At 39.6% G+C, this 144,179-nt stretch overlaps 7 protein-coding genes across 12 annotated transcripts in view; 5 read left to right on the plus strand and 2 right to left on the minus strand.

The window, feature by feature from the left end:
- The window catches only part of cmss1 (cms1 ribosomal small subunit homolog), a 44,362-nt gene extending 39,123 nt beyond the window's left edge, over nt 1–5,239 (plus strand). The window contains exons 2-10 of one of the 3 annotated variants that reach the window (XM_078262244.1): nt 1,786–1,922; nt 2,610–2,681; nt 3,220–3,352; nt 3,452–3,511; nt 3,598–3,700; nt 3,789–3,849; nt 3,990–4,077; nt 4,167–4,255; nt 4,903–5,239. In XM_078262244.1, coding sequence (XP_078118370.1) covers nt 1,786–1,922; nt 2,610–2,681; nt 3,220–3,352; nt 3,452–3,511; nt 3,598–3,700; nt 3,789–3,849; nt 3,990–4,077; nt 4,167–4,255; nt 4,903–4,986 — 827 coding nt within the window. In that variant the 3' untranslated portion in view covers nt 4,987–5,239. Of the gene's footprint in view, nt 1–1,785; nt 1,923–2,609; nt 2,682–3,219; nt 3,353–3,451; nt 3,512–3,597; nt 3,701–3,788; nt 3,884–3,989; nt 4,078–4,166; nt 4,256–4,902 lie in introns of all 3 variants that reach the window. The other 2 variants (XM_078262243.1, XM_078262245.1) reach the window with 2 other exon arrangements.
- Nucleotides 5,240–5,621: 382 nt separating this feature from the next.
- On the plus strand, nt 5,622–9,143 carry tmem30c (transmembrane protein 30C). The gene is made up of 7 exons (XM_078262242.1): nt 5,622–5,949; nt 6,223–6,339; nt 6,646–6,753; nt 7,376–7,466; nt 7,564–7,710; nt 7,801–8,013; nt 8,213–9,143. Exons 1-7 carry the CDS (start codon nt 5,752–5,754, stop codon nt 8,398–8,400), a joined length of 1,062 nt encoding a protein of 353 aa, XP_078118368.1. The 5' UTR covers nt 5,622–5,751; the 3' UTR covers nt 8,401–9,143.
- dcbld2 (discoidin, CUB and LCCL domain containing 2) lies at nt 9,126–29,163 on the minus strand. The gene is made up of 15 exons (XM_078262241.1): nt 28,804–29,163; nt 26,252–26,476; nt 24,597–24,734; nt 18,806–18,857; nt 18,651–18,723; nt 16,384–16,517; nt 16,153–16,193; nt 15,572–15,787; nt 14,712–14,836; nt 14,033–14,180; nt 13,781–13,927; nt 13,596–13,689; nt 13,474–13,523; nt 13,249–13,383; nt 9,126–11,204 (listed from the first exon to the last, which is right to left on the minus strand). The coding sequence occupies exons 1-15, from the start codon at nt 28,904–28,906 to the stop codon at nt 10,786–10,788; spliced, it is 2,100 nt and encodes a 699-aa protein (XP_078118367.1). The 5' UTR covers nt 28,907–29,163; the 3' UTR covers nt 9,126–10,785.
- Nucleotides 29,164–57,419: 28,256 nt separating this feature from the next.
- On the plus strand, nt 57,420–59,935 carry col8a1a (collagen, type VIII, alpha 1a). The gene is made up of 2 exons (XM_078262833.1): nt 57,420–57,717; nt 58,008–59,935. The coding sequence occupies exons 1-2, from the start codon at nt 57,429–57,431 to the stop codon at nt 59,933–59,935; spliced, it is 2,217 nt and encodes a 738-aa protein (XP_078118959.1). The 5' UTR covers nt 57,420–57,428.
- Nucleotides 59,936–62,708: 2,773 nt separating this feature from the next.
- jagn1a (jagunal homolog 1a) lies at nt 62,709–64,847 on the plus strand. The gene is made up of 3 exons (XM_078262831.1): nt 62,709–62,793; nt 63,614–63,717; nt 63,806–64,847. The coding sequence occupies exons 2-3, from the start codon at nt 63,629–63,631 to the stop codon at nt 64,266–64,268; spliced, it is 552 nt and encodes a 183-aa protein (XP_078118957.1). The 5' UTR covers nt 62,709–62,793; nt 63,614–63,628; the 3' UTR covers nt 64,269–64,847.
- A 256-nt stretch (nt 64,848–65,103) lies between these two features.
- Nucleotides 65,104–83,112, plus strand: tfg (trafficking from ER to golgi regulator). Of its 3 annotated transcripts, none has more exons than XM_078262248.1 (8): nt 65,104–65,244; nt 67,337–67,550; nt 67,670–67,753; nt 72,574–72,720; nt 74,052–74,219; nt 74,317–74,463; nt 81,676–81,771; nt 81,908–83,112. In XM_078262248.1, exons 2-8 carry the CDS (start codon nt 67,367–67,369, stop codon nt 82,315–82,317), a joined length of 1,236 nt encoding a protein of 411 aa, XP_078118374.1. In that variant the 5' UTR covers nt 65,104–65,244; nt 67,337–67,366; the 3' UTR covers nt 82,318–83,112. The 3 variants fall into 3 exon arrangements, with proteins under 3 accessions (XP_078118374.1, XP_078118376.1, XP_078118377.1); XM_078262250.1 differs by having other exon boundaries at nt 74,055–74,219; XM_078262251.1 differs by lacking the exon at nt 74,317–74,463.
- A 983-nt stretch (nt 83,113–84,095) lies between these two features.
- Nucleotides 84,096–118,098, minus strand: abi3bpa (ABI family, member 3 (NESH) binding protein a). Of its 2 annotated transcripts, XM_078262246.1 has the most exons (23): nt 117,655–118,098; nt 105,821–106,000; nt 105,603–105,671; nt 105,358–105,490; nt 104,582–104,769; nt 103,778–103,821; nt 102,919–102,967; nt 101,412–101,477; nt 101,152–101,229; nt 98,037–99,329; nt 97,404–97,481; nt 96,819–97,007; nt 95,958–96,023; nt 93,075–93,146; nt 92,055–92,180; nt 91,584–91,673; nt 91,221–91,430; nt 90,497–90,602; nt 87,974–88,053; nt 87,341–87,370; nt 87,046–87,204; nt 85,324–85,446; nt 84,096–85,233 (listed from the first exon to the last, which is right to left on the minus strand). In XM_078262246.1, the coding sequence occupies exons 1-23, from the start codon at nt 117,761–117,763 to the stop codon at nt 85,118–85,120; spliced, it is 3,654 nt and encodes a 1,217-aa protein (XP_078118372.1). In that variant the 5' UTR covers nt 117,764–118,098; the 3' UTR covers nt 84,096–85,117. The 2 variants fall into 2 exon arrangements, with proteins under 2 accessions (XP_078118372.1, XP_078118373.1); XM_078262247.1 differs by lacking the exons at nt 97,404–97,481; nt 98,037–99,329 and having other exon boundaries at nt 117,655–118,081.
- Nucleotides 118,099–144,179: the final 26,081 nt, after the last annotated feature.

Raw genomic sequence — 144,179 nt, forward strand, 5'->3', positions numbered from 1 at the left:
CTTCTTTAACATAAATGTTACACATTGTGCAAGAACAACATACAATGGTTTCCAATTGAGACACGTAAGGCTTGCAAAGCAACACCTCCGTTAATATGCAGCGTTCTAAACAAACATATGTGCGGTGCGAGGCTGCGCCGTTACACAACAACGACCAGCAACGTGCCACGACATTATTGCCGCACAGCAAACACAGTGCAACATTATTATGAGATAAAAAACAAACATCAGTATTACTTACTGGTAGTTGCACGCACATTAATCTAGGAACTCAGAAAGTACTGCAACACTATCTTCTTTATCCATCTATATAACTGCTCAGTCTTTCAACGCCAGCTCTCTCTTCCAACTTTCCCGAAACAGAAACTTAAGCAGTCTTCTTCAGCGAACAGCAGAGCACAGCGCCGCCAGTTTTAGCTGCCTGAAGAGGCCGTCCTTCGTCACACCTGTTCTCGTGAACCCATTATCGTTAATCGTCTCGTGAGCTGAGTGTCTCGTCACCCTTAGTTATATATAAATCTGTATCTGACACTTATGGAACTGGCCATGAGGAAGACCAAGTGTGGTTGAAAAGTTGGTAATGAAATTATTGAGGCTGACATGAAGGATTTTTTCAACTTGGTTTTTGCAGTGACGTTAAGGCTTTAAAGGACAATTCAACACTCAGTCACCTAATATAAGCCCCGTTTACACATGCACTGCAAACCTGAAATTATCTAGACCCGTAGACCTGTTACCTGGCGGTATGTGAGAACACAAATGTACGAATCAGTTACACCTAACCCAGTATTTCCAGTAAGTGAGAATGCGTCTCCTGTAACGGGCTACGTGTGTGAAAGGGAAAACATCAGTGTCCGACAAATCGGGTGCGGCCATTGTCCAGAGTTCGTATGTGAAAACGGCTATAGATAACTGTTGTTGCATTACTCAGTTGAGACACTAAATATTGTTGCACCTCTGGCCACACCTCAATCAGTGAGGTCACAGCATTTGTTTTCCAGTCGTGGTTAATGATATAATAATACCTGTTTTTTATGCTACTGATTGGGTTTCGGCAAGAAGTACATGCTTGAAATTTCAACCCATTACAGCCACGCATAAACAAATTTCTCTAATGTCGTCAGCGTTAAGTAGACAGACATCACTGCACTCAAACTTTGGCTCTTACTTGACAAATTTGATCCATGTCCATTTAGAGAAAAAAGAGTCAATATTGACAGGGAGAACTACAAAGCAAAAGTAGGTATTTTAAAAATGTACATTCAGGAAGGCCACTGCAGTGAAACAGATTTATTGCAGAGTTCACTCTGGCATCTTTCTTTTAAAAGTATTTTGAACAAGCATGCACATATTATGCCAGAGGGTCTGAGCATGACTTCATAGCATGAGACGAGAGGTATGCACAGAGAAGTGGTAGAAACAGAGAAGGTAAATATAACCACATGCTTGGATTTAGGTCTGCTGCATTGTTGTTGTTATCTTGGGGAAAGTTTTTGTATTTCTGCTTTTCTGTTGTGACTGAAATGTGCTTCCTGGAGAATACTTACACCTAATAAGCAACCTGAACCATTTGAGACATCTCTAGTTCAGGGGAAAAACTGAACCAGATTCTAACTCCATAAGCTTGGATTCAGTATGTCTAATAGCAAAACCTGATTTTGTCTAACCTGAAATGTGTTCTCAGCTCTGCATTGCTTCATCTTAATAGTGTTTTTTACTCCCAGTTGCAAGTAAACCCATATATTTAGTAGTGTAATGAGGAAATGTCTCCCTCTTTTTTTTCAGGTGCGTCTGAGGCAGAGGAGGAGACACAACTAGAGAAGCAGCCAACAGAAAAACCAAACGCAAAGACAAAACCAGAGAAGAGGAAGAGTGTAACAGAGAAAACTGTTAAGGCAAAGAAGACGAAAAAGAATGAACAGGTATTATCATGTGAATGCCCTTCCTGTGTAAAACCAGAAGATTTAACACTTGATAAAGAACAGTTTTCTTCCAACCCACTATATTGAAATTGTCAGGATGGTATTCTGTTGGATTGAATAGATGTCAGAACATCTTTCATTTGGCAGTCTGCTTAGATCTGAGTAGTGTTATAGTACAAATCAACCAGTGTTAACTGTTAAACCATATGCCAATGTGATGTATTGGCCTTTGGGCTACATTGTGAGAAATTGGTGGTTTTTTTCTGTTTTATATCATCTGTAAATAGAATGTATTTGACCTTTGGACTGTTGGTTGGACAAAACATTGGTAGGCGTCACCTTGTGCTTTGGGAAAATTGGAAACATCAAATAGACCTATTTTTTATTATATCTATTAATTAAGAAAGTAAACATAAGATTGTTGCTAGTGGAACGAATCATTAATTGCAGCCTATGTATTGGAGTATGGTATAATAGAATACATATTACACAAACTTATATAATTTAACATATTTGTACTTTTTATTTATGCTATCGAATGAACTTTTTACCCTTAAGGATTATTCAGGATACACTTCTTGAGATTATAATTTAAAATGCATTAAAACACTGATTAATATCTATCATATTATCAATATATAATATAAGTACTTTGCCTGAATTGTTCTACATGTATTGTTTTCACAGAAAGAGTGTATTATTCCTCCGAAGAAAGAGACTGAGGATGAAAAGTCAACAAAACCCAAAAGAAAGAGAAAGGTAAGTGTGGTGACACCTGCTGTTGCAAAGAGGGACAACAGTGGACGGTAATACCACACTGTAAAAATACAAGTTACAAGTAAAAGTGCATTAAAAATGTTACCTAAGTAGAAGTATTTAAGTATCATCAGAAAAATGTACTTAAAGTATTTAAGTAAAAGTACTCAATGCAGAAAAATCCTCACATTTTAGAAGCTGGAAACGATCCTCGAACAGTTCTGCCAATCAACTAAGTGTTTAATTGGCAAATACTTTTAGCTGTACAGTTTCATTTATAATAAAACATCATATTTTACATGTGTTTTGTGTGCAAAAATCTTAAATTGTAAAGTAACTAGTAACTAAAGTTGTCAGATTAATGTAGTGGAGTAAAAAGTACAGTACAAGTAGAAAGTGGCATGAAAAGAAAAGACTCAAGTACCAGTACCTCAAATTTGTACTTAAGTACAGTACTTGAGTAAATGTACTCAGTTACATTCCACCACCGCTCTGTGAGTATTACTGTAAATAACTATATTTTGTATATATATTTTATCAGAAGAAGACGATTACAGATGTCTTGTCCTCGTCGGAGCCAAAACCGGGCTGCCCGGCCGACCTGCAGAGCCTGGTTACGCAGTACTTCTCAGACAAGCTCTCTGTGATCGAGCAGGAGGAGCTCAAATTGCTGGGTGAGTCAGGGCAAGTCCCCTTTTAACTTGGAAGTTCAGTCAATATCTGCTGATCTACTGATTCACTAAGGTCACCGTCTGCCCTCTCGCATCTTCCAGACTCCTCCTTTCTGTCCAGTAATGACTTGACGCACACCCTCTCCTCATATCTGAAACAGGGTGAGTGGTCTTCTAAACTAAAATCTTCTGTTAGCTGTTTACTTTTGAACACACATGTCACTTTTATTTCCTCCTTTTCCCGGTAGTTTGTCCCAAATGGTCGAAAATTCAAAAGCAGCACAAAGAAAAGAGTTCTGTGGTTCTGCTCATCGTCTGTAGCTCCGCTCTCCGAACCATTGAACTCATCAAGTAAGTCACGCAACAGAGGTGTTTGCTGAATTTCTTACATCACAGCTTTTTAATTCTATTTACATGATTCGCTTTGTGTTATTCCCAGGCAACTGACAGCCTTCAAGGGTGAAGCCAAAGCATTAAAACTTTTTGCAAAACATATCAAGGTAGTAGAGATGACCGTTCAATGTGATGCATGTGGTGCGTGTACAATGACGATGTTTCGTCCGAACAATATTAACAGTTCTCTTTATGTCAAATTAGATGCTCAGATAGATTGCTCTATTTATGTCTTTTGTCTGTCCAGATAGAGGAGCAGGTGAAGCTGCTGCAAAAGGGCGTCACCCACATCGGAGTGGGGACACCTGGCAGGATCAGCGCTCTTATAGAGAAAGGTAAGTGTAGACACGATAGTCCTTCTGTTTAATAAGACCTCAAGCGCTTTGAAGTTAATATGTAGAACCTCTTGTTTATTTTTCTCCAGACGGTTTGGGCTTGCAGGCGTTGAGATACGTGGTTCTGGACTGGAACTGGAGGGACCAGAAGCTCCGAAGGATGGTGGATGTTCCTGAGGTGAGCTACTGCCCCCTTCTGGGCTGAAAAGATAATAAGCTTGTTTTGACTGCATGGTTTTATAAAGTATATAAAGTAACGTGTTTTTCTTATTGTTACTTCACTTGGATGGTAGACCTTCGCTGTGCAGAATGATGTACTGTATGTGCACTAAAAGGCTTTCTTCTTTATTAATCAGTGATGGAATGTAACTAAATACATTTACTCAAGTACTGTACTTAAGTACAATTTTGAGGTTCTTGTACTCCACTTGGGTAATTCCATGTTATGCTACTTTATACTATCCTTATACTTATGTACTTTAGAGGCCAACCGTGGTCCAATATGCAAACTTCCACCACACATACACTGAGAATGGACTTTACAGTTAAGTAAACCACGTCTTGTGTCCAGTAGTTAAATTTTTGAAATGACCTATATTTGCATATTCATATAATTTGGATTATTCAATGAGGGAGGAGGGGTAGATGTAATTTTAAGAATTTCTAACAAAGTGATTGAGCTTATTTGTGGAAAAACCATATCCAACGCAAACTATTATTCAAAGCAGAATATTAGAGTATTATATATAAAAGAGTATTTTTTTTATAGGTTTTAAATCATGTCTGAAGGGAACATGTTATGTCATATTTACATGTCTATTTCAGGTCAAACTGGACTTTATGAAGCTGCTGGAGAGTGGTATCCTGAATGGTTGTAAAGAAGACAAAATCAAAATTGGACTATTTTAACTGCACATTGCTGTGTGCTGATAATCCACGACACCTTGATGTTTAAAGCTACATGATGTTCCTCACTACATGCTGAGGGGCCTCATCCTGTTTGTTTTTCCTTTGTGTCAGTGGGAAATCTGTGCTGTGCGTTTACTATTTTCAGAGGCCGTGTCAAATGTATGGTGTTGTTTGTTCGCTGTTGTCCAACGCGATGTCCCAGTGTAATGGATTGAATAAACCGATTCAGAATGAAACCAGCATCCTTTTGTTTGTTTAGTCTGACTCTGGGAAGTCCCTCCTACTGAGAATGTGAGGTCATGAGTTTATTTGCCCACTAGGAAGTCCCATTTATCATCACATCCTTTGATAAAGGATGGGATACAGCACAAAGGGGGATCAAAACCAACAGTTTATCTCCGACAGCAAATTAAAATAAAGGTATAAAATACACATCTGTGTCATGTTAACGTGAATAAAAAGGAACTTGTGTTTGTCGTAGGAAGGAAGCACAATGTAACCACAAAGAAAAATGGAAGTATCAGAAAACAGAAAGAGGTAGTTAAGTAAAGGATTGTGGTTAATAAGTAACAGGCCACAACAGTCTCCCCCGCCTTGCAAGGCCTGCTGGGAAAATCTCTTGGCAAGCAGAGTGTGTGTGTGCGCAGGGAGATATCACTGAAAAAAAGAACCGGAAGAGAAGATAGAGCAGCACAGTCTCTGACACACTTTCTGGATCTCCAGCTGTTTACGTTCCTCTTCTGTCCATAACCGAAGGTCCCTCTCATGGGCAAAGTGAAGGGCAAGTCTGGGCCCTTGGCTCGGAGGCCAGACAACTCAGCTTTCAAACAGCAGAGGTTACCTGCATGGTCTCCCATGCTAACAGCTCCCACTGTGCTGCCCTTCTTCTACTTAATGGCTTTGATATGTATGCTGCTGGGAGTATGGCTGCTTCTTACAGTGCAGAGTACACATGAAATAAAGGTGAGTGTGGTTGTTTCTGAAAATTGCACTTGCTTATTTATTATTGCTTTTTTAGTATGTGGAAATATTTGTAGTTTAATACTGTGTGAGTGAGAGAGAGAGAGAGAGAGCGAGAGAGACTGAGAGAGGAAGAGACCGAATGCCCTCTTGTGCAATAAAAAAAAGGGAGTGACAAAGAGAGGAAAGATCCAAGGGTGTGTTTTGAGTTCAGTAAACAGTAACCGTTTATTTGCAATTTATTCTACTCTAATTAACTCTCTCCTGTCTTTTCAGTTGGACTACACAGAGGCGGGGACATGTGACATGTGTTTTGAAAAGCGTAAAAATGTGAGCAATGCAGCCCAAACCTGCACCTGCACAGTTGTGTTTCCCATTAAGAAAGCATTGAAGGTAAGTTTGACAACATAGTGTGACAAAGCATTATCAACTTTCGGTTCACTTGGAAGCCTTTGCTAGACACCTAGTAATGTAAGTATGGTTGAAAGCTCTGAAAAAGCTTCTAAGAGGACCGTAAGTTAAGATTATTCTGTAAAACTGCTATATTCCAAGGTCAAGTATTAACTTTCACACTCGATATCCAAGCTCCATTTGCAGTGCTTTTATTTCTGGTCCATCCTGTAAATATTAAAGTCAAATACAGAATTCAGCCTGACAAGCACATCTCTGCTAATGATATGTATCCTGCTGCTGTTCCAGGGAGATGTCTTTTTCTACTATGGCCTCCAAAACTTCCATCAGAACCTCCGCAGATACATGGACTCCAGAGATGATGGACAGATGATTGGTAGGAAGACAAACTTAAAGGTAGCTTTATTTTATCACAATAACATTGTTTAGACTCATTATTTACTGTCAGTATTTGATGTCGACATAAAATACCGACAATAAATGCCCTCAGATAGCTTGTTTGAAACTGAAATAGTACACTGATTTGTTTGCCTTTTGATGTTGTGGTGGAGGAAGTATTTTACTTAAGTAAAAGTACGTAAGTATTAACAGCAAGGTGTACTTGGAGTAGCAGAAGTAAAAGTAGCATTTATGCAACAGAATGGCCCCTTAGTGTTAATATTGTTTAATTATTACTGATAAATGATTGTGTTAATAGCTTGTTCAACTTGTTCAACTAGGAGATGAAGCTAATTTTACCAACTTTATATACTGTTGGGTAGTATAATATATAAAATAAAATCATATATTGTAAACTGATCACATGTTTTGCATGTAAAACCTGAATCTTGAATGTAATTACAAACTACAGCTGTCCTAAATGTGGAGTAAAGAGTACGATTTTTCTCTTTGAAATGTAGTGAAGTACAAAGTATTAAGTACCTTAAAACTGTACTGAAGTACAGTACATGATTAAATGTGAAATTGTATTGCAAAATTATCTTCCCGAGTTTCACCATTAACCTTGTTTCCTGACTAGAACCCGAGTTCATACTGCGAGCCATTTATGAAAGACCCAAACGGTCTCCCCATTGCCCCCTGTGGGGCTGTGGCCAACAGCATCTTCAATGGTAAGCACCACTCATAACACGCACATCAATCATCACATCCATCCTCAACTTTATTTCCCACTCACACTGGCCTCTAAACTCGCATCTTTTCTCCCAGACTCCTTCACTCTGACCTATCATGGGTCCAGTGGTCCTTCAATTCTGGTCCCTCTGTTACGGAAGGGCATCACCTGGTACACGGACAAAAATGTCAAGTACCGCAACCCGAAGAATGACAACATGACCCTGGCTCAAGTATTTGAAGGTAAATGAAGGATAAAACCTTTTAATGAAACACAAAAACAGTATAAAAACCAGTATCATTCATAATGTCTGATTTGTGATTACTACGTAGGCACAGCACGGCCTCTGTATTGGCAAAAGCCTGTGTACGAGCTTGATCTCCTCGACCCGACCAACAACGGCTTCATCAATGATGACCTGATCGTATGGATGAGAGAGGCAGCCTTCCCCAACTTCAAGAAGCTCTATGGGGTTTTATACAGAGCCAAACAGCCCTTTACTAAGGGTCTGCCTGTAGGGAATTACACCATCAACATATCCTACAGTATCCTTTCACTGCTATCAGAGATGTCTTTCATGGGAACTTTGGCGTGGGCACATGTCCTATTGTGTGCATTAGTTTCCTTTGTCTTATCTGTTAAACGGTTTAACACAGGGACTTTTTTAAGACAACAGGCCGGCTATTTGCCATTGAGCTTCTCTTTGTGATCACATATTTTCAGCCTTGACATCTGCCTTCCCAGACTTCCCTGTGCAGTACTTCCGAGGCAGAAAGGAAGTGGTGCTGACCACGCTGACCTGGTTTGGAGGTCAGAACCATTTCCTGCCCATTGCTTACCTCGTAACCAGCTGCCTGATCCTATTGACAGCCATCATTCTCACTGTGGCATGGTGGAAGTTTGGGAAAAATGGAAAAAGATTGGAAGAATGAAGGAGTAAGACGTGCACTGGGAGGCTGAGGAGTGAAAATCTCACAAGCACCTGAAAATGATAATTGTCATGCTACTTTGGAGTTGTTTTAAAGAGACAACTAATCTGAAATGACAATAACATTAATACAAGCACATGAAGGAGAATGGTTAAAGCAAATTCATATGTTGGAGAACCAATGAAGAATTAAGTTTGACATCTGGAAAATGACTTTCCCTGTCATTTAAATGACCCACGTTTTTTTTTTTTTATGTTGCTCTAAAGAACACACTGAAAGCTAGGGGTGTTATCACAGGCTTCAAGCTTTCTTTGTGATAATTTTACTTGAACCTTTGCATTCTTTAAATACACACCATTTTGTTCATGTACTGTAATTATTTAACATGATATATTAGAATTATTACATTAAAAATGAATTAAAATCCAGTCACTGTGGTGTTAAGGCTGCATTTCCTGTTTCAGTGAATGCTAAGTGGAAAAACTAAACTTTTTATAAAAAATAAAATGCAGAACACCAACTGTCAGACGAACCCTGTAATTCTGATTCTTAAGCTAAATTGTAATTTGTGGATACGGGTTATTACAGCACAAGGGTGAGCCAGTGCCAATGCTGAAAATGAATGTTTAATAGCACAATACAAGAGTCTACAGCCATGCTAGCTCTGTGCTGTATGTTAACATGTCTGTAATATTGTTATGACAACAGCTGAAGATAGTAATAAAACATTTCCTTTTTAAAAACTTTTTATTTCTCTATATACAATCAGTGAGAGCCACATAAACACAATCCCTCTGTGACCAGGGAGCACCAAAACTCTGATGTAGATCGCCTTGGGTTATTGAGCACAATCGGTGGCACAGCTGTGTGAATAACACCTTCAACCAGGTGAGGTTGCTATTCTGTAAAGTTATAAAGCAGCTCGTTCCATTTTTTTCTCCATCTGCACTGCTGCCACAGTGTGGCAGAGTGTTCGGTCAGATTAGTACCACAGGTGGGACAGGAGAGGAATGCAGTCTAACTGGTGCTCCAGACAATGACTGAACACATCCTATAATACAACTATAAGCCGCATCAAAACCTGTCCACAAAATAAACAAAACTAAAACACAGGACTGAAATATCGAAACAGCTTACTACACATACAGATGTTGATGCACATTGATACAAGAAAGAACACTCAAATGCAGTTAGGACAGATCAAACGCCCATTAAACACGAGACAATCACCATGATGCACGCATAACATCTTAAAAGTTCAGGACAAACACGCAGGAAACTATGAAATTATCAGCTGTAACTGATTTAACCCATTTACCTCTTTTCTCTGTACCTTTCTGTTTGCTAGGACATCAACAAATTTTTTTTGTTCCCCTACATTAAGACTGCTTTAATGTTTATTTGGCTAAACGGCGCTGTTGTCACAATTGTGAAAGTTGCTTCGGTTGTGAATTAACATTGCATAAACAGAAAGAGGCAACATTTGGTCTTCGATATTACAAAAAGTATCTTCTCTTTGTGAAGTTCAATGGATTGATCTTCCCGATCAGCCTTTTCAAGTTAACATACAACATCTGACAAGGTTAAAAACAAAAACTACTTATTGTCATTTAGGTGTCCACAACAGTGCAACCACAATTATTTGATGTGTAATCAGTAAGGGTAGTGGTGGGCTAGTTTCAATAAGAGTTTCTCCTCATCAGCAGGATGTGAAATAAAAATAAATATCAGTAAATCATCTTTTGAGAGGTTTGCAGTAATGGGATTACTAGAATTATACACAATTTCAAGTCATGCTTTTTATACAAAGTAAGACACAAACGTACCATGGAAAACTAGAGTTTCTCTAGAAAGGAGGAATTCATTGACTGTGGGATGTGGGTTACTTAATGCAACATGCAGTTCATTCCGTAAGAGAACCCTTTAGAGTTGATGAATGTAAATCATCAGGTACATTTCAGTTGGTTCAGTATGTAACAGAAAAATAATGGAAATCACAGTTTAACAAAATGCAAGAACTACTTAGGATCACAGAACAGGGACAAAGTCTTTATCAGTTAGTAGTCAGCTTTCTCCTTTTCAGACTCCCTCCGTCAATCCATCCCTCCAACCTCCCGCCTCTCACACCTGGCGCTAACACATTCATCTATGTGGTTTCAGTGATAGGACTGTAATGGCACTACACAAGCAGATTGTGGCCATGCAGAATCGTTTAGGCAATACAGACATCTCCAGATGAATCTAAAGCTAAGGTAGTGTTCATTCAAGACTGGAGCCCAAGCTCCAGGGCTCACAGGTTCACACCTCCACCTCCTCCGTTAACAACCATTTAATCTTTGTATGTTGGGTTGTGTTGGGGCAGATTAAGGCTATGTGCATCCAGGCTCTTCAGCTCTTTCCCATTGGCTTCTGAGTGCTACTCTGAGGTACCTGATAGGTCAGATCCTCAGTGGGTGTGACCTGTCCAGTGGCATTCTTGGGTGTATCATAAGCCGTCCTCCCTGAATGGCTACCGTCTGTCTGCGTGAGCAGGGAGGCCGGCCCGACACCCATGAAACTACACACCGTGGAGGGCTGGTTCAAAGAGGAGCCCCCTGATGGGTGGCATCCCATATCAACCACTATGGGTGTGGCGTATTCAGATCCCGAGGCTGGTAAGGGTTCTGCATAAGCGTGGTACACATCTGGTGAGATGGGAGCGTCGTACAGGTCAGGATCTGAGTATCCTGGATCGGGCCCTTCGTCTGGTTTAAAAGTTGACCGGGCACCTAAAGTCGTAACACCACTCACCAGGGGCTGAGCATATTCTGAAAAAAAGAGCATGTCATAGTGTATTAATAATTAATAATCTAACAGTTTATAGGTTACAAACACTCAGCATCGTGCCCAAAAACATCCATGATTTTACCATGAAGAAGGTACCTCACTGAGGTTGTGGCTAATCCTGCACTGCAAAGCAATGTTTTGATGAACAGGTCCCTGTATTGTTTGTGTCACAGATGCCAAACTTAACCTATATCCAGGTTTTTAAAATCACGCTATAACATAACCGTAAACAATAATCTTAAGCTAGTGTTGGGTTGTAATGTCAAAGCTAGCTCTTTTTAGAGAATTCTGACCTTTGCTCAGCAGTTACTAGTTAGGCCTGCAAAAGGTACTCTGTGGAGAAACATTACTTTGCATTTCCTTCCTCATAGAAGATTTTCAGTCAACATAAATATTACTGGCGTTTACCTCAAAGACTAGCCGTGTCAAACAAATGAAAACAGTTGTATGACATTCCTTGTTTTCACGCAATTTTGTATGCATAACAGTTCTAGTCTATACTCTTTTCGGCCCGATGTCCGTTTTGTTCCGCTTTCTTTGTGTTGGAATTTTAAACTCCAGTGGATTTATGAGGACTAATGGTTAACAGATCTCTGCAGGGTGAATCCAGACAGCTAGCTAGACTATCTGTCCAATCTGAGTTTTCTGTTCCACGACTAAAACAACTTTTGAATGTTACACCAAAACAAGTTCCTTCCTGAGGCTATTTTGCAGCGGAACTGGGGCTCCGTGCGGCGCTTAGCACTGCCCATAACGATTGTGATTGGTTTAAAGAAATGCCAATAAACCACAGCACGTTTTTCTACCAATCCCGGAATGCTTTGTGGACTAGCCAGACCCTCCTCTGCAGCGTTGTGTAGGAAGGTCTGGCAATGTGCGACTATGCAACAATTGATGGCTGTAATGTCATATTAAATGAACTAGTACAGTGCCCGTTGAAAATGTGCCTGTTTGGAACGGGCCGATTACTTGGCCTGTGGTATTGCTGCTTGTAGAATTCTTCAAAACCAAATTGTACCACCAAATTACTTACAGAAGGTCCCCAAACTACTTCATATGCAACTCCACTGTATAGCCTACTACTGACTTACCTGACAGGGAACGTTGCAGATTCAGAATGTAATCACAAAATATCACAATGAAAATGTGGCGTAATCAGACATTAGCGTCATGGAATCATGGCAGTGCGCTACCCACTCGGCCCATAAGAGAGCTAATCGGCACATATCTGCGTTCATCAACCACCAGAACCGGACTGTGTCTCTGTGTGTCTCTGTGTGTGTGTCTCTGTGTGTGTCTCTGTGTGTGTCTCTGTGTGTGTGTGTGTATGTGTTCTTGTTTAACTATATTCGTGGGGTCCAAAAACCGGTTTGAGGGTTAAGACTTGGTTTTAGGATTAGAATTAGGTTATGGTTAGCGTGAGGATAAGGGTTAAGGTTAGGCATTTAGTTGTGATGGTTAAGGTAAGGGGCTAGGGAATGCATTATGTCAATGACAGGTCCCCACAAAGATATGTGTGTGTGTGTGTATATAGAGAGAATCTCTCTCATCTCTATATATATATATATATATATATATATATATATATATATATATATATATATATATATATATATATATATATATATATATATATATATATATATATAGAGAGAGAGAGAGAGATTTGGCGACAGTAATGTTATTTGTGTTTTAAGTTAGCAGTAGACTTAATTAACCCGATGTTATGTTCTGCCTCCGTTTAGAAGTGCTGAATGTAGGCTACAGCTCACAGCAACTTAATACTATCTAGTGTTGGCAAATGGCTTTTTATTGAGTTTCCTCTTAGCGAAATAATAGGACACTGAAAAGCGTAGGGCCTTTTCTTCGTCAACCTTATTCCACACAACAGTCGCGATGCTCCAGGAGAGTGAAGAAAAGTTAGTTTGGTATATCCAGCAATCATGTAGCTAACTAACGTTGGAAGCAGGAAAAGAATCAAAGGCGAACACTGTGACTTGAACAGTCACAATGTACAGTATTTACCTGCAGGTTCAGCATGTAGTCTGGGTACAGCACCTCTCCCTGTTAGCCGGCCCACCTCACTGCTGCTGTACCGCACTGAATCCTCGGTCTCCACCATCTTGGAGGGCAACAGCTGCTTCATGCTTTTCCACCAGTCTGCAGCAGAAGCACAATGAGATACACAGTGAGTTGCACCAGCGAAACTCATACATATCTATCGGCCTGTGCTGCAGACAGATTACATACCTGTGCGGTCCCAGTGAGGGAGATCATATGTTCCTTCTGAACTTTTTTTCCTACGAAGAGAGAAAAATAATGTCAAGTTTTCAAAGGGATTTTTTTTATTGCATGATAATGAAAATGCATACCTGTTCCTCCAGTGCCAAGCACAAACCACAATCAAGATGAGAGCAGTCAGAACCATGACCAAAACAGGCACCAGAACTGCTGCCATCGCCACATCTAGTAGCAGAAATATGACAATAAACATCAGATGACAAATGTCTCTATTAGGGATCAAACAAGCTTTTTATAAATAAAAAATATGACGCACCTTTGCCAGTGTGAGGAGGCATAGTGGTGTTTCTGATGTCTGGGGTGTGTGTGGTTTGGCCAAGATGAGGGGGGCGTTTTGTACCCACAGGAGGTGGAGTATGACGAGAGGTGGGCAACCTTGACCTCGGCTCTGGTTTCGGCCAACCTGTCAAAAACATTTTTAGGACAGAAAAGTTACAACTGGAGTAGGAGCTTATAATTCTCTTTGTAGGGATATTTGTTTATCTACGAAGCAACCCTTTCCACCTACCTGCATTTATTGGGCAGCCAAGCAACTCCAACTTAAGAGCAATTCTCTGGTGCCATAGGGTTGGATTTATCCTCACATACCGGGCCTCAATTGGGGGAATGAAGTTATTCCTCACCTCATGCAGGTAGTTGATGTTGCCTTGGAAAATCTAACATAAAATGAGAACAAACTATCTTAATTGTGCCAAAGATGTAAACCAAACTGTAGCCCAGTAGTAGTAGTTAGAAAAAAAACCAAAAAAAATAAAGAGTTCAGCTTCTTGTTTCGGACCAAACAAATGCACTATAAAAAAGGTGATTATTTTCCAACTTGGCAAGCTAATAACTACTTTCCTCCACACAATAAGAGCCTGTGAGAATCCCAGCAGAAAGCAGCTCGTAGACAGCAGTTCCATCCCAACAACCCAGCCACTAAATCCATATCCATGTATTATTAATACCCAAGTGTCCTGGCTTGTCTACCACAGCACTTAACTCAAACCACTGACTGCTATCATTTCCTGCCATAAACATCTCTTAGTCAATACCAGTTGCTATGGAAACAGTCCAAGTAGGAGCCCCTGCAGCCTTCTAAAGTGACATATTTTAGTCCATTTGCACTAATTTGAAGGAAAACAAACTAAAAGCCCATGACGTAATTGTTGCGCCAATGGGGTTTATTGATTTGGTGCTTGTATTACCTTGTCTTGTGTAGAATTTGCTTCCCTGTAGATGTACCACTGCTGGCCATCGTTACTGTGCACGACCCGGTAGGCTGTAACATAGTACTGGTATTCTCGTAGGGTGGAGCCAGTGGTGATGATACCTAGATGAACGGACAGTAGGAACATTAAGATAATGCACAGTTGGCTCCACTTAAAGTTTAAACGCTTTGCTTGTAAATCTGAGGCTGTACTTAGCAACAGTGCTAAATGCTAATGTCAGCATGCTAACATGCTGATGCAGGTGTAATGTTTGCCATTGTACTATCTTAGTTTGGCATGTTAGCATGCCAACATGTGCTTATTAGCACTTAACACAAGCCAAGGTTTTTGGTCAAGTATTGGATGGACAAATTATCATTTTTGACCAGATCATGGTGATGAGAAGTCGGGGGATCCCCCGAGTGATTATTATTCATCCTGAGGGGAGCACGATTGTCTGTACCAAATGTAATGCCAGTCCATTCAATAGTTGTTCATATGTTGCACTAAAAGCCAAAAATAACCTGCTGCTGGCACTAGAGGAAAAGTCAGGGGGTGACCAGATTCATAAGAATTTTTCCTCTGGGCATCATCAATGTCTGTTCATTTCATGACAATCCATCTTATAGTTGTTGAGATAGTTCAGTCTGGACCAAAGTAGTGGCTTGACCTACTGACCTTTCCATCCCTAGAGCTGCTAACACAACTAAAAATCATTATAGGTGTGGTATAACATAAGGGAGCATTTGCTAGAGAGCCTTATTCTAGGCTTACAGCCAATTTAAAATAAAGTGGTTTTAGTGTTTAGTAATTTCAGCAAGTGTTTGAATATGAATGTACAGTATGTAGTCGTGTACCTTTGATCCTCTTCTCCCTCTTGAGATCGACCTGCAGCCACTGCTGCTGGTCATTCTGAGAAGATGCCCAGGGCAGTCCCGTCTTTTTAAGACGTGCCCCTGATGGCGCCCACTCACTGTGCTGACCAATGATGTTGTTCCACTCCCACACAGACGAAGCAGACAGCTGAGTATCCGCAACGCCACCAGACTCTAAACCAAGCGTTCCATAGCAGCCTGCAAGCACAGAGAGGCCATCATTATAACACTAGAAAATGTTTAGGAAACTGAAAGATTTAAAAAGGCCTTAATTAATATATTTTAAAAGTTAGTATGTAATTCCTTTAGCAGCATTAGAAATGTAGAGTCAGATTATAACATCAATCAAATTTGAACTGTGAGCATTTGTAAAAAATAAAATAAAATAAAAAAGTAATTTACTCCAGATTTTGTGCTGCAGACTAATAAAAATAACGGACATTGGGACATTACAGCCAGATTTACACTCAATTCCAAATTACAGATGCTGACAGTAATAATTACATTTACAGGACAAAATTATTACAGCTCCAGATGGTGCTTCAGAAAAAAAGAAAACTCACCTTTGGTCTTGAAGGTGAAGAGGCTGTTGGACAAAGTTCCTCTGAGGAGAGAAGTGAATAAGAGGAACATAGATCACATGATGTATATAATAATAATAAAAAAAAAAAAAACCAATATACCACAAGTATTTTTCACAATATGATTTTCAACCATTTCTTGCATTGTGGTTTTTTTTTTTTATAAACATATGATTCTAATTGATCCAAGATTCACAACTAACACTCTCCTACCCAGTGGAAGTGACATTGTTAGCCAGTGTGGCCTCGTAGTGAGGGATGCCTTTGCTGCTGACCACGCTAATCCTCCCTCCCACAGCGTTGGACACCACACCTGCATGGACGGCTGCCACACACACAGGAGAGGACTGCAGAATGAACGGAAAGATGAGATAAGTTAAGGTATGCTGGTTATGCACTTTTCTACTTCCATTACAACAAACTAAAGCCAATTATTTCCCCCACATCTGACGAACTGGGAATATTAGGCAAATTAGACTGATAAACAGATTAAAAGTCACGACTTTGATTAAAACACTTTTTGCACGAGACAAAACAACACGGTCACTGTGTTGCTCTTTGTAATATACTTTTGTGTAAGACGTACCGGAGTAGTAAGGGACATCGCCAAAAAGCTTAACTTTGCTTTAACATCAACATCACAAGAAAGTCCCACCCCAAGTCCAAATGTTGATACCAGTGCTTACTTTTGCAGCCTGAGTGAATGCTAAACATGCACGTGGGTGGGTGTTAAGACCATTGTGGGCAAAGTTGTAAATCAATGGTCAGGACTGCTTAATGGTCATATTGGATCCCATACCATTTTTGCATTAAACTACAGTAGCTTGATTTGAACTCAATGAGCTAAAATTTGCTGAACCAATCATTCTTGTCTGGTTATCTTCAGAGCTAGACCAATAAATCTGCCAGCTATATTAGCTTGCAGATAATAGATGTATTGTTATCAGTGTATGTTGACAATAACTAACAAGTAATTGCAGAACAGCCAAACTATTTTACAGAAAATGTACCATGGCATATATATCCAATATCAATATATTCATCGTCCACCCCTAACCCTTCAGGAGTGATACCTCTGGATTTTTTGAGTTAAAATATTTGGCGCATAAAGATTTTTTTGTGGAAATCAAAACTGGAGCTAGGTCTCTGTGGTGGAAATGCAGGTGACGCTGCAGAGTTCCTAAAACACTAGGAGCGTTTGCAGGGGAGCTCGTGCGGGAACAGGCAGTGCTGATAGTGTGATTACAAAAGAACAAGCTCTTAACCTTCAGGACAGTGGCAGATTAAAAAAAAGAAAAAAAGATGAGTCAGCATGAGGTCACATCTCTGTAGAGAAGATACTGAGGGGCACCGACTGTAATGATTCACTGCTGGCTGCATTCCTGTCCAAACCTGCTGCCACATCACTGAAAAATGGACAAAAAAAAAATTGATTCCACTCTGGTCATGATTTTCTTCCCGTGAACAGCTGGTTGAGTGAGGTGGAATTTTATTACTGGAAAAGACCCACACTGGAATTCACAGCGGACAAGGTTGTGGGAAAACTCTGGTGACCCATGGAGTGACAAGCACATGTATTCGCGCACACACATGCACAGCAGTCAAATGCTGCCACAAGCAATCAACACATGCCCTGTGACTCTTAAACTTCCCAAAAACACACACCACTTCCTAAAGAGCGCCATACCAAACCACTAACACAAAGCTTTGCCCCAAAACCACTGCACCCTGCCTCCAACAGAGGAAACCACACATGAAACGTATGATATGTGGGATGTGGAAATATAGAAACCAGTACATGGATCACAGTAAGAAACACCAGATAAAAAAAAAAACAAAGTGAGATGCAGCTTATCCCTCACACTGACTCACTCTCCAGCTTTTTGTCTCGCACACTCAACACACAGCTCTGCTCAGCGCCCTCTTGCAGCTGGACTGGATTAGAGGCTTATTATTTTCAGCCAAACTATTATCTCACCCTTTCACCCGCTGACCCTGCCCCTCCTCTGTTCCTGTGGGGCACCTTACTCCCTGAAGCACACCCCAACACTCCTCCTTGTCCTCCCATCAGCCAGCAACACCCCTCCCTCCCTCTTTCCCTTCAACAAAACCCAGAGCTCCGAGCATGAAGTCATCAGCCAGAGACTCGGCGCCCATGACTTCACGCGCAGCGGGGGTGCTGTGAGGTCATCAGTTCAGGACATACCATGGACCAGAGGCACGTTTACACAAGGAAGAAAAAGAGGAATCAAACGGAAAGATGTGCAGACTTGCAGCAAAGTAATGGATGGTGGCAAAAAGAGAAAAATAATGGGAGCAAAGCCATGAAAACATGAGTAAGCAAATGCTGACAGTCTGGTGGATCCTGTGGGGTAACCGTGGCCAAACAGCACGAAACCACAGGGCACCATGACTCACCTGAAAATTGAATGCAGAGGACACCACAAAAAGAAAAACACATGCATACTGTATGTGCTCACCTCTCTGTATCCATTAGGTATAGTTCCAGAAATCTCCTCGGTAGATGTCAAGCAGCCTGCTGGACAGTATTTACTAAGAAGAAAGAGAGAGACACACAATAAATATATCGGACTAAGATAACTGCACAAATTGCACAAAGGAAAACGCTATTTACCTGAACTCTGCCTCGGGGAAATCAGTCCCTTTGTCCAGGCAGGTGATTAGATCTGCAAAAGACAAACAAAGAATGTCAGAACAAGTTTCTCTGCACTCTCCTGCTAACCCCTCCCCCCTTTCTCTATCTGTTTCTCTCTCTCTCTGGCAGCACAACAACCTCCAATTTAAAGTAATGAAGAGTAGTTGTCAAAATTGGGCAGATTGTCCCACAGAAGGATTTTACAATTAGCTTGACTGAAAGTAATTCTTCCAACTAGGGCAGCAACTAACAATTATTTTCATTATTGATTAAATTATAAATTAATCTGGTGACTATAAAATGTCACAAAATAGGGAAAAACCAAAACACAAAAGATATTCAACATAAATCAGAGAAATGCAGAAAGTCCTCACATTTGAAAAAAGGTTTGGCTTTTAATTTATTTATTTTTACCATTTGTGCTTGTGCAATGTCTAATTTATTCACTGTAAATCAAAAATGACCCCAGTGCGTCATCAGATATTAAGGAAACATGCTAAGTTGAAATACTATCTTTTCTGACAACAATGCAAATGCCAGTATTTTGTCCTTTTGAAATTTCCGTGACGGAATTTCTGTTTGTGTGTTGTTATCAACTGCCCAGTTTGACAGCCAGGCCAGGTTGCCAGATATACCTGTAAAAACGTAAACCCAGCGTGCTACAGCTGTAATGTTAGTACAGCCATGAAAGCAGCAAACAAACAAACGAGATCAACGGAGATAAATTCTACCCAACTTTAAACAAAACTGGCATGTTTCTAACAATTGCGTGACCAGAGACATTACAAACCCCGGGTAAATATTGAAGATGTATTTGAAAGATGGAGACAGCTTCGAACCCAAAAGGACGCCAAGTTGGCTAATTTCCTCCTGAACAGGTAAGCATTAGCTTCAGGCTAATTCCGGCTACAAGGGACGGGCACTTTATGCAATTTTAACATTTGTGTACTCACATTGAATTATATAGCTAGAGTACCCGAGTTGGTTACTCGCAAAAACAAATTGAGACACAGCCAGTAAAGTGATCCCGACTGGTCCTGGCTAACACTGCCATGCTAACCCTGTTAACTGCTAACGTTACCGGAGGACTAGGCAAGCGGGGCACGAGTTATTTTAAGCCAAGAGAGGGGGGCTATAAATTGGGAAGAGAGGGCCATGAGTTTGCAGTGTGTTTAGCGATTGTTGCCGTAATTCTAAGCCAATAAAAGTGTGTTCAGTCAGGTGGAGAGGACGGCAAGGTAGTGTTATTTTTAGTGGTTCCTACCATAATTCTAAGCATAGGAAGTGTGTCTGTCCGTTGGGTGGAGAGGACGGCAAGGTTGTTGTGTTTTTAGTGGTTCCTACCGTAATTCTAAGCCAAAAAAGTGTCAGTTGGGTACAGAGCTCTGCATGAGCACTGGCTTCTATGACTGTCAATGTAGCCAGCATCTAACGTTAGCTACTCCAGTGTGCTGTGAAGTCATGTCTGGCTATGTGAGACAATTGTCTAGCAACTTTGTTGTGGATGCTGCGGTCTCAGCCTGGCAACCTCCGTGAACTTCGAGTCTGGGGAGGAGGGGGCGGGGGAGACAACTCTCTCAGTATTTTGAATTTGTACTGCAGTAACTATTTTAAACACTAGCTGTCAGTATTACATATTGCACCTTTAAAAAAATGTTTGAAACGATTCATCAATTATCAAAATAGTTGCCGATTGTTTTTCTAATCGATTGTTCGACTAATCCTTTCACCTCTAATTATTTTCTAAAGCTGAAGTGATTGATCAAGTTTATCTGAATCCATTTGGTCGGTAAAATGTCAGAAAACAAGCCCACGTTGACACATTCAAACTGACCAACAGTTAAAAACCCGATGACATATTAAGTTTAGTATCATACATGAAAATATTCACAATTGACCTTTTGTTCAGCTCAACACCAAACACATCAAAGTCCTACAACACAAACGTGTGTGGGTGTGTGTTTGGGGGTTCCTTACTAAATGACATGAGTGTTTCAGTGAGTATGTTTACATGCAAACTAATATTCCACTATTATTCCAAATAAGACATTATTCCGAATTTGAAACGGGTCATGTAAACAGCATATTCCGTTTGGATATTCCGAATAAGCCCTCTTTCCAAATACAGCATTTTAGTAAGACGTGGGGTATGCCGGTATTGTTCAGGTTTTAGAAGCATTCTTTGGACATGTATACAGCGCATTCGGAATATGTATCTCAATCAGGGGTTTTACCAAAGTTTGCAACAGTTTACAGCCTTTTGCCTGTTTAAAGCTTACGGTCAGCTCTGTGCGTTGCTATGGTTGTTGTACACAAACCAACTAGCCAACAGTTTGCAAGGCTGCAGTAGAGATGCATGCCCAAAAGAAAAGCCGACATTTCTGTTCGGTAGGAGAAACACGGCTACTTTTAATCATTATGAAAGATTTGGATATCAACAGGTTTTTGGATATGCGCAAACATTGCATCACCAACCTTTTCAAGAAGGTCGTTAAAGCAATGAAAGAGGGAGCCTGTGTTCGCACGGTTCAAATGTGTCCGCCGCCGGTTTAAAAAATTTGAAATAATTCTATTTTGCACGCCTGCATGTAAACAGGAAATACTAGTGGAATATTCATTTTCATTAGTCATCTAAACAGCTTAGTCTGAATATCGTCTTTTTTGGAGTAAGGGCAAAAACCCGAATATTATGTGCATGAAAACGTGGTCAGTGATGAGACACACCACATATGTCCAACAGGATGATGTGGACTCCTGGAAACACTATGTAACCCCTGCGGTGGTGGTCAGTCTCGGTGAGTCGCCGCCACATTATCAAAAGGCCCATTTATCTGGGAAACCAACCAGTGAGTCAAACTGACTAATACCCCCCTAACCACCGCAAGTCGCCATGGTGACGGATTTACTTAGCTGTGCAAACTGTCCTCCTACGCTCGTCAAAAAACACACATCAGTTGTTTGTTGTTTTCAATGTAATTCAGTCATACTGCGATGACCACACAGACAGAAATATTACTCTCCTGCACACACGTCACTGCCCTCCCTCTTCTTGTGGCTTCAATTATCTGTTTATCTGAAAATGTTCCACATGACAAAGCACGTCCTTCTAAAATTACAACCACACAGTTACAACATTCTTATTTAAGATCAAATGCATTCAAGAATCTGGTTCAGACTATAACATACAGTAGCTACAATATTCTTGTGAAAGAAAGAGACTTGACTTATAGTTTGATCATATCTGACAACTATTTTCCCCACTGTGTTTTATTTATGCAAAGGTCCTCTGACGTCATCTGTGTAAAGACATGAAACACTGATTAGAGAAGTCTGCCGTTTGTCTTTGTAAAACGTACCAAAACTCAGAGGATGCATTGGCACAGTTTTTATTAAGTGTATTGTGGCTTCAGAGAGATCAGTGTGTCACCTGTACTGTAGGTCCCAGTTTGATGGCTGATTATTCATTCTAGCGATTACTCAAGAAAACAAATGCCCAGATTTTCTCGGTCCAGCACATCAAAACGTGAAAATTTGCTGCTTTTCTCTGGTCTATGTTTTTGTAAATTTAATATCTTTTCAGTGTGTCCTCTATGTTGATTTTGTAGTGGCGGCCCACCATGGCAAAATTTCTGCCACCACGGTATCAGAAATAGGGCTGTACAAAAAATGTAGTCGCGGTTGCCTTTTAAATTATCCTGCCAACATAATGCATAATGCCGCTCACAATTTAACAAGTATCACTATTCAGAGGTTATTGGGCCCGTCTAGTTGGGTTGTTGTTCGGACAGACCTGCCCCCACTGCTAAATAAAATCCTAAAAAGGAAACACTGCTTTTTATTATAGGACTGATCTGATATGAGAAGTTCCTCCTAAAGAACTTTAAATTGTCTCATTCACTGTTAGTTTATCAAAATGTATTGTTTTATTTTCTTTGTGCAGAAGAGATAGTGAGTGAGATAATAAATGTACTACAGTGATCTTAGAAGGCGCAACAAGGTGTTAATCTGACGACATTCAATTCAGACTTAAGACGTGTTGAAAGTGATAGGGAAATGTTTCTACCGAACTGGTAAGACTGCCATTGTGACTTCTAGGTAAAAGGCGCTGATACAGACTAGATAAACAAGTTAATTTGCCATCAGACCAACTTAAAAGGGGATGTGTGTCTGAAAGGGGCTTCATAACACACTTCTTCGATACTATGAAGTCACAGTAAAGAAAAGGTTAACAGCTTCTAGTCTTAATATAAAACCACAAAATAGTATTACTTTCCATTTCTCTCAATTACTTTCACTTCCTCTGGTTCCTTTTCCTTTCAAATGGCTTCATGCTGTCCGTGTTCTCCTCTATCCCTCTCTGCCATCTTTTACCAAAAGTAAAAAACCACTTAAACCACAAATACAGTAACAATAAAACAACAACAATTCACCATTTTCACCTAGACATGTAGAACTGTAAAACTGCAATGTGACAAAACCCAGACTCAGACACATTGACGGTTGAGTCGAGGTTATATAAAACACACCTGCCGGTGCCACCCGTCTGTATTTAATACCATCTGTTCCCACATTAAAAGGGGAGAAAAACGATAATTTGAGAGGATGGCCGATGCCCACTCGCATGACGACCCTGCACACTGCAGCTGGACTTCCAGATATGAGGCTGATTAGAGAATACCATTCACATCAGACCAGCTCTTTATCTCTTCTGTGTGTTTAAATACACTCTGCAATGGTGAGCAGACACCACGTTGTAAATGCTCCTCTTATTTGGCCACGAGCACTGTTATCACAGAGCTGCAGACACAATTCTCCATTTTTAAGTAATCTTTAAACTGTTACTCTTTTTTTTTTTTATGAGCTGCAGCCACTGTTTGCTAACAGGATAATTGGAAATGTATATCATCTTGGATCCAGTAGTTTATGTTGGCCCCGACATGCAAGAACAGCAACACTGGACAAAACATTAACTAAACAAAAATACAAAAGCATTTTATTAAAACACATGCATTTCCTGCAATGTGGGTTAGAAATTCTCAGGGGTCAAAACGGACCAACGGAAAACCTACTTAACCAACATGCATTAAGTAATTGCCTAAATAAATAAAAAAAGATGCCTAAATCAAATTGCCTTTTTGATTAATAAAGTTGTATTGAATGGAATTGCATTGAATTCATCCAAAGGGAACTTTGGATGAATGGATGAAGGACAGTCAGACCTGATCCTAATTTACCCAAGAATAACTAGACCTGATCCAAGATGCAGTCAACACAAACAGATCCCAAACAGAGAGAGTAGTTTACAGTTTTCACTCTCCATCTCACCTAAAAAAAAAAGTATTGTCAGCAATCATGTCAGCATGATTTCTTTTACGTTTCACCTCAGGCCACTGTAATACCACCACACATAAGAACTAAGACCTAAAGTACACTTATGTTGCCAAATAAGTGCACACTTAAAAAAACATCCTAGCACAGGTTGAAACACGGATGCAGGAACTTCTACAAATCCTTCGACTATGAACCTTCAGAAAACCCCCAACTGCACAGTGGGCAAGCTACAGACAAGAGTGTTTTTTACTGAATCCAAAGCTGACGTATGGAGAGACAAAACTACGGAGGTGGTGCAGAATGGAACAAACAGTTTCCAAAGCAGCTCTTATACCAAGGGCCAAAACAGAAACATAAATAAGCTCACCATTACCCCGGCCCTGCAGGCTGGGATTACAGTAAACACACAGACAGGTGGAGTGAGCTGAGAACTTGTTACCTGTGTGTTCGGTGGTGGAGTAGGACAGGTAGAATCCACGTCCGGTGTGGTGGGTCCCACTCATGAACTGGACAGTGACCTGGTTGCCAGTGGACTCAATCAGCTCCTTTACCTTCAGACCCAAACCGCAGTACTTCACTATTAAATAGCACAGGATGAGACACAGGAGGTACAGGACAGAGAAGAGCGTCTGGTTATACAAGCCTATTTAGTTTAAGCCTATCAACATAAACAACAACAAATCGAACAAAACAAAACGCTATATTAGGTTTTAGTGTCTAAAGAATCCTTGTTTAGTGGTTGGTGTAACTAACTGGGCTAATGGCAGGCAAGAGTACATTTACAAGGCTTTTGTCACAATGCATGACTTTTTAATACCTTGTAAGGCCTTTTCTTGAGGAAACTAATTCCTAAATTCAATGTTTTTTTTTCTTCATTTTTCAAATCCTGCAGATACCCTGGAGTGTACTTTTACACCTAGAGCATTTCAATATATAATTTTGTACTCATATGTCCTATTTTATTCATTCAAATCACCTGAAACAGACTCAAAGTGAATTAAGATTTCCCCTGCAGAAATCAGATCAAACATTTTCCCCAATTTATTTAAGCGGACATCTTTTTCCACCATACACATTTTAAACTGGCCAGGTAAATTCCTCAACCACAGCTTGTTTTGTATTAAACTGTGCATCTGTAGGTCTAATATTTAGCTTAATCTTTATTACGGGCACCTCTTATTGGAAGTGTGTCCTGCAGCACTCTGGCATGAGACCAATTGTGACTGTAGGCTTAATCATGTGGCCTATGTCTTTCACTGCGTTTACATGCACTCGAGTAACCCGGTATTGTCAACTTTCTGCAGCCGCTTGATTTTCTTTCTTCTTCTTTTTTAAATCATTGTGTAAACAAATACTTTCGACAGAGAAAGTATTACAGTGAAAACAGTGCAAAGGGGTGAAAGCAATGATTTTCTCTTTGCCCTTGTATCCAAAATATTTGAATGTTTAGCGTAAATTAACACACATCCTGCTCTATGGCATCTGAAAATTATGCAAGCAATATAGGCTTATGAAACTCAATTAATTAGGTTAACTCAAAAATGCAGTCTGACTAATGCTGAAAATTATAATAATAAACTCTTCTTGGAAGTCTGCTTCCACAGCTTAACTGGAGCTATTTGTTAAGATCTGTTAAGTATCTCTTCGGGCTGCACAGTCATATATCTTTAATAAAATTATAAATATTACAACCTTGGTTCAAAAGCATGTTTGAGGTCATGGAGGAAGGCCGTTTACGCCTCTACGTAATGCAGGTTTCACAGTAAATACGTATAATAGTAAATCGTAATACGTCCTGACATAACTGGATTCCTTCTGTGCATGTAAACATACACAGTGAAGAAGCTAATGATATGCATACAGCTTGGGAGAGGGCTATGGGCCAGGTTGTGGTTGTGTGTATAGTTGTTCTGAGCGCCCATGCTTGAATGCCGAGTGAAAAGCAAGTCATCCTAGAGAGGGTTGCAATTGGTATTTGTGTAAAGAATAAAAAATAAAAAAAGAGAAGTGTGAATGTTGAATTTTGTCGGTTTTGGAAAGAAATGCACCCCCCTTCAGTTCAAGTCCAGTCTAGTATCTGGTCGTCACTCTCACCAATCTCACTCCTCTTGGGTCCGATGCCGTTGTAGAGGCGGAGGTAGTTGACCTGGCAGTCACTGTCTTCTATGTCCAGCTCGGCGAAGTGAAAGTGGACCCTGTTGCCACGGGGCACGCTGATCTCCCACTCACACACTGTGTTGTTCGGGTATGTCCCCGGGTAACCCAGAGAGGACAGAGTCCCACTGCTAGGGCCAAGTACACTGGGGCCACAGCCATCACCTGCAGGACAACACAAACACTGAGTTTCAGGGGAGGGGGGGAAAAGGATGCCGCTAATAAAAGCACACACATGATGGAAACAGGAAAGACGAACCAGAAGAGTTTTGTTTAACTCAAGATTTATGAGCCAAATAATCACCAAAAATATGCAAATTGAAACACTGTTCATTAGCCTTTCATTCAAATGCAGTGTGTCTACTAGCAGAGGGTTTGAGTATGCCGCTGGAGCCGTTCTTTATTCATCTTATTGTCAACAGATCCCATGAAAAGACCAAAACCAACAATTAATTGATCCATGTGTAGCCACAGACCTCCATTGTTGTCAAAAACAACCACTGAGCCACACTGTCACACTAGGGGACATGTTCCTTCATTACAACAAACTACACATACAGTAGGCACTGTAGTTTATTTTGAGTAAATGTGTATTAATCCACAGCTGAAAATAGTCTCCAACAAATACGTTCTTAATAATACAACAAAGCTGTTTTAAGAAATTACTAAGCCTTTTTTTTTTGTTACATTTTAAAAGATGGATGTCTTCAATACTGAATACCAGACACAGACTAATGTCATGCAAGTTTAGCTTTTTTCATGGGTTTTGCTGACAATTAAGAAAAATATAGAATAACACCACCTATATCTATAAGGTTCTTGTATTTTTTTCCACTAAGACTACCATCTGTTAAGAGGGATCTATCTAAGAGAACAGTGCCTGTCCTAGTGCATCTATAAATGTTACATCAGCAACACTAGTTTCCTTTAGCACACACAGCCAGGGATTAGGCAGTGTAAGAAATCCAAACATTACTTTCTTTTCTTTGACACAGTTTTGTATATTTGCAGATTTGTTTTTTGTTTCTTAATACAACAAATAATTATAGTAAAATGTAGTTGGCTTTCACTAAAATTGGCCTTTCCATCTGTTAAATGTGAAATTTTAGTGATATTTGGGGCAACTATAGCTGAGGTGATCAGAGTGATTTCAGCCATAAATCGGAGTTGGTGGTTCAACTCTTGTTTTGCAGAGTCCTCGAGCAAGACACAACCCCCAACTGACTGTGAATGTGGCGGGAGACAACTATAAATTGCTTTGGATTGGAGCTGAAATAATTACTCATACCACATACTGAAAGTTTAAGATGATTTAACGCATCTTAAATTCAATTTAAAAAAAAAAAAGGTATGACCATAGACATTTTTAAAGGCTACGTTTGCTTTTTGTGTCCTCTGAGCTGTCAGAAAGTTGAGACATTGTGTGTGTTGATGCTGTGGAAGATAACACTCAGTCACGCTTCATGGTGCTAAGTGGATGTTCTGTGGGCCTGGAGTTATGCAAGAGCCTCTCAGTGGACACTATCCAGATGGACAGGACAAAAACAAAGCTGCTTCCCTCAACTCTGACTCACAAATACTGAGCAACTGCATGGCATTCACAGGAGTTTAGATTACCTTCCTGATGTTGTTGTTGTTGAAAAACAAACCAGAATACAACTAGAATCTACCCTACGGTTTCATCATCAATCAGACCTACTCAGAAGATGTATGTCATCACACAAAATACCACGAGATACTTAATGTGAAAAACAGTTATAATTCATGTAGAATTTAGTTACTGTGTCCACGTGTTTACAGTCATACCCCCACTGCTACCCCACCCCCAATCTCTCACCACCTGAGGTTGGCTGTGGGCTCCAAAAAAACCTACTAAATATTCGTATTTAGGTGCAACGTGGTGTAAAATAAACCGAAAACAACCAAACACATTGAGCTTGCCGTGATTGTAGTAGTAAGTTCACGGTATATTGGGTATACATGGGCTACCTGGAACGAGAAAAAAAGGCCTAAAGCTCCTAAGTGTGCGGTTGTCTCTTAAACCCAGACTCCATTAAAAAAAAAGCAGGCAATTTAAAAGGTAGCTATCTTATCGGGAAACGCAAATCAGTGATATACTGTGACTTTAAACGTTTAACAAATCACTTAAAGCCACACGTTAATTCAGCAGGCAACTGATTAACCAAGCAGCCGTTATTCCTTCACAAGCAAAAAAAATTTTTAGAACCGGTTTGCCTGGTTTTACTACACCCGTCTTTCACAGTGACGGGCGGCGGCGTTTCGGTGTAAACTAAGCGGAACTCCACGTACACACGGCCATGTAAGGTAGGTTTTAAGTTTGGAGGACAATAACAATGTACCGTTGCCTTACGATCATCTCTAAACACCTAAAACATCCGTGTTCACGCTTTAAAAACCAGCATGGCCGCATGTCGCTGCGGTTGTTACACACTCTGCTCCTCCAGTTGTCACCGCAGCTGTGTGGCACCAACCTTTCTGCGCTCGACAGCCTTCCGTGGTGAGAATGATGAGAATCGACAGGACGAGAACCCCGGCCCCTGTCGGTCCCCTGCCCACCATTACCGCTCTGCCCATAGCAGCCTGCAGTCTGAATGCATAATGCTCGCTTCTGGACCGGTTGCACGGCTTTAACCTGTACCGATGATGGGAGAAATACAAAAACTAATCCTCGAGAGCGAGTCCGCGTGTGGTTTCCTCCCGAGGATGTCTTTTGCTTGTCGTTTTAACAATCCAGTGGTTGGCGACACTCACTATGAAAGTGCTCCATACACATATATACACACACACACACACACACACACACACACACACACACACAGCCAAGCTGTGGAGCTACTTCCTCCGCCGAGGCTCCTCCTCCTGATCTGGGACTGGGATACCCGAGTCCCCCAAGTGGTCTGAATGATTCCAGATCCACCTACACCCTTCTTCTCCTTCTCTTAATACATCCATGCCTACACCCCATTCAAAGTCACTTTTAAACAGTGGTGGAAGAAGTACTCAGCTTTTTACTTAAATAAAAGTAGCAATACCACCACAGTGTAGAAATACTCTGTTACAAGTACAATTTTACTTTAGTAAAAGTACAAAAGTACTAGCATCCACATTTAAAGTACCAAATTATTCCTGATGCAGAATGGCACGTTTCAGAATATTGTAATTATATTATTGAATTATAATTATTGATGCATTGAAATACACATTAATTTATTGTTGCAGCTTTTCACTAGCTTATACTGACAGGTAGCTTGTGAATAGATCAATAAAGTCATAATAATACATCATCATTTATTTGTTGATAGAATTTTGTATTATTAATCTGGATCTGCAAAGTGGCCTAACTGAAGGTATCAAATAAATGTAGTGGAGTAAAAAGTACAATATTTACCTCTGAATTGTGGTGAAGTAGAAGTATAAAGTAGCAGGAAATGGAATTAAAGTCCAAGTAGCCGTGCTCAAAATTGTACTTAAGTACATTACTTGAGTAAATGTACCACTGCTTAAATACTTGTTGCAATATTTTGTACTTACGTATATTAAAAAAAAAAGTCTTCAATTCACTGCCTTAGATAGATAGATAGATAGATAGATAGATAGATAGATAGATAGATAGACAGATTCCTATTAATACCAGTCCTGGAAAGTAATTGAAAATATACCAATACAAGTAAAAGTCCTGCAGAGAGTACTTGAGTTTTAAAAGGTAGGACTCATAGAGAGGACCATTCTTAATCACACAAGACAGAGGCTGAGATGTTCTAAAACCAATTATGTGACATGAAATATATAAATAGTATATGGTAAGCCTATATTGCATAGATATAGCATATTAGATAGTATATGGTAAGCCTATATTGAAAAGATATATCATATTATATAGTATATATTTATACTAAAGTATCGTTATTTTACTGTGTTCAGACAATGAGCATTTGCAATGCAATATGTTCCTATCCTTTCTCATCTTATCTGCGTACTTTGAGCTCCTTACAATAGAAATCTTACAATGCAGTATATAAAATCTGCAAAATAAATAGTGAATCCAGCCGTCAGATAAATGCAAATGAGCAAAAGTAGACAAGTAAAAGTATATAGTCTTATAAAAATCGAAGTACAGTGCTTGTTTAAATATGCGTTGCTACTTTTCATCTCTGGTGAATAACATGGCAGTAAAATCAACATAACCAGTGTGTTGTTGGTTGTTCACTGGGACTTATGTAAGGACTCCTGTGGGTTCCTGGAACTCAGCTGTTTTATAAAGATCCCTGTGAGCTAATAAACCTATTGTCCCACGCACCCTTTATTATTATTCCATTAATGTGTTGTTCTTTCAGCTGTGAGCTGTACACCCAAATCTGACACAAGATAATCTACAAATACTGGGATGTTAAAAGGCAACCCAATCTGTAGTTATTTAAGTGGTGTTGTGCAGAAATAAGTTGATTTTGTCTGATTAACAACTGGGTGGCACACATCATCATTATGCCCAGGTTTCAACTGCACATTCCTTGATAGCCAAGCAGTGCATTATAGACACTTATTATTGTTCTGCAATACCCTCACTTGCCAAAGAGCTTGAATGTGATGCAACTGCCAGAGTAACCAATAGTAACATGTAGCAACAAACACCGTTTTTAGCCTGTAGCCTGTGAGTAATATGCCGGATGATTCAGAGTTTTTCGTGTGTGTGTGTGTGTGTGTGTGTGTGTGTGTGTGTGTGTGTGAGAGACTGTGTTTCTACATCTCTGTGTGCCGACTGTGGGCTGATGTTCACAAGGGTGTAAGAAAGTGTAATGTTCAGAGGAGCAGCCAAATAGTCACTCATGCTGAAATTGTCCACTTTTACTTTCTCTCCCATACACACCCTCTGCCTGTTTTTATATTCCCTATCTGTAATTGTATGACACATTTGAACAGGGCACAAGGGGAACTCCAATACAGTATATCCACAGCAGCAGGCTTTTCAGGATGCCCCCCTGAGGGAAGTCCAATATTGATAACATACCATTATGTAGGTTTGGAAAGACAATATAAATACACATTGAATCTAATGGAATCCAGTGGAATATGCCTGCAGCAAATTGTATACTTCTAAAGATACTTTTTGTTTTGTTGACATATTTCTATATAGAAGTGGTGACAAACTGTGCTTGCACATTTAAAGAAGGTGCAAATGCATAAGGCATAAAGCATTGTTATTACACCAAATAAGGGAAATATTTCACATTCTGTATGTTATATGGACTGTGCTTGAACGGTGGCCACTTTATTAGGTATACCTGTACAATAGGTTGCAATTTAGTGCAACAACTGGCAACTGCCATAAATTCTACCTTCACAAAGTTTATGATGTTCAGATTTTGTTGACATTGATGGAAATGTGTAAATTAATTTATATGAGGTCATAGTTAAAGGTTATGTTATACTGGACTACAATATAACGTGTGGTAAATGTGGTAATTTATGTGGCCTTAGTTTATGATTGTATTTGTATTGGACTCAATCAGTCTATAATGTAAAAATTAGAAGTTACTCAGCACCTTTCTCAGCAAATATTCAACATTATAAGCTTAGAAGTTAAAATAAATAAACAAAAATAGACACAGACAAATAGTCACAAGGCAACTGTACTATATTGCATTAAATTGGGGAATAACAGATGGATAGATGTGGTCAGAATTCATCTGTTACTTCAGACATCTTCAGCTTTATCTTCTCCACACACTTACAGTAACTTTGTTATAATGATGCCATCATTTCCAGCCTTGGCATTACAAAGACTGTGTTTTGGAGCTACACAGGGGATTTCTGAAGTGGTTAATTTATGATACCAAAGATATTAAAGAGCTATTAAACATTCATATTATTAACTGGTTGTCATTATTAAGACTGTGAAAAATTGTTACAGTGAGGACCTCTGCTGGGAAGCTGCATTTTTTGTGAGAAAGTACTTCTGAAACTATATTGTGCCACTTGGTGGTCACAAAGTAACAAGTTGGCAACAGCAGTGACAGGAGCACACTTAGATCTGAAACTATCACTCCTTCATAGTCTAACACTCACACTACCCATTGTTATTGCCTTTATTTCACAATATGTCACCTTCATCAGCATATACAATCCATATTGTACCTCAACTGAGTGCAACTCATAATTAATATCATGTATTTGTTTTAATGCAAGCCAAAGCCTCGCTTGACACTATGCATGATTTAAAAAATGTGTGGGTTTAATCAATTCAATTCAACTAATAGTGACGGTTAGTTAAGTAGGCCTATAAATAGACATTTTCTTTCATTTCCCTTGTTAGATGATTTGATAAAAGCTTGGCAAAGCCTTTTGAGAAAAATAGTTGATAGTAGATATGGGGCATATCATAGTAGGGGGTCTGGGTGTCCTCCTCCAGGGAAAGTTTGAGCGTCAAAGACTTCATTTACTGCATTCGGATACACTTTTATGCACCAATTTATGGTGGAAATACCTTTATTTAGCCTATGCGAAGAAGAAAAACACAGATGACAATTCAAAGTATATCAAAAATATAATGGAAAGTATGTTGTTGCGTGTCACTGGGCATTTTTAAGTGGGTATATGGAAATCCTGGATCTTTCTTAGTGGATATAGTGCATATACCTGCGAATCACGTATACTACACCACTGGTCACTGGTACTGAATATGTACTACTGTATAGGTACTGTACAATAGAAATACTGTAATATAATGTACATTAGTGTAAGGCAAGTAGGTCTTGCTAAAAGCTGTGTAGTAATATGTGGATTTTTCCTTTTAATATCAAACAAAATTCACTGTTTATTAAACATATAATATAAATGTATTAATCATTTACACAATGTAGATCATTAACTGAGGGTCTGAAGTGCAAAAGAAAACCACCTGTGGACATAAACAAACAATCATGTGGCACAAGGTTATAAAAGATTATTGGTCTATGGTTCATGGAAATTAATGGAATTTCCTGCAAACATTTGTTCTTGACCAGTCAGCTTGAGAAGGTCAACAGATGCACCGGAAACCTGATTGGTATTCTAACACACTCAGTTGTAAAGAAAGGATTGGACTTTAAAAAATTCAGCCAAGGTCCTGACAGTAGTAAGGGTCAGGAGGTTCCATGGTGACTCCAACCTGAGGCTGCTGTGTGAACGCAGGACTCTCACTGGTTTAATCCAAATAAAGTAATCTCAAAATCGGATGATCTGGACATGCAGTATTTGACAAAGTCGGTGACTAGGAATACATTTGATTAATCGTGTTGCTATGATAATTATTGTTTATTAACAATAACAATTAACAATTGTTGTCTATTAACAGATTATCTGTTCTGTTCCTGGAAGTACATTTGTGCATTTAATACTATCTCCACTGGGTGTCAGTATAGGGCACAGATAAGTGCACGTCAGTCACTTGTTAATCATTGTTTCCCTTCTCTGAAGGTTTCCCCTGATTACTGTAAAAAAGAAAATACTATTGTCTCTAGCTTTCTCACCAGAAATGTGTCCCCAAATATGTGCAAAATAACCTTAGGTTGCGACTTAGATTTCTTTGCCCTTTTAAAATAGGAGACAAACCTCCTGTTTGGAATTTAATATGCCAATATGTAAATGTTTCATATCAGTGTTCTGGTCTTAGTAATGCCTTCAGTCACCAAAGTGAGAACCAGTTGTCTTTCCAACAGCAGCAGGTTGAGAGTAAAACACTATAGGCATTTCTGTCATTTCTTTGATACAGTTAATTTGAGGATATTTCAGGGTTACAGGTCAGGTTAAGAGCCTTCAAAGTATTAGAGTTTTTCATTGTGTGTGTTTGTGTGTGTGTGTGTGTGTGTGTGTGTGTGTGTGTGTGTGTGTGTGTGTGTGTGTGTGTGTGTGTGTGTGTGTATACATTTCCAGTATATACATACTATCTCTATTTCAGATATACTTCTTAAAGGTATGTGTTACTTACTGCAGCTGAAAAATGTACATACAATGCATAAAGCCTCATATTCTATGATAAACTCATAAATATGAGGCATTTCCTAAAGATTAAACTAACAATTTAGAAAAAAGTAAAAAATGTCTTAGCACAATGTGTGTGCTAAGACATGTGTGTTGTTTTCCCCCTCAGATTTATTTTCAACGTAATCAATGTAGCTTTAGTTATTCAGACAGTAGTGTGTGTGTGTGTGTGTGTGTGTGTGTGTGTTCGATTCAGCCAGTGACTAAATCAGCAAGTGTTTTCCATGCATGTACCTTTGTTTGTGTGCATGTGTCTGAGTAGACGACAGCATGTGAGTTTTGTGTCATCCTCCATCCATCATCACACAGGTAAGACAGAGGAACAGTACAGTTTAAGTATCTAAGGGTCTGCGGTTGTCTGTGGTCTTAGTGATGTGAAAGGAAACGTGGTTTTCTACCTACCGGTTTGTTCCATATATATATTTTTTCCATTTAATAAACATGTGTGACTTGATAAGTCAGTCTCATTCCTGCGCATGGCCTTATGGGAGATCATGGCTGGTGGTCCACCGCGGTATAACCATGAACCACAGTGTCTGTCCACACTACAGCACCCTCCAGTGGGACAGTCGACATACATACATCACACACTCAGCTTCCTACATACCTCCTCACACAAATAGACAGTTTATGGAAGACATGCAGCAGTAATCAGACCAGGCGCACAGATGGTTGTCTTTTAACTTGAAAAAAATTGCTGTAGTTTTAATGGGAGCTTTGGGAACAAGCTCTTTTTATCTGAAGACTAAATAATCAGCAGCAGACCCTTTCAAACAAGGGGTGACTGTAAATGATGGGTGTCATTTTGCCTCAACTGGGATCTCATCTTCACTGGGAATACTCACTAATAAACAGCTGAACAAAGAGCTCATTCAATGTTATATGCTGACGCAAACACATGCAAAAAGACAAAGAAGACATTATAGAATGATAAATGGTGGTGTTGTAAGTACCATAAACCTGGTAAGAAAATATGTTAAAATCTAAACAGGTTTAGAAGTCTCCTGTTCCACTGTTTGCATTAAAGGAATAGTTTAACATACAAATATAGAATCTGGTTATTAGCCAGACATGACCAATTCACAGAAATAAATGTATTTGTAATTGTCCCTCTGGTATTACTTTCAGGCTTCCATGTTCCAACATCAAGACATTGACATAGTCTTGATGTTTATTTGTTCACGTGTAGGTTTAATCTGCATTTATTTCTGTGGTTTGTTTTGTAATAGAATGTACGTTCACTAAATGTGCCAATCAGCCTTCAAACAAAACATAGTGAGGAGGTGGAAGAGAACCAACTTCTATAAACTCTTACAGACAGGCCACACACATGCTAATACAAGTGTGCACAGACAGTGAGAACACTCACAAAAATAACTTGTGGTCTCAATCGCATGTCAAATTGAAGAAAAAACAAAAGCATCTGTTTACTTATTTAAATCTACATTAATGAATTGTTTGTCGAACAAAGCAGTACTGTTTACACTGGTTTAATCACACGTGGAACATGTCTAACTCAAAGTCCCTCGTCTCTTCAGTCCATCTTTCTTCCTCCTATTTCTCTCCTTGTTTAATTGCTTTTCTGACCTCTGATTGTCTTCCAGTATTTATTGTGAGCTCAGTGGAATTGTGTTTGTCCATCCGGGTTATACACACTAGTGCCTTTTCAGCAGAGAAATACCAAAGAATGTACGTCAGCCATTCAGAGTCACTACAGGACCAAAACTCACAAATCAGTTGCTCAATCCACAACATACAGGGTAACAATGTCACTCTGAATAGCTTTCTGAAAACTTTCTAAAGTTAGAAAATGGATCTTACCTTTCTTTTAACATGTAAAAAAAATACAATGTTTCTAAAGGAGCAGTTTGTAGACTTATTAAATTGTAGACCTCACCTCTTATGTGGCTCAGTGTTTATTCCGATGGAAGAGGAATGTGTTTCTGTTCTGTGCTCCTTTTTTTGCGTAGGCAGTGCCACATGTCACACACACACACACACACACACACACACACACACACACACACACACACACACACACACACACGTGTCATAAGCACTCAAGCATGTGGCTTTGTTAAATCGATTAGTCATTAGTAATTAATTGGAAACAATTTTGATAATCAATAAATCACTTCAGTCAATTATCAACCATACATTCTCTAGTTCCTGCTTCTCAAATGTGAGGATGTGTGGCTTTTCTCTGATATATATTATTGCTAATTAAATATTACAGTAACTTGGACTTTATGGACTATATGTTTTAGACTACTTTCTGACAAACAAGTAATCAATTAATCAAAGAAAGGATCCATAGATTAATCAATAATGAAATTTTTTTTTTAAAGTTTATTTTATAAATGTTTTTAGTCCTCCTTTAGCCTCCAACTATTAATATGTAAATGTCACTGTAACTAACAGTGTGCATAGAATGAATATGCTTTAATCGGCTTTTCTATTTTTCTTATACCTGCACCGTGTTTTAACTTTAGGGGGTGTTGATGGTAAAATTTAGAGATTAGTCCCTTCAAATCAATTAGTAGGAGCTTATTTTGTTGTGAAATTATTGTTGTGCAATAAGCAGCCAGAAAAACCCAACAATCCAACAGTCCTGTCATTTATACATCTTTTGTAAAGCGAATATGTTTTATTTGTTGTTCGCATTGTGAGGTGTTGATTCAACTTAATGATAATCTTTGAAGCTGTACTTTGTGTTGTTGTAATAGATTAAATTACATTACACTGTACCTATCACTATTGTTACCCTATTCTTGGGGTCACTCGGTTTACAGTAATGCGTAGATTTACAGTATGTAATTGTGTTATTGTTTTAAAAGCTGTGGTTCTGGTTTGGATCCGGGAGGTGAGTTGAGTTTGAAGTTTCTAAAACTGGGGCTAAAAGTGTTGTGCAATATCTAGTCTTTGTTTAAGCCCCAGTGCTTTTTCCGGTGGCCTAGCTCTGTCTGACATATTGGCTTTTTGGACACATTCCTTGTCCAGGTGCTGTGTATTTTCTTTTTCATTCTGCATGAGCACCCCATATAAACTTTTCCAGGCCAAATTCACTCATTATTCAAACACACAATAAAAGGTTTCATCTCCCTGGCAAGCAGCCCAAGACTACTGAAAAAGCTGGTCTAACTCCATTTAACCAACTTTAGAAGAAGAACAGAATAAATCAATTTTTTCAAAAATCTTAACGCAAATAATAAGAAACAGTTTTCCTATGAAAAAGGTAGCTGGTCATACTTAATTTACAGCCAAACACAGCTAACATTTTGAGGTGTTATTATTTGTTCTGGTACCAGTTTTTAATGGGGGAAGAGAAACATTGTTTTGGGGTGTTTCATCTTCCAAGACAGAGCAAATAAACTGCAATATCTATACTTTTCTGAGGTTCAAAGGTCAACTTGTAGGAGGTCCGTCTGGCCACACTTGACTCCCTTCTACTGTATATATGGAACATGTTTGCATGCGTATGTGTGTGTGGTCTAATGTTTGCATATGTATTTCACAGAAGCTCTACTACACATTGTTTGCAAAGCAGATTATATTGTAAAGTATCCCAAGTAGCAAATAGCAGTCCAAGAATACATAAGTGATTGATAGAGAATGACAAAACAGACAGCTAAATTGTGGAGAGAAGTGCCCTGCTATGCCATGAACTACTACAACTACTATTTCTAGTCATAGTTCAATTATCTTTAGTGTGACTATAATTGCCACTGTTCATCACATCCCCAACCAGCACCATCAGACACCGCCTGCCAAGAGCCTGGGTTTGTCCGAGGTTACTCCCTAAAAGGCAGTTTTCCTCACCACTTGAGGTTTCTGCCTAAAAGGGAGTTTTTCCTTGTCACTGTTGCACTAAATGCTTGCTCTTGGGAGAGTTACTGGAATTGTTGGGTCTTTGTAAATTATAGAGTGTGGTCTAGACCTACTCTAACTGTAAAATGTCTTGAGATACCTCTTGTTATGATTTGATACTATAAATAAAATTGAATTGAATTGAATTGAATATATACTTAAAGAAAAAAAATGCAGAATGGCCAATTTCAAAATAATGTATATCATATTATTTTAATGTTGAAGCTGGTAAAGCCTTTTATCTTAATCTATAATGTTACGTCATTCTTAATTTGTTGATCATATTTTGTATTATCACTCTAAACATGCATAGTGTAGTAAAAAGTACAATATTTGCCTCTGAAATGTAGTGGGCAGTAGAAGGAAGCAGAAAATGGAAATACTCAGGTAAAGTACAAGTACCTAAAATAATACTTAAGTACAGTACTGGAGTAAATGTACTTAGTTATGTTTCACAACTATCCATTTTTTCTAACTTGGTTTCTCCAAGCTAAATAGTTTATAGAAAATAAATCAGGCCTCATGTTGTCCAGCTTAATCTATCCATCATGTATCGTAGTAATGTGGTTTACCTCTGTATGAATGTAGTGGTTCATCTGTTGATACCTCTCCATGAAAAGCAGAGTCAGACCGTAGAGATAGTTTGGTTTTGGTGGCGAGACTGCACTCTAACTGAGAAGAGGACAGTTACAACTGTTTACAGAACCTGGGGACTAGAGAGGGGTTTTGGCATAGACATCAGCACAGTTGGGCTTGGTTTGGTTTTCCCAAAACCTTTTTTTGTTCAATGTGTTCTTTTGTTATAATAACCAACACCACAAATAATTCAATAAGTCTAAAACGGATGCACATGCACTCAACTGAAAATCCTGAGGTGTCTTTTTGCTCAACAACTTAGTCATCTGACTAACATATTATTGATAGTTTATTGCTGTTGTTGTCACCCTGTTTTAGATCTAGTACAATGAAACCAAACAAATATCAACTTATTCTCTGTTTTTAAAATGTACAGAAGATCTAAGTTACTATCATCTTTAAACTCATTGGCCATCCTTTTCCTTCATACAGACCTCTGTCTTTGTGTGTGTGCATAAAATGCAAACAAACAAATTGGCATGAACAAAAACACTTGTTCCATGTCACAATTTTGAAAATACAGTTTGGAGCTGCGTTTCTTTCAAACACATTATATCTGGCATGTGTTGCCTGCCATGTCGGAGCCCTTAGTTTGACATTTAATGATGGCAACAGTGTGTGTAGGGTGGAACAAAAGAGTGTAGTGGAGAGGCCTGCCTAATATATGGCCCATTTGGGACTATGGACTGTATATTAACTGTTCTGCCCAGCTACCAGGAGTGCCAACATTTACAGTCATTATACAGATTGTTTCAGTGTGCTTTCATTCACAAGGCAGACATTAAATAGTGCTTTTGTGTAAGCCTACTGGTTGACAGAAACCATGAAGGGTGGGTTGGTTTCAGAGTATAAAATAAAGTGAAGCAGACTGTAAATTCACTTTTTGTGTGCAGTTTGGTTATATTGTCAGCATGTGGCACTCTTTCTGGCTGTAAGTTTGAAGAGTAAAAGTCAACAGTGGAATACTTTTTGTTTTTGGGTACAGAATTTCACTTGGATCTATCATATCGATGAAGTAATTTGTCATCATTTTTCCATTAGGTATTAAACGTAAGATCGATGATACGGCAAGCACACACTTCAGTTACTTTGATATACAGTATGTGTTTTTTATTTCCATTAATTTGTCACATGATGTTTCTTGTCTTTAGAGTGTACTAAATGCATAAATGCTTGTTTTTTCTTCATGTAGTGACCCCACTCTCTTTAAAAACGGAATGGTTTCTGGCTTAAATTGGCCGGTGAGTACCACATAGGAAGACAAACTGCTGAAGCAAAAATTGTCCTGTCCCCATATGCTGCATCCCAGCATGCTATCTGTTTGTCTCAGGTCAACACTGAGTCCCTTGAGCATTCCACACATACTAACACCTCACTGCAGAATACCCTACCCATAATGCATTTAAGCAAGCACCTGTGTTTATGGCCCAATACCTTACCCTTTCACCCTGTGGGGAATATAGGAATATATATTTTAGTTAAAAGAGTCAGCATGATAAGAATAGCATGTATCTTAAGACCAAACTGAAAGTGCTTCAACATGTTTACAAGACCCGAACATGTATGTGGAGATGTATACATTTTGTGCACAGCTACATCTCTAACATCTGCTATATGGCAAGTTAAAATTGCCTTGTGACCTCTGACCTTTCAGTACCTAAATTCTGGAATGCTTGTGCATTGTGTTTGCTATGTGCTCTGACAGCATGCATTTACCCTGACCTTCCTGCTCCTCCCAAAACCACTATCAATATGATTGACATCAAGCTATGGAATTAGCTCAAATCAGTGACAATGACTGTGTGACTGAAAATACAGTGAGAGACAACTCTTCAGAGCTGCAGCGCCTCGTCATTGGTTAAAGGGATAAGATGAGGAGCTGCAGTCCAATGTTACCATCAGACAGAGCCAGTCTAGCTGTTTCTGGTCTTAATGCTAAGCTAAGCTAACCAGCTGCTGACTGTAGCACTTAATATTGAACAGACAAACACAATTAGAGTAGTATCAATCTTCTCATCTAACTCTCAGCAAAAAAACTTGAGAACTAGAGCAACCAACTCCTAATATTCTCATAACAATAATGGGTGGAAATGCGCATTTATTCTCATTTTTTGCCAGGTTTTTGCGAATTCGGTTCAAATGTGCACTTAATATAGAAGGAAGCTATAGAATTGTAAAAATCAAAGCATCAGGGGCTGAGATATCCTGTCTTTTAGGACTAAGCTCCAAAAATGCTGGATCCTACATTTCCCATGCAATCAATAATTTGGAGTTGATTTTAGCAAGAAAATGGCTGCGATATTCATATTTTTACAATAGAAATGTGACAGATTTTGGGTGCAATTGGTTACTGTTCTGTGAGCTTCCAACAATTCTAGGTCACTGATCACTTATAAGCTGAGTGATATGTTGCTTCTCATAGAAATAAATGGGAGATGGCAGCCGGCTCTCTGTGTTCAGTTTGACTGTACCACTGACTTAAGATCAGGACCGTGGTTTGGGTTAGGGAGCGTCTGTTAATCCTAGAGAGAAGGTGGGATTTGTACACAGGAAGTGTTGCCTGGGAGGCTCATCTCTATGTTGGAACATCCTCTAGCCTTTCAATTCTCCTGGACAAGAGATACACTTAGGCAAACAGTTCATAAATCAGAGTGTAGATTGTTAGAGTTAAAATCAATTCTCACCTGCACACAGTGTGCAGGATTTGGCACAAAGCTATGAAAACTATTATTCATACCAAGGCCATCATGAAAAAAGTTCTTGGTGAGTCCAAATCAAAGAAAATAACATCTGATTTACAGTATTAAATGCACATTTTTCCGATGTCAGTGGTCAGGTGAGTGAACAAACAGGCTGTAATCTAAAGTATTAGATAATCCTGAAAGTAGTTAATTACACCACATTAAACACCACAGGAGAGAAGGACTGATGATAAGATAATCAGTGGACAGGAATGGAGGAGAGGAAAACAGAACAGGCCTGAAACACCTATTTACATACATTTCCATGTATGTAACTTGTTCTATGCCACTTTAGTTCCCTGTACCCTCCTCTACAGCAGCAAATATGTTCATTTATTTCTCCCACGCACCTAAAATCTGACAAGTAAATCAGATGTGAATATACAGCGTCTACAGACCGTCTCCCTCCCTCTGACATGTCTCACAGTATATCACTCGTAAGATTCTTTCTGTTTGCCACATTGTGGATGCAGATGTATAGGAATGAGCGGGTAATACCATAGTGTGATGAGGGAGTATACGTGTGACTGTAGGGTGTTTTGGATTATCCAGCAGGTGTGACTTTCCCATAAAGATTTCCTCCAATAATAAAACCCTTGCATAGGGGTCACAGCAACAGAAACACATTAAAGGAATAGTTCAACATTTTGGGAATATGATTATTTAGTTTTTTATCATCGATATCAGTTGATGGAAGGTCGGATAAGATGTATGCCATGTTTACAACATCATCATGCAACCCAAGACAGTTGTATGATTGCAGCGTCAGTGAGGGTTAAAAAAAAATATGTCCATGGTCAAAACAGACCATGATCTTTCAGAAAAATCTCTCAGTCATAATTACAACATTGGTTCAAATTGATTATAAGACAATCCTGATTATAAAAGTATAAGAAGCAAGTCAGAAACTGGTAATTACAGTAACTCTGATATGACACGAATAAGGCTGTATGGAGCTGGAGGCTTCATTTTGGCCTCTCTACAGACATGATGGTAGAGACTCAGCAACTTTACTATGACACAACGTAACTTTAAGAAGTCAGCATGGAAAGAATTTCAGAGAAAACATTTCTACAAAATACAACATGCTTACAGTCCCCTTTAGACAAATGCACATTCCTTTCAGAAACATCTGACAAATTCATTGTTTGTTTTTGATGTCCCGTAAAATATTTAATTAGGATAAAATGCTGTTTTTATATGAGCCCATGAGAGAAGAGAGCCTTATAAATCTGACTCAATCCACCAAGCCACCTCATACCTTGTAAATGGCATGCCCGTCTCTCTCAGTTGAGTGATGTCATCGTTGGACAGCCCTGGGTGAGAAACAGGAATGTTACAGCCTATTGATTGAGGCAAAGGATTTTGGGTTGGGTGCTGTGTATATGTGTTTTGTAATGTGTCGAATGAAGAGACTATTGAAGAGAGTGTTGTGCATGTGTACGCCTATGTGCATGTATGGGGGCTTTGCTGCAACACTGCTGTGTGAAGACTTGTCTTAGTACAGGCCAGCTGTGAGCGGGGGAGTGTGGGGTCTGCCTGTACATTCACAGCAAACTTGCAAAGCTAAATAAGCCCACGACTCACCTAGAAGCACAGATATATGTACAGTAACGTGAATACATGAGGCCAGAGGGTTTGTGTTGCTTGTACCATTAAACAAACTCCCTAAGTAGACTGAGTGGAGACTGTGGTGTTTGGGGTCATAGTGACCAGTCATGGTGGTTGGGCCTGAACCATGTGAGCCTCCGGTGAGGGATACAGTACACATTTAGTTCCACTTTGGGAGAGAATTAGCCAAAATATGCGATCAAGCAGTTTGTGTCGTCCTCAACCCAAATTATGTAGTAGATATAAATACTGTACATATGACAGATGGACGACAATTTTGAGATAAAGTAAAGGTTGTGGGATTTTGACCTCATTGGAACGCCTCACATCTTAAACCCCACAGTGCACATTTGTTCCACGGGGTGGACATCTGTGAGAGAGGGAGGTGGTGGTGCAAGTCCTGGGAGTCCCACTGCGTGAGCAACTAGCTTGTTTTCTTAAAAAACTGAATAACAAACCTCTGGCCTTGTTGGTGGTGTGAGGGGGATTTTTGAAGTGACACAGAGGACTCTTAAACCCTGTGATTTATTGCTAGACCCATGGTAGGGGGCAAGGAACGAGAAGTACCCACCCTGAGTGTGGCAGGTGTGGGCTGAAGGCTGCGACAGGTCATCATAACCTACGATGAAGAGGGCAGGACTGAACTACAGTTGTACTGTAGGTCTACAGTAGGTCTACAGTTGTAGACCTACGGTAAATATGTTGCAAGCCAGCTATGTAGCCATACAATGATAATGTTTTACTGCCTGAATATGCAGTATTGTGGATAATTTTTAAGATTATTTTTTGGGCATTTTAGGCCTTTAATTCCACAGGACATGATGACATGAGAGAAGGGGAATGACATGCAGCGAAAGGCTGCAGGTTGGAGTCAAACCCACAGCCACTGCATCAAGGAGTAAACCTCTATATATGTGCGCCTGCTCGACCCACTGAGCTAACCCGGCCATTGTTGTGGATGTTTTGAAAGAGCTATCAAATAGTATAGACAAAACAACCATTTATTTTCAGGGAATAACCCATCTGTGAATATGACAATAGTGTGATCAATGATCAGCTACTATGCTATGTGGTATTTGGGTGCTACTAACATTAATAACAAAATATCTAGCAGGTTTGCTTACTTGTCAAGTCATCTTAAAATAAGTAAAATATATTTACCAGTGCTGTACGATTATTAAAAATACTATACTATACTAAAAAGTAGCTCTGTTAGGCTGAGCTAAATGCTAAAGGCTAATGTTTCTAACAAAACACACAGTACACCTGAGGCTGATGGGAATTAAAATTTTAACCTGCTGTTGGCGATAAAGGAGAAAAAAGATCTTCAAAGTCATTTGAATTCATTTTTTTGGGCACCACGAATGTCTGAAACTAATTTCATGGCAATCCATCCAACAGTTGTTGCGATATTTCAGTCTGGACCAAAGTGGTGGACCGTCAGACCAACATTGCACTAGCATGGCAAACATTTTTATGTGAGATTTATTATTTCATGTGCTGTTTCCATGGAAGTATGATTTGTGCAGTAGGCCTATAGATATTATTCTTGACATAGTTTGGAGTTCCTTGGTTTACTACCCTCAATTGTTCATGTATTGGGTTAGTTCAGTGTGACCATTGGGTCAGAGAAGTAAGGTCAAGGTTCACTGTTCTGGGCACTGGGGCAAAAGTTCAAAATAGTAAAAGTCTAAAATGAAAGAAGCTGATCACACACTTGCTGAAAAGCCTTGTAGGTAAAACCCTGATTTACTTGTTGTACCCCAGCTGGATGCCTGTGGGTGACATCATGAAAAGGTAAATATTAGCTCAGTGTGAGATCAGAATCTGGCAAGAGGGACATAAATATTTTCTACTATATTTAGGTAATTATGCAGTATGGGGACGTTCTTTAAAAAAAGAGCACTGGTTCCATTGCTGACAAGGTAGGTAGTATATAGCCATCTCATGTTGGTGACACTGATTGTTCAATAGATCGCTTGTAATTTTGGGTGCTTTCTGGCAGGTCTAAATTCCACAGCTCTCTGTCCCTACAGATGAGGTGACATGGACACTTTCAGATGTTTACTCCTGTTTGCACTGCAAATTCCAAGATTGCCTCATGGTGAAGAGAGAAGGAGTAAGGAATGCAGCAGCCTTACAAACTCAGATGCCATAAACTCATCTGAATATGTGACAGGGACTATGGGTTAGCAACTCTTAAACTGTTAAAAAACAGATTCTTAACAGTGAGTTACTGTGGTGATGGGATGATTGTCTCTGCTTTATGACTGTAAAATGTAAACTCACAGCTGAGCAAATATAAAAAAAGATGCATCTATAGTTGCCATGATGCCCTGAAACAGAGACGGTGAGTTGCTGTATGCCTTTGGACACCATGTGCATGCATTTACAATGCAGAGAGTGGAGGTCACTGAAAAAGATCTGTGAAAGTTGGAGAGTAAGAGCAAGAGATAGACAGTAATAAATGACAGAGTGGACACAGATTGCTCTCTAAGTTAAAAATACATCTGTTAAGCACATTTCCACACACTGACATGCATACTGTGTCATCTGTCTAAATGCTACCATGTCTGCCATCTACTTGTTTTGACAATTAATAAGAAGTATTTGTAGTACGACCAAATTAATGTTTTCGTTCAGCCTCTAAGTGGTGCTCCACGGGAACGCTGAGGCAAAAACACAAATACCTAGTGTAACTCTCATCGAGGGGCTCTGGACAATGTCATGCATAATAAGCATCATAAACTTTCTCAGGGCACAGAGGAGGCATGCCAGCTGGTGGGAAAACACTCCTATATACTGCATGCAATTCTGTGTTTGGGTAAGTGCACACAAAAATATGTGGGTGATGTGGTGTGTTTGTGTGTGGATTTTGGGTTATTTGTGCCCACTGTTAGGAAAAATGTCCTTATTTTATTCACATTTGTGGTTTATACATACAGTCATTTTGTACTTAGCAAACCGTTTCTAACATCCAGCAGGCATGGAGCAAAATTCATTCATTAATCCACCAACTCCTGAGGGAAATATCTGGCTCTTTAGCTGCTAAATGTTTAACTTTTTTCACCAGTTGGTTACTAACTTTATCTGGCTGCTGTTTGGTGCTGGACAGGTAGGGTACAATTATCAGAGCTTTTTCTCTGAAAACAGCTGCCTGCTGCAACTGGAAATAAGGCTAATGAGAGTTGTGAGACCGAATCAAAATAGTAAAGTTTCCATAAAACCAAAGCAATGACCTGAGAGATGCTAATGCTGCGTGGAGTTGAGGGGAACTGCTGAGTTGGGTTTTACAGACAGTATACTGAGTCAATACACAGGGTCTACTTTCACATGCAGCGGTATACAGTACACATTATCTTAATTCTTACTCTCTTATTTTTAATACATTCTGTGTGTGTATATATATATATATATATATATATATATATATATATATATATATACACATATATTTATACTTATATTGTTTGTTCTGTTTAACCTGTTTGTTTAACTTATTTTTACTTTTATTTTATTTTAAATTTTTATTAGAATGTGTGACATGCACCTACAACACCAAAACAAATTCCTTGTATGTGTAAAAAACGTACTTGGCAATAAAGCTTTTCTGATTCTGATTCTGATTCTGATTCTGAACAGATGCAGGCCGGATGGTGAGAGGCAGTTGTGAGGCCTATAGAGGCTTCATTAATGGAACAGGAAGAGAATTGAAGCACAAGGGCAAACACACACAACTCATTACCCGCTGGCTATCGTGTACCTTTCACACCATAACTCTAAGTGTGTGCCTGTGGGTGTGTGTGGTGCATTTATTGCATTTATATGAGTTCTGTGTTTAAGTGGGCGGGTGGGAAACCATTACAAGCTATGCTCCCCAGAGATAAACTGCATTATAGAATTTCAAGGTTACATTAGATATACAGACGCTAACACAAAGAAGGCTTATTAATGATTTGCTTTTAAAGCACACTGATATAAGACAATACAAAAAATGGACAAATGTTTCTTACTGTGTTACACACACTCAACATAGAAACAACATTTTTTGAGACCACTGAGAACATCATCATCATCATCTCATCAGAAAATACTGACAGTCCTCAGCTACAGAGTCACGCCGAGCTCTAAGCTGACTAAGCTGACACTTGGCTGTTGGAGATGCAACTGGGCACCCACCCTTTTACACCACTGTGTCACTTTGGAACCGCATGCACCCACTATCCCTCATACACACACACAGGACACACTGCTGGCCTCTGTTCTGTATCTAAAATCATGAGAGCAAGGAACACAGTGATTGATGCAAATAAAAGAGAAAACATAGCTGAGGTTACAGTATGCAGGGCGTTCTGTATGTACGTACTGTATAATAGTTAGTGGCTGGACACATCAGAGTTGCTAGATTGTTGTAGACAGGTGTCAAACCTGCCCTGGAAAGTGTCTGTCGTCACACGACCAACAAAGACCCTCTAAGGAAAAGAATATTTTTTAGTCCGTCATCAGAATGCTTTTCACCACGTTTTCATGCTTACTAAATCTTTTACACTGATTTTACAGGGGTAAATGCAAGGATGTTATTTTTCATATCAACGCTCATATTGCTAAAAGAAAAAAATATACGTTTGAGTGTATTTAAACACAGTGATGTAAGATGTTTTAAAATACTTTATTTACAGTAATCACAATAGAAAATAAAATGTGTTATTTTTAGTTACAGACCAAAATTCCAATTTTACTTAAGTAATATTACAGACATATCAGAAGTAAATGTACTCAAAAGTAACACTATTGATGCATTAATGTATAGCCAACAAACTAACTCTGCAGTTGTTCAAATTGGCACCTTCTCTGAATACATTATACTGTTTACATGTTTAACTTCAGAAAAGCATCATGTTTCTCCAATTTAATACATATTTTTAATACTAAATCTGAGTTTTACAGTAATTACAGCAAAACAATCTGTTTTATTTATTTGGCTCGTATTTCGAACTTAGTCTTGGAACTGCTGTGCTGCTGTGTTGTGTGAAAAATGCAATAATGTAATATAACGTAGTGGAGTAAAAGTAAAAAGTCTCACAAAACAAAAATAATTACTGTAAATATCACTAACTGTCATTACCTGGAAAATTTATATATTTGGTGTCTTCTCACATCTGAATATTTATACATTCCTAATTGTGCAGGAACTGTAATGTCTGTTATGCACAATTGTTCAAGTGCAGTAAATATTATGTAGTCTGTATGCCCTGTAAATGTTTGATTATGATCCTCTGAGTGTGTGCGTGTGTGTGTGTGTGTGTGTGTGTGTGTGTGTGTGTGTGTGTGTGTGTGTGTGTGTGTGTATGTGCGCATCCTTGGCTGTTTTACAGTTGTTTCCCAGGTGTGTGCCAGGACAGGTGATCTTTAACAACCAGCTCCAGTGTGTCTGGGCTCATACACAAGAATAATGAATTACTTTTTACGGCATACAGTGGCCCGTAGATCACAACATTAATGATGGAAACATTCCTGTTCATCATTGTCATCCACTGTGGGTGCTTAGCGGGGGGATGTGATCATGTTTTGCCACCATAAATTATGGCATAACTTTTTGGGAGGTTATATTTTCTCTCAGTCAAGTCTCCACCCCTCCCTCCCTTCCTCCCTCTCTCTCCAACCCACCCACCCGAGTGGCTCCACCCTCCAGCAGATATAAGCTGTGTCCACAAGGTGTACGTCTGTTATGAGCACATATCCCAGGGTTCCCTCTGTGTGGTTGTCTGTCTGCCTGCTATTCTGTCTGTTAGTCTAACTGCAGTGATTATTTCCCCATAAACGTCCACTCACAAAGGTAAGCGCTGTCCTATTCTTACTATATCCTGTGTTTCATATGCGCTTGATTTGAAGCTCCATCAGCAATTTATTTGTATCATTAATACAACTTTTATCTTGTGCATCTGCATGAATATTGTTTTATTGCCTTTGATGAAGTGTTTGTGCATTCTGTGAGATTCCATTGTTGTTCTACTACATGCTATGCATCCAATACATCTTCTAATTAGTTAACTTAAAGCTTGCTTTCATTGTAATTTAGCAGGAATACACGGTGAAAATACTGTATTGTGTTAATATTTTCTTTTTTTCATACTCTTTTAAAATGTGATGTTTCCTTTGAACGTCTTCGGCTTCCGCTCTTAGTAAAACATAACTCTCGCCAAAATGCAAACTAGGGTCTTTTTGTGAATGTACCCGAGTCAAACTTTCGTTTAAAAGCATAATTAGGACGGAAGCGCCACTTTTAAGATTGACCGTATTTTCGGTCAAATGGCCTTTTGAATGGGAGAGCTAGGGGCACTACTATGATAGCATCAGAATCACTATTTTTAAAACACTAAGAAGGCTCGACAACATGAAACTTTGCTCGAAGTATCACCAGGGGCTCTACACATGAACTCGAGCATTGAGAACATTGTTTGTGTACACAGTTTACTAAAAAGAAAGGTTTTCAACGACTCACTTTAGCAGTTGGTTTTTCTGTTCACCACCATCTTACCAGTCAAAAAGTGTTGCTCTCTGAATGCGAATGAATGGACTCCATAGGAGGAAAGGTCATTCTTATATCAGGCTCCTTTTTCAACTACAAGGTCAATATTGTTTTTCACTAACGACAAAACAACAAATTATCCGCGCATTCATATGGAACTAAGCTTTAGGAGCTTTCCAGCTTTACTCTCCTCCTGTTACGTTGCAATTCGGAGATCGACTCTTTTTAACTGGCGAGATGGACGGTGACCGGAAAAACCAACTGATAAAGTGAGTTATTAAAACCTTTCTTTTTAGTAAATTCTGTATACACAAACAATGTCTCAATGCTCAGGTTCATGTGTAGAGCCCCTGGTGATACTTCGAGCAAAGTTTCATATTGTGTTGAGCCTTCTTAGTGTTTTAAAAATAGTGATTTTGATGCTATCATAGTAGTGCCCCTAGCTCTCTCATTCAAAAGGCCATTTGACCGAAAACTAGAATACGGTAAATCTTAAAAGTTGGGATTCCGTCCTAATTATGCTTTTAAACGAAAGTTTGACTCAGGTACATTCACAAAAAGACCCTAGCATTTTGGTGAGAGTTACACTTTAAAGCTTTAAACAGAAGTTTAAATACATCACCATGAATGTTAAATATACCACAACATATAAATATTAATGAATGTTTATCATAATTATTTAAGTCCAAAATCATTTTGAAAAGTTTTTTTCTCAGAGTGACAGAGATTAAATGTCAGTGATAGCTGTTTTGGACTGCTTGGAAACTGAAAGGCCTCATGAATATGGCCTTAAGCTATTGAGTTAGCATCATTCCTGCTCATCATGATCCTGCAGAGAAGCAGGCAAAAAACATCTTTTAAGCTGACGTGGTCTTTCCCAGGCTGCTGCATCCCTATAGTCTGTTTTCTTCTGGGCTCTGAAGTATTTGCTGTGCATCCCTCTGTGAGAGAAATGTGTTGTGTGTGTGTGTGTGTGTGTGTGTGTGTGTGTGTGTGTGTGTGTGTGTGTGTGTGTGTGTGTGTGTGTGTGTGTGTGTGTGTTTAACTGAAGCCAAACTGTCAGATGTATGTGATGGGGATAAGGGCAGCAGTTTGGTGAGAAGAGACTGCAGAGCAAACACCGTCTGTGGCTCTGAGCAGCTCTGTATCTCTGGCCTGATTTGCTTCGTAATACTTTCACATTACTCATCGATTTGGTGCCTTGTCAGTCACAGCGACTATTAAATGATTCACCTGCTAAACTATGAAATATATTTATTCATATCTATATATTCAGAATTCCTCCTGATAATGAAATATTCAGAAGGAGTGTAGAAAATGAGGAATATATTTGAAGGCTTGAGTTGAACCTGATCAAGGACACATTTCACCTCAGGCCTGTTAGTATGATGCTACAGTGTTTTTTTTTTATTTATTTTGGATCCATTTGGGAATGGGATTGTGTGATTATGTGAACATGTATCATCCACACAGACCTGCCGGTCTCAGAAAGATACAATCAAATGTTTTTTGGCTCTGTGTTAGGATGCAGATCTGGTCTTTTTTCTCTTGTATGATTACGAATGTGTAGTTTTGTCTTTGCTGAACTGATCTTTGTGCATGATGTGCAGGGACCTCAAGTAAAATACACATTCTATTGAGTGCAAATAAAACTATAAAACATGTTTCTAATGGATTTAAGTGTTCCTCACCTAATTAAGATAATTAAGGTTTCACATAAAGTTTCTCCCTTTCTCACCCTTCTTTCTTACTTCTTTGATCATAGCATTGAATCATAGTATAAAATCAATGTATGGCCCCTGCAGTGACCTTAGTGTGTGAAAAGTGCTACAGAAGACGTGACCCTTAAACATAGCTGGTCCTGTGCACAATAAGTAACCTTTTCAAATAAGGTGCATGCTTCTATTTGTCTGTTTGCACATACAACATTGTACCCTCCTGTAAATATTCTGCAATGTTGAGGAATGCACCGGACAAAGTGAACAAAAGGACCCAATGAAAAGTAAGAATAATGGTAGAGTAAAGGATAGGGACAGAAGTAAACACTTTGCTCTTTTAGCTGCACAGCTGTGGCAGTGTGTGTGTGGAGTAGCTGTATTCCTCTGGTTTGTGTACGTTTTTTGTTTGAACATGGACGTTTGCAGCATGACTTAAAGAGGTGTTAATTTTACGAGGTGTGCTTTGTGATAAATGCTGTGTTTAGGGAGCCAAGGAGCTGCAAATGTTTTTCCCCTTTCACTGAGAAACCACAACGTCAGTGTACTTACTAAGTTTGAGTGCAAGGGTACTGCTGGCTTAAGTATACATTTGTAAATGGCTTGTGGTGCAGGGAGGAAGGCAGAGTGGTTTGCCAAACATGTTCAGTGGGATTTAAACACTAGCTTTTGGTCAGGCTGCAGAAGGAGAAACTCTAATTTGGCCGAATAAGTGGATAGGTTAAGTGCTAAATGTAATGCTTTCTTTCTGCATATGCAAACGTAAAACACAAGCAAAGTAACTACATATATGTGATCATGTAAGAGGAGTTTAACACCTAACATATTGTTAAATCTTTGCCCAGAATGTGATCATCACAGTCCTCCACCTCAGTCTGCAAGGTCACCGAGTGGCTTTAGGTCACAGAACTGGGATGTTTCCAAAGGGAGAAAAAGGGCCAGCGAGGGCAAACAGACAGAAATGATGCAGAGGGTGAAGACGGTGAGAACAGGCATTGCTCTGTTCACACAGAGACACAGGAAGAAAAGGAGACAGTGAGAAGAGAGATGTCTGTATCTGACAGAGGAGAGGGAATAGACACGTGTTTGGAGACATTTGGATAGTAGACACCGAGATGATATTTCCAATGCAGATTAGAGAGGAGAGATTAAAAAGGGCTTTTGAAAAAGAATGTTGGCCGGCCCATCCAATCAGCTGAGATCTGTCACTAAGCACTGTGTATAAGTGCAGAATTTTGTGCATGAGCAATATAAATTCAGGACACCAGAGACAGGTGTGTTTCCATGAATGATGTTTCATGGATTGATGTTATGTATTCTTTTGTTCCTGTCCATCATTGTTGGGTGTTGATGTATATGATGCAAACTACACCACCCTACAAAGAATTGTCTAGCTTTTATATTAATTACATCACACTTTAGAGTTCGGTGTAACACAGACCTGAAGTGTATTTAGAGTTACTTCATACCCATAATCCCCACAATCTTATATACAGTCATTGGTTATACCTTCACATTATAATGGCATCCTTATTATTTACTTTAATGGTAATGCTGGTGTTATAAAGAACATTGATCAATAATAAACAGGTACTTTCAAAGCATTTTAACTTGCTTCAATAACTTTCTTGAACACAGATTTAAAGATTGACATTTTGCAATGAGCCCACAAGAAAATGCATTCCTCTATCATGTTTCAGGCTTCCTAATGTAAATTCTGTTTAGTTCCTTCCAAGCATGTAATGCTAAATCAGAAGTAGAGAGGGAGATTAATTTTTTTGATAGCCTTATTTTTTCCTTACACATTTGTTCAAGGGGTTGAACAGCTGCTGCGGTTTTAATGAGATTCTGGAGATTGCAGCGTGTATAAAGTGCAGTAGCCCACACCTCAGCTTCCGCTGCGCGACGGTTGACTCAGCAAAAATAACATCTTACAGAGACATGATGCCCATGAGTGCTCTCACGTTGCACACCTGACGGACAATTTACTGTGTTTTGTTTATGTAAAATGTCAAAAAAGATGGACATCTGGAAGTAGTTGGGGAAACAGAGGCGCACACATGCACACACATTACATATAATGTAGACTACATTGAGGTTTGCTTATTTTTTAGACTGTCTGGGCTGGGCAGTACATGCTGAGAGCTCAGTGGTGTATGACCAGCTACACATGATTTTGGCAGCAGATGTTGAAAAATTAGGGTTCGGACCACAGATGTTTGTACCTCCTTGTCTCCCTGAGCTGTTCTCTCATGGTTAATGTGTTGGCTTAATTTTGAGCGACAAAACTCACTGAAGGTGATGGATGTGCAAGTGTGAAAAAAGTAAATGAATAATTTTGCAGACTTTTTACTATTTCACTATGGTTGTTATTTTTTATAGTGACATACAGTAATAAAGCCTGATCAAATTTGCATTAGTTGTAAATAGGTTGTTTTTTTGCCACGCTAGAGGCATGAAATATCTCATTCACTTTTAGATGGATTGCCATTAAAAGTTTGTACTGACATTCATGGTACACAGAATTAATCCTTTTCCTCTAGCGCCATCATCAGGTCAAAATTTTAATTTGTCCAACACTTTTGTTCATAACTATCAGCAAAAGTAATGGCATTCCCATCAGCCTCAGCTGTTGTTTGTGTTTAGCAAATGTTAGCACACTAACTACTAACAAACATGAGGATGGTGAACATGTTTGTGGCTGCCTGATCTGTATGCAGGTGCATAGATGGTTGAGGTTTGGCATTGACATTGAATGGTTAGGGTCAGAATAGCCCATTGGTCAGGGGATAGGTCAAAAAGGGATCAGGTTTCTGGTATGGTTTGCTTAGTGACAATGGTAAACATTAGAACTTAGCATCAGCATATTAAAATTGTCTTTTTGAACATGTTAGCATTCTGACGTTTGCATTTAGCTCAAAGCGACACAGGCTCACATAGCATGGCTGTAGACTCTTATATTGTGCAATAAAAATATAAATCGTGATTATACAAAACAGGCAATTACTAGACAATAGAAATGATAAGAAATGTACCATTAATCTAGGGAAGGTCACCTGATTAGAAATACATGCCTGATTACTATTCAGAAACTGTTGTTGTTTTTAAAGATTATTCCAGTTGTGATCCATAATTGCACAACGATGTGTCCATTGCACATGATGTTGTGTGTGTTTTTTTCTTTTGTCTACAATTTATTCCACTATGTGTGCATGTGTGTCTTTTCCTGCCTCATGACAAACCAGTATGGAGAGATTGTGCACTAAATGACACAGGGGGGACATTTAAGAAAATAAAACAAGGATGACTGCTTGTCAGAGAGTCATCATTGAGGGAGCAGGATTGTTTTATACCAACATGTGGAAAATGAAATTGTAAATCTCACAAATGAGAGAAACAGCTAACAACACCTTACTCGCACCATCATGACTTCACAGCTGTGCCACATTCATATGTGACTTCATGTCTGAAATCTGTTGGGATGTCAATAGTGTTTTAAAATAAAGTTAGTTGGTATAATACTTCTTTATAGTCACTTTGTTATAACTACACCCTGCAGTTAAAACATGGACACGTATTGGTTAATGTTTGTTTCAGATGTCTGAAAGTGGTCCGAGTGTGTGAACAAGTCACTCTGGAGGCAACACATACGTAGAATAATATGTTGGAGAAAAGCACACCAGGTAAAGACAGGAGGTGTTTCCATCACTCTGCGGTCGCCATGACAATGTCATGGTGTTGCTATGTGACACTGAACAGACCCTCGTTGTGATCTGTGGTCACAAGTTTTGTCAGAATATTTCCAACCCTTTAAAACACCCATGCACACACACACACACACAGACATCCCAATGTGCTGGGACATTCCTGAGAGGCAGTAAAACTGTCCTATTTATTTTCTTAAACCATAGAAAGAGAGAGAGAGAGAGAGAGAGAGAGAGAGAGAGAGAGAGAGAGAAATACATACATTATACATCACTGATATCCTTGACCTTGTCTTCTCTCTAGTTAGATAAAGACAAAATATTCAGTCCAAAAACATATTCATACTGTCATGACATTACATTTTATGTCATTTATATTTTCTGTAAATTCTGTGAATATGTTTTTATGTAAATTAGAGAAAACATGGTCAACACTTTTGCAATCTAATTTCTCTAAATGGAAAACTCAGTGAAGACTTTTAAGTATTCATGAGGTGATCTTTGATGAAAATGTGTCAAAAGTGCAACTACTGCAGGCTATTCTTCTGTGAAATGAAATATTTGTATAATGTTTAAGGCTTTTTTTTTTTTAATTGCCTAATGAGGGAGGAGTGGTTGTGTCTGGCATGTCATTAGACAGTGGGTGGAAGTTTGCATCATTTTTACAATATCTCAAAACATTTAAGGCTCTTAAAACGCTTTTGACGGAATTCTTGGCTCTGAGTATTTGTTGGAAAGTGTTTCTGAATATTTTAACCTGACAAATGTCTCAGGTTCAATGCACATCTTTCTTCTAACCCCCACAACATGTGCTCCAATCTTTTGGATCTCTCTTAATAAATACATTCTTAGCTTTCTCTTTCTCTCATTAGACTGTATATTTCTGTAATCTATATATCTTTATTAATAAGTTTTGTCTCACATAGTGTCCATTTGAACAGCTTGGGAACCTAAACACAGATAATAGAAAAGGTTTGATGCTCAGGTTGTCACACCTTACACTCAGAGATCAACTTTATTCTTGTCCATTTCCAGCACTTCTGTGTATTATCTATAGACCTCACATTGTTGATCAGGATACTGGAAACAGACCACAGCTTCCTCCCAGCAGGCAAAAATAGGTCCCAGTTCTTGTTGGGAAAAACTCAGCGGCATTCCTCTGCACTCTTTGGCATGTCTGGCTTCTGTCGCTGTGGAAACAAGGTGGGTCGTTCTTTCAAAGGCCTGCTCTCATCGGGGGAGACAGTGGCATGGCCATGTCAAAACCACCAGTCGACTGAGAAAAGGTCAAAGAGCGAAAAAGATCCAAAGAGCCAGTGATGAAGTAGACACTAAGGATGTGGTTTAGGATGTGAATTAGAAAAACTACAGAGCTGGCTGCAATAAAATGAGTGTGGCAGGAGATGAGTAGACTGGGATGGAAATGGTGCTTGTAAAGAATGACTGAATAAAATGAGTCGACACTCAGAGAAGCAGCTTATACTGAGTTATTAATGGACTGTAGCGCCATAGAAAACCCCACTTGCCTCGCTCCGTTACTGACAATTTATAGCAGAAAGGGTGGGGGGGGGGCAGGCACCTGGACAGGCACCTGTAGGTGTCTTTAGATATGTCTTGCTAAATACTCCTTGTCATACTAATCCTTCCTGAGTCATCTTCTCACTTAATGCTTTGTCATTAATTACTTTTTTTTGTTCTTTTGGGATTTCTTTTCTGAGTCAAATGCCTGAGTGAATATGTTGCAGTAATGCAGGAACGACAAGTATGATCTTACTAACACTGATGGTGTTATTCCTGAGAAGACTGCTTTCTAAAGGTCTGCATAGTTAAGCCAAAAATAAATTAGACTGAAACAGTTGAAACAGTGATATTGAAACTTAGCTAAATGTCAAAGACAATAAAATTGCAAGGGGCCTACACTTAACCAGCCCATGTATTTCAAAGTTGAGCAGAAAAAGAAATAGACAACTTTCTCATTCTTGTCTGCCTATGACAAGATTACATACACTCACACACTGTAAGTGCATCTGACAAAAAGATACAGTTCAGCAGACCATTGTGTAGTTCCAATGTATATCTAACAGAGGGAGACAGAGCGTGACCTCCCACTGCATTTTGAAAATTAGGTTGTCCAGTTGTTTTGAAGGTTCATGATATTTCAAGAAATGCTAAACTGCTTCCATACCAATGTTTGATCTACTTACTAATGTACTGGATTTAAAAAACAGACTACTCCCTCATATATTGTCTTCTCTACCTTCCATACAGGCCTTGGCCATGCCTTCCCTCCCTGTCCCCTTCTTCCTGACACTGCTACAGCTTGCAGTACTTACTTACGTGAGTGCTGGGGCGTACTATGGACACAAGCAACACCCTCAGCCATACCAGCCGATGCAGCACATCCAACACATGGGCAAAGAAAGCTTTCCCCAACAACCGTATCTTGGCAAAGAGGTGCCCTATATGCAGTATCCCCACTACAGGAAGGAGCTACCCCAAATGCCCATGCACAAGGGCAAAGAAAATGCTCGCAAAGGGGGTAGCTATAATGGTGGCCAAGACAAAGGTGAGAAAGTCAACATGTTTAACAAACAGTAACCAACATTCTTCTAAAAACATACATTCACATCTTGAACACGTGACAATACCTGCTAAAACACGACAAGGGCACAATGTTTCTTTATGGCATGTAGTTAGTTATTTGTTAGTTTCTCAAAGTGTTAGAGAAGAAATATTAATGTATTTTTACAACCAACTGAGTGTCAAATATATGTGCATTTGTGTGCTCGTCAAAATGCTGTCCATGTATTTGCAAAGTCTTAATTTCTGGTTGAATATTTTTAACATTCCTCACAGGTCAGACTATCCCTAGTGGTGCTGAGGGAATTCCTCAAGGAGAGCAAGGCCCAGCTGGACCACCTGGACCAGAGGGACCTGCAGGACCTCCTGGACCTCCAGGTAATGGACAGCCTGGACCTGTGGGACGACCCGGACCTCCAGGTCCACCAGGAGGGCCTGGAGTGGGAAACCCAGGTTTACCAGGACTGGCAGGCAAGCCAGGAGGAAATGGTGAGAACGGACCACAAGGAGAAATGGGCCCTAGGGGTGAAGAAGGTCCTGCCGGGCAGCCAGGGACTCAGGGTCCCCCAGGACCACCTGGGCTACCAGGAATAGGTAAACCAGGGGTGCAGGGATTTCCAGGCCAACCAGGGCCCAAAGGAGAGCCAGGTCACAAAGGTCTGCTGGGACTACCAGGATTACCGGGGCCCAAAGGAGACAAAGGGATGGGCCAGCCAGGACAACCTGGTCACAAAGGGCTCCCAGGGTCCCCAGGACCTGCTGGCCCAAGAGGGCTGCCTGGTTTTGGAAAACCTGGCTTGAATGGGGCACCAGGGCCACAAGGACCACCAGGAGAGAAAGGACATCCTGGAGAGCTAGGACCAGCTGGGCCACCGGGTGAAGGAGGACAGCCTGGCCCACCAGGTCTACCTGGTCAAGGAAAGCCAGGTCAAAATGGCCTGCCAGGACAACCAGGCATGCCAGGTGGGAAAGGTCATCCAGGACCGCCAGGTTTGCCAGGAAAGCCAGGACTTCCTGGATTTGGTAAGCCAGGACTCCCAGGACCAAAGGGTGATAAAGGTATGGGTGGGTCACCTGGACTTCCAGGACCAAAAGGAGATAAGGGCCACGGAGGACTACCTGGTATGCTTGGACCCCCTGGACTAAATGGTCCATCAGGTCCTCCAGGCCCTATGGGAACCCCAGGAGGTTTAGGTGCACCTGGTCCTAAAGGAGACTTTGGAGAAGGAGGACCTAAAGGGCTTGACGGAGCACAGGGTGAACCTGGTCCCTCTGGGATACCTGGTAAGGATGGTCTGCCTGGAGAGAATGGAGAGCCAGGACCGAGAGGTCCACCAGGACCAAGTGGTGCCAAAGGAGACGGTGGGCATAAAGGTCTACCTGGTATACATGGTTCTATGGGACTTCCTGGGCCAAAAGGACAAGGTGGATTACCTGGTGAAGTGGGACCTCAAGGTCCTAAAGGAATCCCTGGAATGGATGGCACAGCAGGACCTATCGGACCTCCTGGTCTTCCGGGGAAAAAAGGAGATAGCGGACTACCTGGTCAACCAGGCATTGCAGGTGAGGGAAATCCAGGTCTTCCTGGTCCCATAGGACCCCCAGGGAAAGAGGGCCCATCAGGACCCCCTGGTCAACCAGGGCAGCCTGGCCTTCCTGGACCACCAGGTCCACCTGGTCTGTCTGATGACATGGCTGGAGTGCTCTCTGTGATGGGCCCTGGAGTAGATGGTGTTAAGGCTGGTAGTTATGGTAAGAAGGGCAAGTATGGAGGCAATGGGGCTGAAGTAATGGGTGCCAGTGGGTTGGAGATGCCAGCATTTACAGCTGTAGTAACAACTCCCTTTCCCCCTGTGGGCACTCCAGTTGTTTTTGACAAGCTCTTGTACAATGGTCGCCAAAACTACAACCCCGAGACAGGTGTCTTCACTTGTGACATGCCTGGCATTTATTACTTTGCCTACCACGTTCATTGCAAAGGAGCTAATGTGTGGGTGGCTTTGATGAGGAACAATGAGCCAGCAATGTATACATATGATGAATACAAAAAGGGTTTCTTAGATCAAGCATCAGGGAGTGCAGTACTACCTCTACAACCTGGGGACACTGTGTATATTCAGCTGCCCTCAGATCAGGCTGCAGGACTTTATGCTGGACAGTATGTGCACTCCTCCTTTTCTGGTTATTTGTTATATCCGATGTAAAGCCACACACTGCAGTAAGAGAGAAGCTTCAGTGAGAACAAAGTGGGAGCATATTTTTGCATAAAAAAACACGATCATAAACCACCTTAGACTGAGCAGTCTTTTTATTGTAAAGTCAACAAAATGATTGATCTTGTCAGCAGAGATGAGAGGAAAAATCGGAAGTATGACGGTCTGTATGTACAGCAGCTTTTATACTGTATAGCCTTATAGCCTTATAATTGGGAGAGCAAAGATGTTTTCTTTTACAGCTTGGAACATATAAAAGAATGTATAAAAAAGGCATTCAAAGAAGACCTCAGGTGGCTGCAGATGTATTTTCATACAGAAGAGTGCCAAAAACCCATAAGAGTGCAATTTGTACAAACCTATGAAGGGAACATGGGAAGTGTATGCAAAAGAAGATAAAACAAACCATAAAATTCTGGTTACACAAAGCAACATTTTGTTCCTGCACCTCTTCGAAACTGGCAGCTACCCCATGTGGTGAAGAATGTGAAATACAGTAGAAATCATGACGGCATATTCATTTGGGTAGTACATTTATATTTTTGCATGCATACATTTTTATAAATACAGTTTTGTCTCTCTATTGATAATGGCAACCATGTAATATGACCTCTTGAGATTGAAAACAGCATTGACATGTTTGCATTACAACAGTTTGTACATGTTTTAAAGGTAAACACATTTCTGGTTGTGTAACCTGCAAATGACTGCTTTTCTAATTCAGCTTTTTATTGGATAAATCTCTCAAGGTCCCAAGGGGATTTAAAAAAGAATTACATTTGCAAAATACAATGTGGGAGCAACCTAAATGACTTTTACTTCAGGTGTGTAAAGGCCTTACAAATACAAGGGACAACTGCTATTGGTTGTGAACTATTAATAGCAATTAATATGCTCACTTATAGGTGCAGAAAAATTCGAGGGTCAAAATTAAATAATCACATGCATGATATATGTTGCTGACGGACAATTGCTCCCATGAGTGAGATTAAAAAAGTAAGAATGTAATATTAATTTTATGTTTTAATGTTTGCTTATATGTTTATGGGATTTAAGATTTTCTTTTTTACAAAAATGCAAAGGTCAAAAAAACACTATTTTGCCCTGAACTATGAAAACCACTCCATACACTATATTAAACATGACACCACAATATACAAAAAGTCCACACTACAGCATCTCTGTGTCACTAACAGAAAGCAGAGACTGCCTGTGAACATGTGCGGTTGTACAGTTGAAACTACAATATAGTACTCACAACCGGAATTAAGCATTGTTCCAGTCAAACAAATCTCTCTGGGGATTTGATCTAATGACTCTGCATTTAGCTTCATTTCAAAGCAAAATCATTTTAGAAATAAATTAAAATAAAATGTATTCTTACTTACTCTTTTTAATTTAAAATTCAACTGACTATATTCGTTTTGTAAGCCTTATCCATTTTAGTTGTAATGGCAGTATTATTATTCATTAGAGGATGTCATATTTGAAAAACAAATGAGTTATTTTGAAATGAAACACTTTAACAGTGGGACCTGGTTGTTATCCAGTCCCTCTGGTATGAGTTGTTTAAAGTGAGAAAACCAAATTGAGTTCCACAGCATCCTTGGTGAGCTACATTAAGTATGTCTTGCTGCCAGGTTTACAGGGAATACAAAATAAAAATGTATTACAATTGACTCAAAGCAAGTATTGAATGCAATTCATAACAACAGTTATGTCAATAATGTATTGTTTTATCTGCACCTACATGCAATGACAAGGACATAACGCATGACTAGCGTAACTTTTAAAGGAAAATAAATGTATAGTTCTCCTTTTAACCATGGTGCTAATATTGTCGTTATAACCAAAGATTTTACGTTTTAATGTTTCACGTTTGTTATTATTGTCCTTTGTTATTATTTTTTTCTAAATAAAAATTGTTTAATTAAAAATAACTGTTGTTGACATTTTTATTCCTAAACTCACAGAAAGCAAAACAAACCCATTTAACTGAAGTACTGTATGTAAACTGGAAACTGTGTGGAAAATTCACTGTGGGAGATAATTCACGGGAAACAGTTGGAAAGGACAGTTACTTAAAAATATCAAGGATAGAGGAGCATGATACAAATACTGACTCTTTTTTCCAACTCACCCTCAACACCAAACACATTCTCCACACACACATACACACACACACACACACACACACGCACACACACACGCACGCACACCAACATACACACACACACACACACACACACACACACAAACAAGACAGACGTTTTATACAATTATGTATAGGGTAATTTGGCATCGTGGTTGGTTGACGATGCAAGAGAACTGGATATCAGCAACATTAGGACATGAGTTACATTAAGGTACAGGACAATGTAACATGCAAGACACTAGATGCTCTGTTTGCTACCTTTAAAACGTTGGCTCTATGATGACTGCATTGATTGGCCAACCCATATAAAGGACAAAATATTTTATAATACACCTGTTTGGTTGGTAACTTTGTTCCATGAATGTTAGAGGTCATCATCATGATAATCGTGTTATCATTCATAGGGTAATAACACATTTTAAATACCTGGAAAGCCATATTTTTTGCAAATCAAGTTTAATGACAAAGACAAAAAATGCACCACAATATCAACTGACATTATAAAAGTGTCACTTCCAGTTCAAATAGCTTGGGGACTGGGGAGAGATGCTGATGCTGCGGTGGGAGGGCTTTCAGTCGACGCCTCAGACTGTGCGCATGCGCAGAGCGCTTTGCAACATCTGTCACATCTTTTGTTAGTAACGTTATAGATTCAAACAAGGAGCTCAGCCAAACGTTACGGAAATAAGCAGCGGTAAGCATTGCTAGCTATCGTAATTTCACATGTTGTCACGCTCTATTGTCATTGCAAATAATAATACGACGCCAGCTCCAACATACAGTACGTAACTAGGCCTATATCTGTTTTTAGTTAACGTTAATGCTGAATTAGGTTAGCTAGCAACAGCAGCTGACGCGCTAGCCTGCTTCAAATCATTACAACAGCCCACCTAATCCACATTAAATTTGTCATTTTCAATTTAAAGAGTTGTTAGCACCTTGGTAACAGAATTAGACAACGGTCTGGTTTATTATGGTTGATTTCATGTCCTTATTTACTTGATTTTCTCTCCCGTCTGATAGCATCGTTTTGGTGTTGTTTCACCTGTCCTTTGGGTCTATTCTTATATTGCGATATATGAGCAGGCCGGAAGTGTCAAATGTTTTGTCTAGAGCTAAAACAAATAGTTAATTAATCAATTAGTCGATCAAAAGAAAGAAATTGGCAACTATTTTAGTAATTGATTAAATGTCATTTTCAAGCAAAAAGCCCAAATATTACACAATTCCAGCTTCCAGTTGTGAGGATTTGCTGCTTTTCTCTGCCTTATGTGATAGTAAATTAAACATATTTGAATGTCTTGAATATATTTTGGCTTCAGACTGCTGCCAAACAAGCCATTTAAAGAGACATCACATTTAGTGTTTAGGAAATTGTAATAGGCATTTTTCACTATTTCCAAACATATTATAGACCAAATGAATAAATCAATAAAATAGTATGTAGTAGTAGGCTTGTAGCCCTTGTTCTGTCAAGTTTTGGCTTCTGAAATAGGATTTGTTTTGTGTGTTAGTAGTATTCCCGCAATATGACATCACGCGTTGGTCTCAGAGCTTCTGGTACCAATGGAAGTGACTTCAAACACAGAGAGAGGGTGGCCCCGCATTACCAAATGTGGCAAGTAACTTTTATCTATTTCTGATATTGGTCATTGAATATGAATGTTGTCTCTGAATATCGACAATATCTGTTTTCTGTTTTACAGTGCTGCCTTGAAGTCAGAGGTGCGGAAGTTAAACCTGGTCCACCTTCTCCTCTGGCTGCTGGTGGCTGCACAGGTGACTGTCAGCCACTTTAACCTGGTGTCGCATGACACAGTGTCCATGCCGTACCAGTGGGAGTATCCCTACCTGCTCAGCCTCCTCCCTCTGCTCTGCAGCGGCTTGTCACTTCCGAAGAACAATATCAGTTACCTGGTCATATCTATGATCAGTGCGGGGCTGTTCTCTGTGGCACCGCTGATTTATGGTGGAATGGAGATGTTTCCTGTAGCGCAGCAGCTCTACCGCCATGGAAAGGCCTACCGCTTCATTTTTGGCTTCTCTGCAGTGACAGTTATGTACCTGATCATGGTGGTTGCTGTTCAAGTGCACGCCTGGCAGTTATATTACATGAAGAAGCTGTTAGACTCATGGTTTGACGGCACTCAGGAGAAGAAGAAGAAATAATGGAGTGAACAAACCTGTGACTGGGCAAAACTGTGTTTTTATCTTAATTTATACATTGGTAATGCATCTTATCGATGTCTATTTGTTCAGTCATCATCATGTAACTCATACCTTAAATACCAGTGTTCTCTGACACAGATATCAAACAGAGTGAGATGTACAATTTATGCAGGAACCTGGATTTTCTTTTTTAAATCATTATTTATTTAAAGTGTCTGGCACACACAATCAGGAGTGGCATCAAAGCAATATCCATTAACATTGCATTATATTACAGTCATCTTGTTCCCTCTTCATCACTGGGTGTAGAATGCAGTTTTTCTCCAAACAGAGAAGTAAGTAATTTAAGACAAAGACATCATTGCCATCTCTCTAAAAATAGAGATGTAGAGGTGTTTATAAAAGTACAGCAGTGAAGGCATGGACTGTTCTAACATATACATTTTGCTTAGAAATCACTACTGTGTTTATTGAACTAGGTTTACCTTTGCTGCAGATGTGCTGATGCTGTCTCCTTCATTAAGTCTTTACCTCTCACATTTTTCTTTTTCAGAATGCATTTAAGCCATTACAAAGAAAGGTGGTGATCAACATATCTGCCTGTATTGTTATGTTTTCAAGTATTCTCATTCAGCATCAGAAGCCAGTTCATTACGCCTGTGTACTTGAATAAAATAAATGCACTGTAAACCAAATAAAAATCAAATGAATGCTCTTCAACTTGTTGCATTTGATGTTTGGCTATCTTTGCAATTAGGTGAGTCAGTCACAACCTATGGTCACAACCATACAACGCACTTTGTTCCTGATGGTCTGCGGCTGCGCACAATGAATGCCACGTACTGGTTGACGTTGACAGTCTTGGAGGACACTTCCTGATGCTGGCACCCGGGTCTAGCTAAGCTAGCTATCAGATTTTATTTTCACGGTTTGGGAAAACCTGTGAAACACAGCGTGGTCAAGTCGTCTGATTGAGGTAAAATACTTTCTTTCGTTTTGGGTCCAGGTGTACAATGATTTATTAACCACACAACAGTTTCTATCATCTCACTGTTTGAGTGGTTCTCTTTCTAGCTAGCTAGCAACTACTAATGTTACGTTCGCTACGCAGGGAGCTAACACTACGCTAGCTCGCCCAAACAGGTGTCGACACTGATTCTTTGGAAGTTATTTACAAAAACAACTGATACCATTCTTTTCTGATGTTAAGGAAGGCGAAGTTGATACATTACGGTGTTGAAAATATGCTGTTTTACCTAACGTAAGCTCTAAAAGCCAATTAAAGGTAACGTTAGCTGTTACAAGTTGTTACACAGGAAACCGCTTTTAGCCGACCGATTGCTTTAAAGTGAAATTAAGGCGAGTTACTTTATTGCAAATCATGGAGTTATACAATGGGAGATTACCTATATTATTGCTTTTAACTTCACATTCATAGTTAATAGTGTCACCGTTGACAGGGCAAGGATGAAACGGCCTAGCAGTTACCAGCTAACTCAACGTTAGCTGTTTATGGGCCATTGACAGATGACTGTGCGATTGAGCGTCTTTTACAATCAGCGTAAGCTACACTTCAATGACATTTTAAACGTGTAATTCCCATGTACCAAACCTTTCACAAAACATTTGGCATAGTTGATATCGGTAGAATATCAGTTTGTTGTTGTCCCTATTTCACATATAAATGTGAATGCTAAACGTTAGCTACCACACAATCCCTAGCATCCAGCCAATTATTCATCTGGCTAGGACAGTCAAAGCTATGGAAGCCCATTTCAGATCCTGTCATAATGAGAAACTTTCTCTAAAAAATGAGATAGTATCTCGAAATAAGGACTTAGTATCTCAAAAAACAATGACTTAGTATCTGAAATTAATAACAAACTTTCTCAAAATGACTTAGTATCTCAAAATGAGAAACTTTCTCAAAATAATGACTTAGTATGTAAATACAATGACTTAGTATCTCAAAACAATTACTTAGTAACTGAAAATATTGACTTAGTATCTCACAATAACGACTTAGTATCTCATACCAATGACTTAGCATATCAAAATAATGACTTAGTATCCCAACATAATAACTCAGTATCTAAAAATTTTAATAACCTCAAAATAATGAGTTAGTATCTCAAAAATGATTACCTTATTTTAAAATATACTAAGTCTTTATATGGAGAAAGTTTCTCATTATTGAGATACTATCTTGTTACCTTAAATACTAAGTCATTATTTTGAGATACTAACTCATTATTTTGAAAAGGTTTCTCATTATAATGATCTTTTTTTCCCTTACATTGGTGGAAATTGGCTTTCATGTGGCTGTAGCATTTCAGGAAAAATAAATGTAGTTGTTTAATGTCCAGCCTAGAACAAAAGCAGGTCGTGCCATAGCTAATCTAACTGCTCCAACGGTAATTTATCATATACTGTTGGGACTAACTTAACTGAATGTATATAAGATGTAAGTAACTGCAGATGTAGGATATGCTATTATACAAATGATCACATATTTTTCTAAAAGATCCAAAAAACATAGTTGAAAGCTTTGATTATCTTATCAAACTGGTTGATATTTTGGTTCAAAGTCTGTGATATCTTAGAGTTGTCTTTGCCACCTCACAGGGTGATGTTTGACCCTTAGACCCTATATCCCAGTCAGTGAGTGATACTGTTACTGCATAGGCATGATTGAATTACCCTAGATTATAATCGTTATAAATAGACTTTAGAAAACGCACCATTACCCTGCAGGGAGATAGCTTCATTGTTAAAGATTGAGAGAGACTATTAAATCAAATATTAGTAATGTCTGTGTTTTCATGTGTATTAACTATCCTGCTATGAATGTCTTCTGTTCTTATGTAACGAGCACACTTTACCAAATTCTTAGCAACTCAGTATTGAATCTTGAATCTTTATGAATGATAACTTTTCTTCTGTAATAATCAGCATATGATCAAAGTCATAGTATAGGCTCCAATTAGCATTGAGAAAAAGAGAAGGAAAGCTAGAACAACAGGCTTGTTGATTATATTTAATTCTACCTTTCTAATGACCCTGTTAAGTGGTGGGAGCAGAAGAGGTCGGACGGCACTATGAACGGCCAGCTGGACCTGAGTGGGAAGCTGATCATCAAAGCCCAGTTGGGCGATGACATCAGACGCATCCCGATTCATAACGAAGACATTACTTATGACGAGCTAGTGCTGATGATGCAGCGTGTCTTCAGGGGAAAGCTGCAGAGCAATGACGAGGTTGCCATCAAATACAAGGATGAAGGTGAGTCAGGACATGGGCCTGTTGTCCCTAATTTGGTATCTTGGCTATTTTATCTTTTCATTGGTAGAGATCATTTTCCTTACAGTGAATCATCTGGTTTCTCTTTTCCCTTCTTCTAGATGATGATCTCATCACCATCTTTGACAGCTCTGACCTTTCCTTCGCCATCCAGTGCAGTAGAATACTCAAACTGACTTTGTTTGGTAAGATATTAAATAATTTCCTTTCTGTTGCCCCTTCATAGAATCTTGCTTTGAGGAATCCAAACTTCAAGCCAGTAGATGTCTAATTCATGTGATGGCGTCATCACAATGATAAACTGTAGACCCAGATGTTTCACATCAGCTGTTACAACAACCAGTCACTGGAGGGCAGTTTCACACAACAAACCTCAGCTGTTCTCTTTCTGAATGAAAGTTGTCTACACTCCCTTCTGACTAATTTGGGGTGGAATTTCAATGTGCTTTTTAGTGCTGGTTCAGCAAACAAAGTGACAGGCAGTTGATCAATGTAAAAGCCATCTGTGCCAGTTATACTGATTCGTAATCTTTATCTTAAATATGTACCAGCCCAGCTAAATCCACAGTTATTTGGTAGGTCATATAAACATTAATAACATTAACCAAGCAACCAGTTAACCTCACCCTAATATGTCAGATTGAGGCCTGTTTCTTTTTTCTAGTAACAATCAGAGATGTTCACAAGTCATTTTTTTGGAAGTCCAAGTCAAGGAGGGGCAAGTTCAAGTCAAGTCTCAAGTCTTTTGCCACGAGTGCAAGTCAAGTCTCAAGTCTCTGGCCATCTGAACTGATCCGAACATTATATTGTTAATTTAAAGCATGTCCTGTAGCTACCATCCATATAGTACAGTATCAAAATCAGTTGTAGGATAACTTTATGGGGTCTACTTAACACATCCCTCTAGCCCTCGGACCTGGTGGAATATTAACCTAAGTCTGTCACATCATATCGATACAACTATAAAGATACAATTTGCCTGTTCCCAGCATTAGCACAACACTTGGCGATGGTTAGCTTGTTACCTGTAACGATATATGCTAAATGTAACGTCTCTTTCTCAAGTGGAAATCAAGAGAATAGTGGCAGCGCCACACCAGTAACAGAACAACATACATCTCAGTGTCAGTCCAAATTACGCACAATAAGCAGTTTGAACTCACTGATGTAATGCCATTTATTTTCTAAGTGTTAGTACGCTCAGTGAAACTGAGTCCAGCGCGAGGGAGTTCCAACTCAGAGGAGGAGAGGTTAGTGAGGCCATCGTCTCCACAGCAGGTGACAGTGCGCACGGATCCGCTGCGCCATGCATGGATGAAATAATGAAATAGTAAATAGGACTACAGTAACAGAAATATGTGCAGAATTAAGACAGTCAAGACGGCCCAGTGTTTGGTGGACCGGGTACACCTTGTTCACTTAATAGCCTACAAATCATCCGCGGGATCAATTACGCATCGCATGAGTTTGCTCACCCCTGACACAGCGTTTGTTCCTGGGGAGATGGAGCCGTACGTCCCGCCTCCTGTGCGCCATGGATGTCGAGCCTCAGAAACTACTAACTATAAAGATACAATTTGCCTGTTCCCAGCATTAGCACAACACTTTGCAATGGTTAGCTTGTTACCTTTGACGATATATGCTAAATGTAATGTCTCTTTCACATTAGCAAGTGACTGACCTATCTGGATGCGTTTTGAGATGCCTGATGAAGTACGACGTTGTTGATCCGGCATCATTTATCTTGGTGCCACACATCTTGCATGTAGCTGTTTGCTTACTGCCACTGTTTACGAAGTTATTGAAAGCAAAACCAATGACACTTTTTTACATGTGAGTGTGCGCACATAAGGCATAACGCATGCGTTACGTTGCACATTATGGCAAAGGGCAGGGGACATGCAGATCGTCATACGTTTCCCCAACGTATATGCGCCAATAAAAGAAAATAGAAATGCATGAATACATTTAGATTTAAAAAGCAATAATTGCATGAAAACAGGTTGTTGACGAGTCTCAAAGCTCGAGTCCGAGTCAAGTCTGAAGTCTTTTGGGTCGAGTCCGAGTCAAGTCTGAAGTCTTTTGGGTCGAGTCCGAGTCAAGTCTGAAGTCTTTTGGGTCGAGTCCGAGTCAAGTCTGAAGTCAGCTGTTTGTGCGACTTAAGTGCAACTTGAATCCGAGTCTCAGACTCGAGTCCCCATCTCTGGTAACAATACGTTGCATAACGTTGTGTTGAAAGTATTAACCGATAAATACTAGACCAAGAGTATGGTTTTGATCATTGCTTGAATAGAAATACTTAAAAACAAGGCGACCACAGTAACTTCGTGGCATATACAGGAAATGTACATGCAGCTTTATGGGTAAATGATGTTGGGCTGGTTACTAAACATTGATAGAAACTGGACATTAACAAAATATATATATATAATGTATAGCTCTAATAAGTAATTGCTCTATATGCTCTCTCAGCATGTTCAGTTTTTAATTATTTAAACTAATAATGCATTTTGTGAAAAAAAGAACTGCTAAATGGATTAGGTTATAGTAACTTACAGAATTTGTGGGCATGAAGAAGGCAGATAAAAATGCTTAAATAATGGTGAAATATATTCCATCCATCCGTTAGCTACACCCGCAGCTTATTCTTTGATGGGTCGCAGGGGGCTGGAGCAGATCCCAGCTGACATTGATACGTACTGATCAGACATGCCATCTGGGACAGTTTTCTTTCAATCAAATATTTTCAATACATGTTCATTTAAGGCCATATATACGTCAAAAAATATGTCAAAATACGACTTGATGTTTTCCCTGATTATGTCTTCTGGCAGGCCATTTCTACATTACATGTGTTTTTAATTTCATGAATTCTATTTTCTGTAAATGTTATTCACTTAAAGTCAGAACTATATCCCAGTGTTTGGCTGTTGGATAGTCCAAGCTGTGTTCCTTCCTGCCAGGAAATAAAGTTGTGGTGTGGGAATATAGGCCTAAATAAAAGTTATACTTAGATAGTTAGAAAGATGTGGAGTTTACAGAATATTGCTATCAGCTGTTGAAAAAAACACATACTCAAAACCATAGCACACCATGGATGTGCATGTTACATCTAATAATCTTATCAAGATTTGAAACTCAAAATGGCTCACACAAAGTTAGAAACTCTACTCGTGGATCAGTAATGATAACATGATGTTTTCTGTGCTGTGATCAAGTCAGTCAGTCCTACTGATGCTGCTATAATTAGCCAGGGAGCTGTAAGGTTTTTATTTTCTTACTTCCTCCCAATCAAATATGAGGCTATGTTTAGACGGAAACGATCTGCAGAGAAAATGCAAAAGTGGCGTTGCCTTCTCACTTTTTATTCCGCATTTAGACGACTGTTATAGGGGTTGAAATCTGCGTGCATATGGTGACGCAAAAGTGCGTGAAATGCGATCCACCAAGTCTGCGCGCCTGCGTAGAACCTTCCTTCTACTTGTCTCCCTCTCCTCGTCCTCTCTCCCTCTCCTCTCCCTAGCAGCATGAAGCGAACAACAAACGAGGCAGGCACACACCCACACACGCGAGGCACACACACAAACACAAATGTTCCTAGTTACATGTTGTGATTTGTGGAGTCACAGCGTGTACAAAAAACAACGCAACATGAGACACAGCCATCTTCTAACCGTAAACAAACTGGGAACTATATTCTCAGAAAGGCTTGCTGCAAAGAAAATCACTCCGCCCAAGTAGCAGAAGTAGCAGAGCTTCGCCTTTCTGAGAATATAGTTCCCAGTTTGTTTATGGTTAGAAGATGGCTGTGTCTCATGTTGCGTTGTTTTTTGTACACGCTGTGACTCTACAAATAACATGTAAATAGGAACATGTTGGCATTATTTTGTCACTTATTTGGAGCAGTAGTTAGTTGGAACCAGTTACCTGCAGGTTCTGTGCTAGGCTAAGCTACCGGTGGAACCTTCAGACAGCGTTACAACATGCACGGACATGAGAAGGGTATGTATCGATTTGTCTTACTCTGGGGGTAAGTCGGCGTGTTCCTTTTAAGATTTCCACTCTGGAGGGTGGTTTCACTTTTTTGTGTTTTTAAGCCCCAAAAATGACGTTGCCGTCTAAACGAAAGGCACATCTGATAAAATATTTTGTCATTTTCACCCGCGAGCGTATTCGTGTTAACGGGGCCTGAGTCCTGTCACATCATTACATGTCATGACCTCAAAAGGAGTGAGAGTAGCTGGAATCTCGTGGCAGCCTGTGTCTCAGCATAGTGCCTCGTGACACCGTGCATCTCCGTTCAGCATTATCCACTCAAACAGAGAAACATGTGTGAAAATGGAATGTCTGGCGATCTCCATTCTCACATTCATTTTTTTTCAATGGAAATTTCACCCCTCAGTCAATTAGTAGTGGGGAAATGAGGGTTTAAAGAAGGTAAAGTGTCCTGTATAGTGCGTCCCATACGGTCGAAGATTGTGAAGACCTTTGTCCTGTTTGCTGTAGATTGACATTGTAATAATGCACTTATGTTTTCATTTTATTTCATTAAGTACCGTAAGCACGGAAAACCAGCGCCGTTTGGCTCAGCATTCCACAGCTCCATTGTTAGCTGGTGATAATGAAGCTCTCAGTCCCTCTGTCAGCCTGGCTGCTATTGTGAATGGCTTTGTGGATTCAACCATGTGATAGATGATCTCTGTAATCCTAGGTATTCAGAGTGTGGAGCCAACAGAATTGGGACAGGTCATCATTTATAATCTAATGAGCTGCAGAATTATTGTTTATTTTACATTAGCAGATTTGAATGTGTGATAGTGCTGATGACACAACTTTACATATTTGTTTTTAAAGATTATTCTTTGGGCATTTTAGGGCTTCATCAGACAGACAGACAGACAGACAGAGGAGTCATTCTATCAATCACCCTCCTTGAGATCTAACAACAACAATTTGATTAATTTACTCACTTATGTCCACTCTCTTCATCTCTTGTTACCTGCAGTGAATGGTCAGCCACGGCCTTTGGAGTCTAGTCAGGTGAAATACCTGCGCAGGGAGCTTATTGAGCTCAGGAATAAAGTCAACAACCTCCTGGATAGCTTGGAGCCCCCCACAGAGCCTGGTCTGGCTGCTACAGCACCATACAGTGGTAAGCACTCCCACACACATGCACACCCACATACATGTTAGAGCTAGACCGACAAATCAGCCGATGTTAGCTTATTGCAGACATAGCAGTATCCGTGTGTATATGTTGGCCTATATGTAACAAGGAATTGCAGTACAGAACAAAGTTTTAAGGTAATTTAGAAACATTGTCACCTTTTCATAGTTGTCCACCAGAGAGCACTGACAAGTTGATTTTTCAGCTGTAAACGTCCTGCTTGGTCACGAAGAAAATGTTTGTTTGTTTATGTTATGCCGATATATCATTGTCAGATTTTTTAAACTGTCAAATCCAATGTCAAAGCCAATGTCTGCCGGGATTATAATGCCATAATAATATGTACATTTAGCATTCATTTGACTGCGTCATTTGCAGTCTTTCCTTTTGTATGTGCACAATTGCTCTTTGAATTGTTGTAACATAGGAACTGCCTATTAATAAAAAACAGACACATACTTGTGAAACTAAGATATTAAGTTGAAAATCAACAACTCTTACATGTGTATAAATATTATATTATACAAACATGTTGGATCCACAAGAAACATTCTGCCCTAGTAGTTAATGCCATATGTGTATACACACACACACACACAATCCAGGTGGTTTGATTTTTCTTTGGGTTTTTGTTTTTAAGATAACAAATCTTGCCTGTTAGGTCTCTTAATCCCAATGATGGGACATTGCACGGCCTCATTAACAAATACCACTTGTATATATTCCACATGCTCACTGCCAAAATCGTAAGATCTATATCCCACATGGATACTGGCACCAAACTCAGGCAATTTTATAAGGTTCAGTCATTGTTGTAATAACTTGTTTTCATATAAAGATTTGTCTGGCATTATACACTACATTTGTAGTTTTAGTTATAAACTGCATACATACTGGTTCAGTCCAGTTTGATTGTGGTCACTCACACACACACACACACACACACACACACACACACACACACACACACACACACACACACACAAATACACCCTTTCCTTGTCATCATAACTGTGATCAAAGCATTTATATGAGGAACGTGTTGTCCTGTTACAGTGTGGTAGGAGGCTGCTGTATTAAAACGTATTTATTATTCTCTGTTAGCTGTAACTTTTTAATTCTGTACTCTCCTGAAAAAGTACATATTCATATGTGATTTGGCTGGAATCAAAGAATGAAGTAAACAGGGGTGACCTGTAGTTTACTATCTGGCACCATGCTGAGAGGGCAAAATGTTGCATACATGCATTGCATTATTGCCAAATTTTGTCTTTGTCTCTACCGGTTTTTAAACATTTTTGTGGCTGTGTTTCTAGAAGCAGTGGATGGACGTGAAGGCAAAGTTTTGGCAGCAGACCACACAGTGAAACATGCAACTCCAGTCAGTGCAGCCAGCATGTCAGCCTTCGACCCATTAAAAAACCAGGATGAGATCAGCAAGAATGTCATCTCCGCTTTTGGCCTTAGCGAGGACCAGGCCCCAGGTATTGCGTCCTATCCTATCTTTTTGTTTTTATTTTATTTGTTTCAGTGTGTAGCTGTTAAGTAAAGAATTCATATCTCTTCTGTGCTTGTGAGTAGCTCCCCCAGCGGTTGCACCAGAGGAGCGCTCAGGAACCCCTGACAGCATTGCCTCCTCCTCGTCTGCAGCCCCTCAGCCAGTGGCGCCCCCCCAACCACAGGCTCCCTATGCAGGAGTACAGCAGGGACCCCCAGCTGGCATGGATGGTGAGACACATGCACACACAGCTACTGTGTCTCCCAAGAAATTTCCCAAATGCACATAAGCCATATTTAATACAGAATAATTGGTAAAATACAGAATAAAACACACAAGCAGACACATGAGGCAGGGTTGTGTAGAAAGATTGCATTATGGGATTATATCATAATTACTACAGGGAGTATGGATGGTTAAGCGATTACATTTACTTTTACAGTGGTGCTGTTATATGGGATGTTTTTCCAACATCAACACCAATGTAGCCTCATCAAAAATATCACCTCCTGTTGAGCAAGGTTAAATGTGTTGCCCTAAACTACTTATCCAGGCCTTTTCTTTTTGAGTAGTTATTGCATAGGATCTTATACACCTAAGGAGCAAAAAATACATAGAAGCAATACAAAAATACAAAAAGTAAAACCGAAGAGACAATCCCCCAAAAATCTGTGCATCGTCTCATGGTCCAGGTCCACACACACAGTACCACAGTAAAAATCCTTCAAATATATCTAAATTATAGACACTACAAACTGCAGTTTGTATTAGGTTGTTTATATGTGCTTAGTCCTGTCTCAACCGTGGTCATACATACGGTACAGGGCATACACGGCAGGCCTGTTGTGCAAAACGACGGCCTTTCCTTTCTTCATAACTGACTAAAGGATTTACTCCAAGAACATGTGCAACCACTGTCACAGTCAGTGTAGTCCTACTGTTTGCAAGATGTCATTTTATGCTGCTTGACTGTGTCCACTCTGAAATCAATTACTCGTTCAAGTGTAATTTAGTATTTTTATGACAGACAGAGAAGATCAAATAATGCACCAGACCCTGTTACACTACCATTTTTTAGTTAGCTTTGTTGATCAAATTCCACTTACTTTCTTTTTATTTCCCATTGGATTACAGACACAGTGTTTCCTCTATGTTGATTCTAAAATTTCTGCCGCCACTGTATGAGAAATAGGGCAGATGCACAACAGGGTTTCCGCTATGTACACTGTGAACCGCCGCTCCTTCAGCTGTTTATGAAAAGTCGTAATTACACGACTCTGCAAAGCCGTCTGCTCTACTGAACGCAAGCGAACTGTCATCCGCTCTCTCCCCCCTTAGGATGAGCAACCGGAACAGTGGCAGGACGTCATCACTCGCGAAGTCATGGCAACCAAATAAACAACAGTACTACTTGTCACTCCATCTTAGGCAAAGTGACAAACAGCGACGACAGCCGCGACATGAAATCCGCACTCACGCGGGTCCCGTGAAATATGACAGCTACAGTTTATTGGAAAATAGCATCGTGGACACTGAATTTTATGAATTTATTGTTTATCAGACCCCAAATGAGACAAGAAGCTAACGTTAGCCAACGCTGCAGTCCCTCTGACGCCCCGCTGCAGGAGACGCTGTATTCCTCCGACATGCTATATTAACGTTGCTGTTTTAAAACTGTTTTCCAGGTTAGTGGGGGTGCATACCGCTCAAAACCAACATGAAAAACATAGCTAGTAATGTTCACTCAGCATTTTGTTTTGTTGTTAAACTGTGTGTAAAATGAGCGGTGACGTTAAATCACCGGTTTCAGGTAGCGGCACCCTACGGTACCATCTATTTGCTGGATGGTTTCAAGGTAACGGTCGGTAGCTAACATTAGCAGATAAGCCCGTTGACAGCGACGTTATTGTTAATATTTTGGCACAATGTTTCTGACCGTAGTAGTTGTCATAGTGACTGAAAGTATGATGTGAGATGCTAAAAACTACACGCTGTTTTCAGGTAACGTTACTTTTTGACGTTCAACCCGTTAAAAAAAAAAAATTCTAGAGGAAACACTGCAGATTGGATCACTTATGCCCTGCCAGCTATTCGATTAGGTGAAATGTTAATAGAGTGAAGAATGTTATCCTATGAGAAGAGCAAACTGAATGAAACTGAATTGACTGCATGTACTTTAAGCAAATGCTTGTTCCTTGTTTTAGGGACTCAGATCCATTCTGCTGTTGAAGCAGAAGTTTCATTGAATGAGAAATGATGACTCTCACTGCTGTGGAATCTTAATCACTCTGTAAACAGGAGTATCCATGGATTTAGGGTTTATCTTACTCGGCAGAGACTTTATCATAGCTCACCCCGGTGTGCGATCTTTAACATGGACATGTTGGACCCAAACCTAAGGCCTGGATGAAGATAAATGAACAAAGGATCAGGCAGTATGTTGGCATAAACAAACACAACTTATTCTACTTAATTTTCTCATCACAATAACATTCTGGGAAATGGTCTTCTGTGCCAATCTTGCATGTCCATTTCCTTTTATCCAAGTATCTTACCTAACGTGGGGGAATTCTGTGGCTTGTTTCTCCTGTTGTTGTGAAGAAAGGCCCAGGCAGGTGCAGCCACAGAAATGAAGCATATTTTATTGTTTGCCATGTTGCTGTTAGTGGATCAGATTATTTTCAGTTTGTGGTTTGGCCTCGCTAAATGAGGAGATCATTGGAGCAAAGAAGATGCCTTTTCGTTGCACCCTGTGAGAGCCATAACTCGTTCTCGGAGAGATCACACTGCTGACTCCTGACCACACCTGCAACACAGATTCTCTGCACACATGTGGTATGATTACTTCCATTTAACTGGTGGTTTGTGGTTTGGCCTGGTTGGCGATGCAGGGCCTATCCGTAGGGCTCTATTAGTTGCTCCAGATGAAGACTTATTCAGTCACTGAGTTAGCCAGCTCAACAGCAAGCTGCTTATGGTTCTTTCTTTACCCTCCATAACACGAGGACTAGGAGAAACAACAGATTTTCTAATGAAGACTTAAATAGATGTGTTAATGCAGGGATGCTACCACGGAGGCATATTTTTGTGGAATTGTTATTGTTGAGCAATAGTTTTAAGTTGCTTATACTATATCTCTCTTGATCTGTGATGGTTGTGTGCATCATACTCATCACATTGCTCTTGCTTCTTTATTGTTCTCGTCATCATGTCTGGCCAGATGGTATGTGGAAAGATTGTGGAATAGCTCAGCAAAAACCTTGAGTCAGTTGTAAGGTCTTAACTGTAACACAATGTGGTGCGATTAGAGAGTGTGAAGCAGAAGCAGGACGAGAAGTTGAAATAAATCACTAAAAGTAATAAGGCTAAAAGTAGAGATGTCCTGAACCAATCGGGCTGATTTCAGGAGTTGTTCCCAGTCTTTCATACCATATCAATAATTTAAGCTTTCAACGCAATCTTTTTTTACCAGAACTTTCAATATTTGGATGTGGAAAAAATAATGCACATATATATATGCAATCAATATTTAAGTATATACAAGTATTGAATCAGACTCGGTATGAGCTTCACCAATCCTACCGAAAAAAAAAGAGAGCAGGCGTAAACACAGAGAATGCCAGGATCACTGCCCTGTATGAAAAAGTTATAACAATATCCCCTTTTTATATAATTAATGTTAAATTACATCCAGTTTAATATAAGTTCAAACAAACACATTTGGACAAGACGGGTGTTATTTCAAGGCTACTAGATATGTGGTATTAAAAAGGCTGACCGCCCATTATTAAACTAAAGCCCCTGTGTGAGCAGGCGTTAACCCTGCTTAAGTTGAGCAAGCCTTTGTACCAGCTCCAGGGAATCTTTCTGTACCAAGTAGGGCTGCAGCTATCGATTATTTTAGTAATCGAGTATTCTACTGATTAATCAGATAAGAAATACTTTTGTTTTATTGAAGAGCAATAATAATATTATTATAATATTATAAGTATATTATAATGTTGCAACATTTGTATTGCCTACATTGCTTACAATATCATCTCTCAAAAAAACTAAACCTATTTAGTGCAGTTAAGTGCCATATTACATTGTATTAAAAGAAAACATTTTCTGAAATGCAATAACAACCTCAAACTAAGGCATACATTACACATACATAAACATTACCTTGAATTGTGCAACTTAACTTTCAGAACTTTCAATCTGAGACTGATCTGTATATAGGCCTATATGTAAATATTAGTTATTTTTATTTATATATTTGATTACAATGTCACACAGCTCTGTTACACTTACGCTAGTAGATCGTTGATCAGCTGTTTCTCCGTAGAGAGAGAGAGAAATAACGTTTTAATTACGTTTGAACTGATTCCGAACTTTGGACACTTTCTGTCGTTTTCTCCAGCCTGTCTCTTCTCTTAGCCCCTCACTATTTACACTCTTCATTTTGTAATGTGTGCCGTCAGTCTTCATGGCATGTGTCGCCAGCAGCGTCAGCCCGGTGTGCGACAGTAATAATCATCCGTGCGGAAACACCGTGAGCGATACAACGTTGGTAACGTTGATTAAACAAAGCTTCGAGGCAAATCGTTTTGCATCGAGGTTTTTTAGTAATCAAATTATTCGAGTTACTCGAGGAATCGTTTCAGCCCTAGTACCAAGTAAAAAGATAATTTCCCCACAGAGATCAGTTAACTATTGTTATTATATACATTGGCAGCTCTTGATAGATACATCTCCAAGCCTAGCGTAGCAACGAATTGTTTGTCCTCTCCTCAGTTTCACTTCTTCATCTCTTTTCTTACTTCCAAGGTTGCAGATGGTTGGCACACAAAGACATTAAACTAGATCCTGCCGATCCTCATCTCCCACTCGACCCTGTCCTCACATTATTCCTGTCTCTGGCTGTCAGTATAACAGCCTGAAGGCAAATTAGAAAAGCCAGTCGATGCACAATAATTTATAAAAGCTAATACACTGAGACTGGATGCCAACTGAGCATGTGTGGCCTTTTAAAGCTAGCCTTAAGCTCACTTTCAATGCAAGCTTAGGTTACTTGTTACCCTAAGAATGTTGCTAACAAGATCCATAAGCAGATGGTAAAGATTTCAACCTGTTGTCTGTCAGATGTTGATAGACCCTTGGCAATATGTGTGCAAGAAAGGCATAAACTCTAAACATGTGTATGTATAATGGCTGAGGACATTTGCATAAGGCTCTTTATCAGATGGGCAGAAATGTGTTTGGTGTGAAATGTTTATTTAAATATAGGACCTTGTTCTCAAGACTCCTTTTTGAGGCATGTTTAAAGGTCAGCAGAACTACAGCCAAATGCTTCATTGTTCCAATAAACATCATTTTCCCAACTTGGGGTTTTTCTTCTGAAGCTCTGTCTTCAGTGAGACCCTAGTCGTTTGTCCCGTGGGCACTCAGCAGGCTCATAGTTGACCTCTTGGCTACACTGGAGTGAAATGAACTCCCCAGCCAAAGGGGTCTAACAACCATGCATCCTTTCATACTCTTACATAACATGATGGATTACAGGCCGAGAAGAACAGGAGAAGAAGCCAATTTAACACACATGCCTTGTCACACAATAAAGACCATGGTGTTCATGTTAAAGGTGCTGTCAGTGAGATAACAGATGGTTGCCACATCACTTCAATGCTTATAAAAAGACACTAAAGAGGTACCCTGTTTCTAGCTAAACATTTAGTTGTCAGGTGTCTCCAAGACCAATGCAAAGTAATATGACTTGTTTTCTGACTGCTGGTTCATTGAGCCTCAGCTTCAAAGTCAGTTGTTTTTAGTACAATAATTGTATTTGTAATGTATGTGCTACTTTGAATGTTTTAAATTATTGGATATGAAAAAGAGGGAGTTATTAAGAAGGAGTGCATTGAGGTTCTCTGACAGTACAGCATTTCATAGGAGTCTCTTTAGCTTTGCTTTGTTCATATTCTCAAGAATTGTAAAGTGTCATGTCAGCCCTCCCAAATGAGTGGAAAATCAGCACCAGTTTTACCAGCGCTTGAAAAACCAGTGAACCCTGGGGCGGCACTATTTTATTATGCCTTCTCTTGCGCTTTGCTTTTCATGTGTCGTTACCCAAATTTATATGCCAGGCAGGAGATTTGGGAGTAAAATTAGGCCTTATTAAGGGAGAACACTAGTTTGCCAAGTATTCGCTTGTCTGCTGAACATTCAGGCATTCAATGGAAAACTTGATGAGCAAATTTAAAATAACAAGGAGAAATTGTTTCCATGTTTTTAAAACATAAAAACGGCATCAATGTCAAGAAAGGTATCCCTGATTACTCATCATGCTATTTAAGTGTTACTAATAAGTGGAACATGAGATGACTGGAGCTGTAGAGATGATGGTGGTCATCCTCCACATGTGCATGGATGCAGTGGACCGGTGAAGTCAGTGAATAAATGTGCAGCAGGAAGTCACTGTCTGCAAACATAAATGTGTCTGGTGGCGCAGAGAACAACTCCTAGCCACACACACACACACTCTCTCTCTCTATCTCAATAGAGGATACATATTTCAGTTTAGCATCCTTTACTTTGTGTAAGTGTGTTTATGTCTTCTCGAGTATCTGCATGCTGTTCTCTAGTTCGGAGCCAATTCTACTGTATCGTCCCATAGAGAGATATCTCTGGGTACTGGGCTTTTTAGCAACAAATACTTGTATCAAAGTGGTTGCAGCTGTTTTTATTGAAGCAGTTGTGTGTGAAAGATGCACAGCTGTTTCTGTGAAGATACAGAGACCCCATTTACACTTAATTAACTTCATGCATCTTGAATAACTATGTGATAGAAAAAAAGCAAAGTGTAAATGCAACCAAGAAGCTTTAAAGATGAATATGCCACCCGATTGTATTCTAGCCAGATGTTAAAAAGGTTTTAATGCATCTAGCTTTCCAAGACATATACGTAGTCTTTACTCCACCCAACTGTAACTACGTCAGTAGGTGGTCTGTGGAAGAGACTCTACACGATCTGTTCCCTGTGATAATGGCACTAAAAGTAGCAGTCGAATAGCTGCTCCAAATGTAAACTCATACAGAAGGCTTTGTGGTGGATAGTTGTTTGCCAGCTATCTGTTATTGTCAACTGTTAATTGTTGTAACTTCCTATGTGCAGAAATTCCTTTGGTATATTTGGCGATTACCAAACAGGCTGCCATGCATTACTGCCACTCTGGAGTGACCTTGAGTTGCATGTAGCCTGGAAAAACCATGATTTGACCAACTGAGACGCATGTATGAATGGAAGTGTATTAAATCGCATCTGGATTTTAATTGGATACAAGATACTTGAAAGTGTAAATGGGACCATAGATTAAGATGTAATGGATAATGGCTTATATTAGTAGTGGCTATTTTATTTGTTTGGTTCTGTGTATTGATTATGCTTGTCCCTGTCTCTTCAGGTCAGGTGTATCAGCAGTACCAGGCTCCAGGTGGATACCCGCCTCAGCAACCAGGTGCCCCACCTCAGCAGCAGCAGTACAATATGCAGTACTCTGGTAAGAGTAAAAATCATGAGGATTAAATCAGGATTTAAGAGGAAAAAAAAGTAGCTGCTGTGTTGTAAAGTAAGGGGATTTTCTTTCCTCTCTAGAGTGAATTAAAGAGACTCCCTCCTTTCCTCCCTCTCTGCAGGATACAGCACTCAGCCAGGTGCCCCTCAGCCTGGCCCACCACAGCCACAGCAGCAGCAGTTTCAGAACTACGCGCCTCCCTCCTCCCAGGCTCCAGCCTCCGGTCCAGCTCCGGCTCCAGCTCCAGCTCCGGGTTTCCAGGGTGGCCAGCAGCAGCCCCATCCAACTCAGGGAGCCCAGCAGTATCAAGGAGCCTTCCCTCCCCAAAACTATACATCCCAGGCCACCCAGCCTGCCAACTACAGCCTGCCGCCCAGCTCCCAGCCCGGCTCAGGGTACCAACCCCGCCCGGGATACACCCCGCCTCCAGGCAACACTGTCACCCCTCCACCAGGAGCTGCTAACCCGTATGCTCGCAACCGCCCCCCTTACGGCCAGGGCTACACTCAGCCAGGCCCTGGGTATCGGTAAAAAAGGATAGCGGATGTTACTAATCCTTATACACATCACATTTGGAGTGGGTGCAGTAAACATGGTTCCCCCATACAAATATCAAGTCCAAACGAGCAACCCCACCCGTCTGATGGTTATTGTTTGTATGCTGTCTCTTCAACACACCACTCTACTCTGGCCCTGGTGTATGTTCCTTGTGTTATTTTCCCTTCTTCTCCTGTCACATCATCAATGTCTGCTCTGCCCTCTTGTATCCATAAACATGTAACCGGTCTGTATGCACACACCTGGGTGACCAAAACAGGCTGTTGCACAAACTGTTTATTGTTCTTTTCATGGTAACGCTTCATTTTGCAAGTGAGATCAGCATCCATATTCTGCATTTGTGTCTTACATGTCATGACAGACATGTCAAACGCTTGTGTTGAGTTAACTATGTATAGATGCATTTATAAGACACTAAATGAAAAGTTACCCCTTCTGTTGTTTTTGTCTTGTTTGTTTTAGTTTTAATTTTTTATTTTATCAATTTCACCACCATGTCGGTATTAATGATGTGTCAATGAAACTGCCCCATGTTGGGAACACTTGCTAAGTGATGGCTTATGGGAGAAGTAGATCCCAGTGTCATAAATAAAGCTTCTTTTGTTTAGCTAATTATATCATCTCCAGTAAAGCTTAGTATTCCTCTCTTTCTCTTTATCTTATCACTGGTTTTTACTAATAAATCAAATTCCACCCTCAAGTAAGATTAGTTGTTTATGTATAAACTGTAACATTTTTTTCTTGAACCTAATAAATGATTGAGACCCAGTTGAAGACTTTTATCTTTTTGTTTTGATATTGCATTGCTCTTGGCCTGCGCAATGTCTTGCTGTCTTTCTCTTAACACTCTTTCTCACTTTGTGGTTTCTGAGTTCATGTCTCTGTTAAGTTTGGCTTCTCTCTTTCTCTTCTGCCCCATCCAGATTTGGAAAACTCTAGTAATGCTGGTATTCCCATTTTGTTTTCCTGCCTGTGGGTTGTGGTTGGCTAGGACATGTGGCATGGGAGTATGTTGGTATTATATGTCAAACTGTCACTGAGTGTGAAGAATTTAGTGCATAGGGTTTACTAAAAATAATTTAGAGAAGTGTGTTTAGCATTGCTCTTCACATAGTCTGTGCCAAACCAAAATCATTCTCTTTAGATGTTAGTCTGTAATATTGGTACAGTTGGCACAATGTTAGAAATGTATTATGGTTAGCTAATGTCTACCTCTGGTCTTGAAGTCCGTATTACATCCTTCACCCTGATGTGTTTGATCCAATTCAGATCAAAATTTAAGCACAAAAACACAGACATTTGGGAAATGTGCTTAGTCTATTAGCTTTCTTGCAGAGAGAGATTGATACTATTCTCATGTATGTATGAGTCCCTACTGGTTGCCTGGCAACTGGTCTCGATTGTTTGGCTTTGGCACAAAACCCCCCAAAAATGGCAAAATAATTTTTACACTTTGGGTTTTGTTCAGATTAAACAAACGAGATGTGTTTATTAGTGAGCTTTAGAGGAGCTGGTAGACTGATTTTGTTGACAGCATTGCTAGCTGTTTTCCCTGCGTTTCCTGTTTTTGTGCTAAGCTAAGTTAGCTGGCTGCTAATAGTAACTTCAGAGAGTGCATATCTAATACAGTACATCCATGGTGCATACCGATTATCTCATCTGACTTGGCAAAAAAGAGAATTACCGCAAAATCAATTCAAAATGTCTTACTTTACCTTAAACATAAGTCATTGAAGTCAAATGTAAATGAATATCAGTAAATATAAAAACAAGATTTATTGCTGAAAACATACATGGTGCATCAAAAACAACCGTAGTCATGACAGATGTGGAAGAAACCTAACCATTTCTCTCCAATGATTTATAGCTTTATGTACACTTTGTTGTAAGTTTGAAAACAAAACATAAATTATGTAATTTCCATATTGAAGCTCAGTTTATAATTTTTATATATATTTTATTATTTTATAAAATATATGACAAGTCTGCACAAGCATTAAAAATACATTAATCTTTCCAAGTGACCCCATAGAAACACTCAAGCTTTGTTTTTCTAATAATAAATCAACAATTTGGCTAAAAGCTGTTTTATCTTGTACCTGAAATGTATCAAACTATATGATCCCTGGTATACATACTGTATTTCACACCATATACATATATAAACAAAGGTTTAATACTGTGCAAACTGCAACTGCTAATAATCCCTTAGGGCTAGCAGAAGGTCAATTCTGCATGTCTGTGTGTACTTGTATTTTACATAGTCCAAATGTACAATGAAAGTATGATTGGCACCTTTCTGTATACAAATGACACAATTTGTGTGTGAAATGCAAGTATTGTGAATGAGTTTTACTTTCTCATCTCAAAAGTCCAAGCACACACAGAATATTCAATAGCAATCCCCTTTGATAAATAATATCATACAAGTTATTACACTTTGGGAGCCAGCTTCCCAACATTTTCTCTGTGATTACTGCATATTCAACACTCAAAACCCTGCATTCCTTCGCTGAATGCATTTTTGATAAATAGAGAAATTATGACCAATGGTACAAATGCACTCAATAGAATTTTGGGACATCTAATATTCCTACATGTTCATACCTGGGAGAATAGGCTGAGTTCAAAGAGACAGACCCATGGTGTCTACTATGGTACAGTGTCCATGGTAACATGAAAGAAAGGCCGACCTCCCTTCAGGTCTAGTGAGACGTCTTCTTCTTCCTCCCGACCAAGAAAGTCATCCTTCCTGGACAGGTCTGTGGGGGTCTTACCACTTCCCAGGGATGGGTGTGCCACACTCGTACCAGCCTACATAAGTAACATGTGACTTCCCTCCAATCTCTCCAAAGTTGACAGGTTCCTGTCTCATCGCTCTATAAAACCCTGGTACAAGGACACAGAAGAGGGATAAGAGTCTACATAATAAAGATTTAATATGATCTGTTAATGGTTATAGCTAACCAATACCAATACCTGGCCTGCTTGGTAGCTGGTCAGCAAGCATCTGGGTGCCGGTCCGTCCATCCAGAAAGGAGTCTACAAACTGACAATGGTCCTCACCGTGCCCCGTCTGATCTCCAATGTTATAAAACTTCCCTACATGGAATACAGAGGAAGTAAAATTCTGGCTACAAAAGAAAATACATCTTCAATCTGAGTGTTCATATTGACACGAAATTGAACTGGGCAGAAAATGGTTATGCTGAGTTAAAAAGACAGTCCAAGTTATTTTATTCTCAGGACACTTAAGTCTTGCCAGGTGACTAGGAAGCTTTTAAATGTTAAAGTGGCCAGTGTTTTGTCTCACGCTGTTGTGGATTGATTTAAAAGCATTACTGCCAATGACAGGAACAGGATCAACACGTTTATGACAGTTAAGGATGCAAAGATTCTCTACAGCATAGTTTCTCAAAGTACAAATGTCTCATCATAGTTTAGAATGCCATTAAAAGTTATAAAAATGTCATAGTATAATATATCATATTAATGCCATAAAAAAATCATTAAAAAAGTCATAGTGTAGTATGCCATCAAAATGTCATAAAAAGTCATACTAGTATAGTATGCCATAAAAATTCCATTGTATGTCATGAAAATGTCATAAAAAATGTTATAGTATAGTATGCCATAAAAATGTCATAAACATGTCATTAAAATGTAGTGTCATGAAAATGACATAATATAGTATGTCATAAGAATGTCAGGAGAATGTCATAAAAAATGTCATAGTATAGTATGCCATGAAAATGTCATTAAAATGTCAAAGTATAGTATGCCATACAAATGCCATAAAAATGTCATAGTATAGTATGTCATGAAGAAAATCATAAAATGTCATAGTATGTCATAAAAAGTCATAGTATAGAAAATATATAAAGGTCATAGTATGTATTTCATTAAAAAAAACATTAAAATGCCTTAGTATAGTGTAATAAAGTCATAAAAGACATAGTATACTGTTATAAAAAGCCATAAAATATAGTATAGTATGTTATAATAGTCGTAAAATGTCATAATATAGTATGTCATAAAAGGTCATAAAAAAGTCAAAGTGTAGTATGTCATGGAAATGTTATAAAATGTCATAGTATAATATGCCATAACAAATATAATTTAAAAAAATTATAGTATGCCATAAAAATGTCATAGTATAGTATGTCATAAAAAAGTCATAAAAAGTCAAACTTTCATAAAACATGTCATAGTATTGTATGCCATGAAAAGTCATAAAAAAGTCATAAAAAGACATTATATAGTATGTCATAAAAATGTCACATTATACATGTTTTCTAAGATATTGGTTGTAGTTTTGACATCATTTTCAAGTTTAATTTCATATTTATTGCCTGTTTTATTTGTCCCATTTTCAGATGCATCACTTATGTTTGGCCTTTTATTTATTTGTTAATACACTGTATTAAAAACATTGTTTTTAATTTAGTGGCTAGGCGGGCACCTGAGCTAATGTCCTCTTGGAATATGTGTTGCAACTGTTAATATATTTTTCATATGTCATCTGGGAATTCAAGATCTTCAAAAATACTGTACGCACTGTTATCCAACTAAAACAAGTAGGTTCCCACAGAGCTGACATTTTGGAGATGCAATGTTTTTGAAAGTGATTTATAATTTGCTGATGGCCCCTGGGTTCCCTAAGCAGCTGTTTAGTTCACTAATATTTCAGTTTATAATTACCATTCAGAGAGTCACTCAGGTAAATCTTGTATCTCAAGGAGTTGCAGAGCTGAATGCCCACAAATTTTCGGTACCAAGTTCTCTTCACATACTGCTTTCCATTGCATTCAGAATAGTCGTCGGATTTAAATGGAAACTGAGTCCAGATGGCATCTTTGCCTGTGAAAAAGGAAAAGGCTTAATATACTGTTTGTTATATGTATAAATAGAATCCAAAACCAGTGAAGGTTAAACATTTTAAAAAGCTTAATTTTGCTGGAACACACTGATAAGAAGAGAAAAAGACAATATTCACCTGAAACATGTTCGCTCACTCGTGGATCCGCTACATGAGAGAAAGTTGCAATGAATAACGTCATGAAAACAACTTAGAATAAACACAGTCATAATACATCTTGAGACATTGTGCTAGACAAACCCAGACTTGTATCAGAGCCCATTTGGCATAGTATTTCCAGTCAGCTCCAACAGGCTAGGCTTTGATTGGGCAGGAGGCCAATTAAGTAGAGCATTCCCCTTTTAGTGTTGTCATTGTAAGTTTAAAATCACAACATTTGAACATCCCAGGGCTGCACTTCAGCTGCTTTACGATTGGTGTGCATTTAGTTTTGTTCAGAGTTCTCTAGTCCAGGTGGATGATATGCCTCCGTTAGAAATGAGCCTCGGAGGACAGCTGGTGAGCTGACAAGAGCCATGAGTCTTAATCAGTCAGACCCCAGTGCCATGTTGAAATTATTAGACTAACAACTGCTTAATAGCCCATCTTCTGAGATTCAAAGCAATGCTAATCTCTGCCTGATGATTAGGAACGTATACAGTGGCATTAACATGCAACTAATAAGTGTCTTCTGTCAGAGCAAACACATAAGGGTTTATCAAGAATTTCATCTATATGACTTTAATGGATTATATGTTTTGTAAAACTTGCCTGATTCTGTGCTAAAAGACACAGGATCACTGGAGGGTCCTGTTCCCAGCTCATTCTTTGGTGTTACTGTGAATTCATAACTGAAATAAAATAGAAGAAAAGAGAATAAAAGGCATAATCCACACTTTGAGGAGTTTTCAATCTGAATTCCTCCCAACCTCCAGAACCAGGACACATAATAGTTTTATGCCTTTGACAACTAAGAATGGGTCACGCACACACACACACACACACACACACACACACACACACACACACACACACCTGATGGTTATTCCATGTGTTGCATTCAGATGTCCTGGCAATAGTTGGGCCAGCAAACCCAGCCTAAGGGAGGGCTCTGGTGAATTTTGAGACTCCAGATGCTGAGATTTAATTAAAACCTCAGTGAACCTCTCCACCCAGATTTCCTCAGCTTTGGCCATTTTGTATTTGCAAACCTAAACATAATTTACTATAAGAAGTAGGCCTACTAGTCAATCTGAACATACCTTTGAAGGCAGTACACTAATAGCCTTTCAGTGCCATTTAAAACTCCTCTTTTGATGAGATCTACAATACACCTTATTAATGTAATCAGCCAGCAGTTCAAGCATACAGTATTTGTTAAAGATGCCTCGTGGAGTTTTCTTATAAACAAACAAAAGTAATGTGTACATTCAGTGTTACTACCCAACACATTGTGTGTATTGTGTGTATTCTTGAGTTCTAACAAGATGATGAATGCATTTCGTTCCTTATAAAACACTTGCAAAGCCAATTGTTCTTAAAAGTTTGAAACCTGCGTTGTTTACATCCATGTTTACTGGCAAGATCTCTTCTTCTTTACTGCCTTTGTTGGCGCATTAGTGTCTTTCTAGACATGTTATCGCCACCTGTTGAATAGTGTGACACCGATCAAAGGAATGTGTATTGTTTCACGTGCATGCATGTGCGTCCTCGAGCGTGTGCATGAGACAGAGACCCACTCATAGAAGAACTGCTTCATAGGGGCATGTAGCATCTCATAATTTATTTACTGCGCATAATGTAATAACTCTGCATAACTTAAATGTAATAAAAGCTCATAATGTAATAATCAGCACATAATGTAAGAAACCCTCGTTTTCTGAAAGCATAGGAACCCTTCTAGTTTTACACAGACATGACACATGCCTATGCACAAAACTGTTATTACATTATGCCCTCAGGGTTTTCTTACAGTATGTGCTGATTATTACATTATGAGCTTTTATCACATTAAGATTAGATCCCCAAGATTAGATCCTCAGCCCCACCTGCCCCCATCACCCTCTGTGGCTCCACAATTAACATTGTGGAGTCTTTCCGCTTCCTGGGAACTATCATCTCCCAGAACCTCAAGTGGGAGCTGAACATTAGCTCCCTCGTCAAGAAAGCACAACAGAGGATGTACTTCCTGCGGCAGCTGAAGAAATTCAACCTGCCAAAGACAATGATGGTGCACTTCTACACAGCCATCATTGATTCCATCCTCACATCCTCCATCACCATCTGGTACGCTGCTAGCACAGCCAAGGACAAGGGCAGACTGCAGCGTGTTATTCGGTCAGCTGAGAAGGTGATTGGCTGCAATCTGCTGCGGCTCCAGGACCTTTACGCCACCAGGACTCTGAAGCGTGCTGAAAAGATTGTGGCTGACCCCTCCCACCCCGGCAACAAACTCTTTGAGACACTCCCCTCTGGCAGGAGGCTGAGGTCCATCAGGACCAAAACCTCACGTCACAAGGACAGTTTTTTCCCCTCTGCCCTTAGCCTTATCAACAAGGCCCGGAAGCCACCCTGACTCTCTCCACACCCCCCCTCTGGCTCTACATGCCACTGTACTTAATCTGCTCTTTTTTATCTTAATTCTTACTCTCTTATTTTTAATACATTCTGTGTGTGTGTGTGTATATATATATATACATATATTTATACTTATATTGTTTGTTCTGTTAACCTGTTTGTTTAACTTATTTTAGAGAATGTATGACGTGCACCTACACGACCACAACAAATTCCTTGTATGTGTAAAAAACGTACTTGGCAATAAAGCTTTTCTGATTCTGATTCTGATTCTGATTATTACATTATGAATTGCTATAGGGTGCCCTGGTAGCTCACCTGGTAGATCACATACATCAAGGCTGAGTCCTTACCATAGTGGCCCTGGTTTGATTCAAGCCTGGCCCCTTTGCTGTATGTCATCTCATCTCTATCATCCCCCTTTCCTGTCTCTCTCTAAGCTATCACTATCCAATAAAGCAGAGATGCTGGAGAAAAAAGAAAGGAAAACTGCTCCATAGCGCTACTAGAGGTCAAAATCTCCACAGGGAATCTTTAAGCAAAATGTTTATACAGTATGGAAAACCTTATTGTAATGTAAGCTGGTTGTTGTTTCCAAACTAGACACAGTAAGAGTACCTGACCAACTGGAAGATTGATGGAAAACTATGTTAAGGTAGCCTGTCCCATTTTTACATTACATGAGCTGTCTGACATAATAATGTCTGATTCACATACCTGCTCTCTGGTTTAAGATTCTCCACGGCTGTGTGTGTCTGGTTGGTCGTCAGTACGGACACCTCCTCTCCATTTGGTCCTTTAGTGGTGGATACAACTTCATACTCTAATGAAAGGAGCAGGAATATCAGTGTGCTTTTGATAACACAAATTTTACATTTCAACTATGAACAGCTCCAAATTACACAACCTCATAACTTTGTGACCAGTTATCTGATTATCATGTTGAATCTGACAGTTCAACATGATGAGATGTTTTGATGAGAGAGATGTAAGAACTTGAGGCAGGATATGAGGTTTGGGGTTAAGATGTGAAAGGCCTCTCAAGCATCCAAACATGATTTACCTGTTACCACTTTATAATAATGATATGCTATGCTATGTATGTTAGTTTCACTAATGGGTAAAAGACTGACTGAAGGCATTTGGGAATCTGAGAGCGTAGCTGAATAAGTCTTTTCTTTTTTTTTGGGAGGGGGGGGCTTTTCTCTTTATTTGAAAGTGACAGTGGATAGACAGGAAAAGTGGGAGAGAGATGGGGGATGACACGCAGCAAAGGGCTGCAGGTTGGACTCGAACCCGGGCTGCTGCAGAGGACTCAGCCTACAGGGGGCGCACGCTCTTACTGGGTGAGCTAGAGGTCGCCCCAGCTGAATAAGTCTTTAACCCTCATTTCTGTCCCCTTTTCTTAAATGTCAGCCAATTTTATTAGTATTTATCGTACCTCTGGTTTCGTTGTCAGATTTCTGCCAGTCAAGAATGACAAAAGACGGGCAGCCCTCCACAGTAACCACAGTAAGGTTGGAGGGAGGGATGCGGGGAGGACCAGTCACATTCTGATCACTTCCCTCCTCGTCAGGGAAGTAAGAGAGGGAGGAGGTGATGGAGCATGGCTCATCTGGCTTCTTATCGGTCTTGTAGATCACATGGGGAGCTGTAGACGTGTACAATAAAAATGGCAGGTATTAATTTATGCACGCTCTTTTGGTTATTCATGCAGTAGTATCGAGTGAGCGAGCTGATGATTTCAGTGATTAAGCTTTTAAAACTGCAGTGGAGATGTAAAACGGCCATTAAGAAGTCTTACCCACAAAGCGCTTCTTTCCCATGATGTCTACCTCTGACGCAGGCAAGGGCCGGAATATGGAGGAGTTTTCATTTATGTCAAAACGGGTTGCTGAATAGCGAAACAGAAGAAAGGAGTTGGGATTAGTTTGATGTGCCAGCAGTCCCTGGAAGCTTTTTCTGTCTTCAACAACCGGCCAGCCCAGCACCTGCTTTGGCCTGCGCTCAGGCTCTTTGTCTGCCTCTTAATATTCCTTTCATTCTTTCTACCTTACTACTGTACCACTCCATCACCAATATCTCTTATTATCAAGTGCATCATTGACTCCAAGTGACAAAACATTTTCAATCACATTTTCTTACATTCATGGAGGTAGGCAATTTGAATTTCTCACATTCACAGAAATACTCAATTGCCTTCAGGTATGAAAGCAGTTGTGACTATGAGTCATACTTTTCCTCCTAAGATACATTAAAGTTGTGTTACTCATACTGTTTACTGCCGGGGCAGAGGTGGTTGTCTGCTGCTGTCTGCGCTCTTGCTTGGGCTTGGCTGTGACCGGAGGGAATGGCTTCAAGATGGACTCCTTGTCTCCTTGTTTCAGGTCCATGGGTTTATCTGAGGACAGAGCGCAGAAAGAGGAGGAGAAGAGATCAGTTCTTCACCCTCATCATCTGACTCATAGTCATACACAGTTGTGATCCATCTGCTCTGGCCATCCTCACTGAAGAACTCAGTGGCCTTTTCCTGGCTGCTGAAAGATCAGAGATCGCTTGTTGAGTAATATCTCTTGTGCTCTTTAAAGAGGAAAAAGGTCCGCCAGAATACATCTGCTGAGACCAAAGATGGTCAGAAGCATAACCATACACACACACACACACACACACACACACACACACTCTGTGCACATAACTACACTAATGTGTGGACAGAGAGATCAGTGCGAAAGTCCAGAAAAAAGACAAGAAAGCCATAGCAACAAGAACGCTGAGATGAGCTGTAATGTTAAGATCAGGTTAAGATGAGTGCTGTTGCACTGAAAGCTGTTTGGGAGTTGTAAGCACTTTTTTTATTTGCAGAAAATAGCTTAAAAACAGTGGTTCTCAAACTACAACGAAGGGTGTAGAGGCATTGCAGCCGAGACTTACTTGGCCTAGTGGAAAAATGTGTACTGGAACTAAAACTGAATAAATCAGATTCATGTGGGACTGATAAACAAACAAGAGTGCTTTCACGCTAGCAAGGCTGTAAAGATGGAGTCTAGCTTCATTCAAACAACAAAACATGTAAAATTCAAGATGGACAGGTTTTAGGGTTGAAAGGGAAAATAAGTGATGCTCATTGAGAAATCATGTCAATAGAAGTCAATAAAATAAGCTTATTTTATTTCAAGTTCACTTTCAATGCAGCAATTAAGCCTTGGGCCCTTGTGCCTTGCTGTTGTGTGTATAGTAAACAGGACAAGGTGCAGCAGTGTTTAGTGGTCAGTGCAGCCATCACTGTTGCCCTCACCGTGGTCACTAGGTTTCCCCACCAGGTTGGGTCTCTTGTTGACAGGAATAGAGGGACGCAGGACTGCAGGGACTTGTGGGAAACAAGAGTCCATTTCAGATTAAGAATCACATTGAAACAGAACAGGTGGTCAGCAGAAAAGAAGAGATACAACATTGAAAAGTGTTGTTGGTTATTTTAATAGTGCAATAATGATTAAAGAATGTCAAGTTTAAATTCATTTAGTAGGGCAGAAGACCGCAGTAATACTGTGTGCTAAAAAAAAAAAAATGAGTGTACAGAGACATAATATACAAGCAACAATAAAGCACATAAAAGCCAAGCAGATTGCATGTGAAATGCTGAAAAGTCACTTTGTGAAGTGCTGCCACAGAGCACCGCCATGGTCTTTGTCTAATGAAAACCATGTCAGTGTTTAAAAATCTTGAGACTATAAACCGGTGCTTTAACCACTCACCCAAAACTCCCCAAAAGAATAACTGAGGAATTTAAAAACCCTTAGTGAATCCTAAACAGGCAAGTAGGTAGCAGGTCCAACAACTTTTTTGTATGACTTTGGCTCCCTTCTGTAAAAAATCTTTGGATCTGATGCTGTTTGACCACCAGATTTTCCACCACATTCCTGCACCATGGAGAAAACAATAAAGATCAAGCCGAGCTATGAGATGAAGACCAGATCAATTTCACTGTAAACTGCGTTAATGAACGCAATAAATTAATTGGCTTCAGTGAACTGGATAAATAATCACAAGGAAGAGCAAGGCTTTGTAATGAAAACACTTTAGCTATAAACTGTCAATCTCAGATATCTTAACATTAGGGATGTAAAATGATTTAATGTTGTTAAACAAGCATAATGTCCAGTTTTTTAAACATTATCTGTGGGTTTTTTTTGTTAAATTGCTGTAACAGTGGTAATTTACGCTGGGATTAATAAAGTATCTACCTATCCATCTAGAGGTAGTAGTTAAACTCTGGGAGGTTTGACAAATGCAATTTCCTTCACACGTTTCATATCCGTTGCTTAGACATTATCCATTTTAACTGTTGTGATTAATTTCCAGAGCATGCACTCCCTTCGCGATTTGCCATTTTCTTATCTCAGAGATTCATTAGTGGTCACTCTGTCAATAAGATTCTGTAATTGTCAAATTGTTGAGCCCAAAACAACTCAAAAACATTTCTTTTGGATTTGTTTCGTCTCTTGGAGCTGACCTCACAGAGTCTGCATAAATCAGTGATCTCTGGCATCTCCAAAAGAAAAGAGTTGAGGCTATCAAGACAAACTGAAACAACATCTGCCTACAAGTCTCACTGATTAACACTGAGAATACATTCAAGAAGGACCTCTGACTCACACATGGTATAACTGAAAGCTAATGGCAAACATATGTTCATACAGAAAATCACTATGGTGATGCAGTTATTTAAATACCAGTCTCAAGATATATAAATACAAAAGACTGGGGTACGTAAAGTGAAGGACTGCCAGTTCAAAAAAGTGATGTCATGGTCAACTGGACAGGAAATGAAAACAGGGCCTACATGATGTGATGTGATAAGATGTGATACCACCGATAGACATGTCAACAATATGTCTACAATGCATATAATACGATCTGGTCGGCGTTCTTCAGTTTCTACAGTGGGTGTGTTTGGTTTGAAGTCGCACAATAAACCCCTCAAACAGCAGGCTGAGTGTCTAAAGTGCCGGAGGCCTCAGACTCAGTTTGTTGATGTAAAACAGCACCAGTGGTGTGAGCGCTGGTTTCTGTCAGATAACTTCATCTTCAAAAATGTGAAAATAGATGCAATCAAAACACAGAGATTTACGTTAAGTCCAGAAATATATTCCCACTGAAATACATACCAGTGTCTCACATCACTGGGGTTTGTTGATTGTGCAACACATACTCAGAGGGACACTGAGTTACCATTACACACCTGCAGTCCACTAAACAGAGCTTGGAAACAAATTCCAGTTGAAATGCCAATGTGAAACTGAGCTCTATAAAACTGTCAAGGACATGCTCTAATTCACGGCACAAGCAAACACTGTACCAGCTGTTATGTACAATACAAAGTTGCAGAGCACTGTGTAGTATAAGAAGCATTAACGATAATATGTAGTTGCGTGTCATTTACTTCATGGGGCCAGAAGAGTGAACTACATGTAGGTTATGTCTTTTTAGAAAAGATACAAACAGTAAAGTCCTAAAGTCATTAGGAGCTTTGTGCTTGGATGTGTGTGCAGGGTGGCAAGCATAATGACTATTTGTTTCTGTAGAGTTGCTTCCAGTGAGCCATGTGACTCCCTGAAGACCTCTGAAACTGTCAAAGTTTCCAGAAATAACACGCACCAGCTGTGACATGGGACTGAAGCACAACCTCTCTTCACAACTCCACACAACAAGGAGTGAGCGGGCATCACTATTAATACGTACATGTGGTCCAGACATGGTTTGTATTACTACTTGCGATGGATTCAATTACTTTAATTAACTGAGCCTGCCTGGCAGAATGGAAACAATGTGATTGACCAAATAAAAAGGGCAAACCACATTCACCTTTCACAACAAGCAGGTTTAAGCCGTTCTCAAACTAATTCAAACCAGTTTTCTGATTTAAGGTCCATATGTGCGATAGACTAAACAATGTGGAGAGGACATGTATATGCCAAAATTGAATTATATATGGCTTCAGTCTCAGTCATGTATGTAAGCTAATGGGACTATTGGACAACACAGATCACAACCAAACACAAAACGTCATACTGACAGACAAGACAAGAATTGTGACAAAAGCACTGTGTGGGATGGGACATAACAGTGCCTCTTAGGTTAATGAATGAGCTTAAAGGTGATTATCTTGGTTTGTCTTTACCAGGTTTCTCTCTGGACCACACCACAGGTTTAGGAAGAGCATTGCCCCTATGATGCGCCCCATCGGCTGTTGGAGGGAGAAAAAAGCTTGTTATAAAAAAAAAAAAATTGTCACTCAGACAAACAAATACAAGGAAAGTCAGAAAGAAAAGATGCTAGTCTTTCTTTAATACTATTTTCTTACTTTTCTTAATGTCTCATGTCAGTAAGAAATAAAGCTGGAGACTTGTTTGGGTCTTTAACCTGATTTTACAGATGTTCTGGACATACAAATGGAATGCAATGACTTAAAAACATAAATTCTATCCTCAGACAGTTCTCACTATATTCTTCTATAACTCTTTGGGGAGTGTGCGGGTGTGTTTGAGAGAGGAAGAAATACAGAGAGAGAAAGAAAAAGAGACTGGCTGTGGCGACTGTACTGTCTGCACAGTGCTTGGCTTGGCATGGTTGGTGTAAAATGTGGTGTGTCCTGGCCAATGCTGTGGCCAGACTTCCCACCCGGCCAGCAAGAAGGACCGTAAATCATGTTAACGATCTTGACCCCAGAGACGCCACTGCTGCTCATGGTAAAACTGTGAAATACAAACCGAGCACATGTGGAGGAACATGGAGAACATATGGACTGTAAGAGGAGGTGTAGCTGAAGATTGAGCGGGAGAAAGGCCCAAGTATCCAAATGTATATTATATGCATTCAAACACAGATCATGTGCTAAATCAAGAGCCATACGTTTGTTTTCCTTCTTCTGTAGATGCACAGCTGCAGAGGAGAGAGTGAGATAGTGCTGACAGGTGAGGATAACCTGAGGTAGCTACTTGGAAAGAGGAAATAAGAGGAAGGGAAGTGAGTTATCCATTACCCCCAGGTGTGCTGGAGCTGTGAGAGGAGGTGAATGTCTTGGATGGAGAAACTGGTCTGCCACTATTACGAGTGGAATGAGGAGGAACCCGGGTCCTGGTCAGAGTGGTGTTTTTTCCTGCTAGAGGAACTGAAGAGCTAATGGGAGAACGAGGAACTTCAGCAATGGATGGTCTAAGGACGCCAGTACCTAGATGAGCAGAAAGGCAATTTGGGAGGTTAGAGATGGTCCACTTCTGACAGCTTGACATCTTTACCTAGATAGAATAAATGATAGAGCACATAAGTGGAAAGGAAGAGTGGACAATGAATGAAATGACAGAGAGGCATAAATGAGATTGAAAGCCAGCCAGTCTGTTCTGGTTGTGAGTGGGCAGGGGTGAGGTGAGTGTGCTGGGCTGAAAATGGAAGCACACAGGGTGGCATGGGTAATGATGGAGTGGGGTGTGTAGAGGGGTAGGATGGAGATGGAAATGGGGAAGCAGTGACATCATCCAATGGTTTGAAGTACAACGGAAAGCACTGGGTTCCATGTGACTTGACGAAAGCAGAGATGGTAACGGGACAAACTTGTCATGGTGTTTACCCTGATTGTAACTACCAGCCTTCTTTGTAGCCAGGGCAGGTCTTGGTAGAGGCTTGCCCTCTTCTGGTGGACTAGGAGCTGTATGAAAGAAAACTCACTATTTATCTTTTATCTTTTATTTATTTATCTGAATATATTTTTGACTTTTAAAGGGGGCATAATGGAGATAATGGACAATGGGATTATTGTTGGTTTTAAATCAATGCAGCTAGTAAAGGTATTTGTTGTGACCATGATATCCATGAAGAGTAAAATCTTTCATGTAGTCAGACAATGCTGAACTCTGACTGGAGGACCAATTTAGATGGCACATTGGCAAATCCAAGTAATAGTCCATATACACATAATGGACTCTCTGTCTCTTTGTCTCTCACTACCAATTTAGAACATTTAATCATGGTTTGGAGGAGTTTCTAAATACAAAATATATTGCAAGGATATGTTTTTTTAACAACTCATCAACATTACCTGAAAATCTAGTGAATTTATTACCAGCTTCTGGTTTTGATAACTTTTCCTTAAAAACTCAATACAAATATTTTAAATGAATATGCCCCTTTTAAAATGTAACTTTAGATCAGGTCTTAATACTTGATTGTGTGGATTGCTGATGGCAAAAAGAAGGGTCTTTACCCGTAGAGACTGCCTGCCTTGGGGTGACCTTGGTGGGATCAGAGGAGGTCCTGGTCTGAGAATGAAGCCCAGGTTGAGGTTGTGGCTTGGAAGGAGGTTCAAGCGGGGATTGAGTCTGGCCATTTGGTGAAGGTTGTGGTTGGGGAATGGGTTGAGAATGAGATAAAGGTTGGGCCTGGGTCTTTGTTGGAGGTTTTGTTTGGGGCCACGGCTGAATCTTTGGGTGAGGTTCTTGTTGGTCCCTAGTTCGGGGCTTTTGTTTTATTGGTTGAGGGTGTCGTTGAGGCTTTGGCTGCTTTTTTATTTGAGGTGGTTGCTGGGGCTTGGGTTGACTCTTTGGTTGAGGCTGTGTTTTGAGCTTGGGTCGGAAAAGGATGATCTTTGGTTTAAGTGTTGGTTGGGCCTTAGACTGCTGCTTGGTGGTTAGTTGAGGCTCTAGATTGGTTTTTAGTGGAGGTTGTGGCTGAGGCTGTGGGTTGGTCATTGGTTGAGGTTGTGTTTGGGTTTGTGGCTCAGTTGTAGATCGAAATTGTGATTGAGGTTGGGGCTGTAGGTTTGGTAGTGCTTTTTGGGTCTGCGGTATGTTATGTAGTGTTGTTTGAGGTGTTTGAGGATGTGCCATGGGTGTGGGCTGGGGAGGTGTTTGAACTTGAGGATGGGTCTTTGTATGCAGATGTGTTTGAGGTTGGGCCTGGTGTTTGGGCTGGTGTGTTGTTTGAGGTTGTGGTTCAGCCTGGATCTGGGCTGTGGTTTTAGGCTGTGATTGGGGGTGTGGCTTTGGTGATGATGGGGGTTGTGATTGAGGTTGGGTCTGGATTTGGGGCTGGGATGTTGGTTGGGGTTGAGGTTGAGGTTGGGTCTGGAGTATGGGCTGTGATGTTGGTTGGGGTTGTGTCTGGAGTATGGTTTGGGATGTGAGTTGGGGTTGTGGTTGTGTCTGGAGTATGGGTTGGGATGTGAGTTGGGGTTGTGGTTGGGTCTGGGGTATGGGATGGGATGTTGGTTGGGGTTGTGGTTGAGGATGAGCCTTCACCCACATTTGATATTTTTGTCTTTGGGGATTTGGTTGTGGTGGTGGCCGATACTGGGGCTGGAGCAGGGGGTTTGGTTGAGGTTGTGAATGAGGTTGTGACTGGGGATGTTGTCTCAGAGGATGTTCTCCGTGTTCATCTACATCTGTATGGGGAACTGGTACAGAAGCCATGGTGGTTGTGTGTAGTGGAAGACAGGGCTTGGAAGCTAAAAGGACCTCCATCAAAGGAGGCATGACAGATCTGGAAAGGTCTCCTCCTCCTGGGTTGTGTGAGAGAGAGAAAATATGGCCATGAAGCCACAATACTGCGCTGTAAAATTTCAAATATTCTGTAGGAAAGAGTATTTTCCAAATTAAAATAAAAAAAATGTTATTTTATTGTTTAGAAAATAATAAAAGCAAGACATAAATGCAGTTAGGGAACAGCTGAAATTTAGATCAACAGCTACTGTCCTGAGAACTCATAGAGCTAATCTTGGAATAAAGCACAGGTTACACAATAACTTCTACCTGGCACATGTCAGATAGAGGAGGGTCCAATTTCAAAGGCCGACCATATGGAGGTATTTGAAATGTAACAGCCGTGTTACTACAGAAAGGCTTAGCTACCAGGGCCAGGACACCTGTCAGCGACAACCATCCAAATCCATTGGCTGTGCCTCTAAGAGGCTATATCACATGAGGGTTTAATAGTTGCTGACTGATTGCTTGCTGTGGGATTTTGATGGACCATTCTTAATTGATTGTTCAATCTTCAATCAGATGTTCACCTCAGTGAAAGAGAATGAGAGGGTAAAAAGAGGAAGTCAGAAAATAAGAGAAAGAGAGAGACAGAGAAACAACAGGAAAGCAAAGAAAGCAACAGATAACATTGTATTTGAGGCATTTAGTACCTCTACTCAACTTTGCGGCCATGTAATTTTGAAAATACCTCTGTTTTTGGGTGTTGTTGGCCAATTTAGTTGAATTAGCCAACCAACCAAGAACAGGGAACATTGGCCAAATGATTATTTCCTGGTATTGCCATCTGTATATCAAAAAGAAACGGAAACTATAGCCATCCTAATACAGGGACTGGATCCTCAAAATCAACCAATTAATGCTATATTAAATAACTGGCTGGTGATAGTGGGATAATGAGGGTTGCAAATAACATAACAGTTGCATCCTTTCAAATTCAGGCTGCATTTGAAGGAGCCTTGGAAATTGAACAGGTCTATTTGGTTATATTGAGATGTATCCAGGCCCTGAATTGGAACCTAGCATTTATATGACAACATTCTAGCTTAATTTATAAGAATTAAGGTTATTTGCAAATATAATACAAGATAAATGTTGGAGAAAGGGACACACAAGGACAGGATAATACAAAAAAGGAAGGTACAAATTCCTGCAGGAAAGAGAGGAATGTCATGTGCATGCAGTTATGTCATGCAGATTTCACACCATCGCCTGCGTTGCACCGAAAGCAAAAGCCTCAGGTGTGTCATCAACAAAAATGGTGATAAATTTATCATACTGTAAATAAACTGAAAGAAAAAACATATTATCATATATAGTATATTGGACTGATACAAGATTGAGTAGGTAATGAACGGTTTACAAATGCCAAAGAAACGAGAGGAAGACACAGAATTTAGAAATACAGTCTATTTGAGGTATGAATGATCTGAAATGGATTGGTTGACTGAGCAGCACCTAATAGGGTTCTGAGATAAAATTGTGGTGCTATTGTGGTATATATTGAAAATCAGTCACTGTAAAAATAACTCGACATACACAACAGAACCTAGGTCATTAAGAATCCCTGCAAGCTTTGTTGCTGCTAAATTGCCATGCAGCCAAGGCCACCTACCTTACAGTCATTACAACCCAAACAGCTGACACCATCAGTTTCCACAGGGAGGGTCTAGCTACTGTACCCACTCAGAGCATGCTACTCTTACTCATGCAGCTAATTACAAAAAGACATTGTAAAGCATTGCCAGCCTCCTCAATTACAGTCTGTCATGTATATTACTGCATACAGCCTGAATGAGAGCCATAAAGCTTTTTCAAAAAGTACCATGATTAACTGTTTACCGATTGGCCGTTTGGTGACCACAGGCAGGGTGGGTCCAGGGGTCAGCAGAGATTCCTGTCTAGTAGTTGTTGTGGGAGCTGAGAAATATAGTGTACGTTAGTAGACCCGGGAGAAATGTATTTTCTATATGTCCTGCAGAATGTACAAAAATTGTGTATGTGCAGTAAACCAGTAGCAGGATAGAGGGAGAAGTCAGGTAGAATGGTCAGAGGTAAGGTTTTTCTGACCTCTGAACTCTTTAGGTCAGAAAAGTCATTACCAAGAGTTGTCTTTGGGGCTATGTTCCGGGAGACGGGCAGTCTGCCCTGGGTCCTGTTATGGAGAACTGACAAGGACAGGGGAGGAGAGATTTAAGTCAAGGAGTCACACATAAGATGTCCTCATAGTCCTGAAAAAAAGAGTATGTAGGAATTATATTCATGCACCTACTTCACAACAGCAAAATGTGTTTTGGATGAAACAATGCCCCCTGCATTCTATTTTTGTATTGTACCCATCAGCAAAATGTGCAATGTTGATCAGTTGTTTATTCCTAGACTATCTGAACATGGCATATTAGGTTCTTTGGCCACATGGGGGTCGTGGATACAGGCTGGAAATACGAAATTAACATATTATGACCTTAGCTGATATGATAAAGAGTCGAATATTATTCATTCTCATTTTAGCTCTGTTGTTTGGGCTTCACCAACTCCTGAGTCTTTAGCTGCTAAATACTCCACCAGCTAGTTGCCTACTTTATGTGTCTGCTGTTTGGTGCTGAGCAGGTAATGTACACAGGGAATTTTTGGGGGCTTTTTTTGGCTGAAAACAGCTGCCTGTTGTGGCCGAAGTTGTACAGTTAGAGTAAAGCCCAATTTATGGTCCTGCATTAAATCCATGCCATAGGTAAGTGTAGATACATGTAGATACAGACCCTACGCCGCAGCCTGACACGCACCTCTCAAAAAATGAAAACACATTGCGGCGACGCAGACCACGACAACTGTGATTGGCCCGCTTGGCCGTGGCTTCGTAGCGTTGCACATCTCCCCATACTGCCCAGTACACACATGCCGGCTCTACTATTCTCTTAAAGAGATACGCTAGAACGACCCAGACACCAGCGCCCAAGTATAAACCTCAGGCCACTTACGGCTGTGGCGTAAGCTCTGCGTAGAGCTCCTGCAGAACCATAAATCCCGCTTGAATCATAACAGTTAAAGTTGTGAGACTAAAACACTGAGATGATAGATGCTGAAACTGTAGAGCTGAAGGGGAACTGCAGAGTCGGTTGATAATGATTACTTAAAATGACCCATTTCACATTACTCATTTGAGCTATTGTTCTTTAAACAATATTGATTATAGCCATGTTCAAAGGTAAAGTAGGTTGCATCACTAATGAAAAATAATTAAAAATGAACATACTTTGTGGTAGATTGGTGTTTATTGGTCTCTTTATCTTGATTTGTGGAACATATTATTTTGTGCTAAGCCCGTCATTATGGGCCCCCAGTTTAAACAATTTGTGCCCAGCAAATAAAAATTGTGAATAAAAAAAAGTTAAACTGGATATGATGATGTCCTGCAAAAGTGATAAATCAAAGGTTCTAGTTGAAAATGTTCCAGTTATGAGTCTTAAAGCAGGGGATAGTGAAAAGGGCTGAAAAATATTTCTGTGTAGCAATAAATCATACTATCTTACAACAATTCTGCATCAACAGCTACAGCTAACCCAGGGTTCAGTGGGTTAGCCCAAAAGCCGCATGTCTCTATTGGCTTACCATGACGAGGAGGAAAAGGGAAGGAGTGGGGATCTGGCGTTAAAGGTTTCTAAAGGGTGAAAGACAAAAAGACAAGGGGGAGAATTGGTCATTAGTCTTTGTAATGATCACAACAAGTCTAGGTGATAGCATTTGACTTCAATCTCTTTCTCTGCCTCTTTCTCTGTGGCCGCATTTCCACCTGGTACTTACGTAAGGCTGTCCACTTGTGATCGGATCACTCAGATCAGATTTTAATACCAGGTGGAAATGGGTCTGTGTTTCATAAGTCTTAGGTCCTCTACTCCATCTCAAATTGGCAAAGTCCCTGCTGAGAAGCTTGTTATTTGAAGTTTCCCTCTGGAAGGGCAAGTGGCTGATTCTCAACAGCTGTGATGTTTTACGAGTGTAGAGGCAGGGCCATGTGACACATCAGCCCTCCACTGTCAGTAAATCATTGCCACCCTTCTCCTTTCAACTACTTTTTTTTTACACTGTTATGCTTCCTCCTTTATCCTTCTTTCACATCTCTTTTTTTTATTCCACCCAAGAAGTTAGCTAGCTACAGACTGCTCTCTTGGCTTGGCCGGTCCTGGCTGCACTGGTGCCGTTTCCATTCAGCAGTTGGATGGAAAACTAATGAGGCAAACAACCCTGAGAATAGCATAAGCTCACTAAAGTGCACAACATGGACTCTAAAGCCTGTTGCCTGTTCCAAATATACACCCTGTTCCCAAAAGTACACTAACACTTATTTAATTTCACATATTATTAGAATACAACACTGATGTAAGAACATCTTAAACAATACAGCTTCATAATATTATTTATAATGCTTTGGTTATGCTTAGATTAGAAATTAAGTGTGTCCAATACATACCACAGGGTTGACAGGACGTTTAAAGATTTTCCTGATGGCCTTCTCTAGAAAATATGGCACAAGATAAAAAAATCAGTAAAGAAAACAATCACATCGGAACTAATATAAAGTGAAATAACTAAACAAAACCACATGCTTTGCTCAAATCCCATTTCATCTTGGAAGATTGAATGAGAGAGTTCCTCAGTAGTGGCTTAATACAAGTTAACTACAAGATGGTTTTGATTTAGTAAGACTGGTTAGTATCTCCTGCTGCCATCATGTAGTCACAACAAAACACTGCTAAAATAGCAAAAGTGCTGTTTCCTAAATGAGATGATGATGAAACAGATTTATACACAAAGTCTTTAGACTATCAAGACTAAAAAAGAACAGAAACAACATGAAGCAATACTTTCTTAGGGGCTGTGTAACATTGAACAACAAAACACAGGTTTTTCTAAATTAAACATCATTCAACTATAATTTTGTCCAAAGAAATCCTGGTGACAAATTCTGCTTAAAAACATGTTCCCACTTATTCTGAAGGCCAGATGCTTCTTTAACGATGTGCCTCTGGCCTTCAGAATAAGTGGGAACATGTTTTTAAGCAGAATCTGTCACCAGGATTTCTTTTCACCAGGATTTCTTTCTTGAAGATACATATTTAAACACAAAAAACTATTTCTGGCCACATGACAAATACTGCACGGATCTACTTTACTTGGATTACTTTTTTCCTATTTGCAACAGCCATAGCAAGAGTTACAGTTTTAGTTGTAGTGTGAGCGAAAATATCATGTGAAAAACCAACATCAGACATACCCTCAATGGCTCCTGAGATGTTGTGAATGACTGGCTTGCTCCACACTCCAGTGCCATCCTTAGAGTTGGGCTGGACACCAAATTCATAGACTGTGTTGGGCCTCAGGTTATCAATGACCGTGTCGCTAGTTGGGCAGGTCTGGTAGTTCCACTTCCTGTTTCTCTCACGATAACGCACTGTGTAGTGTCTGAGCCGAAGACAGAGCAAAAACAGAACATGAAGATAAAACAGTAAATCCTACATCTTTTACAAAACTCAGACATCCAGATGATAGAATATCTAGTACAAGAAATACTTAAATGTCACGGTAGAACTTATCTTAACAACAGCAGGGGCTTGATCTTAGTGTATGCTCATATAAAAATAAAAATAAATGTATGCACTCCTTGCAAAAAAATGTCTATCTCAAGTTTTCCAGTGCAGTTTAACACTGTATATTCTGGCATGAACTGCACAATCAGGATACAAGGTTTTGATGCTATGACAGAAATTTGCTACTCTTCCCACAAAATAACTGATGCATGCTTCTATCCCTTCATTCAGAAGACACATGTGAAACTAATACATAGACATAGACATAAAACCAAGAAGAGATTTGTTCCAAAAGGCAAACTAGGATTTGTTTTCGATTAAATCGTTCCAAAATGGCTTTTTTTTTTTTTTTTTATTAAACAGAAGAAAAACTGGGGGGTCCACAGTGTCAGACTTTGAAAACCCCTGCTCTGTTGCATGACAATTAAGTTCTTAAAAATGTGTGTGTGTTAGTGCATCTCACCCATCCTCTAGACAGTCATTCATGACGTTGCCTTCATAGGGAGTTTTCAGAAGGGTCCCCCAAGACAAGATAACTGAGGTGGGGGTCACTGACCCAAGGACTAGGTGTAGCGGCTTCTGCAGTTCCACTTTACCTGAGAACAAATTATACTTTTACCTCCATGTCCACCTCAATCCCAAGTGCAAATTTTTACCACGTCACCTTGATGATGAATATTTTTTATAACATTCCTGTAGAAGAATTACCTGTGCACTGCTTTTTCACCTCATTGGTTGGGATGGGCTGTACAGCGATAAGGTACTTGGGTTCAGCATCTAAACACAGCAGAGGAGCAAACTAGAGGTTATGCATCCTCTAAGCACTCTCTTTTAGGCATGACTAAAAAGGTCAAAATACAATTCACATGTGCATAATAGCAGTCTGTTCCTCATCTCTAGGTGGACATATCAACAGCCTTTCTTACCAAACTCAGTCTCATACGGCTGTCCGTTCTCAGGCAGCTGAATGAACTGTTTGGAGAACATGCTGCTGCCGTAGCCCAGGATGTAACCTTCAAGCTTGGTGTCAGGGTTGGGACGCAAAAACGTCATCACGATGGTGTCTCCTGTGGCGTTGATACGGACTTTCATGTTCTGACGTCGCACTGGGGAGACAGGAGAAGACACAACTGTTCCATTAAACACTGATTTTGAGAATATCACATCACATGATATAGGACACAGTAAGTTGCAAGAAGGCCCTGTAAAGGTTTCTGCACACTTTAGTCCAATGCAAGTACTTTAAGATTGAACAAAGCTTTTGCTCATTATAGACCTTCACCATGGCAAATGTTTTACAAAAGGAGTCTGAGAGCTTCTAATGACATCAAATAGAGCACACCTGGGCTTTTTCATGCAAGTATACATGGGAAATGGAGTTTAATATTGTAGAACTTAAGTTCAAAATATATATCAACTGCCACAAATACAACAATGTCACAAAAAGTGAGACTTAATCCATACAGACAGCAACCAGGAAATAAATACAGCACAAAAATGGGGAAATCTTTTTCCATTTTACTCTCTCTTTTTTTTTAAGCAGAATGAAAAGTTTGTGAGGAAGACTTCACAGAGTTACGTCTAGTTTGTGACACTTCTGTCCTCCATCACTTCAGACGTCCACTCAGGGAGTCCATGCAGTCAAAGAAGACTTGCTGCTGGTTAAAATTCTGCTACGGTGTAAGTTGATGCTAAGTGGAAGCTAATAATAGGGAGTTTATTAAGCTAGCACAACAATTGAAGAAGTACCTAATAACACTTTTTATTGGGTCTCTAACTGAATAAGAAGCTTTTAGGGGTGTTAGCGGGTTTAATGTGTGCCTGTGCTCAGAAATGTCCTCAGAACAGGTCATGTTGGCTTTGGTTTATTATGAACCACCCTTTGATGCCTGTCCTCATCAAATATCTGTACCCAGGCTCTGCTGATTAGGACACACACACACACACACACACACATTGACATCACTTTTTAAGAAACTGCACATCTTCTGCCAGATCTGACTTTGTCTTGGTCAGCAATAGCAGAGTTTCAGTGTATCAGGGATCAGTGAGGAGGGAGTCATATTTAAAAAGGACCGCCTTTATGTGAGAATGGCTGTGATTGGTGTGTGTCTGATGGGAATGATCCAAGAACCAGGGCGTTAAACAATTAGCCAGTTTCTAACAGGTGTGCTAATAAACATCACAAAACTCAGATGAGTGCAGCTGGGCCAGAAGTTTGATTAATGACAGTTGGCCAATGCACATGTAAAACAATAACCACACCAGTGCAGACTTGGATGATAAATAGTGAACAGTGGTAACAGAAAGATATACAGTTTTGTTAATTAAAGCCTGTTTTTTTACAACGTGGTATTTCTGTTTTTATCATATAAAGCAAGTTTTAATACATTAATTCAAGTCCTTTTTAAATCCAAATAGAATTAAGGTCACATTCATAAATTCAATTCTATTCCATAGTCTGTTTCTATCATGTTTACGCAGTGAAAATCACAAATTAATTTATGGGGGCCTAAACCTACACCCGTCTTAGTCGTCGAGGTTTAAAACACTGAACTTTCTGCCTGGATTATGGCTTGTACTTGATACTCTCCACAGCATGTCCTTGGCTCATATTTCAGCATTAAATGAAATAGTGGAACGTTGCATGACGAATACTGCCAACAGCTGCCAGAGGCCAAAACAGACACTGACAGTGAAAGAGGGGGAAGCCCTGGATTTGAAAAATACCCTCAGGATTTTCCAGCTATGTGTTTCCTATCAAAACTGCATTTGTTTTGTTTCTTCCATCAATATTTCCAATAAAACACAAGGGAGATTGGTTCAGAGGGAGAGAGGCTCAGAGCATATGAAACATTAGGAAACTTCTGGCAGCACATTTTAAACTCCAGTACAAGCAAGCACTGGCTCGGTCCTACGACCCCCATTTGGCTCACACACCGCTTAGACTTATCAGTATTTCCAGAGTAAAATGAATGAAGCTTTAAACAAATCCACTCACAGCCCTGATAATCAATCAACTACAGTACAAAAACTATTGACATTTAGCTTTCCAGAATAAAAAAAAAAATCTGCAAAGCCATCTTGTGTGTGTTTGTGTGGCTAAATAGTGAGGAAAAATAATGATTGATTATTTGAATCCAAATTCTTCCTGAAGGCAGCTCTGCTGATGACTCTCTGACAAAGTCAAATAAATTAGATCATTGAAGATTTACAACCACATCAAAAGACATGTAACTAAAGGATAATTGAATCCATAATCTTACCCTTACTAACCATGGATGGATTACTGAGCCTCTGTTTAAAGTGACTGTTAACACTTCTGTTGGAAAGTTGATGAAACGACCACCAAGAGATGCGACATGACCATTAAGAGATGCAAAGTGTTGGAACCAAACAATGTGCTCAAGCTGATCTTGAGCAAAGAGCCTGTGACCCCAAGACAAATGGGGCACAGGAGGCCACCACATGGCTTCTCAGACAAAGGGACGGCCCTCAGTCAAACCTGAAGCCTAAAAAGTCACACCTCGACGTGAAAAAGGTTTCTAAAATGGAGAAAGTTCATTTAACATGAGGAGAAACATGGTAGGCTGGTGTAAGTTCTAAGAACTGCAACAAGGAGGATATAAGCGAATGCAGCCCGACAAACCCTGTTCTTCCCCTCGGTGATTCGTTACTAAACAGGAGACACGTCAGTAGCTGCCGAAAAGTCAACAGCATCAACCAGCAGGCCGAGGTGAGCTACATAGCTAGTATTTGGGTGATTCTACAAAAAGGGGGTCCCGGTGAAGAAGATTGTTTCTCTCACCAGATCTGCAGATGGTAAATTACCCTGTTTTTCCAAGTCGACTCTGACAGAGCTCAGAATCCAACTGCTGGAGGGAGCTTTTCTGTTTCGTTAAATCACGGACCCGTGTTTTAACTCGCTTTCTGTTCATCGCGGAGGATCTGCCGAACAAACTAAGTGAACTACACATCCAAAGTAAGAGGTATAGTGTTCTGGGCAGATTAGAACAGGGTGTGTTATTAACGAGTAATTTGCTATTGTTGCTATTTGTGTTGCCATTAATATGATCTGATTAATATGGTGCTATTGCTGCACGCTTTGATTATTAATCTGTTTGGCTGTGAATGTATCTCTGATCCCGATATTGTTGAAGTTGTGTTGAACTGTAGTTTTTACTCCCCGCAGTGGGAAGTTTAATTACTGGACAAGTGGAGCCATAATCCTACCCTCTGTCAGTCAACTACGGCGGTGATATAGCCAAAACACTGCATATCATCCCCGTGGAACGGATGAGGGTGTGATTATTGTTACCACAGAGTCAGCTGTCAGCATAGCGAAATAGCTAGTGTGTCCCTCTTTGTCAGCAACACGTTAGTTTGAGAGCTAACTGGAGCCTGCAACGCAGCCCACTACCGCCCTCTTGAGGCTAAATAGCTTTTGTGCAGCTAACACATAGCCTAGCTTCAATGAGCTAACGGCTAATCTGGGCGTGGCCGAGCAACCCCCGGGTTGCATCACCCCCTCCTCCTCGCACTCTCTCTCGCACTCTCTCTCTCTCTCTCTCTCTCTCTCTCACCCACACTCATACACACAGATCACATCACGTGCTGTGTTTGTTTTTGATTTGTTTTGTTGTAGGTTAAAAAAGTATATTGGTTTTAATTGATCGAAGGATTATTGATTGGCCATTGATAATTTTGAAGTTAATAAATTCTACTATATTTTAAATAACAGTTGTCTGTGATTATTTGTGTACTTATTGTAATAAGCTGGTTAAACAGGTCGTTGCTTGGATTCACCCTTCCTTTTGTTCCTTTAGAATATACCAGATAAATTAACCAAGTTAATTCAGATCGGTATTTTAAAGGGAACCACCTAATGAGACTGTTTCACAGTTTGATTATTGGTCCCTGACTTCCAGGGTGGTGCCCCGTTTTGATTGTTTGTCGATTTGATGTTTTTAATAACCATATTCATAACTTTATTGATATTGATCAAACATCTTGATAATTTGCCAATAATTAAATCTGTACCCTACCGATACCCTACCTATAACAAAAGCAACCACACTTAGACAAAAACCAACCAAAAAGAAACATAAAATGACCACAGATGCAAAACAACCTATTTCAATCTATGGGTCTTGCTGTTATGTCGGAGGGGCGGGTCTATGCCCAGGGGCCAATTGTCTCATAATCTGTCTGTGTTCATAACCAATCATAGGGAAATGCTTAGAGCAGCAAACATGCCAACTATGCCATGACATATCCAACAATAAATCTGTGTTTTAAAATAATTTAATCTGTATGTCATGGAGAGATGGGGACATATTCTGGAGACGGCTTCATGATTGTCATTTCCACTCACATACTTACATGGTCTTTAAAGGGTAACTACCATTTTTTTTTCAACCCTATTTTCCTATGTTTTTGTACCTAAGTGACTGATGGGAACAACAATCTTTGACATTGGTCCAGTATTAAGCGAGATCGCTGCAGTCGGCAGCGGTGAAACAAGCTACAATGTAAGTTAATAGGGCAATAAATGAAGAATGTCATAGTAAGTTGTGTATATAGGAAACCAGGATCCAATGTTGAAATAGTCACAGAAATAATGGAAAAAATGTTTAATAAAGTAAAGCATAAAGTCAACTATATATTTGGGGATTTCAACATTGACCTACTAAATCCCAACAAACACATATTGACGGAAGAGTTTATTGAAACACTGTATAGTTTGAGTCTTTTTCCAACAATCACAAAACCTACCAGAATAACGTGGCAATGGTGCCACTCTGATAGATAACATTTTTACAAACAATATGGAAATCAATTCTTTAAGTGCAATATTAATCAATGACATAAGTGACCACCTACCAATCTTTGTGACTCATGACTGTAATTTTATTGGGAAAATTGAGTGTAATGAGACTATATTCAAGAGATTAACGACTGAAGAAACTATTTTTGCATTTAGAATGGAGCTAATAAAGTATAATTGGAAGGAAGTAAAGAAGGACGCTGACCCTAACAAGGCATATGAACTATTCTTAGACATATTTACAACTTTATATAATAAAAACTGTCAAATAAAACAATACTGTAATAAAAGGAAACATTCAGAAACACCCTGGATGCCCAAAGGAATTCAAAATGCCTGTAAAAAAGAAAAGAATACCCTTTATAGAAATTTCATAAAATATAGAACGAAAGAATCTGAGTTAAAATATAAGAAATATAAAAACAAATTAACTACCATAATGAGGGTATGTAAGAAGGATTATTATAACAAATTACTAGAAAACAACAAAGTTAATGTTAAAAGAACATGGAATACAATAAATACCATTATTACAAAAGGACTTAATAAAATTAATTATCCGGAAAACTTCAATGAGAATGACAAGACGTGGTCAAATATGAATGAAGTGGTTGACAGATTTAACAATTACTTTGTTAATGTGGGTCCTAATCTGGCCAAAGACATAAATTACACAGGGACAAATTACTCTGTGATGGACCATGTGGACAATAACCCATATTCATTGCTTTTGGGAACTGTAGAAGGCAAGGAAATTATAGAGATTGTAAATAAATGTAATAATAAAACTTCCAAAGATTGTGATGACATTGATATGTCTCTAGTAAAAATAGTAATAGACGGGATAGTTGACCCACTATCATATATATAATCTATCATTTAAAACAGGAGCATTTACTGATAAGATGAAAGTAGCTAAAGTCATCCTATTGTATAAATCTGGTGACTCACATATTTTCAATAACTATAGACCAATATCTCTGCTTTCACAATTCTCAAAAATACTTAAACTATTTGTCAAAAGGCTAGATATCTTCATTGATAAAAACAATTTACTAATGGACAGTCAGTATGGATTCACATCCGGTAGATCAACGTCTATGGCACTTATTGAGTTAGTTGAAAGATTAACAAATTGTATTGAAAATAAAAACTATGCAGTGGGGATTTTCATAGATCTGAAAAAAGCTTTTGATACTGTTGATCACAAAATCCTGTTAAAAAAATTGGAAAGGTATGGCATAAGAGGTGTGGCCTTTAACTGGATAAAAAACTATATTGAAAACAGGAGTCAGTTTGTTCAAATGGGCAATCACCGGTCAACGAGTCTTAATATTTCCTGTGGCGTTCCACAGGGGTCAGTTTTAGGCCCTAAATTGTTTATCCTTTACTTAAATTAAATTTGTAAATTATCACATGTACTAAAATTTACTATTTTTGCAGACAACACAAATATTTTTGGTTGTGGGGATAACTTGCAGCAGACGCTGGAAATGGTCACTAATGAAATGAATAAATTAAAACTCTGTTTTGATTCAAATAAGTTATCTTTAAACTTGAACAAAACTAAATTCATGATATTTGGAAATCGCACTATAAATAGAGATGTTAAAATAGCAATTGATAATGAAACAATTGAAAGAGTCTATGAAAATAAATTTCTGGGTGTTGTTCTTGACCATAAACTCTGCTGGAAGCCACACATTAAATATCTGTGCATAAAGATGGCCAGGAGTACTGGCATATTGAGCAAAACTAGATACATCTTGAACAAAAACACATTACATACTCTGTACTGCACACTTATCATACCATATATGTTATATTGTGTGGAAGTTTGGGGAAATACTTACAAAAGCAACTTGAAAAAAATGTGTGGATTGCAAAAAAGAGCAATTAGGATAATAAATCACATCGGGTATTATGAGCACACCAATCATCTGTTCTTTAATTCACATTTGCTGAAATTTATGGACATTGTTACATTCAAAACTGCACAATTGATGTTTAAAGTTAAAGAAAATAATTTACCATGTAACGTACGTACAATGTTTAATGAAAGAGACGGGGGATATCATCTAAGGTCATTGTATGTTCAAGCAACCTCTTGTGCGAACTACTGTTAAAAGCATGTGCGTTTCAGTTTGTGGGGTGACCTTATGGAATGGACACAATGACATCAAACAGAGCCATAATATCATTCAGTTCAAAAATAGATTAAAGACATCATTACTTGATCAATACAGAAAATAATAAACTGAAACATAGGATTGTAATTTGTAATTTAAAGGTATTGTTGTATATTATTGTATTGTTGTAAATTATTGTAAGACCGAAAGATTGTATGCTGTATTTGCATATCTATTTGACTTTGTATAATATGATTTTGTGAAATAAGGGGCAGGACCAAATAAGCTATTTGCTTCCGCCTGCTCCTTCTCGGACTAATCCCTTTTATATTTTTATTTTGTTTTTTGTTGTTAGATTCTGATTGTTTGTGTTTTATTTCATGTTTTTTATGTCTTGCAACATTGTTGATTGTTCGAGATAAATAAATAAATAAATAAATTGTGCAGCTTGTATTTATGTTTACAAAAATATGAAAACCACCAGACTCATGTAAATAAACAGTAATTTCAGCATCGTAAAATACACTTCATTCAAAATTGACAGAAACAAAATAAAACTATGAAAAGCTGTTTTGGGTCGTCTTTCCACTTTTCCAACCATCACAACTCTAGTTTTGGTTGAAATAGACACAGTTTACAGATTAACATGTGATATGTTGGCTCTATACACGCTAAAAGTACGTTTTTTTTAAATGGAGTCTGGTGGGTTTAGCGCTAACGACCTCAGAACTGTTTCTGGTTAAACAGAAAGGTCTCTAAAAGGTTTTAAAAAGGTCTATCTCTGTAAGGATCCCTTCCATAATGTTGTCAGGTACTTAGAATGATAATCTAAGCCATTTAGTGGCAAAAACAGCACTTTTAGTGGACCAAACTGACGCTAAACATTTGCCCCATAGGGTTACATTGCACCCCGTCAGTGGCTGCCGGTTACAGCGTTCACGCTTAATACTGGACCAATTTCAACGATTGTTGTTCCTATCAGTCACTTACACACAAAACCATAGAAAAATAAGGTCCAGGGTAAAAAAGAAAGATAGTTACCCTTTAAGATAATATACTGTAAATCTCATAGTGAAGACTAATCCCGTCATTTAAAACTCATGACATAAGCAGTCTGACACACTCATGCAGAGAACATAACCAATTCATCAATGATTACTGCACAAATCCATCAAAACACTAGGAGTCAGCCAATAAACATGTCAGATTATGCAATAACCAATGCCACATCATTCAATAAACATTTCACCGTTGTATTCATCCTGTTTTGGACTAATAGCCAGAGGATGTAATCTTACTGGCCTGAAAAGCAGAAACACCCTTAAACTGGAAACTCAATCTTGTCTTAGCAGAGCAGCTATCTTGGATCATCAGCAGTGATGGATCATCCTCAGGGAAAGGAAGTATTTTAATGGGGTTGTCAGCATAACATTGATATTTCTGTGTTTTTGGTGTTTGAAAATAACGTGCATCGTGCACGTGCAAACATGTCTAGGCATCAATGAGTCCTGATTTACTGTCTGATTATCAAACCACAGATTTCCACTATTGGCAGCTCTCTCATACTCCACTCTCTCTCTCCTTTCTTGGTCTAGATGAGGAGGACTGCATTAAAGCAAACACTCAGAGAATAAATACACTGAGGTCATCTCAAGACTTTTCCACTAATTCTGATGTGCGAACTAATGAACTATAAATATCTGAAAGCCTAAAAAAAGAGGGAAAAAAACATTGGATCAAGACTACAAGGCTTGTTTTGTTTTCAAAATGTGCTATGGAAAAGAACTTTTCCACTCTTCGTATAATTGAATGTGGTAGTTTATGTGGATGGAAGTAACACAAAAAAGTCATGTTAGTTTGTCTTGAGCAGCTGAACATCACAGCTGGGCTAGATACTGTAAATACCCCTAACAAAATGAGGGTATACTCTTAATATTGGTGCAATATATATTGCTATACAACTCCCATGTATCACACACTTTCACGTCTATAGAATTAGATTAACGCAGCTCTGGTGAACAGTATTTTAGCCTCTCAGGTTTTGTCCTGGACAAGGAAAGGTGGGAGAGAAAACTTGGCTTCCAGCTCCGTATAGACAGAGACGGATGTTTATGGCCCCTTGGTGAAACAGTCACCTGTGTCACGCAATGAAGTGTGACAATGTATCTGAGTATATTCCAAGCCTGCAGACCAGGTTTACTCAGCCCCCTGAATGTCTACTGTCATTCAGCAGGAGCGTCTTTGATCCCGTCTTTTTCTGGTCTCACTTTGCAGCCCAGCAGGAGAGAGCCATGCCTTGGATCATACTCTGTCATTTTCCCCCCACCTTAGCGGAGACCATGCTGGTCCCTCCGCTCTCACACTATATATCCAACCTGTCAAATTTGACGGAGCAACAGCTGTTTTCCCCTCCTCTGTGGCGCTGCTCCATCCCATCCCTCTCTTCCTTCACTCAATCTTTGCCGTCCTATATGTGTCAGCGACCATCTTTCCATCAACTTGATCCTTGTTCCTAGAGTGCTTTGAATGTATCTGTTTGGTCCTCTAATCTCTCTCTCCTTCCATATTTCCTTCTCAATAATCTGTACATGACATGTGGCCATGTTTTGTCTGGCTGAGCAGCAGTTTCTAGGCCATATGTGGGGTAACAAATCATTTCTTGTCTTACAAAGAGTATGAGCACATGTAAATAGGAATTAAAAGCCTTGATAAGTACAGATCATTAACACTGCTTAGAGCTGTCAATTCTGACACGTGTGTCTTATGCTATAGTATCTATGACATAAGAAAGAAAACACACCTCGTTGCATAACATGTTTCACTCTAAAACCAGGGCCTTGGTCCAAGAAGAACAGAGATACAGACGTTCAACTTTCCTCCCAAAGCAAAAACACAGAGTTTCCTTTCATCTGGCTCCCAAAGCTGCACACTGAGATTTGTCTGCAAGCCAAGTTCAGCCAGCAAGTTACAAGCAGCCTTTTCTCCACTGTGCTTACCTCTTTATATCGACTCCAGTCTGATCACCTCAAATCACTTTTACTACCATCAAAAGTCTTCAAAGGATGCCCAAGTTTAACTCACAAAATAGAGCATGGTAGGGAAGCATAAAGTCAGAGATGAAAAGACAGAGTTCAGTGTGTGTGTGTGTGTGTGTGTGTGTGTGTGTGTGTGTGTGTGTGTGTGTGTGTGTGTGTGTGTGTGTGTGTGTGTGTGTGTGTGTGTACATGCGTGTGCAGTGAGATAATATGGAAAACAATTTGTGGAAATTTGCTGTTTTCCAAGAATGTCGTGAGAATCCTAATCAGACGTGAAGTGAGTCTGTCTTTCCTTTGTGAATGTTGGAGAAGAAAACACTGCACATGGGGGTATCTGGTTATCTTCAAACTATGTTTTGGTTGTTAATGTTTTCTATGACGCAAAGATGTAGTGATAATCTCAACACATTTTGGACTAATTTGGTTAGCTCTGGCCAGAAATGATACGTCTACTGCACTGTCTGTGTTTAATCTTAAATACTCTTTGCAGGTGGTTTGATAACAATCCATAATAAAGAGCTGTAATAAGTTTTGGAAAAAAAGAAACAATAAAATACTTTTGCCTGAGGCAATGAATACAAACAATTCCCAGGTTATGTGCTTGTGGGGCACATTTCCAGGAAAGTCATCCCATCAGGTAGTCTACTAGTCTAACCTCTGACCCCCAGCCTGGAAACACTTTTATAAAACCTGTGAGCAGTAACTGACCTATTTCACTATGTCTGCTCAGCTCATTTCAGGGAAATATGGATAAACCACAGGGATCGTAAAAAAAACAGTGCTTTCTAATCAAGGCAGTTTTGAAAGCTGAAAGGTGGCTCAAGAGAGGAAAGCTGGTTTTCCTTTTAGGTTTTAGGGTTCAATAGTCAGAATCAAATCCACTTATTGAATATGAACCCTTTCAAATCCCCTACTGAATCTATTTAGGTGCCATGTGTATAATATGTACTGTTTTTATTGCATCAGTGAAGGAACAAAATAGCTTCAATAACTTGAAGTCACAAAATATATGAATAATTTAATATATTTAAGAACTATAAGATTGACATTCATAGAATTAAAATATAAAAATGGGGTTCATTTCTTTACAATTCAACGAAAATAAAAAATAAAAATATGGTGCATTGCTCTTTAAACAAAACCTTGGAACAGGATCTAAAATAAAATCAGAAACTGGAATTAACTCCCTCCTCTATATTAAAAGCCAAATATGATAAACACATGTCACTAGTAATGATGGTGTGTTAAGCAGATATCAATATAAAAGGACTAATGATGTCTAAGGATAAGCACTTGAACTTGTTACTTAATTGAATACGTCAGCCACTTTTGCTCTGTATGTGTGTATTTGGGGATTTCTGCACATCAGAAGCTCCCAACTTTCTTTATGATGTCACAAACGATATGTGTCAAAGTGTATCCATCACTCAACATACTTTGCAGTGAATGCTTGTCTCAATATGGTTACAAAACCCTTTCTCTTCCTTTCTCATCCTACTAACTATGACATAAGATATTGTTATTCCAGCATATCCCAGCATGCATTTGGCAGAAAGACCATAAAAAAGCCATCAGTGCATCAAATGGCTAATGTAGAAAGGCAATCACATAAAGTTCACTTTTACTTGCATGGATTTTAGACTGTGGGAGGGCACCCACAAAAGGGAGAAGACCATGATGACCAACAAATACAGTACATGCATTCAATAGTGTCTCCTGACGTGGATTTCTCAGTGAAAGACATTAACACTGATGCAAACATTACCTACCTCTGCTCTTGCGGGGAGTTGAGGGGCCAGAGAGAACCATCCCAGCGACGAAGACCACAAGGAAAAGGACCAGAAAGCTGTGTGAGTGTTGCTGCATCCCAATCATCATCTCTGCTGTGGTCGGCTCTGAGTTTAGGTGTAACAAGCTGCCGTGATCTGAATGAGCTCAGTTCAGCATGAGACACAGGAGGCTGTCAATTAGTGTCACCTCGCTGATTTAATGACTCTTTGCTAACAGGTTGAGTTAATATGTGCTGTAGCTGCAGGAGTCGGGCTGGGTGTATCTGGGATTGCTGGACTACTTCTCTGAGCTTGTGGCTCTCAGGACTAGTGCAGCTCACCGGACTGGACTTCTAGCTGCCCATACACCATCTATACCTCTCTATAATGGAGGGAGGGAACAGACAGAGCAGGACACACCCACTCTCATTACCCTCCCACAGCTCTCCATCTCACACTATTTTTCTTTGGAAAATGAGTGAATGTTTTCTCCAAGCTTCCCGCCCTCCTCAGCCTTTTTTTCTGTTCTCTTTTTTTCTCTGCTGGGTCTGGTGTGTCCCCAGCAGTATACTTTCCATCTGCAGAGGCCTTTTGACACTTTTCAATGTTCTCATTCTTTCTCTTGCTCTCTCTCTCTCTCTCTCTCTCTCTCTCTCTCTCTCTCTCTCTTTCTCTCTCTCTCTCTCTCTCTCTCTCTCTCTCTCTCCCTCTCTCTCTCTTTTTTTGTTGTTTGACACTGAGCACTCAAGATCCCAGTTTTGATATTGTATGACATTTATAACTTTATAAATTATTAAGTAGTATTATTATTATTATGTATACATGATTCTGATAGTATCTAGGTTTCTAATCATCTGTGCACCACACAAAAATTTCAATATAGTTATATAGTTGTCGCCTTAACTACCTACTCGTTCAGAGAGATCTGCTAGCATGGCGGCTAATGGGCCTGTAGCTAACGTAACAACTAATGTTAGCAAGATCCCCAACGTGCGCGAGCCTCGTTTGATGTGGTCACGCATCTTACAGATAGGGGAGGGGGTCTGCGGTCTCAGAGGGTTAGGGGATTTATTTTATTCTTTATGTTTTTTAAATTTGAAGATTCAGTTAACATCAGGGGGCTAAACGGCCAATCAAACAAGCTAAATTCCTGGACTATTTAAGAAGGAAAAACATAGATGTGGCGCTTATACAAGAGTCACATTTACGTAAAAGAGATGTAAACCATCTACAAAATGATACTTCAAGGTTACTGCTTCATCTAGTGATGACACCAAAACCAAGGGCTCCATTGTGTTGCTATCGCGGAAATGCACACTCACCATAGACAGAAGCAGTAAAGACCTATCAGGCAGGATATCTTATATATGTACCACGATAATGAGTAGGAAGATAGCTTTTGTTTCGATATATGCTCCGGCTACATATGATAAAAACTTACGCCTAACCAATGAATTGCTTTCTCTCAATGACTATTCACTAATTATAGGGGGAGACATGAATGCGGTACTAGATTTAAATCAGGATAGATCAGGGGTCAACCATACGAAAGCCCAAAAACACATATCGGACATGTTCAATGCAGTTGTGGAATCCCATGATCTTACAGATATTTGGAGGATGCACAATCCTACTAGCAACGATTACACCTTTTTTTCCACACGTCACCTCAATGTTCCACACGATAGCAATAGAACCAGCAATCCTGTCTGATCACAATGCGCTGATAACCACATTCCATTGTGATATGTTAGGAGAAAGATCTAGAAGGTGGCAATTTAATAATTCCCTTCTCCAAAACACAACTTTTGATACAGAGTTTAAAACCAAACTGCCGGAGTTTATATCAATCAATACTGACTCAGTTTCGGACCCGGCGTACATTTGGCAAGCCACTAAAGGATTTATTAGAGATTTCACTTTTTCCTTTGCGGTAAATTTGAAGAAAAAGAGAGAGGCAAGGATTGTGGAGTTGGAAGAACGTTCTCTTGACCCAGAGAAGGCAGAAGAACTGGGTCAACCTATTATGTTAGAGGAACTAAAATCAGTGTTAAAAACAGCTAAGTAAGGGAAAACACCGGGGTTGGATGGAATTCCATCAGAACGTTTATTACAGTACTTTGACATACTAGGATCTATCATTTTACAAACTTTCACCTCGGCCATAGAGAGGGGCACCTTTCATCAACAAACCAACACTGCACTAATTTCGGTCATACACAAAAAGGGCAAAGATCCTACGGAGTGCTCGAACTACAGGCCCATCAGTCTCATTGGGACTGATATTAAGCTCTATTCCAAAGTCTTGGTGCTCCGCTTAGAACGTTTTATTGAGAAGCTAGTCCACCCCAACCAATGAGGTTTTATACCAAAGCGTAACGCTGCAGACAATATACACAGATTACTCCATGTAATAGAAGAAGCCAAAAACCTTCCAACAACGGCAGCAGTTTTATCACTGGACGCGGAAAAGACTTTTGACCGCCTAGAGTGGAACTACTTGTGGCAAGTAATGGAGAGGCTTGGTTTGGGAGTCAAATTCATTGACATGGTGCATACTTTATATGCAAATCCCACGGCCATAGTCTCAACCAATGGCCTGCATTCACAGCCATTCCCCATGGCGCGGGGCTCGAGACTGGGATGCCCGCTATCTCCCATGCTATTTGCGATCTCTCTTGAACCGTTGAAGCCCAGGCCATAAGGCAAAATAAAATATGTAATGTCCAGATCCAAATCCAATAACAACTCAGTATCGTTATTTGCAGATGATATTTTGCTGTACATATCTGACCTTGAGGACTCTTCCAAAAATTCTTAAGATCTTTAACGAATTTGGCTCAATCTCCGGCTATAAAATCAATTGGAAAAAATCTAATCTTCTTCTGTTGAACAACAGACAGGTGACAGGCTATTAGTGATACAATACCAACCCAAAGCAAAATTACATATTTGGGCATCACCATTCACTCATCGCTACAACAAGTTGTCCAGGACAACTATGAAGTTATACTAAGTAGTGTTCAAAGGGATCTGGCCAACTGGTCTGTACTGCCGGCATCGCTACGGTCCAGGATTGCTGTTGTCAAAATGAACATAGTTCCTTGTGTGAATTTCTTAAGTACAATGATCCCCTTACCCCCACCAATACATTTTTGGAAGAAACTTGATACCGTAATTCGGCAGTATATTTGGAATAATGAACAACCTAGGCTACAATACTCTACCCTGCAACTTACCACAAACACGGGAGGCCTGGCCCTCCCTAACCTTAAAGTATATCACAGAGCCTTTCAGCTACGGGCCCTCAGAGTGTGGATGGACCCCTCATCTACAATCCCATGGAGAGAAATAGAGCAAAACCTCGCAGGTGTGTGTCCAAAAAAGTGTATGCTAGCCTATGGCCCTATTATCACCAACAGACCCTTTGTTTGTAACCAGTGGAGTGACAGAGGTATTTATACTTTAGACCAGCTATTCATTGAGGAAGGTATGTTAAGTTTTGAAGACCTGAGAGCTAGCTTTGAGGTCCATAGGACATCCTTCTTCCTTTATCTTCGCTTAAGATCAGCCCTAAAATGTTATGGAGTGCCATGGGGGAACAGTCTTGAGACACACCCAATCGTTAAATGGCTTGTTGATTCTCCTGTGGGAGGATTAGTGTCTAGGATTTATACTAAACTGATGCAAGTAGCCGTAGGAGAACTCCCAATAGTAAAGAAATGGGAGCGAGAGCTGAGCCCTGAGGGGAACGTAATTAATTGGGAGACAATTTGGGACATTTCCCACCTTTCCAAGAACCCAAATCACCAGCAGATCCACTTCAACATATGCCATAGGACATATTGGACTCCTCAAAAGAGCTACATCTCTAAAGTCATTCCTACGCCCTATTGCAAGTTCCGTCAACCTGAACAAACTGGAACTTTCCTGCACATGGTCTGGGAGTGTGAACAGGTGCATGCGTTTTGGAATAAAACAACATCAATAATATTTGATGTGATAGGATGTTGAATTCCTACTGACCCGATTGTTTTGTTACTTAACAACGACTCTAAATTACACCAGCTGGGGAGACAGAAGAAAACAAAATTTTCTACTCACTTTCTACAATATCTGCACATGATACTATGGTACAGTTAAGCAACTAAAACACATATTTAAGGTTTGGGAAAGATCATGTTACAGCGAATAAAGAAGTGAGCATTTATAAAATAAACTCTAATGTTCTGCATGAAACTCAGATGTGCTACACAACACTCCACCACCCCGACCTTCACAATCACACTTCCTTCCTCACTACATGAAGGACACAGTACATCCTGCATGTGGACACTGGATGTAGGCTACATCATGAAGTGCAGATTTGTTCAAATATGCGTGTATTTCCTAGGATACTGGGCGGCTGCATTCCAGTAATGACAAACAAGATCACTTCCAAGTTACCAGAGTTACACTTTCACTTGCGCTATTGGCATACAGACTTTCACTTTCATTTCAATATAGATGATTACATTGTTTATCATCATATTCTTTGTTTCGCTGATGATCTACTACCTACCTCAAGGACGCATCTGTACACATGACAGACAGAGATCAGAAACCTGAATAAGGTGTTTACATATACGTTATGGTATATCCTGGAGTACACAAGCTAGTATGCCTCAAAGGACTTTACAATTTGTACAAAATAAGACTCTATCCTTAGACCCTCGCTGTTGGATACAGATAGTAGTGCACCTGTAAACACATGCAGTGTATTAATGTATGCATGTGAAAGGGTTTATAATTTTTTATAAGTGTGCTTACTTAAATTTATTTTTACAAACAAACACACATATCTTTAATTTACTACACCCCTGACCAAACCTCAATTTAAGCCTGATTCTGAACTTAAACCTTAAACCAAGTCATAACCCTAAAATAAGCTTTTAAAGTTGGGAGGACCAACTGTTTGGTTCCAAGTAGAGAAGCAAGTCCCTGCAGCATTTGTGCACACATGTGTCTGCTTGCAAGTGTGTGTGAATACTCCAACATCTCCCCCCTCCAATGCAGTTGATTCTATCCCACATGTCTTAACACGAGGCAGGAAATTATATCAGGCGCCAGAGGAGGTGTGTCTCCCGAGGAAGTCCCTGAAAAGATTGTTGCAGTGGAACCCCGGGTTTCATCATGCCAGAACCCATTAAACACAGATGAATCATAAAGTGCACTCTGTGAAAATTATGTTTTTTAAAAGTTTGAGGTGTAACCAGTTTGACCAAACATGCTTTGCTGATGAGATTTGTTTGTTTATAAAGTGGATGAAGTCATAGTAACTTTGTGATGAGAGGAAACGTGGCAGATAAAGACGACCACATAAATTACCCAATATTTATTTATTTTTATTTTATTTTTTTTCTTTCATTTCATCTTTATCTTCTCTTCAAATGGTGGAAAGTAACTAAGGCCACGTCCACACGTACCAAAACGATCTTTTTTTTACCCGTCTTCCCTGGATTCGTTTCAAGAATAGTTGCGTCCAAACAGATCCATTTGTAAATGACTCAACGCGCTACTTCATATTCCAGGCCTATAGGCGGCGCTGTTTCTGCTATAGAAATTCACCAAAAAACGGAGAAGAAGAGCATCGTCATTTCCACTTCCCATCATAACATGACTAGCTAGACTAACGTTCTCTTAATACATCCATGGACTATAACTACTGTACTTAAGTACATTTTTGAGGTATCTGTACTTTATTTGAGTATTTCCATGTTATGCTACTTTTATACTTCTACTCACTAAATTTCAGAGGGAAATATTGCACTTTTTACTTTTTCAGATTTAGATTTTACAAATAACAGGCTGAAATAATGCATACAATGCATTGTTAATAAACCGGTTGTTTCCAACTTTTTTGGTCTATGACCCCTCCATATGTCTAAGAGATTTCCCTTTTAAACTTCTCAGATGATTTTATTTAAGTAACTTTGATTTCCAAAGTGGTAAAATTATCCAATTATTTTCACAAAAAAAGGTAAAAAGAAAAGAACTGAAAAACTTAAATATAGATTTTTGTAGCACAACTTTGGGTTTTCTTCTTTTCTCTCCCATTAATCTTCTCACAACCATGAAGTACATTTTGCTGATCATTTTTCTTTGACTTCAGCAGGAATCTAAATCCAGGACTTTTTACATTGTTGTATTGGTACATTTACTTTAAAGGATCTGACTATTATTTCCATCACTAATTTTTTACATACAAAACAGATGGCAAGTCTATAAATTGCATTGCAACAGACTTAACCAGAGGTTTTCAACCTTTTGGCTTGTGGCCCTTTGTGAGGTTTTGATGCACAAATTAAAAATGGGCAAGAAAAACACCTCCTGCCGCAGATAGCAAAGCGTGCTAATAGCCCCTCCAACCCCTTTACTGATCAGATAGGGGACTTTGAGATGTATGGGCAGTAAACAACACATGCACTGCACCCATTTTCTTCCCTTATTTTACTTGTTACCAGATTGCAGCCCTGTTTCACTCATCTTCCGTGAAGGAATAAATGTGTTTTTGAATTCAAATAGAACTGTAAGCAGTTATGACGGGGTCCAAACCTCCCCGGCGCAAGTCGGCCCTGGTACGAGTCAGCCCTGGCGTGAGTCGGCCCCGACGACCTGAAGAGCACGCTAAAGCAATCCCAAAGAGCAACGGCAGCGAGGCAAACGGCAGGAAATATCGCGAGGTGTGAGCCGCAAGGGTACATTGCACACTGTAGTACATTGCCATTGCAAATTTCCCATTTACATTGATTGAGTTATAGGCCAAAACGTGATTATAGCGGCCCATATGGCTGATCTTCACCAAATTTGGAACAGAGCCAAGTTGCCAAATAAGCATCAGTTTCATGTTGATAGCAACTACTACGGCAGAGAAATTGCAATTGCAAATGTTCCATTTACATGCATTGAGTTATTGGCAAAATGCATCTACGTTCATTATAGCGCTCCCCTAATATAGCATTTAATTTGGCAGACATATGCTAAAGTTTGTGTTTTGTAGCACATTGCGTGATATTGCGAAAATACTTTTTAGCGGAAATGGCCGTGGCCTATATCATTTGATTCAGCTTGATTCAAGGAACACATGGATGTAAGGTTTTCTAATGTGCTATGTGTAATGTCGTAGTTATAGGCAAAAAATGTTTGACGTCATTATATTGCCATCTAGTGGTCCACATGTGTAATTTTTGGTATGTGAGGTTCATGAACCATTGTACATCTGCCCTGTAAATTTGAAGTTGTTCACATTAGTGTAAGTGGTGAATCCAAACCTGGGTCCAATAGGCCACACCCAATGTTACGAAGCAGCACCCCACTGTAGGTGTGGCCTTAGGATTGGCCCTAGATGGTACCCTCTAAAGTTCTAAAAAAATTGGATGAGCCGTCCATGAGATATAAACTTTTTGTACTTGTAGCGTCCCCTAGTGGCCAATTTTTGTAAAAGTTGTTGGAGAGCCCCAGAAGGTCACAGCAAACAAAAATCTAAAGTTTTGCGTTGATAGTATTTATTTTGGCTGAGATATGGCTAGTTACACAAATTTGTTCGTGCGTAATTTGCGCAATTTTTATCCAATAAAAATTCTTTTGACAAACAGCACCACCCCACCATGCACGGTTTAGGCTGTAGAAACCATTTTAGAGGCAGAAAAATAAGAAAAATCCTAATCCTTAGGAAAGCAATAGAGTTCCACAGCTCCACTGGATCTGTGAGCTTGGACCCCTGAAATACTTACACACAGTTACTGTAAACACGTTCTGTTCTTCATGACAGAAATGATAAAGGTCTTTCTATCTCACTTGTCTTTAATCAGTGTGTCATCCTCCTTTTCTTGCTCTGGTATCTTTTATTCCCCTCTTGCAACCACAATCCCTTTTCCAGGTCTTCTTTCTTCCCTCTTGGTTTGTGAAGGATGCTTAGGATAGAGGAGAATGGGTCAGGCACGCTGTCCTTACTCTGCTTTTGTCATCACAGATTTGTCATTCCTTTTCTTCATTTTATTGCTTTTCAACACATCGTCAGCACCACCAGCCAACATGTGCCATGCAGCCAGAAAACAGTGTCAGGGATGGGTACAAAAAAAGGACACACTTACACATCTGTTTATGTGTATGTCAATTTCCGATCAGTTGATGATACTGAAGGAAACAATAGTTTTTCCTTTTCACCCACAAGATTAATAGCCACTACGCTCCCTGCAGAAGGATCACCTTCACTCAGGTGGAAAAACACTCACCAAAATCTGAAACTGACATGTTAAAATTTAAAGATCATTAACTTTTTTCTGTATCCTCATGGATTTCTTTCTTCCTGTAGGTGCAGGCGATTGGAAAATGTTTGCTGCTGCGGCCAAGAGCAGAAGGTCTTTCACAGCTCAGTCAAGTGTGTGCAAGTCTCCTCACCAGGACTGGTTGTGATTTTGAGTATGGAAAAAGACAATAATTTAGATTTTTTTCCACTCACTTTTTCCAATCTGCTGATGCCATGAATGGAGTGGTTTATTAAATTACAGACTTCCATACCAGGTCAGAGCAGTTTGAAGATGAAAATGTTTGCAGACACATATTCATACTTCTCATACTCTACTTCATGCCACACCATAGAAATCCTGCTCCTCTGTCTTCATTACATTACATCACCACATTTCTACATTATAACCTCCATACTGATATATTTATTGAAAGAATGCCTCTGACTTCTGACCCTGCTCCATTTTTGGAAATGTATAATGTGCCTGTCAGGCTGTGTGGTAGTGCAGTAAGTCTGGTTTTCCTGCCAGACAAACGAGCTCTGCTCTGCATTCTGTCGCAAAGTGGAAAATATGATGTATGGAAATATTCTTCCAAATATTCACAGTTTCTCAGAGGTCACAGGCTCATTCAGTTTCACTTATGCATCCACTATGTGCACACACACTTTCTTTTTCATGTGTAGAAATTAGCTAGCCTGGGAAAACCGAAAACGGCCACCAAAGCGCAGCAACCCGTTGATGCCGCTGTCACTGCTACATCACCCGGATCGTTGGTCTGATTGGTTGAAGAACTATCCAATTGTGCCCAGAGGCATTTGAGCGGCATCCGTTGGTGACGCCCCTTTGGAAATGAGCTGTGAATGAACGTTCCCCAGACCCACTCTCAGTTACAACTGAGAAGGGTCTGGTGTCAACCAGGCTAGAAAATAGCAGATCACTCTAACATGTTGCTGATAATAATAAGTCATACATTTCAAAATCGCAGAGATCAGGTATGGACTCAAATGCACAACTCAAAGCAGAGGATCAGTTCACAAGAGGGTTTATTATAAACCAGGTAACAGTGTCCAAATCTCGGTCCAAGAACGAGGTCAAAAAACAGAAGTCAGATAAGGCAGAGGTACAAAATCACTACGGCTAGATAAGTCAAACAGGCGAGGGTCGAAAAACTCACTAGAAACACGAGGTGTAGAATGGTGAAACGTTGACACAAAGGTACAAGACAATCTGGCAACTAAAGCTAGAGAGAGAGGGGTATATACAGTGGGGAGAACAAGTATTTGATACACTGCCAATTTTGCAGGTTTTCCTACTTACAAAGCATCTAGAGGTCTGTCATTTTTATCATAGGTACACTTCAACTGTGAGAGACGGAATCTAAAACAAAAATCCAGAAAATCACATTGTATGATTTTTAAATAATTAATTTGCATTTTATTGCATGACATAAGTATTTGATCACCTACCAACCAGTAAGAATTCCAGCTCTCACAGACCTGTTAGTTTTTCTTTAAGAAGCCCTCCTGTTCTACACTCACTGCACAAGGTTGGGATGGGCTACAGGACAATAGGCAAGCAGCTTGGTAAGAAGGCAACAACTGTTGGCGCAATTATTAGAAAATGGAAGAAGTTCAAGATGACGGTCAATCTCCCTCGGTCTGGGGCTCCATGCAAGATCTCACCTCGTGGGGCATCAATGATCATGAGGAAGGTGAGGGATCAGCCCAGAACTACACGGCAGGACCTGGTCAATGACCTGAAGAGAGCTGGGACCACAGTCTCAAAGAAAACCATTAGTAACACACTACGCCGTCATGGATTAAAATCCTGCAGCGCATGCAAGGTACCCCTGCTTAAGCCAGCGCATGTCCAGGCCCGTCTGAAGTTTGCCAATGACCATCTGGATGATCCAGAGGAGGAATGGGAGAAGGTCATGTGGTCTGATGAGACAGAAATAGAGCTTTTTGGTCTAAACTCCACTCGCCGTGTTTGGAGGAAGAAGAAGGATGAGTACAACCCCAAGAACACCATCCCAACCGTGAAGCATGGAGGTGGAAACATCATTCTTTGGGGATGCTTTTCTGCAAAGGGGACAGGACGACTGCACCGTATTGAGGGGAGGATGGATGGGGCCATGTACCGCGAGATCTTGGCCACAACCTCCTTCCTTCAGTAAGAGCATTGAAGATGGGTCGTGGCTGGGTCTTCCAGCATGACAACGACCCGAAACACACAGCCAGGTCAACTAAGGAGTGGCTCCATAAGAAGCATCTCAAGGTCCTGGAGTGGCCTAGCCAGTCTCCAGACCTGAACCCAATAGAAAATCTTTGGAGGGAGCTGAAAGTCCGTATTGCCCAGCGACAGCCCCGAAACCTGAAGGATCTGGAGAAGGTCTGTATGGAAAAGGGGGCCAAAATCCCTGCTGCAGTGTGTGCAAACCTGGTCAAGAACTACAGGAAACGTATGATCTCTACTAATTGCAAACAAAGGTTTCTGTACCAAATATTAAGTTCTGCTTTTCTGATGTATCAAATACTTATGTCATGCAATAAAATGCTAATTAATTACTTAAAAATCATACAATGTGATTTTCTGGATTTTTATTTTAGATTCCGTCACTCACAGTTGAAGTGTTCCTATGATAAAAAATTACAGACTTCTACATGCTTTGTAAGTGGTAAACCCTGCAAAATCGGCAGTGTATCAAATACTTGTTCTCCCCACTGTATACTAAGGGAGGCTGGGAGACACAGGTGAAATACATTAGTGCGGGGCAGGTAATCACACAGGCAGGAAAGCAGACAAAGATTGTAAGTGAAGCGATCTGAAATGAGACACAGAGTACATTTTAAAATAAACCAGGAAGAGGCAAAAATAATAGACACGGGTGTGAGATGCGACAGTACCCCTCTGGGCAACCCATGTAGTCTAAAAATATAAAACAGGCAAGTCTCTGCCGTCTCCTTGGCAGACACGGGGCGACCCGTGACAAAGTCCAGTGAGATGTTCGACCAAGGGCGTTGAAGGACTGGGAGAGGCCGCAGCAGCCCCACAGGAGAATGACCTCATTGCTGATTACTGTAACAGTTGTGTTGTTGCTCAACAACTGCACAGTGTTCAAACGTTGCGTACTCCAACACAGAGCAGGTGAGCAACATATGTGCATTTTTCTGCATTTGCTGAAGACTTTTGAAAAGTCAAAAACCTACACAAAAGACCACAGGCCAGAACCAGTAATTCCTTTGTGAAAATGAGACCCACAACCACAATATGATGTTTGATAGACAGGCCAGTGTTATTGCCAACTGCCATGTGGCAATCAGCAAATCTTTCTTTTTTGGAAAGCCCAGGGGGACAGCAGTGTTGTGGATGATGAAGCAGAAGGATTTAGCACGACTAGAGGACAGAGAAAAGAGACAAATATAATTCAGCCACTCTGAATTTGTCTCAGAGAGCAGAAGAGAGCGACCAACGGCTCAATGTGGTTCTCATTTTGTGTGCCTTTCTTTGTGTACAGTATGTGTGTGCGCCCGCTCACTGTGCCTGTGCAAACATGCATACTTCATGTATGTGAGTGCGCTTGATGGGATGGATCCTCCATTTGAAAGATAAATAACCACATTACATGGGAGGATCAGGTGTGCAGCTTAGAGCTGACAGCAGATAGGATACTAGACAAATCCACAGCCATTAAGTAAGAATCTGGCTCTGATTCGCTGATTCAAAAACACACAGATGTCTGCATCATCACTTTTTACACACTTACTGCACCATTATTTCACTCCCAATAGTTTTAACAATCCTGCAATACAAATGTGATGTAGATGAAGCTCTATGGAGATTTACAGTGAGTTTTAGCTAATTGTTTTGGTTTTACAGCCTGCATTTCACACTCACTGTTAGCATTGTTTCAGCCGCAGCAGAAAGCTGTACTCAGTAAGCTCTTAAAACTCACTGAACACACCACCTGCAAAACCCCAAACAATCAGACAATTTTAGCAACTAGCTGTATACAGTGGAGCATTTAGCAGCTATTTCACCAAGAAACCAAACACAGAGCTAAAAGAGACTGAATATTGGACTGACATTCCTCAGGTGGCCAGAAACACAACTCCAAGTAAATGCTAATGTTGGTCCTTGTCTTCTAATGGAAAAATAGGCAAATGTTTGCTAGCAAGTTCAACAGAAAAGGTGAGAATATGCCAGCATTGTGTTCATACATGTAGCTAAGCCACTAGCTCTAGCTTGATATTTAGCACACAGACATGCAGTAAGAGTGGTATCAATCTTTTCATCAAATTTCTGGCAAGTATGTGAATAAACTATTATTTTAACAGGACCCAGGTTACTCAGGCTGAAGTAGAAACATATTTATGATCTGTGAATAAGAGGAAATGTATGCATGATGAAAAAACAAACTTATCTTGAGGCTCAATAAGGTGTGTTATTAATCGCTCAACCATCATACATTACAATATGTAGTTCAATCTCCATGATTCCACTAGTCCATTAAGCATCCAAATGCAAAACACAGATCAGTCGAACAGGGAAGAAAGTGCGTCCTTGACAATAGTTAAAACAGCGATACTTTACGTAACACATCTATGACTAAAATCACATAGCAGATGCACATTATGCTAAAGTCATTTTCCAGCTCTGACACACTGAAAACTGATCACCTCTGCTTCATTTCAAGTAAAACTCCAGCATTATATTCAGTTTTTAAGTTCAAGACACATTTCTGAAATAATGTTTTATGGTAAAACATTGGCAGGCGTATGAGAGTCTTGTACTGTACACGAGTGCTGAAGAATGGGTCGGTGTGCACACAGCGGAGCTAACACAGGAGGCTTTCAGAAACAGACAGATAAATTGTTTAGATGTGTTTGTAGGCTACACAGCGCTTCATTCCTTACCTGCACTTCATCGTTTGTGTTATTGTGAAAGTTAACTCTGCACGTTTGTCTCCAGAAATAAAACAAACACTGTGAGATGACGTCAGTAGGTAGTATCTGTTGTCTCACCCAGGAAGAATTTTGGATGAAGAAGTGAATGCTTGTGGTGGCAAAGTGTAAGTTTTAATGTATTTTTAATGTTTTCTTTCCATCACAGTGACATATTGCCCCATGCTAAGGCCTGTCACTCGATGATGGGAAAATTATTTTTTAAGAAGTTCAGCGACAGACAGAAAGAAAAGTAGGACCTCTGATTGAAGTGAGTTTGTTTTCCTGGCTGGGTAATATGATTGTTCTAAAGCCTTTTTTGGTCTCAGCTTCGTCTTTGTTCCTCTGGGGGATTAAGACAAATAAACCACGGGATCAAACTAAGACAGGCTCTGGCCGACAGAGATTTGGACATATTTAGCACAGCCCAGCTCAGTAGGTGAAAGCTAACAGGATGCCAGTGCACTGGACTGTGGAAAATAATCACCCACACCACATCCCATCATTTCACACTTACTGAACATAAAACAAAAGCCACAGTTTTACAGTAAATGATGTAGCAGCCTGAAAATCAACACTTTCTAGAGAAACCTGTTGCTCCTTCTTTCCATTTTTCTATAATTTATCTGTTAAACCATCTGGACTGTGAGGTAAAAAAAGGGTTCCTCCAATGAAAAAAATATTTGAACCATAGTATATCAACATGTGACAGATGATAAAGTAAGAGGCACTATATGGATACAAAGCAGTCCTTGTTCGACCTCACAGGAGATACATATAACTCTCAACAGGTATCTCTGTAGGGTTGCATCTATTAGTCTTCATGTCAAACAGTAAAAGGTTGGAGATCTGGTTACTGCATCCTGTGCTGGCACAATATTCATGAACTGATAGACTGAGGGTATGACAGAAGAAGAGACATTAGAACAGGATTGTTTAAGCCATACAAAACTATAGTTAGAAATTCTTTGCCCAATATGAAACAGAAAAAGTAAAGAGAGAAGCAAATGTTGTTTTGTAGGTGGCCTAATATATGAAGAAAAAGGATGAAAATACCTCCATCTTTGCAAAAAAGAGTTTATTCAAAATGTCTGAACACCACAAACACTATGGCAATGCTGCACATGCTACCGTTAAACCGGGGTATTTTCACCTTTATTGGATAGTTGATAGAGAAGAGGCAAACTGGAAATGGGAAGAGAGAGGGGGGCATGCAAAAAAGGTCCCTGGCTGGGAATTGGATCGGCAACATTGCGGTTATGTGGCATGCCATAAACATTCAGCTACCAAGGCACTCCATGTTTTATTTATTTATTTATTATATTTTCTAGCATTCATCTGAATTTGGAAAGTAACTAAAGTTATCTAATAAATGTAGTGGAGTAAAAACTACAATATTTGCCTCTGAAATGTAGTGGAGTAGAAGTATAAGTAGCATAAAATGAAAATATGTAAATAAGTAAAGTACAAGTACCTCAACATAGTACTTAAGTAAATGTAGTTACTTTCCACCACTGCCAATAAGAATGATGGCTGAAACAACAAAGATAAGTGGGATTTGTTCACAATCACCCTCTGACACTCAGCACACACTGGATGCAGACTGAGGTCTGGATATGATGAGCCCCAATCAGCACGGCACTGCTGCATATTGTTTTAAGTTAAAACACTCTGCTGCGTCCTAATGAGTAGCATGTAAAGAGAATCTAAAGGACAGCTGATGATGAGACAGTATGGCAAAAACGTTAATGGAGGCAGCATTCCTGTTGCAGAGGGATATCCTAAAACTGACAGAGAGACTCATGAGCCAGTGGTCTGCGGTTGTTTACTATGTTTTCAATCTCCACTAATGACAAAAACACTCCATTCTCATCCACAAGGACTCACATGGAGAGTGGATTTTCTGCTCTGCAGGGGAGGATTACAAATGATACAAGCTGGGGAAGATTTGGCTTCCACACAAAGGCAGAGCCTGGATGCATTTGGAAAATATTCAACATGTAATGATAACTTATCTGCACCACCCTGTAGCTTCAAGAGCAGTAACAAATCACTTCACAGAATGTGATGGATACAGTGAGGGCAGACATTCTGGGTTTTGAGATGCTTTGCTAACTCCCAAGTGAGGACTTTTACCATCCTACAAAGACCTTTCAACAAGAAAGACTAAACATCAGAGCTATCCTACCGCAGTGTAACCCCAGAGCTGAGGACAGTGATACTTAACTTATTATTAATTACGTGGTCCATAGAAACAAATGACATTTCAGTGGTTCTGCATGTTTTGGTTTTAGCCCATTAACTGCTGTTTTACTTTCCATTTTCCAAAGCACACCAAAAGGTTTTTTAATTGATTTTCCTAACTTCCACGCAGTCATTGGGTTCAGTTTGCTATTATAATTCAACTTACAGAGACAGTTAATTTGCTTGAGACGTAATCCATCACAAACAACATTTTTCTACCTTTACAATAATTCATCATCCAAGTTGTGTTACGATTGGGTGTTAATTTGTTTGCAGTGGGGTTTCTTTGAAAATGTTTCTTGTTGATGCGCTCCAGGACACTTCAAGTTTTGAGAGTCATCCGCTGAATAAAAATCTTTATACAACAAAATTATTCAATTCACAACATCCACATTAGAGGAAGCACTACTTTGAACTGACATGTAACCCAAAGATGCACAGTTAGGTAATCCCTGTCATCAAAAAAGTGAATGAAATACCGAAAAAGTCAAGGCACAAAAGTTTCAAAGCCTTTATTAGCTATGTAATTAAAAACAAGACCGACGCATATCAACGACCACTATTCGGTCTTCCTCAGGGTAAAAAGATCACACACAGAGACAAGTGTATGTTTGTCTTGCAGGTTTTGTTTTCCAAAAATGTCAACATTAACAACACCGACATCAACTTCATCCAGTGTCAAGAATAACTGTTAAGATGAAGGGACAAAAAGTGAAAACTATCAGAGATTCCAGGAACAAACCCTAATTTCACCTAAACGTGCACAACCTTTTCCAGCAAAAAGCAGAATTGTGAACGCATACATACCTGAAAGGCTCCCACAGTAAATGGAAGTAGAAAAGGCTTCAGTGAACTGCAGATAACCTGACTTCATGTGCAGCATGTGGGAGATATTCTCCATGGCAGCAGTCAGGGCCAGCTCTGTAATGACCATGCTAATGCCTGATTGCATTTAATTTGATACAAATGAGCACATTATCCAGCAATACCAGGAGCGTTTATTACATAATACCTCACTTCATTAACAAACAGAGTATTATGACTGGCATGTCACATGAAACACAAGTGTCCTCTCTTTTTTGGTTTCTCTCCGGGGGTTGAATACACTCTCTGCTGTGGAGAGGAGACGTGCTGCTGGTGTAATAAACTACGATTCCCCCAAAAAAACTGCTGAAAGATTCCTGACAGAAACAGGCCAACATCTAATTGGGCCTGGAGAAGAGCGAAGTTCTAGCTCTCAACTCTTTTTTTAAAATATTATCCATCCCTGTGTTTCCCATTAAAATAGTTTCCAGCTACTGAAAAGAGGATTTGAAACAGCCAGCCTCAGGTAGTACCTGCTGGAGTGTTTGCCAGACAGTCGAGCTGAACTCTAGACTGTGGTTCTGGTATTGGACTCTTTCCAATAACCCTTCAACCTTCCTGCTATAATTTTGAGTAGCATTTATTTATTCGTCGTTTATTCCGAAACGCACAAGTCACTGCATGCAATATAGCTCTGTGTTTCAGAAAACTTATTTTAATTGTTGTCAAAATGAGAAACACAACATTGTGAATTATGTGCATCTATTGTATCATGTTTGTTCCATGCAAGGCTGAAAAAAACAAGCTAAACAAAGCAACTCAAACCAGAAGATAGTCTGCAATACTTTATCTGCTCTTGATAACAGATAGATTAAGGATAATTCTTAGGTTATTCTTAAATCAAACAGATTTTGAATTCAACCAGTCTAATAGCAACTGAGGTAAGACACAAATATCCACATGGACAATGTACTGTGTGTGAAATAGGACATTTGACAGAAGAATAAATGTAAGCCACAAATCTTTTGTTCACAATTGTTTTTATCAGGGGAATGGCAATGCAAAGAGACACTAAGTTTGGGAAACAAGCAATTGAAATGTGAAAGCTATAGACTGTAACAATAATCAACAATACTCTGACCAAACATGTCCAAAAATATTTTTGATGAATCAATTAATTAATTTTAAGTCATTTTCAAAAATGATATATGATCTAACAACTAAGATAGCAAGCGAATCCCTCAGTTACCATCTGACAACGTTAACATGCTTCATTCATGTTAGCAAAATCAGGAACCTGTTATTTCTGAGAAAGTTCAGAGAATGGTTACTTCCACTGTGAGCTTTTTAGTAGCACCAGATACATGAAAACTGAGCTTAAATGACATTATTTCACTGTATCACACATGGAGGTTCAGTAACAAGTGCAACATAAAAAACATACATATATATATCATCATCGATTTTATTTAGATGTAGCCATTTTCCCACCAATTTGTTGACACTTTTTTGCCAAGTGGGAGATATATCAGTGTAACGTAAATGTAAAAACATGAACGATACTTTACCTAGATTTTAATAATTACAGTATGTACTCTTTCGTTGGAAGTTGTTTTTCTTGTTTAAAAGTTGGTGGTGGTTTTCATATACAGAATAATTTTTTTGGGTTTACATTCATGGGTTGGATAGCACAGTTACAGAGTTTATGGTTTACATTTATATGTTACTTCCTCTGAGCTCAATTTGACGTTGAGAGTTGTCGAAATTCCCAACTTGGAATTACAACTATGAATCCGACTTGAAGGTTTTCGTCCACTTTTGTTGCTCATAATTATTATCTATACAATATGGCTTTAACTTGACATTTAGCGGTCTTAACTCAAACTTTAACTTCAACTTTGGTGATTATGGTAAATAAATCCATCCTAATATTTATGCACAGATTGTATCAGACTAGTATAATTTAAGAATCTAAGACTAGCCTGAGAATTATACTCTTAAACTACATTTACAGCATGCAACAAATCTCTGGTCAATGCTAGACAACTCATTTAAAGCTTCATGGACCTTCATGAAGGCTTTGGGGGAAGGATGAAGGATCTCAAAATGAATATGTGGGTTTTATATATTTTCCATAATCTCTGAAGTGCTGCATGTTTAATAGCAATATAAAGTTAACTTCATTGACATGAAAGTGTATTTCCGAGCTGTACTTTATTGCTTTGATTCCAGTCCTTGACATATGTCTGGACAATTATTGCAGAGACCATAGAAGGAGAGAAGAGCAAAGACATCCAGGTCTAATTGTGAGCAGGTGACCAGCAGGCAAATGGTGGATAATTTGGAAAAATTGCCCCCACTTCCAAATGCCACAGTCACCCCGACTGGCCCGTTTCCCTCGAAGGCCTTTTTCATTTTCCATAACATTCCTTAATCCACCTGGCCGACTCTGCACACACCATACCCAGACCCATGCGCACGCACGCACGCACGCACGCACACACACACACACACACACACACACACACAAGCACATTCTTTCACATTTTGCAGATGGATGTGTCTGGGTAGCTTTCACTGGTGCACGATACACAACCAAAACGTGTGTTAACAAACATTAGAGAAATATCCATAACAATCATAGAGGACACATGGGTCTAAGTTACAAACACACACACATATACTGTAGATGCATCCTGTTACATTATGCATGATACAACATGCAAGACTGGGTTGTTTATCTTTGGTTGACAGGTTGGTGTGTAAGCCAAAATCTCTTGATTACACACACTGGTTAAAGTCTTGGAAGACTTGTTTGGGTGAAAGGCCATCTGGTTTCCATATGTCTGTCAGAAACAACTCTTACTATTGGCTGGAAACCGGGAAATATCAGCATTGCTAAGCTCAGCAATTGGCCGAGGGGCTCGTCGCTTCCTGAAGAGAACAGAGAACCCTCTGATCTATCAAAACCTCAATTCCAGAGATGGATGCTTCATGAAAGTGCTGTTTCACCCAATAATTAATTGAAAATGAGTGTAGCTGAGTTGAAAAAAAATCATGTTTTGCACCACACAGCTCACTCCAAATGCATATGATTTTACTGTGCACACCCCATATAGTAATTATCAATTTCATGTATTTCTTCTATGATTGAGTCTTTTTACACAGATTAGTTGAAAAGATTGATCTCTCATATCTGTACGTTAAATATGAAGCTACAGCCAGCAGCCAGTTAGCGTAGCTTAGCATAAGGACTGGAAACAGGGGGAAACTGCTAGCCTGGCAGACCTAGCTACAGCGCTGTGTCAGTGATATAGTATCGTCTTAAGTCCTGATAGCGGAGGTAGCGAGCCTGATGTCAGGCATGATCCCAGCGGCGTACATTCATTGAGTCAGACTATTTAAAAGGTAACAAAATCTGCCTATCAAAACCTCTAATGCTCACTGATACTAATACACACTTTCTATCTTTTTTGTTTAATCTGTACAAAAAACAAAGTGTAAAAACAACACATTGTGGTTTTACAAGGGGTTATGTGCAGTTATTTGTTATGTTCTGGAGTCTCTGGTGGTTTCCTGGCAAACCAGGAAGTCACTGCGCCCCGCCAAGAAAGTCTGACACATAATTCCCAGTAAAAGCACAAATGTCATTTCTACACTTCCGTAGGTGGATTTTGTTACCTTATTTCCAAAAACAATGTCCAAAATTGTCCAAAAAGGACTATTCTTTCAAATAAGTAAAACATGATGTGCCTCTATGGTGAGATCATCTGAACTGTTCAAGACAAATTAAACCGTTTCAAGATTCACAGATTAGAAGTGATCACATTATTCTCCATTTCCATGAATCTCTTAACACACAAAGATGAATTGAAATCGAGTAATCGTCAGAGGTTAAGAATAGTTCAGACACATGCCTTTAACTGCTTGAGGCCAAGCTAGAGCTGTCCTCAAAGTTATCAGGTCGGGTCGGAGATGTTTTGTCATCCATCCAATTGGAGCTAAATACAGTTGGGAATGTGCCAGGCTACAATATCCTTTAAGATTTCTAAAGCCAGTAAAGAAAATAAAGTAGATGGAGAGGTTAAGACAAGAGTACGAGGTAGAGTAAGAGGGGAATCAGTTTAGACAGAGTGAAAACAAAACATGGAGATCTGAGAAGAGGAAAAAGCCATGTGGATCAAAAGATTCTTTAAAAGAAGTATTGTAATCGCACATGATTTAAACCATCCTCTCCTGTTAAGGCCCAGAATGTAATTTCTGCTTTTGATTGGTCGGTAAGCCACGATTTCCTCCTCACAGCACCCTGTGTCTAAAACCTTATCGCTGTGGACCACAGATATGATGAGAAAGACCTCAATAGAAGGGCCAAGCAAAACAAACCAAGTGACTGAAACAGAAACAGGGATTCTTTCTTCACCCGCCATCTGCACCCCAAGAGACACCAAATCCTTTGTCACCCTGTTGGAGAGATTATTGCCATTGATCAGATGGAAGTCTAGATGTCACCCTTTTTCGACAGTTTGCAAAATACGCATATTCTATTTCTTGTTGAGAGTTTGTTAAGAAGGTCGATACCACTCTCATGTCTCTACTGTAAATATAGACTTGAAACAGAGGGAAACAGCTAGCCTCTGTCCAAAGGCAACAAAATCCACCTACCAGCACTTCTGAAACTCATACATTAACATTTTATATCAAGTTTGTTTAATACCTACAAAACCCAAAGTGTATATGATGAACGGAGATATAAGAGTGGTAAATGTTCTTATCTAAATCTTGGCAAAACAGCAAAAAAAAAAAAGCCTAGTTCTTTTATTTATGTCAGATGATATGTAAAAAGAAAGAGAAAGAGGGTTGAGGTCAGTTAGAAACAGTGTCTTCATTGCATAGTTTGTGCACCAGTGAGCATCTACAAGTTTATTCTTGCACTGTCAAATTTCCCACGCAGTCATAATAGAAAACATATCTAAGGGATCCGTGTAAAGATTGTTTGTTTAAGTTATGTTCGGGATATAATTTGTGGTGTCTATATGTTTTGTAAAGCCTTTATGGCTACATATTGATATAGTAATTGAAATGATACTTCACAAAGAATAAATGGGGAAATCAGATTCCATTCCTCACACGTTTGACATAGCTCACTGTTATATATCATTAACAGATTGAGTTAACTTGGATGTGTCAGTTTCAAACACCTTAAAATAATCTGTTTGTGACCATAAATAAAGTAAGACATGCCACAAGATTTTACTCCAGGATGTTTCAGGGTGGTGTTTGCCAAGAAAGATTAAAAATGAAAAACATCAAGTAAAAACTGTGACCAAGCATCGGTGCAGTAACCTGTGCTTGTCGTTTTCATGTGATCTTTTATGGACGGTGCCAGAAGAGCAGCTTGACCCAAGAGGAAGAGAGAGGAGCACGATGTGACGGACAGAACTGAACTGTCTGCTCCTCATCTATTACACAACGCATTCTTATAATCTGCTGCAAAATGTGAATTCCCATCTTTTTTTTCTATAAGTAAAATATTAATCTGTGGCATATATGTTTATCAAAGATAGTTAATATCATGCTGGTTGTCCAACCTTACATCTCTGTAGCAGTTGTGACACAGCTAAACATCCTGGAGGAACATTACATCCAGGTTTTTAGATTGACGTCCTGCCTTCAGGCCACCCGCTGTTGTCCATTCATTTCAGCACACTACAAATCGATCACAGACTGGCTTCATTGTTTGCCAAAGTTGCATTGATGCATGGTATTACAGTTGCAAGCTAGGAATGTTTTGGAAAATCTTCCTTGAAAGTGCATTTGAGTAGCCTGGGAAAACCCTGACGAACTTCCGGCAAATTTGAGATTTGCTCTGCAAGTCCAGCCCAGTCTCATGGCAGTTCGTGAAATGGTGACGTTATTTAAATGCCAAGTCACAACTGAGAAGGGTCTGGTGTCAACGAGGTTAGCATTCGAGGACAATATTATAAATGCAAAACAAAACACTAAACTCAAGTTATATTTTTCCTGACATCCATGTTTGGTTATTGTTCGTCTTTACTACTCACTGTTTAGCGTGAGTTTACAAAAATAAATTCAAGCTTCAGTATTGTGGTTTAACAAATTGGACTTCATTTTCACTATGATGGATTATGTTGTCCAAGCTTCTGGTCTCCACAAGTTAATTATCATTCTGTGGTGAAATTACCAGAAACCCATGGCTGATTGTAAGGCAGGAAATCCACCTCAATCTTCTAGTATTCTTTAAAAAAACAAAACAAAAAAAAACAGTAAAATTACAGTATATCAAACATGTTTAACCCACCAGAGACTGCCTGGACAGTAATGACAAATAGATTATACTGCAGGAAAGAGAAATGATCATTGATGTGTGGACTGGTTTGTATCTACTCTTTTATTTAGTGCTGCTATAAAATACATAGTTTACCTACTGCCATTCACCAAATTAAAATGGCTTAGAACATCACATTTCTGAAGTGAGGTGAAAACAACACTGATTGACAGATTTGATGAAGAAAAGGAAAGCCACCCCCCAACACTATTTCTCAACAAAAAAGACTACAAAAATGAGGGATTACATAAACCCAATTTTTCTGAGCACTTAAAATATCATACATCTAGTCTATACATCTAATTATAGCTTCAAGATTACAGAGCAATAAAGAAAAATCCCCTCAAAGAAAAATCAGTAATATTGCACATGCATAACAAATTCTGTGAATATTTTCAGAAAGTTGAGTAAAAGCTAATTATGGAGGCTCTGACCACAAGTATCATCTCAAAGGGTTTGTGTTTGGTTCAACTTCTTGGTGATGATGAACAGTCTGATGGTTCTGCTACTGTCTTCTGTTCACAGACTTAAATTAGACTCTGCAGCTGCTCCTGCTCTCTCCACATGAGCAGAGGGCCTCAGAGGGGCTTTTGGTCCTCTCTGGTTTCTACACCTGCACACTGTCTCAGACTGTTTTCCTTTTCCACACAGTGTCTGTCTCGTCCAATTACTGCCTTGCTGCTCCTGCCAGCAAGTCAAGAGTCACACGTGGTTAAAAATGTACAATTATAAACCGTAGCCAATCACAAACACTAATTAAAATATAGAGAGCTGAAGTGATATAGAGACGGGTTCTGTTCCAGAAGTAACATTCAAAATCCCATTGACATTTGTAAGGAAATAACTAAAAATCCATCTTTGGAGCAGAGCCTTTGTCAACAGTATGCCATGCTTTTAAGGATGATTAAAAAAGAATCTAATATGGTTGTTTTTTCAGTATTTCTGTTAACAAACACCATTTGAGCCCCAGACCACCGTGGTTTAAACGTCACAGCTCGACAACAGAGGCAAGTTCATGAGCGAGGTTTTAGACAGAGGAGATTACAGCCAAGAAGTTAGTGACTTTAAGAGCATTGCTGACTTTTACAGATATGGACAAAGCCATGATGATGTAAGTACCTCCACTGCCTTGTTTGTACATTTTCATGGGAGGTGTAGTTTTTTGTATGCTCACAAAGTAATCGTTTAATTTGGTTAGAATCACAAAGGTTTAAGTGCTGTAGCGGATGCTGATTTGTCTTGTATGGAATATGGAAAGTAAAGCCCAGGAACACACTTAATTTTTTCAGACAGTCCAGTGAAAAGCTCAATGAGAGATTGCAATAAGTTACAGAAGCTAGTGGAACAGAGGCTATCCCGGACGTGACGTTATGACTTCAGCGCTTTATGGTTTTGCACAAGCTGCCAAAGTCACGAGCCCAACATATGGGTCAATGTGGTGAACAGCAGCCCAAGATTGACTTTAATCGTTTCTCATCTTAGACACTGTGATGTCACAGTGAGAGTACACAGTACAGTATTGTTATTCCCCACAGAAAGCCGACCAAAGAAAATAAGTTGGGACGTTTATGACTTTGATCTAAATTTGTCCAGGATCCTGTCTTGTCTTTCCTCATTAACAGTCAGCATGGAGCAGGCATTTATGCAACCAAAACAAAAAAGATCTCCAGATGATCTCACAAAACCAACACTGTATCATCATAATCTCATGAACAGAGAGCATCTAGTTATCATAAGGGAGTAAGAAGTCTTTTATTTTACGTAACACTGTGGTTACTAAAAGCTAAAGTGAATGACATCAGTTTGTGAGCTCAGTGGCTATGTGAGCAACTTCTTCCCAATCCAGAAAAGACATTCCTGTCCCTCGCTATAAGCTGAAGTGTTGACGGGTCAGAAGAGGTTTCCCTGCAACATTCATTCTCTGTGATGAACTGTTTGTTCCCACCCTGCTGAGGTCTCGGCTGACAGAAGGTCTGGAACAAGACAGCTTAGATCATGTTTTTCACACTCTTGATTTAGCAGTTCCAGTGCAGTTATAAATAATGGCAAACAGTGAACGCTCCATTACGCCCATAAAATAGCGACGGAGCATAATTGGAAAAGAAAAGAAAACTAATATTCATTTTGCATTTTTTTTTATGTCAATGGGGACAAATGCCTCATCGCATCAACTGTCACAGTATATTATACTGTAGGTCAAGTGTTTGTACAACACAACAACAATCACCAAAACAGAAAGATAACTGGTGCCAAACTTCTAACTGATACTTGCTGATAAATAGCCAACGGGTTAGCGTTGCTGCCAAAGAACCTGGTCTGAATCTATCCCTGATTAAAGAGGGATGACAGTAAGACCTGTTTTTGACTTTTAGCCTCCCTCTGAAAATGCGTCTTCCTGCATGGAAATGTATTATATCAATCAATTTGATAAAGGATAAATTAATTCCTGCAGGGTAACTGATATAGCAGTGATTCCCGATCAGGGGCACAGGGGTATGTGGTTTGTGGTCCAGCTCAATTTGTTTGAAAAAATATTTAGTTATTTATTAATTACAATTAGATTTAGTAGAAAACTATATCCAAACATTCAGACAGCAATGCATGTACACCCCATTGCAATCAAGAGTGCGCAAAACCTAATTAGCAAGCAAGCAGAGAAGTTGAAACATGTATAAATGGCTTTACATGGTTAGCTAATGGACAAATGGTGAAATATCTAAAGGTAATGGATAAATGTTTGAAATGTTTGCTTCTGCTGCTTGAAGTGGTATTACAAATGCAAACTTTATCGAACCAGCCTAAACATTGACGGTTCAATTCTTTGAAAAAAAGATTGTAATAATATAAGAATTTATGTAATTAATAGTGTTAATCGCCATCCAGTTTAAAATCAATTCAAATGAACCCTTGGTGGTGTAAATGAGGGGGTACTTGAGTTTATTTTTAAGAGGCTATAGGGGCACGTTGGACAGAAAAGGTTGGGAACCACTGTGAAAAGCTCATTTCATTACAGTGCCATATAGGACCTTAAGTGTTTCCCCTGCAGTCTACCTTGGACAGCTCTGTATTGCAGCTAATGGCATCACACTCTTACACACATATCTCACACACAGTCACACAGACACAGACACACACACACACACACACACACACAGACTCACACACACACAAAATACTTCCCAACAGGATAACTGCTCATCCCAGAACATCTGTGTGGCATAAATCACCCTTAGAGAGAGGTTACATCACAAACCACCAGGCCTTAGAGTGACAGATAGAGAAGCCCTTGGCAGTGACCGCCAAGCAAGAGAAAGGAATTTAACGATCACAAACTGCAATACATCATTTTTTAATTGCCAAAATACTGAAATTATGCTTCTAGTGGGGATTTCGGGATGAAAAGTAGAAGCAGGCGGAAAAATAGGGTGATGCAAGGGCAAGCTGAAATCAACACACCATTATGCTAAATGTATCTCCAGAGGTCTGCATTGGATGCTGCTATGCTCCTTACTCCTATGAATTATATAATGCACAACAGGAGTAAGTGCATACTATACTTTGCTGGGAATTGGCTTTAGTTCATCTATACCCTATGATTTGTTGGGCCAGTATTAATAAAACTTACAAGAAATACACTCTAAAACTAAATAAAGTAGAAAAGGTTCTAACTGAAATGCAGATTAGGACACACTTATTAAGCTACTTCCTTTTTTCTTCCTTTTAATAATGAAAAACAAAGAAATACTTTTATTAAAGAAAAATGTTTGACTGCAAAAAGGATGACAGCTGGAGCTGTTCTCACCTGATTAATGGATTTACCCTACACCTGCCACATTTATTATTCTTTTTAAAGAAACAATCTTTGCATTTCACTCACTGCAAAACAGGTCATTTAGATTT

Source organism: Sander vitreus, chromosome 11, assembly GCF_031162955.1.
Source record: "Sander vitreus isolate 19-12246 chromosome 11, sanVit1, whole genome shotgun sequence".
In the NCBI taxonomy this organism is placed as follows: domain Eukaryota; kingdom Metazoa; phylum Chordata; class Actinopteri; order Perciformes; family Percidae; genus Sander; species Sander vitreus.

Bases quoted from the DNA above. Each gene is read 5' to 3' on its own strand.
- tmem30c (XM_078262242.1), top strand. From the start codon at position 5,752: ATGGGCAAAGTGAAGGGCAAGTCTGGGCCCTTGGCTCGGAGGCCAGAC. The intron at 5,950-6,222 runs GTGAGTGTGGTT...CTGTCTTTTCAG, and splicing joins AGAGTACACATGAAATAAAG to TTGGACTACACAGAGGCGGG. The intron at 7,467-7,563 runs GTAAGCACCACT...CTTTTCTCCCAG, and splicing joins GGCCAACAGCATCTTCAATG to ACTCCTTCACTCTGACCTAT.
- dcbld2 (XM_078262241.1), bottom strand. From the start codon at position 28,906: ATGGGCAGAGCGGTAATGGTGGGCAGGGGACCGACAGGGGCCGGGGTT. The intron at 24,735-26,251 runs GTGAGAGTGACG...GCTATTTAATAG, and splicing joins ACCCAAGAGGAGTGAGATTG to TGAAGTACTGCGGTTTGGGT. The intron at 16,194-16,383 runs GTAGGAGAGTGT...TTCTCTCCTCAG, and splicing joins AACAATGTCACTTCCACTGG to AGGAACTTTGTCCAACAGCC.
- col8a1a (XM_078262833.1), top strand. From the start codon at position 57,429: ATGCCTTCCCTCCCTGTCCCCTTCTTCCTGACACTGCTACAGCTTGCA. The intron at 57,718-58,007 runs GTGAGAAAGTCA...CATTCCTCACAG, and splicing joins TAATGGTGGCCAAGACAAAG to GTCAGACTATCCCTAGTGGT.
- jagn1a (XM_078262831.1), top strand. From the start codon at position 63,629: ATGACATCACGCGTTGGTCTCAGAGCTTCTGGTACCAATGGAAGTGAC. The intron at 63,718-63,805 runs GCAAGTAACTTT...TCTGTTTTACAG, and splicing joins GCCCCGCATTACCAAATGTG to TGCTGCCTTGAAGTCAGAGG.
- tfg (XM_078262248.1), top strand. From the start codon at position 67,367: ATGAACGGCCAGCTGGACCTGAGTGGGAAGCTGATCATCAAAGCCCAG. The intron at 72,721-74,051 runs GTAAGCACTCCC...CTGTGTTTCTAG, and splicing joins TGCTACAGCACCATACAGTG to AAGCAGTGGATGGACGTGAA. The intron at 74,464-81,675 runs GTGAGACACATG...CTGTCTCTTCAG, and splicing joins ACCCCCAGCTGGCATGGATG to GTCAGGTGTATCAGCAGTAC.
- abi3bpa (XM_078262246.1), bottom strand. From the start codon at position 117,763: ATGATGATTGGGATGCAGCAACACTCACACAGCTTTCTGGTCCTTTTC. The intron at 102,968-103,777 runs GTATGTATTGGA...TTCACCCTTTAG, and splicing joins AACGTCCTGTCAACCCTGTG to AAACCTTTAACGCCAGATCC. The intron at 93,147-95,957 runs GTAAAGACAAAC...GTTTCCCACAAG, and splicing joins GTGGTCCAGAGAGAAACCTG to TCCCTGCAGTCCTGCGTCCC.